A 144,179-nucleotide genomic window follows, 5' to 3' on the forward strand; every position below is an offset into this window, starting at 1 on the left:
AAAGAAATGGTATACTCTTTGTATTATTTACAAAAAAATTCAGCAAGATGAAAATTAAATACAGGGAAATCATATTTTAATGTGAAATTTAACATTGCATTTCTTCTGAGAGTTTTTTTCCTCCCTCTGGTACATGCGATGTTATTGCTAAATCCATGCAGTCGTCCGGATGTTTGTTTGTTATTCTGTATCTGAACATTGATTTTAACAAGTTTGTTGTTGAAAATCCTCTTTCACATTTTTAAGTAGATCGAAAGCAGGAATTTTATCTTTTTAAAAGTTTAACAGTTCATGATTTTTCTGATCTAGGACTATTCAAATGGCTTTTTGTGATATTCTTCATCTTAATTAGGATGAAAACCAGTTATTTCTATTTCTAGATCAGTAGAATTGTTAACATATTTGCAATCTTTTACCACTTTTCTTAAATACTAGTGTTATGTAATGGGTTTGAAGTGAATGTAGTAGTTGGCCTAATTTTAAATACACTCAAAACATCTAATTTAGAAACTAATTTAAGCTCGATGAGATTTTCCAAATATTTGTTTCAGTTTTCTTATATTTCACGCTTTAGTTCTCCAGATTTTCAAAGTGGCAAAATGTACATTGCATTATGGTAAAAACGTATATTCCTTATATTTGTGTAATATTTTTACAAAATTAATTTTGATTTAAAATGAATTTAAAATAACCTTAAATTGAAAGACTTTAGTTCTCTTCCCTGCTCAATTTTAAGATTTTAGTTATTATGTCTGTAAGAATGACTAAATCATAGAACCAATTATGGTCAATAATTTCTTCATGAGTTTCGTTTCTGAATTCTTAAAATTCTTCTATCAAACTTTTGTAACAGTAGCTGGGATGGAACCCAGGCAGCCAGACAGAATGTCTCTTCCCTGAGTGAAAATTTCTACCATTTCACTGAAAGTGACATTATAATATTTCAGAATAAAATATGTAGATTTTTTTTTTAATGTTCATATAATGCGTGTTTGGTTCTTACAATATTTTGAGCTATTATATTACTAATTCTGTATGTGAGTTAAGACAGTTTAATATAGAACACCTGCTTCAAGGCTAAAAGTAAAGTATTTGAATTGTGTTTTACCTTTCGTGTGTTTTGAGACGTGTTTTGCCACTGTAAAGAGCACATGTCTTTTCTTTAATTGGGTAATTCTTCGCTAGAAGATCAGACATTACTTTTTGTGTTATTTAACAATTTCTTCATCTTATCTTCAGTTAAAAGCTCTTCTTCATAATGAGCGCTTTTATTATCAAGGGGTTTTATAAGACCCCAATTCTTCTTTTGTAATTTTCTGATTCATTGTTTGACTTCTCTGTCTTCCATATGTGAAAATTCTTCGGCATCGATTGCTTTTGAAATTTGTAAGATTTTTCGGACTTCATTTTCAGTCGATGGAAATTGTTTAAAGTAGCAGATAAATTCTTTCCGGTGTTGATGGATGAATGTTGCACCACGTATGAATGAAATTCTAGCAGTGGACAAATAAAATGGGATCCTTTAAGGTACTGTTATACGCAAAATCACGCTTTACAAGTCTGCGCTCAGCAAGTACCTGCCGTATTAAAAATGATAGACTGCGAATTATGACTTGAAGAATTGTATGAGTTATGTGGAATGCAGATTGGGAGTTTAGTCGTGATAGGTAAACAGTCTATACAGATGACCGGTAATAATAAAAATTTAGATGGGTGTACTATAAAGTATATGAATTCCCTGTTTAAGAAAGGAATATCTCTATGACAGTATGCAGTCTGTATCATAGCTGGAATAGCGAGGTGTTGAGTCTTCAGGGAAACAAAATCTGTTATTCTGTAATTTTTACTGAAAATGTGCGTTTAAATTTTGTTACCTAGGTAACCTATTTTTAACTCTTTCTATATGAAAATGAAACCAAATACAGAGAAAGAAATAAAATTGCATTCCTTCCCTTGGTGCAGTTATTAACAACTTTAACTTAATGGAAGCCAATTTTAAGTTTATAAAATTTTGGCTAGCTGCAATTAAATATTGCACTTTTAATATTTCAGTTATGAGTGCATTACACAAAATATAAAAATGTGTGGTATAATATGTTAAAGAAATGGTATACTCTTTGTATTATTTACAAAAAAATTCAGCAAGATGAAAATTAAATACAGGGAAATCATATTTTAATGTGAAATTTAACATTGCATTTCTTCTGAGAGTTTTTTTCCTCCCTCTGGTACATGCGATGTTATTGCTAAATCCATGCAGTCGTCCGGATGTTTGTTTGTTATTCTGTATCTGAACATTGATTTTAACAAGTTTGTTGTTGAAAATCCTCTTTCACATTTTTAAGTAGATCGAAAGCAGGAATTTTATCTTTTTAAAAGTTTAACAGTTCATGATTTTTCTGATCTAGGACTATTCAAATGGCTTTTTGTGATATTCTTCATCTTAATTAGGATGAAAACCAGTTATTTCTATTTCTAGATCAGTAGAATTGTTAACATATTTGCAATCTTTTACCACTTTTCTTAAATACTAGTGTTATGTAATGGGTTTGAAGTGAATGTAGTAGTTGGCCTAATTTTAAATACACTCAAAACATCTAATTTAGAAACTAATTTAAGCTCGATGAGATTTTCCAAATATTTGTTTCAGTTTTCTTATATTTCACGCTTTAGTTCTCCAGATTTTCAAAGTGGCAAAATGTACATTGCATTATGGTAAAAACGTATATTCCTTATATTTGTGTAATATTTTTACAAAATTAATTTTGATTTAAAATGAATTTAAAATAACCTTAAATTCAAAGACTTTAGTTCTCTTCCCTGCTCAATTTTAAGATTTTAGTTATTATGTCTGTAAGAATGACTAAATCATAGAACCAATTATGGTCAATAATTTCTTCATGAGTTTCGTTTCTGAATTCTTAAAATTCTTCTATCAAACTTTTGTAACAGTAGCTGGGATGGAACCCAGGCAGCCAGACAGAATGTCTCTTCCCTGAGTGAAAATTTCTACCATTTCACTGAAAGTGACATTATAATATTTCAGAATAAAATATGTAGATTTTTTTTTTAATGTTCATATAATGCGTGTTTGGTTCTTACAATATTTTGAGCTATTATATTACTAATTCTGTATGTGAGTTAAGACAGTTTAATATAGAACACCTGCTTCAAGCCTAAAAGTAAAGTATTTGAATTGTGTTTTACTTTTCGTGTGTTTTGAGACGTGTGTTCTTTTCTACAATTTACGGAATTTCTCGGTACTGGACATCTCACATAGCTGACAAAATTTCATTCCTATGTTTCAGTTTCATAGTACAATAAGTTGAGCATCCCTACATTAGTATATGACTTTGATTCCTTCGAAAGAAAAAAAAGAGTATCTTAGTTTTGTTGAATTTTTGGTCAACATTTTAGTATATATGTAATTGCAATAGCTCATTCACGAAATTTTATTAAAATTTTTTGCAACATTTCAAAATGGTATATCATTCAATGGCATTTGATGTGTTTTGGCTTGCTGTATTAAAGCTGGGCTCGAACCCGGGCAGCTAGACAATATGTTCTTTCCCTGAGTGAAATGTTGCTATAATTTCATTAAAGTGACGTGGTAATATTACAGGATAATTTCTTGTACATTGGACTAAGCTGTACTGTCTCATGGATGAGTGTACCTAAGTAAAGAACTTAAAATTAGAAACGGTTCTTGCGTTAAAATTCTGAATGAAATATTTATTTTATGGTTTATGACTTTTGTTTCCAAGATGTTTTTCGAAATCTGTTTGTAGAATGGTGTTTTTGAGCCCTTTCTTTAAAAAAAAAAAAAAACTATAAAAGTATATTTGTATAGCTCTTTTAATGTCAATATATTGCGAGTTTGATTCTTACTCTTTTTTTATCTGTTATGTCAGAAATTCTGTGTGTGAATTAAGATAGTTTAATATATAACACCTGCTTCAAAGCTAACAGTAAAGTTTATTTTGTTTATTTGTCATTTAAAATTACCTGCTTATTGACTTTCGGTGCCATCTTTGTACCAGCGCTTAAATTATTTACTTTTCTCGAAGATCATTATCCCTTTTATTTTGTGTATCTGTAATAACTGTGTAATTTTTTTTTTCTTTCATTCTTCATGTTGTACCCATACATTAAAAACCTCTTTCGCTTACTGTACTTCTGTCGTATTAGGAAAATCATTTGCTTTTCTATCGACTGCAATCATGATTTTAGTAACAATGTAGCACATTGCTGGAATTTAAAACAAAGAAGGCTACTTTTGAAGTTTTATATATTAAGAAACAATATTAGATATTTCTCTTTGTGTATAGATATTCTTTAATTTCAAAGTAGTTAAAATTTTATGATTCCTTCCCCCCCCCCATGGCCTCTTCTAGTGTAATTTGTCATCATTTTTGTGCACTCTTGGATTGCAGAACATGTTCTCATGAAAGAAAAGGAACAGAGAAATAGTGCAGAACAAAAAGACATCTGTGGCTGGTAATTCTTGTTTTATATTAACTTTATTTTCACTAGAAATGCTTGAATGTTATAATTTGTAGGTCCCTTTTCACATGTTGCTTTATATTGGAGTTTTACTACTTATTTATTTTACGTGAACGCTTCACATTATGTTTTAATGTTTAGGGTAGCGTCTATGCATTAATTTCTTAGGTTTTGAATTCCATATTGAAGTGTCTGAATTGGTTCTTTCTTTATATTGTATTGTAATATTCGAAGTGAGGTTGAACTGTTAATCACACTATAATTATCAGAAGTCTGAGATTTTTTAGAGTTCTGTTTCTTCTTAGTGGTTTCAAAATTACTGCTGTAGTGTAATTTTTTCCCAAGTGGCCTCCTTTCGCATTACGAGGAGGTAGGCAAGCATTTTCCTCTCTGTCTGGCCTAATATTTTCCTTGTCTAACGGGGTCTTCTCTTCCCAACAGGTCAGTGTAATTACTCTGCCTGTGTATAAACCAATTTTGTTTCAGTTTTTTCCGAATTTAGAGTCTCTCTATCAAGTGCTGTTTCTCTTAAAACCATTGAAAGTTAAATGTTGAACAAAAAAGAAATGTAAATAAAAATTTAATGAGTACTCGTAATGAAAGTTAGTGGGGCCAGATTGTTTTTTGTTAAGGCTGCTCAAAATGTGCTTTTTATTAGTTGTTTTAAGCATACTTTATTAAATTTTTCCCTTAATCTGAACTATTTTAGCATATTGGGGAGTTTTATGAACCTATTTGCAAAGATCTATTTAAAATTGATTTCACAAATAAAAATTCATTTTGAAATCAAATCAGAGATGTTTTATCATTATCGAAGTAAAATTCTGCAGAATAACTTTCCACTTTGTTTTGCAAAGCACTCTGAAAGTTTCTTTTGGACTTCTTTCCGTTCTCTTGGCAAATGCATGACAGAAATATTTTTTGAGAAAGCTGATGTCTTTTGCTTATAAGAATGATTGATGCAACTGTATGCGTGCCACTGTAAAGAGCACATGTCTTTTCTTTAATTGGGTAATTCTTCGCTAGAAGATCAGACATTACTTTTTGTGTTATTTAACAATTTCTTCATCTTATCTTCAGTTAAAAGCTCTTCTTCATAATGAGCGCTTTTATTATCAAGGGGTTTTATAAGACCCCAATTCTTCTTTTGTAATTTTCTGATTCATTGTTTGACTTCTCTGTCTTCCATATGTGAAAATTCTTCGGCATCGATTGCTTTTGAAATTTGTAAGATTTTTCGGACTTCATTTTCAGTCGATGGAAATTGTTTAAAGTAGCAGATAAATTCTTTCCGGTGTTGATGGATGAATGTTGCACCACGTATGAATGAAATTCTAGCAGTGGACAAATAAAATGGGATCCTTTAAGGTACTGTTATACGCGAAATCACGCTTTACAAGTCTGCGCTCAGCAAGTACCTGCCGTATTAAAAATGATAGACTACGAATTATGACTTGAAGAATTGTATGAGTTATGTGGAATGCAGATTGGGAGTTTAGTCGTAATAGGTAAACAGTCTATACAGATGACTGGATATAATAAAAATTTAGATGGGTGTACTATAAAGTATTTTACTCCTGGACCATGGATTAGTCATAAACAGTACTTGTGTAAAAACAGAGTAAAGTATATGAATTCCCTGTTTAAGAAAGGAATTTCTCTATGACAGTATGCAGTCTGTATCATAGCTGGAATAGCAAGGTGTTGAGCCTTTAGGGAAACAAAATCTGTTATACTGTAATTTTTACTGAAAATGTGTGTTTAAATTTTGTTACCTAGGTAACCTATTTTTAAATCTTTCTATATGAAAATGAAACCAAATACAGACAAAGATATAAAATTGCATTCCTTCCCTTGGTGCAGTTATTAACAACTTTAACTTAATGGGAGCCAATTTTAAGTTTATAAAATTTTGGCTAGCTGCAATTAAATATTGCACTTTTAATATTTCAGTTATGAGTGCATTACACAAAATATAAAAATGTGTGGTATAATATGTTAAAGAAAAGGTATACTCTTTGTATTATTTACAAAAAAATTCAGCAAGATGAAAATTAAATACAGGGAAATCATATTTTAATGTGAAATTTAACATTGCATTTCTTCTGAGGTTTTTTTCTCCCTCTGGTACATGTGATGTTATGGCTAAATCCATGCAGTCGTCTGGATGTTTGTTTGTTATTCTGTATCTGAACATTGATTTTAACAAGTTTGTTGTTGAAAAACTCTTTCACATTTTTAAGTAGATTGAAAGCAGGAATTTTATCTTTTTAAAAGTTTAACAGTTCATGATTTTTCTGATCTAGGACTATTCAAATGGCTTTTTGTGATATTCTTCATCTTAATTAGGATGAAAACCAGTTATTTCTATTTCTAGATCAGTAGAATTGTTAACATATTTGCAATCTTTTACCACTTTTCTTAAATACTAGTCTTATGTAATGGGTTTGAAGTGAATGTAGTAGTTGGCCTAATTTTAAATACACTCAAAACATCTAATTTAGAAACTAATTTAAGCTCGATGAGATTTTCCAAATATTTGTTTCAGTTTTCTTATATTTCACGCTTTAGTTCTCCAGATTTTCAAAGTGGCAAAATGTACATTGCATTATGGTAAAAATGTATATTCCTTATATTTGTGTAATATTTTTACAAAATTAATTTTGATTTAAAATGAATTTAAAATAACCTTAAATTCAAAGACTTTAGTTCTCTTCCCTGCTCAAGTTTAAGATATTAGTTATTATGTCTGTAAGAATGACTAAATCGTAGAACCAATTATGGTCAATAATTTCTTCATGAGTTTCGTTTCTGAATTCTTAAAATTCTTCTATCAAACTTTTGTAACAGTAGCTGGGATGGAACCCAGGCAGCCAGACAGAATGTCTCTTCCCTGAGTGAAAATTTCTATCATTTCACTGAAAGTGACATTATAATATTTCAGAATAAACCCTCGTAACACTAATAAATATATGTAGATTTTTTTTTAATGTTTATATAATGCGTGTTTGGTTCTTACAATATTTTGAGCTATTATATTACTAATTCTGTATGTGAGTTAAGACAGTTTAATATAGAACACCTGCTTCAAGCCTAAAAGTAAAGTATTTGAATTGTGTTTTACTTTTCGTGTGTTTTGAGACGTGTGTTCTTTTCTACAATTTACGGAATTTCTCGGTACTGGACATCTCACATAGCTGACAAAATTTCATTCCTATGTTTCAGTTTCATAGTACAATAAGTTGAGCATCCCTACATTAGTATATGACTTTGATTCCTTCGAAAGAAAAAAAGAGTATCTTAGTTTTGTTGAATTTTTGGTCAACATTTTAGTATATATGTAATTGCAATAGCTCATTCACGAAATTTTATTAAAATTTTTTGCAACATTTCAAAATGGTATATCATTCAGTGGCATTTGATGTGTTTTGGCTTGCTGTATTAAAGCTGGGCTCGAACCCGGGCAGCTAGACAATATGTTCTTTCCCTGAGTGAAATATTGCTATAATTTCATTAAAGTGACGTGGTAATATTACAGGATAATTTCTTGTACATTGGACTAAGCTGTTCTGTCTCATGGATGAGTGTACCTAAGTAAAGAACTTAAAATTAGAAACGGTTCTAGCGTTAAAATTCTGAATGAAATATTTATTTTATGGTTTATGACTTTTGTTTCCAAGATGTTTTTCGAAATCTGTTTGTAGAATGGTGTTTTTGAGCCCTTTCTTAAAAAAAAAAAAAAAAAAAAAAAAATATAAAAGTATATTTGTATAGCTCTTTTAATGTCAATATATTGCGAGTTTGATTCTTACTCTTTTTTTATCTGTTATGTCAGAAATTCTGTGTCTGAATTAATATAGTTTAATATATAACACCTGCTTCAAAAATAGCAGTAAAGTTTATTTTGTTTATTTGTCATTTAAAATTACCTGCTTATTGACTTTCGGTGCCATCTTTGTACCAGCGCTTAAATTATTTACTTTTCTCGAAGATCATTATCCCTTTTATTTTGTGTATCTGTAATAACTGTATAATTTTTTTTTTCTTTCATTCTTCATGTTGTACCCATACATTAAAAACCTCTTTCGCTTACTGTACTTCTGTCGTATTAGGAAAATCATTTGCTTTTCTATCGACTGCAATCATGATTTTAGTAACAATGTAGCACATTGCTGGAATTTAAAACAAAGAAGGCTACTTTTGAAGTTTTATATATTAAGAAACAATATTAGATATTTCTTTTTGTGTATAGATATTCTTTAATTTCAAAGTAGTTAAAATTTTATGATTCCTTCCCCCCCCCCCCATGGCCTCTTCTAGTGTAATTTGTCATCATTTTTGTGCACTCTTGGATTGCAGAACATGTTCTCATGAAAGAAAAGGAACAGAGAAATAGTGCAGAACAAAAAGACATCTGTGGCTGGTAATTCTTGTTTTATATTAACTTTATTTTCACTAGAAATGCTTGAATGTTATAATTTGTAGGTCCCTTTTCACATGTTGCTTTATATTGGAGTTTTACTACTTATTTATTTTACGTGAACGCTTCACATTATGTTTTAATGTTTAGGGTAGCGTCTATGCATTAATTTCTTAGGTTTTGAATTCCATATTGAAGTGTCTGAATTGGTTCTTTCTTTATATTGTATTGTAATATTCGAAGTGAGGTTGAACTGCTAATCACACTATAATTATCAGAAGTCTGAGATTTGTTATAGTTCTGTTGCTTCTTAGTGGTTTCAAAATTACTGCTGTAGTGTAATTTTTTCCCAAGTGGCCTCCTTTCGCATTACGTGGAGGAGGCTAAGCATTTTCCTCTCTGTCTGGCCTAATATTTTCCTTGTCTAACGGGGTCTTCTCTTCCCAACAGGTCAGTGTAATTACTCTGCCTGTGTATAAACCAATTTTGTTTCAGTTTTTTCCGAATTTAGAGTCTCTCTATCAAGTGCTGTTTCTCTTAAAACCATTGAAAGTTAAATGTTGAACAAAAAAGAAATGTAAATAAAAATTTAATGAGTACTCGTAATGAAAGTTAGTGGGGCCAGATTGTTTTTTGTTAAGGCTGCTCAAAATGTGCTTTTTATTAGTTGTTTTAAGCATACTTTATTAAATTTTTCCCTTAATCTGAACTATTTTAGCATATTGGGGAGTTTTATGAACCTATTTGCAAAGATCTATTTAAAATTGATTTCACAAATAAAAATTCATTTTGAAATCAAATCAGAGATGTTTTATCATTATCGAAGTAAAATTCTGCAGAATAACTTTCCACTTTGTTTTGCAAAGCACTCTGAAAGTTTCTTTTGGACTTCTTTCCGTTCTCTTGGCAAATGCATGACAGAAATATTTTTTGAGAAAGCTGATGTCTTTTGCTTATAAGAATGATTGATGCAACTGTATGCGTGCCACTGTAAAGAGCACATGTCTTTTCTTTAATTGGGTAATTCTTCGCTAGAAGATCAGACATTACTTTTTGTGTTATTTAACAATTTCTTCATCTTATCTTCAGTTAAAAGCTCTTCTTCATAATGAGCGCTTTTATTATCAAGGGGTTTTATAAGACCCCAATTCTTCTTTTGTAATTTTCTGATTCATTGTTTGACTTCTCTGTCTTCCATATGTGAAAATTCTTCGGCATCGATTGCTTTTGAAATTTGTAAGATTTTTCGGACTTCATTTTCAGTCGATGGAAATTGTTTAAAGTAGCAGATAAATTCTTTCCGGTGTTGATGGATGAATGTTGCACCACGTATGAATGAAATTCTAGCAGTGGACAAATAAAATGGGATCCTTTAAGGTACTGTTATACGCGAAATCACGCTTTACAAGTCTGCGCTCAGCAAGTACCTGCCGTATTAAAAATGATAGACTGCGAATTATGACTTGAAGAATTGTATGAGTTATGTGGAATGCAGATTGGGAGTTTAGTCGTGATAGGTAAACAGTCTATACAGATGACCGGTAATAATAAAAATTTAGATGGGTGTACTATAAAGTATATGAATTCCCTGTTTAAGAAAGGAATATCTCTATGACAGTATGCAGTCTGTATCATAGCTGGAATAGCGAGGTGTTGAGTCTTCAGGGAAACAAAATCTGTTATTCTGTAATTTTTACTGAAAATGTGCGTTTAAATTTTGTTACCTAGGTAACCTATTTTTAACTCTTTCTATATGAAAATGAAACCAAATACAGAGAAAGAAATAAAATTGCATTCCTTCCCTTGGTGCAGTTATTAACAACTTTAACTTAATGGAAGCCAATTTTAAGTTTATAAAATTTTGGCTAGCTGCAATTAAATATTGCACTTTTAATATTTCAGTTATGAGTGCATTACACAAAATATAAAAATGTGTGGTATAATATGTTAAAGAAATGGTATACTCTTTGTATTATTTACAAAAAAATTCAGCAAGATGAAAATTAAATACAGGGAAATCATATTTTAATGTGAAATTTAACATTGCATTTCTTCTGAGAGTTTTTTTCCTCCCTCTGGTACATGCGATGTTATTGCTAAATCCATGCAGTCGTCCGGATGTTTGTTTGTTATTCTGTATCTGAACATTGATTTTAACAAGTTTGTTGTTGAAAATCCTCTTTCACATTTTTAAGTAGATCGAAAGCAGGAATTTTATCTTTTTAAAAGTTTAACAGTTCATGATTTTTCTGATCTAGGACTATTCAAATGGCTTTTTGTGATATTCTTCATCTTAATTAGGATGAAAACCAGTTATTTCTATTTCTAGATCAGTAGAATTGTTAACATATTTGCAATCTTTTACCACTTTTCTTAAATACTAGTGTTATGTAATGGGTTTGAAGTGAATGTAGTAGTTGGCCTAATTTTAAATACACTCAAAACATCTAATTTAGAAACTAATTTAAGCTCGATGAGATTTTCCAAATATTTGTTTCAGTTTTCTTATATTTCACGCTTTAGTTCTCCAGATTTTCAAAGTGGCAAAATGTACATTGCATTATGGTAAAAACGTATATTCCTTATATTTGTGTAATATTTTTACAAAATTAATTTTGATTTAAAATGAATTTAAAATAACCTTAAATTCAAAGACTTTAGTTCTCTTCCCTGCTCAATTTTAAGATTTTAGTTATTATGTCTGTAAGAATGACTAAATCATAGAACCAATTATGGTCAATAATTTCTTCATGAGTTTCGTTTCTGAATTCTTAAAATTCTTCTATCAAACTTTTGTAACAGTAGCTGGGATGGAACCCAGGCAGCCAGACAGAATGTCTCTTCCCTGAGTGAAAATTTCTACCATTTCACTGAAAGTGACATTATAATATTTCAGAATAAAATATGTAGATTTTTTTTTTAATGTTCATATAATGCGTGTTTGGTTCTTACAATATTTTGAGCTATTATATTACTAATTCTGTATGTGAGTTAAGACAGTTTAATATAGAACACCTGCTTCAAGGCTAAAAGTAAAGTATTTGAATTGTGTTTTACCTTTCGTGTGTTTTGAGATGTGTGTTCTATTCTACAATTTACGGAATTTCTCGGTACTGGACATCTCACATAGCTGACAAAATTTCATTCCTATGTTTCGGTTTCATAGTACAATAAGTTGAGCATCCCTACATTAGTATATGACTTTGATTCCTTCGAAAGAAAAAAAGGTATCTTAGTTTTGTTGAATTTTTGGTCAACATTTTAGTATATATGTAATTGCAATAGCTCATTCACGAAATTTTATTAAAATTTTTTGCAACATTTCAAAACGGTATATCATTCAATGGCATTTGATGTGTTTTGGCTTGCTGTATTAAAGCTGGGCTCGAACCCGGGCAGCTAGACAATATGTTCTTTCCCTGAGTGAAATGTTGCTATAATTTCATTAAAGTGACGTGGTAATATTACAGGATAATTTCTTGTACATTGGACTAAGCTGTACTGTCTCATGGATGAGTGTACCTAAGTAAAGAACTTAAAATTAGAAACGGTTCTTGCGTTAAAATTCTGAATGAAATATTTATTTTATGGTTTATGACTTTTGTTTCCAAGATGTTTTTCGAAATCTGTTTGTAGAATGGTGTTTTTGAGCCCTTTCTTTAAAAAAAAAAAAAACTATAAAAGTATATTTGTATAGCTCTTTTAATGTCAATATATTGCGAGTTTGATTCTTACTCTTTTTTTATCTGTTATGTCAGAAATTCTGTGTGTGAATTAAGATAGTTTAATATATAACACCTGCTTCAAAGCTAACAGTAAAGTTTATTTTGTTTATTTGTCATTTAAAATTACCTGCTTATTGACTTTCGGTGCCATCTTTGTACCAGCGCTTAAATTATTTACTTTTCTCGAAGATCATTATCCCTTTTATTTTGTGTATCTGTAATAACTGTGTAATTTTTTTTTTCTTTCATTCTTCATGTTGTACCCATACATTAAAAACCTCTTTCGCTTACTGTACTTCTGTCGTATTAGGAAAATCATTTGCTTTTCTATCGACTGCAATCATGATTTTAGTAACAATGTAGCACATTGCTGGAATTTAAAACAAAGAAGGCTACTTTTGAAGTTTTATATATTAAGAAACAATATTAGATATTTCTCTTTGTGTATAGATATTCTTTAATTTCAAAGTAGTTAAAATTTTATGATTCCTTCCCCCCCCATGGCCTCTTCTAGTGTAATTTGTCATCATTTTTGTGCACTCTTGGATTGCAGAACATGTTCTCATGAAAGAAAAGGAACAGAGAAATAGTGCAGAACAAAAAGACATCTGTGGCTGGTAATTCTTGTTTTATATTAACTTTATTTTCACTAGAAATGCTTGAATGTTATAATTTGTAGGTCCCTTTTCACATGTTGCTTTATATTGGAGTTTTACTACTTATTTATTTTACGTGAACGCTTCACATTATGTTTTAATGTTTAGGGTAGCGTCTATGCATTAATTTCTTAGGTTTTGAATTCCATATTGAAGTGTCTGAATTGGTTCTTTCTTTATATTGTATTGTAATATTCGAAGTGAGGTTGAACTGTTAATCACACTATAATTATCAGAAGTCTGAGATTTTTTAGAGTTCTGTTGCTTCTTAGTGGTTTCAAAATTACTGCTGTAGTGTAATTTTTTCCCAAGTGGCCTCCTTTCGCATTACGAGGAGGTAGGCAAGCATTTTCCTCTCTGTCTGGCCTAATATTTTCCTTGTCTAACGGGGTCTTCTCTTCCCAACAGGTCAGTGTAATTACTCTGCCTGTGTATAAACCAATTTTGTTTCAGTTTTTTCCGAATTTAGAGTCTCTCTATCAAGTGCTGTTTCTCTTAAAACCATTGAAAGTTAAATGTTGAACAAAAAAGAAATGTAAATAAAAATTTAATGAGTACTCGTAATGAAAGTTAGTGGGGCCAGATTGTTTTTTGTTAAGGCTGCTCAAAATGTGCTTTTTATTAGTTGTTTTAAGCATACTTTATTAAATTTTTCCCTTAATCTGAACTATTTTAGCATATTGGGGAGTTTTATGAACCTATTTGCAAAGATCTATTTAAAATTGATTTCACAAATAAAAATTCATTTTGAAATCAAATCAGAGATGTTTTATCATTATCGAAGTAAAATTCTGCAGAATAACTTTCCACTTTGTTTTGCAAAGCACTCTGAAAGTTTCTTTTGGACTTCTTTCCGTTCTCTTGGCAAATGCATGACAGAAATATTTTTTGAGAAAGCTGATGTCTTTTGCTTATAAGAATGATTGATGCAACTGTATGCGTGCCACTGTAAAGAGCACATGTCTTTTCTTTAATTGGGTAATTCTTCGCTAGAAGATCAGACATTACTTTTTGTGTTATTTAACAATTTCTTCATCTTATCTTCAGTTAAAAGCTCTTCTTCATAATGAGCGCTTTTATTATCAAGGGGTTTTATAAGACCCCAATTCTTCTTTTGTAATTTTCTGATTCATTGTTTGACTTCTCTGTCTTCCATATGTGAAAATTCTTCGGCATCGATTGCTTTTGAAATTTGTAAGATTTTTCGGACTTCATTTTCAGTCGATGGAAATTGTTTAAAGTAGCAGATAAATTCTTTCCGGTGTTGATGGATGAATGTTGCACCACGTATGAATGAAATTCTAGCAGTGGACAAATAAAATGGGATCCTTTAAGGTACTGTTATACGCAAAATCACGCTTTACAAGTCTGCGCTCAGCAAGTACCTGCCGTATTAAAAATGATAGACTGCGAATTATGACTTGAAGAATTGTATGAGTTATGTGGAATGCAGATTGGGAGTTTAGTCGTGATAGGTAAACAGTCTATACAGATGACCGGTAATAATAAAAATTTAGATGGGTGTACTATAAAGTATATGAATTCCCTGTTTAAGAAAGGAATATCTCTATGACAGTATGCAGTCTGTATCATAGCTGGAATAGCGAGGTGTTGAGTCTTCAGGGAAACAAAATCTGTTATTCTGTAATTTTTACTGAAAATGTGCGTTTAAATTTTGTTACCTAGGTAACCTATTTTTAACTCTTTCTATATGAAAATGAAACCAAATACAGAGAAAGAAATAAAATTGCATTCCTTCCCTTGGTGCAGTTATTAACAACTTTAACTTAATGGAAGCCAATTTTAAGTTTATAAAATTTTGGCTAGCTGCAATTAAATATTGCACTTTTAATATTTCAGTTATGAGTGCATTACACAAAATATAAAAATGTGTGGTATAATATGTTAAAGAAATGGTATACTCTTTGTATTATTTACAAAAAAATTCAGCAAGATGAAAATTAAATACAGGGAAATCATATTTTAATGTGAAATTTAACATTGCATTTCTTCTGAGAGTTTTTTTCCTCCCTCTGGTACATGCGATGTTATTGCTAAATCCATGCAGTCGTCCGGATGTTTGTTTGTTATTCTGTATCTGAACATTGATTTTAACAAGTTTGTTGTTGAAAATCCTCTTTCACATTTTTAAGTAGATCGAAAGCAGGAATTTTATCTTTTTAAAAGTTTAACAGTTCATGATTTTTCTGATCTAGGACTATTCAAATGGCTTTTTGTGATATTCTTCATCTTAATTAGGATGAAAACCAGTTATTTCTATTTCTAGATCAGTAGAATTGTTAACATATTTGCAATCTTTTACCACTTTTCTTAAATACTAGTGTTATGTAATGGGTTTGAAGTGAATGTAGTAGTTGGCCTAATTTTAAATACACTCAAAACATCTAATTTAGAAACTAATTTAAGCTCGATGAGATTTTCCAAATATTTGTTTCAGTTTTCTTATATTTCACGCTTTAGTTCTCCAGATTTTCAAAGTGGCAAAATGTACATTGCATTATGGTAAAAATGTATATTCCTTATATTTGTGTAATATTTTTACAAAATTAATTTTGATTTAAAATGAATTTAAAATAACCTTAAATTCAAAGACTTTAGTTCTCTTCCCTGCTCAATTTTAAGATTTTAGTTATTATGTCTGTAAGAATGACTAAATCATAGAACCAATTATGGTCAATAATTTCTTCATGAGTTTCGTTTCTGAATTCTTAAAATTCTTCTATCAAACTTTTGTAACAGTAGCTGGGATGGAACCCAGGCAGCCAGACAGAATGTCTCTTCCCTGAGTGAAAATTTCTACCATTTCACTGAAAGTGACATTATAATATTTCAGAATAAACCCTCGTAACACTAATAAATATATGTAGATTTTTTTTTTAATGTTCATATAATGCGTGTTTGGTTCTTACAATATTTTGAGCTATTATATTACTAATTCTGTATGTGAGTTAAGACAGTTTAATATAGAACACCTGCTTCAAGGCTAAAAGTAAAGTATTTGAATTGTGTTTTACCTTTCGTGTGTTTTGAGATGTGTGTTCTATTCTACAATTTACGGAATTTCTCGGTACTGGACATCTCACATAGCTGACAAAATTTCATTCCTATGTTTCGGTTTCATAGTACAATAAGTTGAGCATCCCTACATTAGTATATGACTTTGATTCCTTCGAAAGAAAAAAAGGTATCTTAGTTTTGTTGAATTTTTGGTCAACATTTTAGTATATATGTAATTGCAATAGCTCATTCACGAAATTTTATTAAAATTTTTTGCAACATTTCAAAACGGTATATCATTCAATGGCATTTGATGTGTTTTGGCTTGCTGTATTAAAGCTGGGCTCGAACCCGGGCAGCTAGACAATATGTTCTTTCCCTGAGTGAAATGTTGCTATAATTTCATTAAAGTGACGTGGTAATATTACAGGATAATTTCTTGTACATTGGACTAAGCTGTACTGTCTCATGGATGAGTGTACCTAAGTAAAGAACTTAAAATTAGAAACGGTTCTTGCGTTAAAATTCTGAATGAAATATTTATTTTATGGTTTATGACTTTTGTTTCCAAGATGTTTTTCGAAATCTGTTTGTAGAATGGTGTTTTTGAGCCCTTTCTTTAAAAAAAAAAAAAACTATAAAAGTATATTTGTATAGCTCTTTTAATGTCAATATATTGCGAGTTTGATTCTTACTCTTTTTTTATCTGTTATGTCAGAAATTCTGTGTGTGAATTAAGATAGTTTAATATATAACACCTGCTTCAAAGCTAACAGTAAAGTTTATTTTGTTTATTTGTCATTTAAAATTACCTGCTTATTGACTTTCGGTGCCATCTTTGTACCAGCGCTTAAATTATTTACTTTTCTCGAAGATCATTATCCCTTTTATTTTGTGTATCTGTAATAACTGTGTAATTTTTTTTTTTCTTTCATTCTTCATGTTGTACCCATACATTAAAAACCTCTTTCGCTTACTGTACTTCTGTCGTATTAGGAAAATCATTTGCTTTTCTATCGACTGCAATCATGATTTTAGTAACAATGTAGCACATTGCTGGAATTTAAAACAAAGAAGGCTACTTTTGAAGTTTTATATATTAAGAAACAATATTAGATATTTCTCTTTGTGTATAGATATTCTTTAATTTCAAAGTAGTTAAAATTTTATGATTCCTTCCCCCCCCATGGCCTCTTCTAGTGTAATTTGTCATCATTTTTGTGCACTCTTGGATTGCAGAACATGTTCTCATGAAAGAAAAGGAACAGAGAAATAGTGCAGAACAAAAAGACATCTGTGGCTGGTAATTCTTGTTTTATATTAACTTTATTTTCACTAGAAATGCTTGAATGTTATAATTTGTAGGTCCCTTTTCACATGTTGCTTTATATTGGAGTTTTACTACTTATTTATTTTACGTGAACGCTTCACATTATGTTTTAATGTTTAGGGTAGCGTCTATGCATTAATTTCTTAGGTTTTGAATTCCATATTGAAGTGTCTGAATTGGTTCTTTCTTTATATTGTATTGTAATATTCGAAGTGAGGTTGAACTGTTAATCACACTATAATTATCAGAAGTCTGAGATTTGTTAGAGTTCTGTTTCTTCTTAGTGGTTTCAAAATTACTGCTGTAGTGTAATTTTTTCCCAAGTGGCCTCCTTTCGCATTACGAGGAGGTAGGCTAAGCATTTTCCTCTCTGTCTGGCCTAATATTTTCCTTGTCTAACGGGGTCTTCTCTTCCCAACAGGTCAGTGTAATTACTCTGCCTGTGTATAAACCAATTTTGTTTCAGTTTTTTCCGAATTTAGAGTCTCTCTATCAAGTGCTGTTTCTCTTAAAACCATTGAAAGTTAAATGTTGAACAAAAAAGAAATGTAAATAAAAATTTAATGAGTACTCGTAATGAAAGTTAGTGGGGCCAGATTGTTTTTTTTTAAGGCTGCTCAAAATGTGCTTTTTATTAGTTGTTTTAAGCATACTTTATTAAATTTTCCCCTTAATCTGAACTATTTTAGCATATTGGGGAGTTTTATGAACCTATTTGCAAAGATCTATTTAAAATTGATTTCACAAATAAAAATTCATTTTGAAATCAAATCAGAGATGTTTTATCATTATCGAAGTAAAATTCTGCAGAATAACTTTCCACTTTGTTTTGCAAAGCACTCTGAAAGTTTCTTTTGGACTTCTTTCCGTTCTCTTGGCAAATGCATGACAGAAATATTTTTTGAGAAAGCTGATGTCTTTTGCTTATAAGAATGATTGATGCAACTGTATGCGTGCCACTGTAAAGAGCACATGTCTTTTCTTTAATTGGGTAATTCTTCGCTAGAAGATCAGACATTACTTTTTGTGTTATTTAACAATTTCTTCATCTTATCTTCAGTTAAAAGCTCTTCTTCATAATGAGCGCTTTTATTATCAAGGGGTTTTATAAGACCCCAATTCTTCTTTTGTAATTTTCTGATTCATTGTTTGACTTCTCTGTCTTCCATATGTGAAAATTCTGCGGCATCGATTGCTTTTGAAATTTGTAAGATTTTTCGGACTTCATTTTCAGTCGATGGAAATTGTTTAAAGTAGCAGATAAATTCTTTCCGGTGTTGATGGATGAATGTTGCACCACGTATGAATGAAATTCTAGCAGTGGACAAATAAAATGGGATCCTTTAAGGTACTGTTATACGCAAAATCACGCTTTACAAGTCTGCGCTCAGCAAGTACCTGCCGTATTAAAAATGATAGACTACGAATTATGACTTGAAGAATTGTATGAGTTATGTGGAATGCAGATTGGGAGTTTAGTCGTGATAGGTAAACAGTCTATACAGATGACCGGTAATAATAAAAATTTAGATGGGTGTACTATAAAGTATATGAATTCCCTGTTTAAGAAAGGAATATCTCTATGACAATATGCAGTCTGTATCATAGCTGGAATAGCGAGGTGTTGAGTCTTCAGGGAAACAAAATCTGTTATTCTGTAATTTTTACTGAAAATGTGCGTTTAAATTTTGTTACCTAGGTAACCTATTTTTAACTCTTTCTATATGAAAATGAAACCAAATACAGAGAAAGAAATAAAATTGCATTCCTTCCCTTGGTGCAGTTATTAACAACTTTAACTTAATGGGAGCCAATTTTAAGTTTATAAAATTTTGGCTAGCTGCAATTAAATATTGCACTTTTAATATTTCAGTTATGAGTGCATTACACAAAATATAAAAATGTGTGGTATAATATGTTAAAGAAAAGGTATACTCTTTGTATTATTTACAAAAAAATTCAGCAAGATGAAAATTAAATACAGGGAAATCATATTTTAATGTGAAATTTAACATTGCATTTCTTCTGAGAGTTTTTTTCCTCCCTCTGGTACATGCGATGTTATTGCTAAATCCATGCAGTCGTCCGGATGTTTGTTTGTTATTCTGTATCTGAACATTGATTTTAACAAGTTTGTTGTTGAAAATCCTCTTTCACATTTTTAAGTAGATCGAAAGCAGGAATTTTATCTTTTTAAAAGTTTAACAGTTCATGATTTTTCTGATCTAGGACTATTCAAATGGCTTTTTGTGATATTCTTCATCTTAATTAGGATGAAAACCAGTTATTTCTATTTCTAGATCAGTAGAATTGTTAACATATTTGCAATCTTTTACCACTTTTCTTAAATACTAGTGTTATGTAATGGGTTTGAAGTGAATGTAGTAGTTGGCCTAATTTTAAATACACTCAAAACATCTAATTTAGAAACTAATTTAAGCTCGATGAGATTTTCCAAATATTTGTTTCAGTTTTCTTATATTTCACGCTTTAGTTCTCCAGATTTTCAAAGTGGCAAAATGTACATTGCATTATGGTAAAAACGTATATTCCTTATATTTGTGTAATATTTTTACAAAATTAATTTTGATTTAAAATGAATTTAAAATAACCTTAAATTCAAAGTCTTTAGTTCTCTTCCCTGCTCAATTTTAAGATTTTAGTTATTATGTCTGTAAGAATGACTAAATCATAGAACCAATTATGGTCAATAATTTCTTCATGAGTTTCGTTTCTGAATTCTTAAAATTCTTCTATCAAACTTTTGTAACAGTAGCTGGGATGGAACCCAGGCAGCCAGACAGAATGTCTCTTCCCTGAGTGAAAATTTCTACCATTTCACTGAAAGTGACATTATAATATTTCAGAATAAAATATGTAGATTTTTTTTTTAATGTTCATATAAAGCGTGTTTGGTTCTTACAATATTTTGAGCTATTATATTACTAATTCTGTATGTGAGTTAAGACAGTTTAATATAGAACACCTGCTTCAAGGCTAAAAGTAAAGTATTTGAATTGTGTTTTACCTTTCGTGTGTTTTGAGATGTGTGTTCTATTCTACAATTTACGGAATTTCTCGGTACTGGACATCTCACATAGCTGACAAAATTTCATTCCTATGTTTCGGTTTCATAGTACAATAAGTTGAGCATCCCTACATTAGTATATGACTTTGATTCCTTCGAAAGAAAAAAAGGTATCTTAGTTTTGTTGAATTTTTGGTCAACATTTTAGTATATATGTAATTGCAATAGCTCATTCACGAAATTTTATTAAAATTTTTTGCAACATTTCAAAACGGTATATCATTCAATGGCATTTGATGTGTTTTGGCTTGCTGTATTAAAGCTGGGCTCGAACCCGGGCAGCTAGACAATATGTTCTTTCCCTGAGTGAAATGTTGCTATAATTTCATTAAAGTGACGTGGTAATATTACAGGATAATTTCTTGTACATTGGACTAAGCTGTACTGTCTCATGGATGAGTGTACCTAAGTAAAGAACTTAAAATTAGAAACGGTTCTTGCGTTAAAATTCTGAATGAAATATTTATTTTATGGTTTATGACTTTTGTTTCCAAGATGTTTTTCGAAATCTGTTTGTAGAATGGTGTTTTTGAGCCCTTTCTTTAAAAAAAAAAAAAACTATAAAAGTATATTTGTATAGCTCTTTTAATGTCAATATATTGCGAGTTTGATTCTTACTCTTTTTTTATCTGTTATGTCAGAAATTCTGTGTCTGAATTAATATATTTTAATATATAACACCTGCTTCAAAAATAGCAGTAAAGTTTATTTTGTTTATTTGTCATTTAAAATTACCTGCTTATTGACTTTCGGTGCCATCTTTGTACCAGCGCTTAAATTATTTACTTTTCTCGAAGATCATTATCCCTTTTATTTTGTGTATCTGTAATAACTGTGTAATTTTTTTTTTTCTTTCATTCTTCATGTTGTACCCATACATTAAAAACCTCTTTCGCTTACTGTACTTCTGTCGTATTAGGAAAATCATTTGCTTTTCTATCGACTGCAATCATGATTTTAGTAACAATGTAGCACATTGCTGGAATTTAAAACAAAGAAGGCTACTTTTGAAGTTTTATATATTAAGAAACAATATTAGATATTTCTCTTTGTGTATAGATATTCTTTAATTTCAAAGTAGTTAAAATTTTATGATTCCTTCCCCCCCCCATGGCCTCTTCTAGTGTAATTTGTCATCATTTTTGTGCACTCTTGGATTGCAGAACATGTTCTCATGAAAGAAAAGGAACAGAGAAATAGTGCAGAACAAAAAGACATCTGTGGCTGGTAATTCTTGTTTTATATTAACTTTATTTTCACTAGAAATGCTTGAATGTTATAATTTGTAGGTCCCTTTTCACATGTTGCTTTATATTGGAGTTTTACTACTTATTTATTTTACGTGAACGCTTCACATTATGTTTTAATGTTTAGGGTAGCGTCTATGCATTAATTTCTTAGGTTTTGAATTCCATATTGAAGTGTCTGAATTGGTTCTTTCTTTATATTGTATTGTAATATTCGAAGTGAGGTTGAACTGTTAATCACACTATAATTATCAGAAGTCTGAGATTTTTTAGAGTTCTGTTTCTTCTTAGTGGTTTCAAAATTACTGCTGTAGTGTAATTTTTTCCCAAGTGGCCTCCTTTCGCATTACGAGGAGGTAGGCAAGCATTTTCCTCTCTGTCTGGCCTAATATTTTCCTTGTCTAACGGGGTCTTCTCTTCCCAACAGGTCAGTGTAATTACTCTGCCTGTGTATAAACCAATTTTGTTTCAGTTTTTTCCGAATTTAGAGTCTCTCTATCAAGTGCTGTTTCTCTTAAAACCATTGAAAGTTAAATGTTGAACAAAAAAGAAATGTAAATAAAAATTTAATGAGTACTCGTAATGAAAGTTAGTGGGGCCAGATTGTTTTTTGTTAAGGCTGCTCAAAATGTGCTTTTTATTAGTTGTTTTAAGCATACTTTATTAAATTTTTCCCTTAATCTGAACTATTTTAGCATATTGGGGAGTTTTATGAACCTATTTGCAAAGATCTATTTAAAATTGATTTCACAAATAAAAATTCATTTTGAAATCAAATCAGAGATGTTTTATCATTATCGAAGTAAAATTCTGCAGAATAACTTTCCACTTTGTTTTGCAAAGCACTCTGAAAGTTTCTTTTGGACTTCTTTCCGTTCTCTTGGCAAATGCATGACAGAAATATTTTTTGAGAAAGCTGATGTCTTTTGCTTATAAGAATGATTGATGCAACTGTATGCGTGCCACTGTAAAGAGCACATGTCTTTTCTTTAATTGGGTAATTCTTCGCTAGAAGATCAGACATTACTTTTTGTGTTATTTAACAATTTCTTCATCTTATCTTCAGTTAAAAGCTCTTCTTCATAATGAGCGCTTTTATTATCAAGGGGTTTTATAAGACCCCAATTCTTCTTTTGTAATTTTCTGATTCATTGTTTGACTTCTCTGTCTTCCATATGTGAAAATTCTTCGGCATCGATTGCTTTTGAAATTTGTAAGATTTTTCGGACTTCATTTTCAGTCGATGGAAATTGTTTAAAGTAGCAGATAAATTCTTTCCGGTGTTGATGGATGAATGTTGCACCACGTATGAATGAAATTCTAGCAGTGGACAAATAAAATGGGATCCTTTAAGGTACTGTTATACGCAAAATCACGCTTTACAAGTCTGCGCTCAGCAAGTACCTGCCGTATTAAAAATGATAGACTGCGAATTATGACTTGAAGAATTGTATGAGTTATGTGGAATGCAGATTGGGAGTTTAGTCGTGATAGGTAAACAGTCTATACAGATGACCGGTAATAATAAAAATTTAGATGGGTGTACTATAAAGTATATGAATTCCCTGTTTAAGAAAGGAATATCTCTATGACAGTATGCAGTCTGTATCATAGCTGGAATAGCGAGGTGTTGAGTCTTCAGGGAAACAAAATCTGTTATTCTGTAATTTTTACTGAAAATGTGCGTTTAAATTTTGTTACCTAGGTAACCTATTTTTAACTCTTTCTATATGAAAATGAAACCAAATACAGAGAAAGAAATAAAATTGCATTCCTTCCCTTGGTGCAGTTATTAACAACTTTAACTTAATGGAAGCCAATTTTAAGTTTATAAAATTTTGGCTAGCTGCAATTAAATATTGCACTTTTAATATTTCAGTTATGAGTGCATTACACAAAATATAAAAATGTGTGGTATAATATGTTAAAGAAATGGTATACTCTTTGTATTATTTACAAAAAAATTCAGCAAGATGAAAATTAAATACAGGGAAATCATATTTTAATGTGAAATTTAACATTGCATTTCTTCTGAGAGTTTTTTTCCTCCCTCTGGTACATGCGATGTTATTGCTAAATCCATGCAGTCGTCCGGATGTTTGTTTGTTATTCTGTATCTGAACATTGATTTTAACAAGTTTGTTGTTGAAAATCCTCTTTCACATTTTTAAGTAGATCGAAAGCAGGAATTTTATCTTTTTAAAAGTTTAACAGTTCATGATTTTTCTGATCTAGGACTATTCAAATGGCTTTTTGTGATATTCTTCATCTTAATTAGGATGAAAACCAGTTATTTCTATTTCTAGATCAGTAGAATTGTTAACATATTTGCAATCTTTTACCACTTTTCTTAAATACTAGTGTTATGTAATGGGTTTGAAGTGAATGTAGTAGTTGGCCTAATTTTAAATACACTCAAAACATCTAATTTAGAAACTAATTTAAGCTCGATGAGATTTTCCAAATATTTGTTTCAGTTTTCTTATATTTCACGCTTTAGTTCTCCAGATTTTCAAAGTGGCAAAATGTACATTGCATTATGGTAAAAATGTATATTCCTTATATTTGTGTAATATTTTTACAAAATTAATTTTGATTTAAAATGAATTTAAAATAACCTTAAATTCAAAGACTTTAGTTCTCTTCCCTGCTCAATTTTAAGATTTTAGTTATTATGTCTGTAAGAATGACTAAATCATAGAACCAATTATGGTCAATAATTTCTTCATGAGTTTCGTTTCTGAATTCTTAAAATTCTTCTATCAAACTTTTGTAACAGTAGCTGGGATGGAACCCAGGCAGCCAGACAGAATGTCTCTTCCCTGAGTGAAAATTTCTACCATTTCACTGAAAGTGACATTATAATATTTCAGAATAAACCCTCGTAACACTAATAAATATATGTAGATTTTTTTTTTAATGTTCATATAATGCGTGTTTGGTTCTTACAATATTTTGAGCTATTATATTACTAATTCTGTATGTGAGTTAAGACAGTTTAATATAGAACACCTGCTTCAAGGCTAAAAGTAAAGTATTTGAATTGTGTTTTACCTTTCGTGTGTTTTGAGATGTGTGTTCTATTCTACAATTTACGGAATTTCTCGGTACTGGACATCTCACATAGCTGACAAAATTTCATTCCTATGTTTCGGTTTCATAGTACAATAAGTTGAGCATCCCTACATTAGTATATGACTTTGATTCCTTCGAAAGAAAAAAAGGTATCTTAGTTTTGTTGAATTTTTGGTCAACATTTTAGTATATATGTAATTGCAATAGCTCATTCACGAAATTTTATTAAAATTTTTTGCAACATTTCAAAACGGTATATCATTCAATGGCATTTGATGTGTTTTGGCTTGCTGTATTAAAGCTGGGCTCGAACCCGGGCAGCTAGACAATATGTTCTTTCCCTGAGTGAAATGTTGCTATAATTTCATTAAAGTGACGTGGTAATATTACAGGATAATTTCTTGTACATTGGACTAAGCTGTACTGTCTCATGGATGAGTGTACCTAAGTAAAGAACTTAAAATTAGAAACGGTTCTTGCGTTAAAATTCTGAATGAAATATTTATTTTATGGTTTATGACTTTTGTTTCCAAGATGTTTTTCGAAATCTGTTTGTAGAATGGTGTTTTTGAGCCCTTTCTTAAAAAAAAAAAAAAAAAAAAAAAAAAAAAAAAAAAAAAAAAAACTATAAAAGTATATTTGTATAGCTCTTTTAATGTCAATATATTGCGAGTTTGATTCTTACTCTTTTTTTATCTGTTATGTCAGAAATTCTGTGTCTGAATTAATATATTTTAATATATAACACCTGCTTCAAAAATAGCAGTAAAGTTTATTTTGTTTATTTGTCATTTAAAATTACCTGCTTATTGACTTTCGGTGCCATCTTTGTACCAGCGCTTAAATTATTTACTTTTCTCGAAGATCATTATCCCTTTTATTTTGTGTATCTGTAATAACTGTGTAATTTTTTTTTTCTTTCATTCTTCATGTTGTACCCATACATTAAAAACCTCTTTCGCTTACTGTACTTCTGTCGTATTAGGAAAATCATTTGCTTTTCTATCGACTGCAATCATGATTTTAGTAACAATGTAGCACATTGCTGGAATTTAAAACAAAGAAGGCTACTTTTGAAGTTTTATATATTAAGAAACAATATTAGATATTTCTCTTTGTGTATAGATATTCTTTAATTTCAAAGTAGTTAAAATTTTATGATTCCTTCCCCCCCCATGGCCTCTTCTAGTGTAATTTGTCATCATTTTTGTGCACTCTTGGATTGCAGAACATGTTCTCATGAAAGAAAAGGAACAGAGAAATAGTGCAGAACAAAAAGACATCTGTGGCTGGTAATCCTTGTTTTATATTAACTTTATTTTCACTAGAAATGCTTGAATGTTATAATTTGTAGGTCCCTTTTCACATGTTGCTTTATATTGGAGTTTTACTACTTATTTATTTTACGTGAACGCTTCACATTATGTTTTAATGTTTAGGGTAGCGTCTATGCATTAATTTCTTAGGTTTTGAATTCCATATTGAAGTGTCTGAATTGGTTCTTTCTTTATATTGTATTGTAATATTCGAAGTGAGGTTGAACTGTTAATCACACTATAATTATCAGAAGTCTGAGATTTGTTAGAGTTCTGTTGCTTCTTAGTGGTTTCAAAATTACTGCTGTAGTGTAATTTTTTCCCAAGTGGCCTCCTTTCGCATTACGAGGAGGAGGCTAAGCATTTTCCTCTCTGTCTGGCCTAATATTTTCCTTGTCTAACGGGGTCTTCTCTTCCCAACAGGTCAGTGTAATTACTCTGCCTGTGTATAAACCAATTTTGTTTCAGTTTTTTCCGAATTTAGAGTCTCTCTATCAAGTGCTGTATCTCTTAAAACCATTGAAAGTTAAATGTTGAACAAAAAAGAAATGTAAATAAAAATTTAATGAGTACTCGTAATGAAAGTTAGTGGGGCCAGATTGTTTTTTGTTAAGGCTGCTCAAAATGTGCTTTTTATTAGTTGTTTTAAGCATACTTTATTAAATTTTTCCCTTAATCTGAACTATTTTAGCATATTGGGGAGTTTTATGAACCTATTTGCAAAGATCTATTTAAAATTGATTTCACAAATAAAAATTCATTTTGAAATCAAATCAGAGATGTTTTATCATTATCGAAGTAAAATTCTGCAGAATAACTTTCCACTTTGTTTTGCAAAGCACTCTGAAAGTTTCTTTTGGACTTCTTTCCGTTCTCTTGGCAAATGCATGACAGAAATATTTTTTGAGAAAGCTGATGTCTTTTGCTTATAAGAATGATTGATGCAACTGTATGCGTGCCACTGTAAAGAGCACATGTCTTTTCTTTAATTGAGTAATTCTTCGCTAGAAGATCAGACATTACTTTTTGTGTTATTTAACAATTTTTTCATCTTATCTTCAGTTAAAAGCTCTTCTTCATAATGAGCGCTTTTATTATCAAGGGGTTTTATAAGACCCCAATTCTTCTTTTGTAATTTTCTGATTGATTGTTTGACTTCTCTGTCTTCCATATGTGAAAATTCTGCGGCATCGATTGCTTTTGAAATTTGTAAGATTTTTCGGACTTCATTTTCAGTCGATGGAAATTGTTTAAAGTAGCAGATAAATTCTTTCCGGTGTTGATGGATGAATGTTGCACCACGTATGAATGAAATTCTAGCAGTGGACAAATAAAATGGGATCCTTTAAGGTACTGTTATACGCAAAATCACGCTTTACAAGTCTGCGCTCAGCAAGTACCTGCCGTATTAAAAATGATAGACTACGAATTATGACTTGAAGAATTGTATGAGTTATGTGGAATGCAGATTGGGAGTTTAGTCGTGATAGGTAAACAGTCTATACAGATGACCGGTAATAATAAAAATTTAGATGGGTGTACTATAAAGTATATGAATTCCCTGTTTAAGAAAGGAATATCTCTATGACAGTATGCAGTCTGTATCATAGCTGGAATAGCGAGGTGTTGAGTCTTCAGGGAAACAAAATCTGTTATTCTGTAATTTTTACTGAAAATGTGCGTTTAAATTTTGTTACCTAGGTAACCTATTTTTAACTCTTTCTATATGAAAATGAAACCAAATACAGAGAAAGAAATAAAATTGCATTCCTTCCCTTGGTGCAGTTATTAACAACTTTAACTTAATGGAAGCCAATTTTAAGTTTATAAAATTTTGGCTAGCTGCAATTAAATATTGCACTTTTAATATTTCAGTTATGAGTGCATTACACAAAATATAAAAATGTGTGGTATAATATGTTAAAGAAAAGGTATACTCTTTGTATTATTTACAAAAAAATTCAGCAAGATGAAATTTAAATACAGGGAAATCATATTTTAATGTGAAATTTAACATTGCATTTCTTCTGAGAGTTTTTTTCCTCCCTCTGGTACATGCGATGTTATTGCTAAATCCATGCAGTCGTCCGGATGTTTGTTTGTTATTCTGTATCTGAACATTGATTTTAACAAGTTTGTTGTTGAAAATCCTCTTTCACATTTTTAAGTAGATCGAAAGCAGGAATTTTATCTTTTTAAAAGTTTAACAGTTCATGATTTTTCTGATCTAGGACTATTCAAATGGCTTTTTGTGATATTCTTCATCTTAATTAGGATGAAAACCAGTTATTTCTATTTCTAGATCAGTAGAATTGTTAACATATTTGCAATCTTTTACCACTTTTCTTAAATACTAGTGTTATGTAATGGGTTTGAAGTGAATGTAGTAGTTGGCCTAATTTTAAATACACTCAAAACATCTAATTTAGAAACTAATTTAAGCTCGATGAGATTTTCCAAATATTTGTTTCAGTTTTCTTATATTTCACGCTTTAGTTCTCCAGATTTTCAAAGTGGCAAAATGTACATTGCATTATGGTAAAAATGTATATTCCTTATATTTGTGTAATATTTTTACAAAATTAATTTTGATTTAAAATGAATTTAAAATAACCTTAAATTCAAAGACTTTAGTTCTCTTCCCTGCTCAAGTTTAAGATATTAGTTATTATGTCTGTAAGAATGACTAAATCGTAGAACCAATTATGGTCAATAATTTCTTCATGAGTTTCGTTTCTGAATTCTTAAAATTCTTCTATCAAACTTTTGTAACAGTAGCTGGGATGGAACCCAGGCAGCCAGACAGAATGTCTCTTCCCTGAGTGAAAATTTCTATCATTTCACTGAAAGTGACATTATAATATTTCAGAATAAACCCTCGTAACACTAATAAATATATGTAGATTTTTTTTTAATGTTTATATAATGCGTGTTTGGTTCTTACAATATTTTGAGCTATTATATTACTAATTCTGTATGTGAGTTAAGACAGTTTTATATAGAACACCAGCTTCAAGCCTAAAAGTAAAGTATTTGAATTGTGTTTTACTTTTCGTGTGTTTTGAGACGTGTGTTCTTTTCTACAATTTACGGAATTTCTCGGTACTGGACATCTCACATAGCTGACAAAATTTCATTCCTATGTTTCAGTTTCATAGTACAATAAGTTGAGCATCCCTACATTAGTATATGACTTTGATTCCTTCGAAAGAAAAAAAGGTATCTTAGTTTTGTTGAATTTTTGGTCAACATTTTAGTATATATGTAATTGCAATAGCTCAGTCACGAAATTTTATTAAAATTTTTTGCAACATTTCAAAACGGTATATCATTCAATGGCATTTGATGTGTTTTGGCTTGCTGTATTAAAGCTGGGCTCGAACCCGGGCAGCTAGACAATATGTTCTTTCCCTGAGTGAAATGTTGCTATAATTTCATTAAAGTGACGTGGTAATATTACAGGATAATTTCTTGTACATTGGACTAAGCTGTACTGTCTCATGGATGAGTGTACCTAAGTAAAGAACTTAAAATTAGAAACGGTTCTTGCGTTAAAATTCTGAATGAAATATTTATTTTATGGTTTATGACTTTTGTTTCCAAGATGTTTTTCGAAATCTGTTTGTAGAATGGTGTTGTCTGAATTAATATATTTTAATATATAACACCTGCTTCAAAAATAGCAGTAAAGTTTATTTTGTTTATTTGTCATTTAAAATTACCTGCTTATTGACTTTCGGTGCCATCTTTGTACCAGCGCTTAAATTATTTACTTTTCTCGAAGATCATTATCCCTTTTATTTTGTGTATCTGTAATAACTGTGTAATTTTTTTTTTTCTTTCATTCTTCATGTTGTACCCATACATTAAAAACCTCTTTCGCTTACTGTACTTCTGTCGTATTAGGAAAATCATTTGCTTTTCTATCGACTGCAATCATGATTTTAGTAACAATGTAGCACATTGCTGGAATTTAAAACAAAGAAGGCTACTTTTGAAGTTTTATATATTAAGAAACAATATTAGATATCTCTCTTTGTGTATAGATATTCTTTAATTTCAAAGTAGTTAAAATTTTATGATTCCTTCCCCCCCCATGGCCTCTTCTAGTGTAATTTGTCATCATTTTTGTGCACTCTTGGATTGCAGAACATGTTCTCATGAAAGAAAAGGAACAGAGAAATAGTGCAGAACAAAAAGACATCTGTGGCTGGTAATTCTTGTTTTATATTAACTTTATTTTCACTAGAAATGCTTGAATGTTATAATTTGTAGGTCCCTTTTCACATGTTGCTTTATATTGGAGTTTTACTACTTATTTATTTTACGTGAACGCTTCACATTATGTTTTAATGTTTAGGGTAGCGTCTATGCATTAATTTCTTAGGTTTTGAATTCCATATTGAAGTGTCTGAATTGGTTCTTTCTTTATATTGTATTGTAATATTCGAAGTGAGGTTGAACTGTTAATCACACTATAATTATCAGAAGTCTGAGATTTGTTAGAGTTCTGTTTCTTCTTAGTGGTTTCAAAATTACTGCTGTAGTGTAATTTTTTCCCAAGTGGCCTCCTTTCGCATTACGAGGAGGAGGCTAAGCATTTTCCTCTCTGTCTGGCCTAATATTTTCCTTGTCTAACGGGGTCTTCTCTTCCCAACAGGTCACTGTAATTACTCTGCCTGTGTATAAACCAATTTTGTTTCAGTTTTTTCCGAATTTAGAGTCTCTCTATCAAGTGCTGTATCTCTTAAAACCATTGAAAGTTAAATGTTGAACAAAAAAGAAATGTAAATAAAAATTTAATGAGTACTCGTAATGAAAGTTAGTGGGGCCAGATTGTTTTTTGTTAAGGCTGCTCAAAATGTGCTTTTTATTAGTTGTTTTAAGCATACTTTATTAAATTTTTCCCTTAATCTGAACTATTTTAGCATATTGGGGAGTTTTATGAACCTATTTGCAAAGATCTATTTAAAATTGATTTCACAAATAAAAATTCATTTTGAAATCAAATCAGAGATGTTTTATCATTATCGAAGTAAAATTCTGCAGAATAACTTTCCACTTTGTTTTGCAAAGCACTCTGAAAGTTTCTTTTGGACTTCTTTCCGTTCTCTTGGCAAATGCATGACAGAAATATTTTTTGAGAAAGCTGATGTCTTTTGCTTATAAGAATGATTGATGCAACTGTATGCGTGCCACTGTAAAGAGCACATGTCTTTTCTTTAATTGAGTAATTCTTCGCTAGAAGATCAGACATTACTTTTTGTGTTATTTAACAATTTCTTCATCTTATCTTCAGTTAAAAGCTCTTCTTCATAATGAGCGCTTTTATTATCAAGGGGTTTTATAAGACCCCAATTCTTCTTTTGTAATTTTCTGATTGATTGTTTGACTTCTCTGTCTTCCATATGTGAAAATTCTGCGGCATCGATTGCTTTTGAAATTTGTAAGATTTTTCGGACTTCATTTTCAGTCGATGGAAATTGTTTAAAGTAGCAGATAAATTCTTTCCGGTGTTGATGGATGAATGTTGCACCACGTATGAATGAAATTCTAGCAGTGGACAAATAAAATGGGATCCTTTAAGGTACTGTTATACGCAAAATCACGCTTTACAAGTCTGCGCTCAGCAAGTACCTGCCGTATTAAAAATGATAGACTACGAATTATGACTTGAAGAATTGTATGAGTTATGTGGAATGCAGATTGGGAGTTTGGTCGTGATAGGTAAACAGTCTATACAGATGACCGGTAATAATAAAAATTTAGATGGGTGTACTATAAAGTATATGAATTCCCTGTTTAAGAAAGGAATATCTCTATGACAGTATGCAGTCTGTATCATAGCTGGAATAGCGAGGTGTTGAGTCTTCAGGGAAACAAAATCTGTTATTCTGTAATTTTTACTGAAAATGTGCGTTTAAATTTTGTTACCTAGGTAACCTATTTTTAACTCTTTCTATATGAAAATGAAACCAAATACAGAGAAAGAAATAAAATTGCATTCCTTCCCTTGGTGCAGTTATTAACAACTTTAACTTAATGGAAGCCAATTTTAAGTTTATAAAATTTTGGCTAGCTGCAATTAAATATTGCACTTTTAATATTTCAGTTATGAGTGCATTACACAAAATATAAAAATGTGTGGTATAATATGTTAAAGAAAAGGTATACTCTTTGTATTATTTACAAAAAAATTCAGCAAGATGAAATTTAAATACAGGGAAATCATATTTTAATGTGAAATTTAACATTGCATTTCTTCTGAGAGTTTTTTTCCTCCCTCTGGTACATGCGATGTTATTGCTAAATCCATGCAGTCGTCCGGATGTTTGTTTGTTATTCTGTATCTGAACATTGATTTTAACAAGTTTGTTGTTGAAAATCCTCTTTCACATTTTTAAGTAGATCGAAAGCAGGAATTTTATCTTTTTAAAAGTTTAACAGTTCATGATTTTTCTGATCTAGGACTATTCAAATGGCTTTTTGTGATATTCTTCATCTTAATTAGGATGAAAACCAGTTATTTCTATTTCTAGATCAGTAGAATTGTTAACATATTTGCAATCTTTTACCACTTTTCTTAAATACTAGTGTTATGTAATGGGTTTGAAGTGAATGTAGTAGTTGGCCTAATTTTAAATACACTCAAAACATCTAATTTAGAAACTAATTTAAGCTCGATGAGATTTTCCAAATATTTGTTTCAGTTTTCTTATATTTCACGCTTTAGTTCTCCAGATTTTCAAAGTGGCAAAATGTACATTGCATTATGGTAAAAATGTATATTCCTTATATTTGTGTAATATTTTTACAAAATTAATTTTGATTTAAAATGAATTTAAAATAACCTTAAATTCAAAGACTTTAGTTCTCTTCCCTGCTCAAGTTTAAGATATTAGTTATTATGTCTGTAAGAATGACTAAATCGTAGAACCAATTATGGTCAATAATTTCTTCATGAGTTTCGTTTCTGAATTCTTAAAATTCTTCTATCAAACTTTTGTAACAGTAGCTGGGATGGAACCCAGGCAGCCAGACAGAATGTCTCTTCCCTGAGTGAAAATTTCTATCATTTCACTGAAAGTGACATTATAATATTTCAGAATAAACCCTCGTAACACTAATAAATATATGTAGATTTTTTTTTTAATGTTTATATAATGCGTGTTTGGTTCTTACAATATTTTGAGCTATTATATTACTAATTCTGTATGTGAGTTAAGACAGTTTTATATAGAACACCAGCTTCAAGCCTAAAAGTAAAGTATTTGAATTGTGTTTTACTTTTCGTGTGTTTTGAGACGTGTGTTCTTTTCTACAATTTACGGAATTTCTCGGTACTGGACATCTCACATAGCTGACAAAATTTCATTCCTATGTTTCAGTTTCATAGTACAATAAGTTGAGCATCCCTACATTAGTATATGACTTTGATTCCTTCGAAAGAAAAAAAGGTATCTTAGTTTTGTTGAATTTTTGGTCAACATTTTAGTATATATGTAATTGCAATAGCTCATTCACGAAATTTTATTAAAATTTTTTGCAACATTTCAAAACGGTATATCATTCAATGGCATTTGATGTGTTTTGGCTTGCTGTATTAAAGCTGGGCTCGAACCCGGGCAGCTAGACAATATGTTCTTTCCCTGAGTGAAATGTTGCTATAATTTCATTAAAGTGACGTGGTAATATTACAGGATAATTTCTTGTACATTGGACTAAGCTGTACTGTCTCATGGATGAGTGTACCTAAGTAAAGAACTTAAAATTAGAAACGGTTCTTGCGTTAAAATTCTGAATGAAATATTTATTTTATGGTTTATGACTTTTGTTTCCAAGATGTTTTTCGAAATCTGTTTGTAGAATGGTGTTGTCTGAATTAATATATTTTAATATATAACACCTGCTTCAAAAATAGCAGTAAAGTTTATTTTGTTTATTTGTCATTTAAAATTACCTGCTTATTGACTTTCGGTGCCATCTTTGTACCAGCGCTTAAATTATTTACTTTTCTCGAAGATCATTATCCCTTTTATTTTGTGTATCTGTAATAACTGTGTAATTTTTTTTTTTCTTTCATTCTTCATGTTGTACCCATACATTAAAAACCTCTTTCGCTTACTGTACTTCTGTCGTATTAGGAAAATCATTTGCTTTTCTATCGACTGCAATCATGATTTTAGTAACAATGTAGCACATTGCTGGAATTTAAAACAAAGAAGGCTACTTTTGAAGTTTTATATATTAAGAAACAATATTAGATATCTCTCTTTGTGTATAGATATTCTTTAATTTCAAAGTAGTTAAAATTTTATGATTCCTTCCCCCCCCATGGCCTCTTCTAGTGTAATTTGTCATCATTTTTGTGCACTCTTGGATTGCAGAACATGTTCTCATGAAAGAAAAGGAACAGAGAAATAGTGCAGAACAAAAAGACATCTGTGGCTGGTAATTCTTGTTTTATATTAACTTTATTTTCACTAGAAATGCTTGAATGTTATAATTTGTAGGTCCCTTTTCACATGTTGCTTTATATTGGAGTTTTACTACTTATTTATTTTACGTGAACGCTTCACATTATGTTTTAATGTTTAGGGTAGCGTCTATGCATTAATTTCTTAGGTTTTGAATTCCATATTGAAGTGTCTGAATTGGTTCTTTCTTTATATTGTATTGTAATATTCGAAGTGAGGTTGAACTGTTAATCACACTATAATTATCAGAAGTCTGAGATTTGTTAGAGTTCTGTTTCTTCTTAGTGGTTTCAAAATTACTGCTGTAGTGTAATTTTTTCCCAAGTGGCCTCCTTTCGCATTACGAGGAGGAGGCTAAGCATTTTCCTCTCTGTCTGGCCTAATATTTTCCTTGTCTAACGGGGTCTTCTCTTCCCAACAGGTCACTGTAATTACTCTGCCTGTGTATAAACCAATTTTGTTTCAGTTTTTTCCGAATTTAGAGTCTCTCTATCAAGTGCTGTTTCTCTTAAAACCATTGAAAGTTAAATGTTGAACAAAAAAGAAATGTAAATAAAAATTTAATGAGTACTCGTAATGAAAGTTAGTGGGGCCAGATTGTTTTTTGTTAAGGCTGCTCAAAATGTGCTTTTTATTAGTTGTTTTAAGCATACTTTATTAAATTTTTCCCTTAATCTGAACTATTTTAGCATATTGGGGAGTTTTATGAACCTATTTGCAAAGATCTATTTAAAATTGATTTCACAAATAAAAATTCATTTTGAAATCAAATCAGAAATGTTTTATCATTATCGAAGTAAAATTCTGCAGAATAACTTTCCACTTTGTTTTGCAAAGCACTCTGAAAGTTTCTTTTGGACTTCTTTCCGTTCTCTTGGCAAATGCATGACAGAAATATTTTTTGAGAAAGCTGATGTCTTTTGCTTATAAGAATGATTGATGCAACTGTATGCGTGCCACTGTAAAGAGCACATGTCTTTTCTTTAATTGGGTAATTCTTCGCTAGAAGATCAGACATTACTTTTTGTGTTATTTAACAATTTCTTCATCTTATCTTCAGTTAAAAGCTCTTCTTCATAATGAGCGCTTTTATTATCAAGGGGTTTTATAAGACCCCAATTCTTCTTTTGTAATTTTCTGATTCATTGTTTGACTTCTTTGTCTTCCATATGTGAAAATTCTGCGGCATCGATTGCTTTTGAAATTTGTAAGATTTTTCGGACTTCATTTTCAGTCGATGGAAATTGTTTAAAGTAGCAGATAAATTCTTTCCGGTGTTGATGGATGAATGTTGCACCACGTATGAATGAAATTCTAGCAGTGGACAAATAAAATGGGATCCTTTAAGGTACTGTTATACGCAAAATCACGCTTTACAAGTCTGCGCTCAGCAAGTACCTGCCGTATTAAAAATGATAGACTACGAATTATGACTTGAAGAATTGTATGAGTTATGTGGAATGCAGATTGGGAGTTTAGTCGTGATAGGTAAACAGTCTATACAGATGACCGGTAATAATAAAAATTTAGATGGGTGTACTATAAAGTATATGAATTCCCTGTTTAAGAAAGGAATATCTCTATGACAGTATGCAGTCTGTATCATAGCTGGAATAGCGAGGTGTTGAGTCTTCAGGGAAACAAAATCTGTTATTCTGTAATTTTTACTGAAAATGTGCGTTTAAATTTTGTTACCTAGGTAACCTATTTTTAACTCTTTCTATATGAAAATGAAACCAAATACAGAGAAAGAAATAAAATTGCATTCCTTCCCTTGGTGCAGTTATTAACAACTTTAACTTAATGGAAGCCAATTTTAAGTTTATAAAATTTTGGCTAGCTGCAATTAAATATTGCACTTTTAATATTTCAGTTATGAGTGCATTACACAAAATATAAAAATGTGTGGTATAATATGTTAAAGAAAAGGTATACTCTTTGTATTATTTACAAAAAAATTCAGCAAGATGAAAATTAAATACAGGGAAATCATATTTTAATGTGAAATTTAACATTGCATTTCTTCTGAGAGTTTTTTTCCTCCCTCTGGTACATGCGATGTTATTGCTAAATCCATGCAGTCGTCTGGATGTTTGTTTGTTATTCTGTATCTGAACATTGATTTTAACAAGTTTGTTGTTGAAAATCCTCTTTCACATTTTTAAGTAGATCGAAAGCAGGAATTTTATCTTTTTAAAAGTTTAACAGTTCATGATTTTTCTGATCTAGGACTATTCAAATGGCTTTTTGTGATATTCTTCATCTTAATTAGGATGAAAACCAGTTATTTCTATTTCTAGATCAGTAGAATTGTTAACATATTTGCAATCTTTTACCACTTTTCTTAAATACTAGTCTTATGTAATGGGTTTGAAGTGAATGTAGTAGTTGGCCTAATTTTAAATACACTCAAAACATCTAATTTAGAAACTAATTTAAGCTCGATGAGATTTTCCAAATATTTGTTTCAGTTTTCTTATATTTCACGCTTTAGTTCTCCAGATTTTCAAAGTGGCAAAATGTACATTGCATTATGGTAAAAATGTATATTCCTTATATTTGTGTAATATTTTTACAAAATTAATTTTGATTTAAAATGAATTTAAAATAACCTTAAATTCAAAGACTTTAGTTCTCTTCCCTGCTCAAGTTTAAGATATTAGTTATTATGTCTGTAAGAATGACTAAATCGTAGAACCAATTATGGTCAATAATTTCTTCATGAGTTTCGTTTCTGAATTCTTAAAATTCTTCTATCAAACTTTTGTAACAGTAGCTGGGATGGAACCCAGGCAGCCAGACAGAATGTCTCTTCCCTGAGTGAAAATTTCTATCATTTCACTGAAAGTGACATTATAATATTTCAGAATAAACCCTCGTAACACTAATAAATATATGTAGATTTTTTTTTAATGTTTATATAATGCGTGTTTGGTTCTTACAATATTTTGAGCTATTATATTACTAATTCTGTATGTGAGTTAAGACAGTTTTATATAGAACACCTGCTTCAAGCCTAAAAGTAAAGTATTTGAATTGTGTTTTACTTTTCGTGTGTTTTGAGACGTGTGTTCTTTTCTACAATTTACGGAATTTCTCGGTACTGGACATCTCACATAGCTGACAAAATTTCATTCCTATGTTTCAGTTTCATAGTACAATAAGTTGAGCATCCCTACATTAGTATATGACTTTGATTCCTTCGAAAGAAAAAAAGGTATCTTAGTTTTGTTGAATTTTTGGTCAACATTTTAGTATATATGTAATTGCAATAGCTCATTCACGAAATTTTATTAAAATTTTTTGCAACATTTCAAAACGGTATATCATTCAATGGCATTTGATGTGTTTTGGCTTGCTGTATTAAAGCTGGGCTCGAACCCGGGCAGCTAGACAATATGTTCTTTCCCTGAGTGAAATGTTGCTATAATTTCATTAAAGTGACGTGGTAATATTACAGGATAATTTCTTGTACATTGGACTAAGCTGTACTGTCTCATGGATGAGTGTACCTAAGTAAAGAACTTAAAATTAGAAACGGTTCTTGCGTTAAAATTCTGAATGAAATATTTATTTTATGGTTTATGACTTTTGTTTCCAAGATGTTTTTCGAAATCTGTTTGTAGAATGGTGTTTTTGAGCCCTTTCTTAAAAAAAAAAAAAAAAAAAAAAAAAAAAAAAAAAACTATAAAAGTATATTTGTATAGCTCTTTTAATGTCAATATATTGCGAGTTTGATTCTTACTCTTTTTTTATCTGTTATGTCAGAAATTCTGTGTCTGAATTAATATAGTTTAATATATAACACCTGCTTCAAAAATAGCAGTAAAGTTTATTTTGTTTATTTGTCATTTAAAATTACCTGCTTATTGACTTTCGGTGCCATCTTTGTACCAGCGCTTAAATTATTTACTTTTCTCGAAGATCATTATCCCTTTTATTTTGTGTATCTGTAATAACTGTGTAATTTTTTTTTTTCTTTCATTCTTCATGTTGTACCCATACATTAAAAACCTCTTTCGCTTACTGTACTTCTGTCGTATTAGGAAAATCATTTGCTTTTCTATCGACTGCAATCATGATTTTAGTAACAATTTAGCACATTGCTGGAATTTAAAACAAAGAAGGCTACTTTTGAAGTTTTATATATTAAGAAACAATATTAGATATTTCTCTTTGTGTATAGATATTCTTTAATTTCAAAGTAGTTAAAATTTTATGATTCCTTCCCCCCCCCCATGGCCTCTTCTAGTGTAATTTGTCATCATTTTTGTGCACTCTTGGATTGCAGAACATGTTCTCATGAAAGAAAAGGAACAGAGAAATAGTGCAGAACAAAAAGACATCTGTGGCTGGTAATCCTTGTTTTATATTAACTTTATTTTCACTAGAAATGCTTGAATGTTATAATTTGTAGGTCCCTTTTCACATGTTGCTTTATATTGGAGTTTTACTACTTATTTATTTTACGTGAACGCTTCACATTATGTTTTAATGTTTAGGGTAGCGTCTATGCATTAATTTCTTAGGTTTTGAATTCCATATTGAAGTGTCTGAATTGGTTCTTTCTTTATATTGTATTGTAATATTCGAAGTGAGGTTGAACTGCTAATCACACTATAATTATCAGAAGTCTGAGATTTGTTATAGTTCTGTTGCTTCTTAGTGGTTTCAAAATTACTGCTGTAGTGTAATTTTTTCCCAAGTGGCCTCCTTTCGCATTACGTGGAGGAGGCTAAGCATTTTCCTCTCTGTCTGGCCTAATATTTTCCTTGTCTAACGGGGTCTTCTCTTCCCAACAGGTCAGTGTAATTACTCTGCCTGTGTATAAACCAATTTTGTTTCAGTTTTTTCCGAATTTAGAGTCTCTCTATCAAGTGCTGTTTCTCTTAAAACCATTGAAAGTTAAATGTTGAACAAAAAAGAAATGTAAATAAAAATTTAATGAGTACTCGTAATGAAAGTTAGTGGGGCCAGATTGTTTTTTGTTAAGGCTGCTCAAAATGTGCTTTTTATTAGTTGTTTTAAGCATACTTTATTAAATTTTTCCCTTAATCTGAACTATTTTAGCATATTGGGGAGTTTTATGAACCTATTTGCAAAGATCTATTTAAAATTGATTTCACAAATAAAAATTCATTTTGAAATCAAATCAGAGATGTTTTATCATTATCGAAGTAAAATTCTGCAGAATAATTTTCCACTTTGTTTTGCAAAGCACTCTGAAAGTTTCTTTTGGACTTCTTTCCGTTCTCTTGGCAAATGCATGACAGAAATATTTTTTGAGAAAGCTGATGTCTTTTGCTTATAAGAATGATTGATGCAACTGTATGCGTGCCACTGTAAAGAGCACATGTCTTTTCTTTAATTGAGTAATTCTTCGCTAGAAGATCAGACATTACTTTTTGTGTTATTTAACAATTTCTTCATCTTATCTTCAGTTAAAAGCTCTTCTTCATAATGAGCGCTTTTATTATCAAGGGGTTTTATAAGACCCCAATTCTTCTTTTGTAATTTTCTGATTCATTGTTTGACTTCTCTGTCTTCCATATGTGAAAATTCTGCGGCATCGATTGCTTTTGAAATTTGTAAGATTTTTCGGACTTCATTTTCAGTCGATGGAAATTGTTTAAAGTAGCAGATAAATTCTTTCCGGTGTTGATGGATGAATGTTGCACCACGTATGAATGAAATTCTAGCAGTGGACAAATAAAATGGGATCCTTTAAGGTACTGTTATACGCAAAATCACGCTTTACAAGTCTGCGCTCAGCAAGTACCTGCCGTATTAAAAATGATAGACTACGAATTATGACTTGAAGAATTGTATGAGTTATGTGGAATGCAGATTGGGAGTTTAGTCGTGATAGGTAAACAGTCTATACAGATGACCGGTAATAATAAAAATTTAGATGGGTGTACTATAAAGTATATGAATTCCCTGTTTAAGAAAGGAATATCTCTATGACAGTATGCAGTCTGTATCATAGCTGGAATAGCGAGGTGTTGAGTCTTCAGGGAAACAAAATCTGTTATTCTGTAATTTTTACTGAAAATGTGCGTTTAAATTTTGTTACCTAGGTAACCTATTTTTAACTCTTTCTATATGAAAATGAAACCAAATACAGAGAAAGAAATAAAATTGCATTCCTTCCCTTGGTGCAGTTATTAACAACTTTAACTTAATGGAAGCCAATTTTAAGTTTATAAAATTTTGGCTAGCTGCAATTAAATATTGCACTTTTAATATTTCAGTTATGAGTGCATTACACAAAATATAAAAATGTGTGGTATAATATGTTAAAGAAAAGGTATACTCTTTGTATTATTTACAAAAAAATTCAGCAAGATGAAAATTAAATACAGGGAAATCATATTTTAATGTGAAATTTAACATTGCATTTCTTCTGACAGTTTTTTTCCTCCCTCTGGTACATGCGATGTTATTGCTAAATCCATGCAGTCGTCCGGATGTTTGTTTGTTATTCTGTATCTGAACATTGATTTTAACAAGTTTGTTGTTGAAAATCCTCTTTCACATTTTTAAGTAGATCGAAAGCAGGAATTTTATCTTTTTAAAAGTTTAACAGTTCATGATTTTTCTGATCTAGGACTATTCAAATGGCTTTTTGTGATATTCTTCATCTTAATTAGGATGAAAACCAGTTATTTCTATTTCTAGATCAGTAGAATTGTTAACATATTTGCAATCTTTTACCACTTTTCTTAAATACTAGTGTTATGTAATGGGTTTGAAGTGAATGTAGTAGTTGGCCTAATTTTAAATACACTCAAAACATCTAATTTAGAAACTAATTTAAGCTCGATGAGATTTTCCAAATATTTGTTTCAGTTTTCTTATATTTCACGCTTTAGTTCTCCAGATTTTCAAAGTGGCAAAATGTACATTGCATTATGGTAAAAATGTATATTCCTTATATTTGTGTAATATTTTTACAAAATTAATTTTGATTTAAAATGAATTTAAAATAACCTTAAATTCAAAGACTTTAGTTCTCTTCCCTGCTCAAGTTTAAGATATTAGTTATTATGTCTGTAAGAATGACTAAATCGTAGAACCAATTATGGTCAATAATTTCTTCATGAGTTTCGTTTCTGAATTCTTAAAATTCTTCTATCAAACTTTTGTAACAGTAGCTGGGATGGAACCCAGGCAGCCAGACAGAATGTCTCTTCCCTGAGTGAAAATTTCTATCATTTCACTGAAAGTGACATTATAATATTTCAGAATAAACCCTCGTAACACTAATAAATATATGTAGATTTTTTTTTAATGTTTATATAATGCGTGTTTGGTTCTTACAATATTTTGAGCTATTATATTACTAATTCTGTATGTGAGTTAAGACAGTTTTATATAGAACACCTGCTTCAAGCCTAAAAGTAAAGTATTTGAATTGTGTTTTACTTTTCGTGTGTTTTGAGACGTGTGTTCTTTTCTACAATTTACGGAATTTCTCGGTACTGGACATCTCACATAGCTGACAAAATTTCATTCCTATGTTTCAGTTTCATAGTACAATAAGTTGAGCATCCCTACATTAGTATATGACTTTGATTCCTTCGAAAGAAAAAAAGGTATCTTAGTTTTGTTGAATTTTTGGTCAACATTTTAGTATATATGTAATTGCAATAGCTCATTCACGAAATTTTATTAAAATTTTTTGCAACATTTCAAAACGGTATATCATTCAATGGCATTTGATGTGTTTTGGCTTGCTGTATTAAAGCTGGGCTCGAACCCGGGCAGCTAGACAATATGTTCTTTCCCTGAGTGAAATGTTGCTATAATTTCATTAAAGTGACGTGGTAATATTACAGGATAATTTCTTGTACATTGGACTAAGCTGTACTGTCTCATGGATGAGTGTACCTAAGTAAAGAACTTAAAATTAGAAACGGTTCTTGCGTTAAAATTCTGAATGAAATATTTATTTTATGGTTTATGACTTTTGTTTCCAAGATGTTTTTCGAAATCTGTTTGTAGAATGGTGTTTTTGAGCCCTTTCTTAAAAAAAAAAAAAAAAAAAAAACTATAAAAGTATATTTGTATAGCTCTTTTAATGTCAATATATTGCGAGTTTGATTCTTACTCTTTTTTTATCTGTTATGTCAGAAATTCTGTGTCTGAATTAATATATTTTAATATATAACACCTGCTTCAAAAATAGCAGTAAAGTTTATTTTGTTTATTTGTCATTTAAAATTACCTGCTTATTGACTTTCGGTGCCATCTTTGTACCAGCGCTTAAATTATTTACTTTTCTCGAAGATCATTATCCCTTTTATTTTGTGTATCTGTAATAACTGTGTAATTTTTTTTTTCTTTCATTCTTCATGTTGTACCCATACATTAAAAACCTCTTTCGCTTACTGTACTTCTGTCGTATTAGGAAAATCATTTGCTTTTCTATCGACTGCAATCATGATTTTAGTAACAATGTAGCACATTGCTGGAATTTAAAACAAAGAAGGCTACTTTTGAAGTTTTATATATTAAGAAACAATATTAGATATTTCTCTTTGTGTATAGATATTCTTTAATTTCAAAGTAGTTAAAATTTTATGATTCCTTCCCCCCCCCATGGCCTCTTCTAGTGTAATTTGTCATCATTTTTGTGCACTCTTGGATTGCAGAACATGTTCTCATGAAAGAAAAGGAACAGAGAAATAGTGCAGAACAAAAAGACATCTGTGGCTGGTAATCCTTGTTTTATATTAACTTTATTTTCACTAGAAATGCTTGAATGTTATAATTTGTAGGTCCCTTTTCACATGTTGCTTTATATTGGAGTTTTACTACTTATTTATTTTACGTGAACGCTTCACATTATGTTTTAATGTTTAGGGTAGCATCTATGCATTAATTTCTTAGGTTTTGAATTCCATATTGAAGTGTCTGAATTGGTTCTTTCTTTATATTGTATTGTAATATTCGAAGTGAGGTTGAACTGTTAATCACACTATAATTATCAGAAGTCTGAGATTTGTTAGAGTTCTGTTGCTTCTTAGTGGTTTCAAAATTACTGCTGTAGTGTAATTTTTTCCCAAGTGGCCTCCTTTCGCATTACGAGGAGGAGGCTAAGCATTTTCCTCTCTGTCTGGCCTAATATTTTCCTTGTCTAACGGGGTCTTCTCTTCCCAACAGGTCAGTGTAATTACTCTGCCTGTGTATAAACCAATTTTGTTTCAGTTTTTTCCGAATTTAGAGTCTCTCTATCAAGTGCTGTATCTCTTAAAACCATTGAAAGTTAAATGTTGAACAAAAAAGAAATGTAAATAAAAATTTAATGAGTACTCGTAATGAAAGTTAGTGGGGCCAGATTGTTTTTTGTTAAGGCTGCTCAAAATGTGCTTTTTATTAGTTGTTTTAAGCATACTTTATTAAATTTTTCCCTTAATCTGAACTATTTTAGCATATTGGGGAGTTTTATGAACCTATTTGCAAAGATCTATTTAAAATTGATTTCACAAATAAAAATTCATTTTGAAATCAAATCAGAGATGTTTTATCATTATCGAAGTAAAATTCTGCAGAATAATTTTCCACTTTGTTTTGCAAAGCACTCTGAAAGTTTCTTTTGGACTTCTTTCCGTTCTCTTGGCAAATGCATGACAGAAATATTTTTTGAGAAAGCTGATGTCTTTTGCTTATAAGAATGATTGATGCAACTGTATGCGTGCCACTGTAAAGAGCACATGTCTTTTCTTTAATTGAGTAATTCTTCGCTAGAAGATCAGACATTACTTTTTGTGTTATTTAACAATTTCTTCATCTTATCTTCAGTTAAAAGCTCTTCTTCATAATGAGCGCTTTTATTATCAAGGGGTTTTATAAGACCCCAATTCTTCTTTTGTAATTTTCTGATTCATTGTTTGACTTCTCTGTCTTCCATATGTGAAAATTCTGCGGCATCGATTGCTTTTGAAATTTGTAAGATTTTTCGGACTTCATTTTCAGTCGATGGAAATTGTTTAAAGTAGCAGATAAATTCTTTCCGGTGTTGATGGATGAATGTTGCACCACGTATGAATGAAATTCTAGCAGTGGACAAATAAAATGGGATCCTTTAAGGTACTGTTATACGCAAAATCACGCTTTACAAGTCTGCGCTCAGCAAGTACCTGCCGTATTAAAAATGATAGACTACGAATTATGACTTGAAGAATTGTATGAGTTATGTGGAATGCAGATTGGGAGTTTAGTCGTGATAGGTAAACAGTCTATACAGATGACCGGTAATAATAAAAATTTAGATGGGTGTACTATAAAGTATATGAATTCCCTGTTTAAGAAAGGAATATCTCTATGACAGTATGCAGTCTGTATCATAGCTGGAATAGCGAGGTGTTGAGTCTTCAGGGAAACAAAATCTGTTATTCTGTAATTTTTACTGAAAATGTGCGTTTAAATTTTGTTACCTAGGTAACCTATTTTTAACTCTTTCTATATGAAAATGAAACCAAATACAGAGAAAGAAATAAAATTGCATTCCTTCCCTTGGTGCAGTTATTAACAACTTTAACTTAATGGAAGCCAATTTTAAGTTTATAAAATTTTGGCTAGCTGCAATTAAATATTGCACTTTTAATATTTCAGTTATGAGTGCATTACACAAAATATAAAAATGTGTGGTATAATATGTTAAAGAAAAGGTATACTCTTTGTATTATTTACAAAAAAATTCAGCAAGATGAAAATTAAATACAGGGAAATCATATTTTAATGTGAAATTTAACATTGCATTTCTTCTGACAGTTTTTTTCCTCCCTCTGGTACATGCGATGTTATTGCTAAATCCATGCAGTCGTCCGGATGTTTGTTTGTTATTCTGTATCTGAACATTGATTTTAACAAGTTTGTTGTTGAAAATCCTCTTTCACATTTTTAAGTAGATCGAAAGCAGGAATTTTATCTTTTTAAAAGTTTAACAGTTCATGATTTTTCTGATCTAGGACTATTCAAATGGCTTTTTGTGATATTCTTCATCTTAATTAGGATGAAAACCAGTTATTTCTATTTCTAGATCAGTAGAATTGTTAACATATTTGCAATCTTTTACCACTTTTCTTAAATACTAGTGTTATGTAATGGGTTTGAAGTGAATGTAGTAGTTGGCCTAATTTTAAATACACTCAAAACATCTAATTTAGAAACTAATTTAAGCTCGATGAGATTTTCCAAATATTTGTTTCAGTTTTCTTATATTTCACGCTTTAGTTCTCCAGATTTTCAAAGTGGCAAAATGTACATTGCATTATGGTAAAAATGTATATTCCTTATATTTGTGTAATATTTTTACAAAATTAATTTTGATTTAAAATGAATTTAAAATAACCTTAAATTCAAAGACTTTAGTTCTCTTCCCTGCTCAAGTTTAAGATATTAGTTATTATGTCTGTAAGAATGACTAAATCGTAGAACCAATTATGGTCAATAATTTCTTCATGAGTTTCGTTTCTGAATTCTTAAAATTCTTCTATCAAACTTTTGTAACAGTAGCTGGGATGGAACCCAGGCAGCCAGACAGAATGTCTCTTCCCTGAGTGAAAATTTCTATCATTTCACTGAAAGTGACATTATAATATTTCAGAATAAACCCTCGTAACACTAATAAATATATGTAGATTTTTTTTTAATGTTTATATAATGCGTGTTTGGTTCTTACAATATTTTGAGCTATTATATTACTAATTCTGTATGTGAGTTAAGACAGTTTTATATAGAACACCTGCTTCAAGCCTAAAAGTAAAGTATTTGAATTGTGTTTTACTTTTCGTGTGTTTTGAGACGTGTGTTCTTTTCTACAATTTACGGAATTTCTCGGTACTGGACATCTCACATAGCTGACAAAATTTCATTCCTATGTTTCAGTTTCATAGTACAATAAGTTGAGCATCCCTACATTAGTATATGACTTTGATTCCTTCGAAAGAAAAAAAGGTATCTTAGTTTTGTTGAATTTTTGGTCAACATTTTAGTATATATGTAATTGCAATAGCTCATTCACGAAATTTTATTAAAATTTTTTGCAACATTTCAAAACGGTATATCAGTCAATGGCATTTGATGTGTTTTGGCTTGCTGTATTAAAGCTGGGCTCGAACCCGGGCAGCTAGACAATATGTTCTTTCCCTGAGTGAAATGTTGCTATAATTTCATTAAAGTGACGTGGTAATATTACAGGATAATTTCTTGTACATTGGACTAAGCTGTACTGTCTCATGGATGAGTGTACCTAAGTAAAGAACTTAAAATTAGAAACGGTTCTTGCGTTAAAATTCTGAATGAAATATTTATTTTATGGTTTATGACTTTTGTTTCCAAGATGTTTTTCGAAATCTGTTTGTAGAATGGTGTTTTTGAGCCCTTTCTTAAAAAAAAAAAAAAAAAAAAAAAAAAAAAAAAAAACTATAAAAGTATATTTGTATAGCTCTTTTAATGTCAATATATTGCGAGTTTGATTCTTACTCTTTTTTTATCTGTTATGTCAGAAATTCTGTGTCTGAATTAATATATTTTAATATATAACACCTGCTTCAAAAATAGCAGTAAAGTTTATTTTGTTTATTTGTCATTTAAAATTACCTGCTTATTGACTTTCGGTGCCATCTTTGTACCAGCGCTTAAATTATTTACTTTTCTCGAAGATCATTATCCCTTTTATTTTGTGTATCTGTAATAACTGTGTAATTTTTTTTTTTCTTTCATTCTTCATGTTGTACCCATACATTAAAAACCTCTTTCGCTTACTGTACTTCTGTCGTATTAGGAAAATCATTTGCTTTTCTATCGACTGCAATCATGATTTTAGTAACAATGTAGCACATTGCTGGAATTTAAAACAAAGAAGGCTACTTTTGAAGTTTTATATATTAAGAAACAATATTAGATATTTCTCTTTGTGTATAGATATTCTTTAATTTCAAAGTAGTTAAAATTTTATGATTCCTTCCCCCCCCCCCATGGCCTCTTCTAGTGTAATTTGTCATCATTTTTGTGCACTCTTGGATTGCAGAACATGTTCTCATGAAAGAAAAGGAACAGAGAAATAGTGCAGAACAAAAAGACATCTGTGGCTGGTAATCCTTGTTTTATATTAACTTTATTTTCACTAGAAATGCTTGAATGTTATAATTTGTAGGTCCCTTTTCACATGTTGCTTTATATTGGAGTTTTACTACTTATTTATTTTACGTGAACGCTTCACATTATGTTTTAATGTTTAGGGTAGCGTCTATGCATTAATTTCTTAGGTTTTGAATTCCATATTGAAGTGTCTGAATTGGTTCTTTCTTTATATTGTATTGTAATATTCGAAGTGAGGTTGAACTGTTAATCACACTATAATTATCAGAAGTCTGAGATTTGTTAGAGTTCTGTTGCTTCTTAGTGGTTTCAAAATTACTGCTGTAGTGTAATTTTTTCCCAAGTGGCCTCCTTTCGCATTACGAGGAGGAGGCTAAGTATTTTCCTCTCTGTCTGGCCTAATATTTTCCTTGTCTAACAGGGTCTTCTCTTCCCAACAGGTCAGTGTAATTACTCTGCCTGTGTATAAACCAATTTTGTTTCAGTTTTTTCCGAATTTAGAGTCTCTCTATCAAGTGCTGTATCTGTTAAAACCATTGAAAGTTAAATGTTGAACAAAAAAGAAATGTAAATAAAAATTTAATGAGTACTCGTAATGAAAGTTAGTGGGGCCAGATTGTTTTTTGTTAAGGCTGCTCAAAATGTGCTTTTTATTAGTTGTTTTAAGCATACTTTATTAAATTTTTCCCTTAATCTGAACTATTTTAGCATATTGGGGAGTTTTATGAACCTATTTGCAAAGATCTATTTAAAATTGATTTCACAAATAAAAATTCATTTTGAAATCAAATCAGAGATGTTTTATCATTATCGAAGTAAAATTCTGCAGAATAATTTTCCACTTTGTTTTGCAAAGCACTCTGAAAGTTTCTTTTGGACTTCTTTCCGTTCTCTTGGCAAATGCATGACAGAAATATTTTTTGAGAAAGCTGATGTCTTTTGCTTATAAGAATGATTGATGCAACTGTATGCGTGCCACTGTAAAGAGCACATGTCTTTTCTTTAATTGAGTAATTCTTCGCTAGAAGATCAGACATTACTTTTTGTGTTATTTAACAATTTCTTCATCTTATCTTCAGTTAAAAGCTCTTCTTCATAATGAGCGCTTTTATTATCAAGGGGTTTTATAAGACCCCAATTCTTCTTTTGTAATTTTCTGATTCATTGTTTGACTTCTCTGTCTTCCATATGTGAAAATTCTGCGGCATCGATTGCTTTTGAAATTTGTAAGATTTTTCGGACTTCATTTTCAGTCGATGGAAATTGTTTAAAGTAGCAGATAAATTCTTTCCGGTGTTGATGGATGAATGTTGCACCACGTATGAATGAAATTCTAGCAGTGGACAAATAAAATGGGATCCTTTAAGGTACTGTTATACGCAAAATCACGCTTTACAAGTCTGCGCTCAGCAAGTACCTGCCGTATTAAAAATGATAGACTACGAATTATGACTTGAAGAATTGTATGAGTTATGTGGAATGCAGATTGGGAGTTTAGTCGTGATAGGTAAACAGTCTATACAGATGACCGGTAATAATAAAAATTTAGATGGGTGTACTATAAAGTATATGAATTCCCTGTTTAAGAAAGGAATATCTCTATGACAGTATGCAGTCTGTATCATAGCTGGAATAGCGAGGTGTTGAGTCTTCAGGGAAACAAAATCTGTTATTCTGTAATTTTTACTGAAAATGTGCGTTTAAATTTTGTTACCTAGGTAACCTATTTTTAACTCTTTCTATATGAAAATGAAACCAAATACAGAGAAAGAAATAAAATTGCATTCCTTCCCTTGGTGCAGTTATTAACAACTTTAACTTAATGGAAGCCAATTTTAAGTTTATAAAATTTTGGCTAGCTGCAATTAAATATTGCACTTTTAATATTTCAGTTATGAGTGCATTACACAAAATATAAAAATGTGTGGTATAATATGTTAAAGAAAAGGTATACTCTTTGTATTATTTACAAAAAAATTCAGCAAGATGAAAATTAAATACAGGGAAATCATATTTTAATGTGAAATTTAACATTGCATTTCTTCTGAGAGTTTTTTTCCTCCCTCTGGTACATGCGATGTTATTGCTAAATCCATGCAGTCGTCCGGATGTTTGTTTGTTATTCTGTATCTGAACATTGATTTTAACAAGTTTGTTGTTGAAAATCCTCTTTCACATTTTTAAGTAGATCGAAAGCAGGAATTTTATCTTTTTAAAAGTTTAACAGTTCATGATTTTTCTGATCTAGGACTATTCAAATGGCTTTTTGTGATATTCTTCATCTTAATTAGGATGAAAACCAGTTATTTCTATTTCTAGATCAGTAGAATTGTTAACATATTTGCAATCTTTTACCACTTTTCTTAAATACTAGTGTTATGTAATGGGTTTGAAGTGAATGTAGTAGTTGGCCTAATTTTAAATACACTCAAAACATCTAATTTAGAAACTAATTTAAGCTCGATGAGATTTTCCAAATATTTGTTTCAGTTTTCTTATATTTCACGCTTTAGTTCTCCAGATTTTCAAAGTGGCAAAATGTACATTGCATTATGGTAAAAATGTATATTCCTTATATTTGTGTAATATTTTTACAAAATTAATTTTGATTTAAAATGAATTTAAAATAACCTTAAATTCAAAGACTTTAGTTCTCTTCCCTGCTCAAGTTTAAGATATTAGTTATTATGTCTGTAAGAATGACTAAATCGTAGAACCAATTATGGTCAATAATTTCTTCATGAGTTTCGTTTCTGAATTCTTAAAATTCTTCTATCAAACTTTTGTAACAGTAGCTGGGATGGAACCCAGGCAGCCAGACAGAATGTCTCTTCCCTGAGTGAAAATTTCTATCATTTCACTGAAAGTGACATTATAATATTTCAGAATAAACCCTCGTAACACTAATAAATATATGTAGATTTTTTTTTTAATGTTTATATAATGCGTGTTTGGTTCTTACAATATTTTGAGCTATTATATTACTAATTCTGTATGTGAGTTAAGACAGTTTTATATAGAACACCAGCTTCAAGCCTAAAAGTAAAGTATTTGAATTGTGTTTTACTTTTCGTGTGTTTTGAGACGTGTGTTCTTTTCTACAATTTACGGAATTTCTCGGTACTGGACATCTCACATAGCTGACAAAATTTCATTCCTATGTTTCAGTTTCATAGTACAATAAGTTGAGCATCCCTACATTAGTATATGACTTTGATTCCTTCGAAAGAAAAAAAGGTATCTTAGTTTTGTTGAATTTTTGGTCAACATTTTAGTATATATGTAATTGCAATAGCTCATTCACGAAATTTTATTAAAATTTTTTGCAACATTTCAAAACGGTATATCATTCAATGGCATTTGATGTGTTTTGGCTTGCTGTATTAAAGCTGGGCTCGAACCCGGGCAGCTAGACAATATGTTCTTTCCCTGAGTGAAATGTTGCTATAATTTCATTAAAGTGACGTGGTAATATTACAGGATAATTTCTTGTACATTGGACTAAGCTGTACTGTCTCATGGATGAGTGTACCTAAGTAAAGAACTTAAAATTAGAAACGGTTCTTGCGTTAAAATTCTGAATGAAATATTTATTTTATGGTTTATGACTTTTGTTTCCAAGATGTTTTTCGAAATCTGTTTGTAGAATGGTGTTTTTGAGCCCTTTCTTAAAAAAAAAAAAAAAAAAAACTATAAAAGTATATTTGTATAGCTCTTTTAATGTCACTATATTGCAAGTTTGATTCTTACTCTTTTTTTATCTGTTATGTCAGAAATTCTGTGTCTGAATTAATATATTTTAATATATAACACCTGCTTCAAAAATAGCAGTAAAGTTTATTTTGTTTATTTGTCATTTAAAATTACCTGCTTATTGACTTTCGGTGCCATCTTTGTACCAGCGCTTAAATTATTTACTTTTCTCGAAGATCATTATCCCTTTTATTTTGTGTATCTGTAATAACTGTGTAATTTTTTTTTTTTTCTTTCATTCTTCATGTTGTACCCATACATTAAAAACCTCTTTCGCTTACTGTACTTCTGTCGTATTAGGAAAATCATTTGCTTTTCTATCGACTGCAATCATGATTTTAGTAACAATGTAGCACATTGCTGGAATTTAAAACAAAGAAGGCTACTTTTGAAGTTTTATATATTAAGAAACAATATTAGATATTTCTCTTTGTGTATAGATATTCTTTAATTTCAAAGTAGTTAAAATTTTATGATTCCTTCCCCCCCCCCATGGCCGCTTCTAGTGTAATTTGTCATCATTTTTGTGCACTCTTGGATTGCAGAACATGTTCTCATGAAAGAAAAGGAACAGAGAAATAGTGCAGAACAAAAAGACATCTGTGGCTGGTAATCCTTGTTTTATATTAACTTTATTTTCACTAGAAATGCTTGAATGTTATAATTTGTAGGTCCCTTTTCACATGTTGCTTTATATTGGAGTTTTACTACTTATTTATTTTACGTGAACGCTTCACATTATGTTTTAATGTTTAGGGTAGCGTCTATGCATTAATTTCTTAGGTTTTGAATTCCATATTGAAGTGTCTGAATTGGTTCTTTCTTTATATTGTATTGTAATATTCGAAGTGAGGTTGAACTGTTAATCACACTATAATTATCAGAAGTCTGAGATTTGTTAGAGTTCTGTTGCTTCTTAGTGGTTTCAAAATTACTGCTGTAGTGTAATTTTTTCCCAAGTGGCCTCCTTTCGCATTACGAGGAGGAGGCTAAGCATTTTCCTCTCTGTCTGGCCTAATATTTTCCTTGTCTAACGGGGTCTTCTCTTCCCAACAGGTCAGTGTAATTACTCTGCCTGTGTATAAACCAATTTTGTTTCAGTTTTTTCCGAATTTAGAGTCTCTCTATCAAGTGCTGTATCTCTTAAAACCATTGAAAGTTAAATGTTGAACAAAAAAGAAATGTAAATAAAAATTTAATGAGTACTCGTAATGAAAGTTAGTGGGGCAAGATTGTTTTTTGTTAAGGCTGCTCAAAATGTGCTTTTTATTAGTTGTTTTAAGCATACTTTATTAAATTTTTCCCTTAATCTGAACTATTTTAGCATATTGGGGAGTTTTATGAACCTATTTGCAAAGATCTATTTAAAATTGATTTCACAAATAAAAATTCATTTTGAAATCAAATCAGAGATGTTTTATCATTATCGAAGTAAAATTCTGCAGAATAATTTTCCACTTTGTTTTGCAAAGCACTCTGAAAGTTTCTTTTGGACTTCTTTCCGTTCTCTTGGCAAATGCATGACAGAAATATTTTTTGAGAAAGCTGATGTCTTTTGCTTATAAGAATGATTGATGCAACTGTATGCGTGCCACTGTAAAGAGCACATGTCTTTTCTTTAATTGAGTAATTCTTCGCTAGAAGATCAGACATTACTTATTGTGTTATTTAACAATTTCTTCATCTTATCTTCAGTTAAAAGCTCTTCTTCATAATGAGCGCTTTTATTATCAAGGGGTTTTATAAGACCCCAATTCTTCTTTTGTAATTTTCTGATTCATTGTTTGACTTCTCTGTCTTCCATATGTGAAAATTCTGCGGCATCGATTGCTTTTGAAATTTGTAAGATTTTTCGGACTTCATTTTCAGTCGATGGAAATTGTTTAAAGTAGCAGATAAATTCTTTCCGGTGTTGATGGATGAATGTTGCACCACGTATGAATGAAATTCTAGCAGTGGACAAATAAAATGGGATCCTTTAAGGTACTGTTATACGCAAAATCACGCTTTACAAGTCTGCGCTCAGCAAGTACCTGCCGTATTAAAAATGATAGACTACGAATTTTGACTTGAAGAATTGTATGAGTTATGTGGAATGCAGATTGGGAGTTTAGTCGTGATAGGTAAACAGTCTATACAGATGACCGGTAATAATAAAAATTTAGATGGGTGTACTATAAAGTATATGAATTCCCTGTTTAAGAAAGGAATATCTCTATGACAGTATGCAGTCTGTATCATAGCTGGAATAGCGAGGTGTTGAGTCTTCAGGGAAACAAAATCTGTTATTCGGTAATTTTTACTGAAAATGTGCGTTTAAATTTTGTTACCTAGGTAACCTATTTTTAACTCTTTCTATGTGAAAATGAAACCAAATACAGAGAAAGAAATAAAATTGCATTCCTTCCCTTGGTGCAGTTATTAACAACTTTAACTTAATGGAAACCAATTTTAAGTTTATAAAATTTTGGCTAGCTGCAATTAAATATTGCACTTTTAATATTTCAGTTATGAGTGCATTACACAAAATATAAAAATGTGTGGTATAATATGTTAAAGAAAAGGTATACTCTTTGTATTATTTACAAAAAAATTCAGCAAGATGAAAATTAAATACAGGGAAATCATATTTTAATGTGAAATTTAACATTGCATTTCTTCTGAGAGTTTTTTTCCTCCCTCTGGTACATGCGATGTTATTGCTAAATCCATGCAGTCGTCCGGATGTTTGTTTGTTATTCTGTATCTGAACATTGATTTTAACAAGTTTGTTGTTGAAAATCCTCTTTCACATTTTTAAGTAGATCGAAAGCAGGAATTTTATCTTTTTAAAAGTTTAACAGTTCATGATTTTTCTGATCTAGGACTATTCAAATGGCTTTTTGTGATATTCTTCATCTTAATTAGGATGAAAACCAGTTATTTCTATTTCTAGATCAGTAGAATTGTTAACATATTTGCAATCTTTTACCACTTTTCTTAAATACTAGTCTTATGTAATGGGTTTGAAGTGAATGTAGTAGTTGGCCTAATTTTAAATACACTCAAAACATCTAATTTAGAAACTAATTTAAGCTCGATGAGATTTTCCAAATATTTGTTTCAGTTTTCTTATATTTCACGCTTTAGTTCTCCAGATTTTCAAAGTGGCAAAATGTACATTGCATTATGGTAAAAATGTATATTCCTTATATTTGTGTAATATTTTTACAAAATTAATTTTGATTTAAAATGAATTTAAAATAACCTTAAATTCAAAGACTTTAGTTCTCTTCCCTGCTCAAGTTTAAGATATTAGTTATTATGTCTGTAAGAATGACTAAATCGTAGAACCAATTATGGTCAATAATTTCTTCATGAGTTTCGTTTCTGAATTCTTAAAATTCTTCTATCAAACTTTTGTAACAGTAGCTGGGATGGAACCCAGGCAGCCAGACAGAATGTCTCTTCCCTGAGTGAAAATTTCTATCATTTCACTGAAAGTGACATTATAATATTTCAGAATAAACCCTCGTAACACTAATAAATATATGTAGATTTTTTTTTAATGTTTATATAATGCGTGTTTGGTTCTTACAATATTTTGAGCTATTATATTACTAATTCTGTATGTGAGTTAAGACAATTTTATATAGAACACCTGCTTCAAGCCTAAAAGTAAAGTATTTGAATTGTGTTTTACTTTTCGTGTGTTTTGAGACGTGTGTTCTATTCTACAATTTACGGAATTTCTCGGTACTGAACATCTCACATAGCTGACAAAATTTCATTCCTATGTTTCAGTTTCATAGTACAATAAGTTGAGCATCCCTACATTACTATATGACTTTGATTCCTTCGAAAGAAAAAAAGAGTATCTTAGTTTTGTTGAACTTTTGGTCAACATTTTAGTATACATGTAATTGCAATAGCTCATTCACGAAATTTTATTAAAATTTTTTGCAACATTTCAAAATGGTATATCATTCAATGGCATTTCATGTGTTTTGGCTTGCTGTATTAAAGCTGGGCTCGAACCCGGGCAGCTAGACAATATGTTCTTTCCCTGAGTGAAATATTGCTATAATTTCATTAAAGTGACGTGGTAATATTACAGGATAATTTCTTGTACATTTGACTAAGCTGTTCTGTCTCATGGATGAGTGTACCTAAGTAAAGAACTTAAAATTAGAAACGGTTCTAGCGTTAAAATTCTGAATGAAATATTTATTTTATGGTTTATGACTTTTGTTTCCAAGATGTTTTTCGAAATCTGTTTGTAGAATGGTGTTTTTGAGCCCTTTCTTAAAAAAAAAAAAAAAAAAAAAAAAAAAAAAAAAACTATAAAAGTATATTTGTATAGCTCTTTTAGGGTCTTCTCTTCCCAACAGGTCAGTGTAATTACTCTGCCTGTGTATAAACCAATTTTGTTTCAGTTTTTTCCGAATTTAGAGTCTCTCTATCAAGTGCTGTTTCTCTTAAAACCATTGAAAGTTAAATGTTGAACAAAAAAGAAATGTAAATAAAAATTTAATGAGTACTCGTAATGAAAGTTAGTGGGGCCAGATTGTTTTTTGTTAAGGCTGCTCAAAATGTGCTTTTTATTAGTTGTTTTAAGCATACTTTATTAAATTTTTCCCTTAATCTGAACTATTTTGGCATATTGGGGAGTTTTATGAACCTATTTGCAAAGATCTATTTAAAATTGATTTCACAAATAAAAATTCATTTTGAAATCAAATCAGAGATGTTTTATCATTATCGAAGTAAAATTCTGCAGAATAACTTTCCACTTTGTTTTGCAAAGCACTCTGAAAGTTTCTTTTGGACTTCTTTCCGTTCTCTTGGCAAATGCATGACAGAAATATTTTTTGAGAAAGCTGATGTCTTTTGCTTATAAGAATGATTGATGCAACTGTATGCGTGCCACTGTAAAGAGCACATGTCTTTTCTTTAATTGGGTAATTCTTCGCTAGAAGATCAGACATTACTTTTTGTGTTATTTAACAATTTCTTCATCTTATCTTCAGTTAAAAGCTCTTCTTCATAATGAGCGCTTTTATTATCAAGGTGTTTTATAAGACCCCAATTCTTCAATTCTTCTTTTGTAATTTTCTGATTCATTGTTTGACTTCTCTGTCTTCCATATGTGAAAATTCTTCGGCATCGATTGCTTTTGAAATTTGTAAGATTTTTCGGACTTCATTTTCAGTCGATGGAAATTGTTTAAAGTAGCAGATAAATTCTTTCTGGTGTTGATGGATGAATGTTGCACCACGTATGAATGAAATTCTAGCAGTGGACAAATAAAATGGGATCCTTTAAGGTACTGTTATACGCGAAATCACGCTTTACAAGTCTGCGCTCAGCAAGTACCTGCCGTATTAAAAATGATAGACTACGAATTATGACTTGAAGAATTGTATGAGTTATGTGGAATGCAGATTGGGAGTTTAGTCGTGATAGGTAAACAGTCTATACAGATGACCGGTAATAATAAAAATTTAGATGGGTGTACTATAAAGTATATGAATTCCCTGTTTAAGAAAGGAATATCTCTATGACAGTATGCAGTCTGTATCATAGCTGGAATAGCGAGGTGTTGAGTCTTCAGGGAAACAAAATCTGTTATTCGGTAATTTTTACTGAAAATGTGTGTTTAAATTTTGTTACCTAGGTAACCGAATTTTAACTCTTTCTATATGAAAATGAAACCAAATACAGAGAAAGAAATAAAATTGCATTCCTTCCCTTGGTGCAGTTATTAACAACTTTAACTTAATGGAAACCAATTTTAAGTTTATAAAATTTTGGCTAGCTGCAATTAAATATTGCACTTTTAATATTTCAGTTATGAGTGCATTACACAAAATATAAAAATGTGTGGTATAATATGTTAAAGAAAAGGTATACTCTTTGTATTATTTACAAAAAAATTCAGCAAGATGAAAATTAAATACAGGGAAATCATATTTTAATGTGAAATTTAACATTGCATTTCTTCTGAGAGTTTTTTTCCTCCCTCTGGTACATGCGATGTTATTGCTAAATCCATGCAGTCGTCCGGATGTTTGTTTGTTATTCTGTATCTGAACATTGATTTTAACAAGTTTGTTGTTGAAAATCCTCTTTCACATTTTTAAGTAGATCGAAAGCAGGAATTTTATCTTTTTAAAAGTTTAACAGTTCATGATTTTTCTGATCTAGGACTATTCAAATGGCTTTTTGTGATATTCTTCATCTTAATTAGGATGAAAACCAGTTATTTCTATTTCTAGATCAGTAGAATTGTTAACATATTTGCAATCTTTTACCACTTTTCTTAAATACTAGTCTTATGTAATGGGTTTGAAGTGAATGTAGTAGTTGGCCTAATTTTAAATACACTCAAAACATCTAATTTAGAAACTAATTTAAGCTCGATGAGATTTTCCAAATATTTGTTTCAGTTTTCTTATATTTCACGCTTTAGTTCTCCAGATTTTCAAAGTGGCAAAATGTACATTGCATTATGGTAAAAATGTATATTCCTTATATTTGTGTAATATTTTTACAAAATTAATTTTGATTTAAAATGAATTTAAAATAACCTTAAATTCAAAGACTTTAGTTCTCTTCCCTGCTCAAGTTTAAGATATTAGTTATTATGTCTGTAAGAATGACTAAATCGTAGAACCAATTATGGTCAATAATTTCTTCATGAGTTTCGTTTCTGAATTCTTAAAATTCTTCTATCAAACTTTTGTAACAGTAGCTGGGATGGAACCCAGGCAGCCAGACAGAATGTCTCTTCCCTGAGTGAAAATTTCTATCATTTCACTGAAAGTGACATTATAATATTTCAGAATAAACCCTCGTAACACTAATAAATATATGTAGATTTTTTTTTAATGTTTATATAATGCGTGTTTGGTTCTTACAATATTTTGAGCTATTATATTACTAATTCTGTATGTGAGTTAAGACAATTTTATATAGAACACCTGCTTCAAGCCTAAAAGTAAAGTATTTGAATTGTGTTTTACTTTTCGTGTGTTTTGAGACGTGTGTTCTATTCTACAATTTACGGAATTTCTCGGTACTGAACATCTCACATAGCTGACAAAATTTCATTCCTATGTTTCAGTTTCATAGTACAATAAGTTGAGCATCCCTACATTACTATATGACTTTGATTCCTTCGAAAGAAAAAAAGAGTATCTTAGTTTTGTTGAACTTTTGGTCAACATTTTAGTATACATGTAATTGCAATAGCTCATTCACGAAATTTTATTAAAATTTTTTGCAACATTTCAAAATGGTATATCATTCAATGGCATTTCATGTGTTTTGGCTTGCTGTATTAAAGCTGGGCTCGAACCCGGGCAGCTAGACAATATGTTCTTTCCCTGAGTGAAATATTGCTATAATTTCATTAAAGTGACGTGGTAATATTACAGGATAATTTCTTGTACATTTGACTAAGCTGTTCTGTCTCATGGATGAGTGTACCTAAGTAAAGAACTTAAAATTAGAAACGGTTCTAGCGTTAAAATTCTGAATGAAATATTTATTTTATGGTTTATGACTTTTGTTTCCAAGATGTTTTTCGAAATCTGTTTGTAGAATGGTGTTTTTGAGCCCTTTCTTAAAAAAAAAAAAAAAAAAAAAAAAAAAAACTATAAAAGTATATTTGTATAGCTCTTTTAGGGTCTTTTCCCAACAGGTCAGTGTAATTACTCTGCCTGTGTATAAACCAATTTTGTTTCAGTTTTTTCCGAATTTAGAGTCTCTCTATCAAGTGCTGTTTCTCTTAAAACCATTGAAAGTTAAATGTTGAACAAAAAAGAAATGTAAATAAAAATTTAATGAGTACTCGTAATGAAAGTTAGTGGGGCCAGATTGTTTTTTGTTAAGGCTGCTCAAAATGTGCTTTTTATTAGTTGTTTTAAGCATACTTTATTAAATTTTTCCCTTAATCTGAACTATTTTGGCATATTGGGGAGTTTTATGAACCTATTTGCAAAGATCTATTTAAAATTGATTTCACAAATAAAAATTCATTTTGAAATCAAATCAGAGATGTTTTATCATTATCGAAGTAAAATTCTGCAGAATAACTTTCCACTTTGTTTTGCAAAGCACTCTGAAAGTTTCTTTTGGACTTCTTTCCGTTCTCTTGGCAAATGCATGACAGAAATATTTTTTGAGAAAGCTGATGTCTTTTGCTTATAAGAATGATTGATGCAACTGTATGCGTGCCACTGTAAAGAGCACATGTCTTTTCTTTAATTGGGTAATTCTTCGCTAGAAGATCAGACATTACTTTTTGTGTTATTTAACAATTTCTTCATCTTATCTTCAGTTAAAAGCTCTTCTTCATAATGAGCGCTTTTATTATCAAGGTGTTTTATAAGACCCCAATTCTTCAATTCTTCTTTTGTAATTTTCTGATTCATTGTTTGACTTCTCTGTCTTCCATATGTGAAAATTCTTCGGCATCGATTGCTTTTGAAATTTGTAAGATTTTTCGGACTTCATTTTCAGTCGATGGAAATTGTTTAAAGTAGCAGATAAATTCTTTCCGGTGTTGATGGATGAATGTTGCACCACGTATGAATGAAATTCTAGCAGTGGACAAATAAAATGGGATCCTTTAAGGTACTGTTATACGCAAAATCACGCTTTACAAGTCTGCGCTCAGCAAGTACCTGCCGTATTAAAAATGATAGACTACGAATTTTGACTTGAAGAATTGTATGAGTTATGTGGAATGCAGATTGGGAGTTTAGTCGTGATAGGTAAACAGTCTATACAGATGACCGGTAATAATAAAAATTTAGATGGGTGTACTATAAAGTATATGAATTCCCTGTTTAAGAAAGGAATATCTCTATGACAGTATGCAGTCTGTATCATAGCTGGAATAGCGAGGTGTTGAGTCTTCAGGGAAACAAAATCTGTTATTCGGTAATTTTTACTGAAAATGTGCGTTTAAATTTTGTTACCTAGGTAACCTATTTTTAACTCTTTCTATGTGAAAATGAAACCAAATACAGAGAAAGAAATAAAATTGCATTCCTTCCCTTGGTGCAGTTATTAACAACTTTAACTTAATGGAAACCAATTTTAAGTTTATAAAATTTTGGCTAGCTGCAATTAAATATTGCACTTTTAATATTTCAGTTATGAGTGCATTACACAAAATATAAAAATGTGTGGTATAATATGTTAAAGAAAAGGTATACTCTTTGTATTATTTACAAAAAAATTCAGCAAGATGAAAATTAAATACAGGGAAATCATATTTTAATGTGAAATTTAACATTGCATTTCTTCTGAGAGTTTTTTTCCTCCCTCTGGTACATGCGATGTTATTGCTAAATCCATGCAGTCGTCTGGATGTTTGTTTGTTATTCTGTATCTGAACATTGATTTTAACAAGTTTGTTGTTGAAAATCCTCTTTCACATTTTTAAGTAGATCGAAAGCAGGAATTTTATCTTTTTAAAAGTTTAACAGTTCATGATTTTTCTGATCTAGGACTATTCAAATGGCTTTTTGTGATATTCTTCATCTTAATTAGGATGAAAACCAGTTATTTCTATTTCTAGATCAGTAGAATTGTTAACATATTTGCAATCTTTTACCACTTTTCTTAAATACTAGTCTTATGTAATGGGTTTGAAGTGAATGTAGTAGTTGGCCTAATTTTAAATACACTCAAAACATCTAATTTAGAAACTAATTTAAGCTCGATGAGATTTTCCAAATATTTGTTTCAGTTTTCTTATATTTCACGCTTTAGTTCTCCAGATTTTCAAAGTGGCAAAATGTACATTGCATTATGGTAAAAATGTATATTCCTTATATTTGTGTAATATTTTTACAAAATTAATTTTGATTTAAAATGAATTTAAAATAACCTTAAATTCAAAGACTTTAGTTCTCTTCCCTGCTCAAGTTTAAGATATTAGTTATTATGTCTGTAAGAATGACTAAATCGTAGAACCAATTATGGTCAATAATTTCTTCATGAGTTTCGTTTCTGAATTCTTAAAATTCTTCTATCAAACTTTTGTAACAGTAGCTGGGATGGAACCCAGGCAGCCAGACAGAATGTCTCTTCCCTGAGTGAAAATTTCTATCATTTCACTGAAAGTGACATTATAATATTTCAGAATAAACCCTCGTAACACTAATAAATATATGTAGATTTTTTTTTAATGTTTATATAATGCGTGTTTGGTTCTTACAATATTTTGAGCTATTATATTACTAATTCTGTATGTGAGTTAAGACAATTTTATATAGAACACCTGCTTCAAGCCTAAAAGTAAAGTATTTGAATTGTGTTTTACTTTTCGTGTGTTTTGAGACGTGTGTTCTATTCTACAATTTACGGAATTTCTCGGTACTGAACATCTCACATAGCTGACAAAATTTCATTCCTATGTTTCAGTTTCATAGTACAATAAGTTGAGCATCCCTACATTACTATATGACTTTGATTCCTTCGAAAGAAAAAAAGAGTATCTTAGTTTTGTTGAACTTTTGGTCAACATTTTAGTATACATGTAATTGCAATAGCTCATTCACGAAATTTTATTAAAATTTTTTGCAACATTTCAAAATGGTATATCATTCAATGGCATTTCATGTGTTTTGGCTTGCTGTATTAAAGCTGGGCTCGAACCCGGGCAGCTAGACAATATGTTCTTTCCCTGAGTGAAATATTGCTATAATTTCATTAAAGTGACGTGGTAATATTACAGGATAATTTCTTGTACATTTGACTAAGCTGTTCTGTCTCATGGATGAGTGTACCTAAGTAAAGAACTTAAAATTAGAAACGGTTCTAGCGTTAAAATTCTGAATGAAATATTTATTTTATGGTTTATGACTTTTGTTTCCAAGATGTTTTTCGAAATCTGTTTGTAGAATGGTGTTTTTGAGCCCTTTCTTAAAAAAAAAAAAAAAAAAAAAAAAAAAAAAAAAACTATAAAAGTATATTTGTATAGCTCTTTTAGGGTCTTCTCTTCCCAACAGGTCAGTGTAATTACTCTGCCTGTGTATAAACCAATTTTGTTTCAGTTTTTTCCGAATTTAGAGTCTCTCTATCAAGTGCTGTTTCTCTTAAAACCATTGAAAGTTAAATGTTGAACAAAAAAGAAATGTAAATAAAAATTTAATGAGTACTCGTAATGAAAGTTAGTGGGGCCAGATTGTTTTTTGTTAAGGCTGCTCAAAATGTGCTTTTTATTAGTTGTTTTAAGCATACTTTATTAAATTTTTCCCTTAATCTGAACTATTTTGGCATATTGGGGAGTTTTATGAACCTATTTGCAAAGATCTATTTAAAATTGATTTCACAAATAAAAATTCATTTTGAAATCAAATCAGAGATGTTTTATCATTATCGAAGTAAAATTCTGCAGAATAACTTTCCACTTTGTTTTGCAAAGCACTCTGAAAGTTTCTTTTGGACTTCTTTCCGTTCTCTTGGCAAATGCATGACAGAAATATTTTTTGAGAAAGCTGATGTCTTTTGCTTATAAGAATGATTGATGCAACTGTATGCGTGCCACTGTAAAGAGCACATGTCTTTTCTTTAATTGGGTAATTCTTCGCTAGAAGATCAGACATTACTTTTTGTGTTATTTAACAATTTCTTCATCTTATCTTCAGTTAAAAGCTCTTCTTCATAATGAGCGCTTTTATTATCAAGGTGTTTTATAAGACCCCAATTCTTCAATTCTTCTTTTGTAATTTTCTGATTCATTGTTTGACTTCTCTGTCTTCCATATGTGAAAATTCTTCGGCATCGATTGCTTTTGAAATTTGTAAGATTTTTCGGACTTCATTTTCAGTCGATGGAAATTGTTTAAAGTAGCAGATAAATTCTTTCTGGTGTTGATGGATGAATGTTGCACCACGTATGAATGAAATTCTAGCAGTGGACAAATAAAATGGGATCCTTTAAGGTACTGTTATACGCGAAATCACGCTTTACAAGTCTGCGCTCAGCAAGTACCTGCCGTATTAAAAATGATAGACTACGAATTATGACTTGAAGAATTGTATGAGTTATGTGGAATGCAGATTGGGAGTTTAGTCGTGATAGGTAAACAGTCTATACAGATGACCGGTAATAATAAAAATTTAGATGGGTGTACTATAAAGTATATGAATTCCCTGTTTAAGAAAGGAATATCTCTATGACAGTATGCAGTCTGTATCATAGCTGGAATAGCGAGGTGTTGAGTCTTCAGGGAAACAAAATCTGTTATTCGGTAATTTTTACTGAAAATGTGTGTTTAAATTTTGTTACCTAGGTAACCGAATTTTAACTCTTTCTATATGAAAATGAAACCAAATACAGAGAAAGAAATAAAATTGCATTCCTTCCCTTGGTGCAGTTATTAACAACTTTAACTTAATGGAAACCAATTTTAAGTTTATAAAATTTTGGCTAGCTGCAATTAAATATTGCACTTTTAATATTTCAGTTATGAGTGCATTACACAAAATATAAAAATGTGTGGTATAATATGTTAAAGAAAAGGTATACTCTTTGTATTATTTACAAAAAAATTCAGCAAGATGAAAACTAAATACAGGGAAATCATATTTTAATGTGAAATTTAACATTGCATTTCTTCTGAGAGTTTTTTTCCTCCCTCTGGTACATGCGATGTTATTGCTAAATCCATGCAGTCGTCCGGATGTTTGTTTGTTATTCTGTATCTGAACATTGATTTTAACAAGTTTGTTGTTGAAAATCCTCTTTCACATTTTTAAGTAGATCGAAAGCAGGAATTTTATCTTTTTAAAAGTTTAACAGTTCATGATTTTTCTGATCTAGGACTATTCAAATGGCTTTTTGTGATATTCTTCATCTTAATTAGGATGAAAACCAGTTATTTCTATTTCTAGATCAGTAGAATTGTTAACATATTTGCAATCTTTTACTACTTTTCTTAAATACTAGTCTTATGTAATGGGTTTGAAGTGAATGTAGTAGTTGGCCTAATTTTAAATACACTCAAAACATCTAATTTAGAAACTAATTTAAGCTCGATGAGATTTTCCAAATATTTGTTTCAGTTTTCTTATATTTCACGCTTTAGTTCTCCAGATTTTCAAAGTGGCAAAATGTACATTGCATTATGGTAAAAATGTATATTCCTTATATTTGTGTAATATTTTTACAAAATTAATTTTGATTTAAAATGAATTTAAAATAACCTTAAATTCAAAGACTTTAGTTCTCTTCCCTGCTCAAGTTTAAGATATTAGTTATTATGTCTGTAAGAATGACTAAATCGTAGAACCAATTATGGTCAATAATTTCTTCATGAGTTTCGTTTCTGAATTCTTAAAATTCTTCTATCAAACTTTTGTAACAGTAGCTGGGATGGAACCCAGGCAGCCAGACAGAATGTCTCTTCCCTGAGTGAAAATTTCTATCATTTCACTGAAAGTGACATTATAATATTTCAGAATAAACCCTCGTAACACTAATAAATATATGTAGATTTTTTTTTAATGTTTATATAATGCGTGTTTGGTTCTTACAATATTTTGAGCTATTATATTACTAATTCTGTATGTGAGTTAAGACAATTTTATATAGAACACCTGCTTCAAGCCTAAAAGTAAAGTATTTGAATTGTGTTTTACTTTTCGTGTGTTTTGAGACGTGTGTTCTATTCTACAATTTACGGAATTTCTCGGTACTGAACATCTCACATAGCTGACAAAATTTCATTCCTATGTTTCAGTTTCATAGTACAATAAGTTGAGCATCCCTACATTACTATATGACTTTGATTCCTTCGAAAGAAAAAAAGAGTATCTTAGTTTTGTTGAACTTTTGGTCAACATTTTAGTATACATGTAATTGCAATAGCTCATTCACGAAATTTTATTAAAATTTTTTGCAACATTTCAAAATGGTATATCATTCAATGGCATTTCATGTGTTTTGGCTTGCTGTATTAAAGCTGGGCTCGAACCCGGGCAGCTAGACAATATGTTCTTTCCCTGAGTGAAATATTGCTATAATTTCATTAAAGTGACGTGGTAATATTACAGGATAATTTCTTGTACATTTGACTAAGCTGTTCTGTCTCATGGATGAGTGTACCTAAGTAAAGAACTTAAAATTAGAAACGGTTCTAGCGTTAAAATTCTGAATGAAATATTTATTTTATGGTTTATGACTTTTGTTTCCAAGATGTTTTTCGAAATCTGTTTGTAGAATGGTGTTTTTGAGCCCTTTCTTAAAAAAAAAAAAAAAAAAAAAAAAAAAAAAAAAAAAACTATAAAAGTATATTTGTATAGCTCTTTTAGGGTCTTCTCTTCCCAACAGGTCAGTGTAATTACTCTGCCTGTGTATAAACCAATTTTGTTTCAGTTTTTTCCGAATTTAGAGTCTCTCTATCAAGTGCTGTTTCTCTTAAAACCATTGAAAGTTAAATGTTGAACAAAAAAGAAATGTAAATAAAAATTTAATGAGTACTCGTAATGAAAGTTAGTGGGGCCAGATTGTTTTTTGTTAAGGCTGCTCAAAATGTGCTTTTTATTAGTTGTTTTAAGCATACTTTATTAAATTTTTCCCTTAATCTGAACTATTTTGGCATATTGGGGAGTTTTATGAACCTATTTGCAAAGATCTATTTAAAATTGATTTCACAAATAAAAATTCATTTTGAAATCAAATCAGAGATGTTTTATCATTTTCGAAGTAAAATTCTGCAGAATAACTTTCCACTTTGTTTTGCAAAGCACTCTGAAAGTTTCTTTTGGACTTCTTTCCGTTCTCTTGGCAAATGCATGACAGAAATATTTTTTGAGAAAGCTGATGTCTTTTGCTTATAAGAATGATTGATGCAACTGTATGCGTGCCACTGTAAAGAGCACATGTCTTTTCTTTAATTGGGTAATTCTTCGCTAGAAGATCAGACATTACTTTTTGTGTTATTTAACAATTTCTTCATCTTATCTTCAGTTAAAAGCTCTTCTTCATAATGAGCGCTTTTATTATCAAGGTGTTTTATAAGACCCCAATTCTTCAATTCTTCTTTTGTAATTTTCTGATTCATTGTTTGACTTCTCTGTCTTCCATATGTGAAAATTCTTCAGCATCGATTGCTTTTGAAATTTGTAAGATTTTTCGGACTTCATTTTCAGTCGATGGAAATTGTTTAAAGTAGCAGATAAATTCTTTCTGGTGTTGATGGATGAATGTTGCACCACGTATGAATGAAATTCTAGCAGTGGACAAATAAAATGGGATCCTTTAAGGTACTGTTATACGCGAAATCACGCTTTACAAGTCTGCGCTCAGCAAGTACCTGCCGTATTAAAAATGATAGACTACGAATTATGACTTGAAGAATTGTATGAGTTATGTGGAATGCAGATTGGGAGTTTAGTCGTGATAGGTAAACAGTCTATACAGATGACCGGTAATAATAAAAATTTAGATGGGTGTACTATAAAGTATATGAATTCCCTGTTTAAGAAAGGAATATCTCTATGACAGTATGCAGTCTGTATCATAGCTGGAATAGCGAGGTGTTGAGTCTTCAGGGAAACAAAATCTGTTATTCGGTAATTTTTACTGAAAATGTGTGTTTAAATTTTGTTACCTAGGTAACCGAATTTTAACTCTTTCTATATGAAAATGAAACCAAATACAGAGAAAGAAATAAAATTGCATTCCTTCCCTTGGTGCAGTTATTAACAACTTTAACTTAATGGAAACCAATTTTAAGTTTATAAAATTTTGGCTAGCTGCAATTAAATATTGCACTTTTAATATTTCAGTTATGAGTGCATTACACAAAATATAAAAATGTGTGGTATAATATGTTAAAGAAAAGGTATACTCTTTGTATTATTTACAAAAAAATTCAGCAAGATGAAAATTAAATACAGGGAAATCATATTTTAATGTGAAATTTAACATTGCATTTCTTCTGAGAGTTTTTTTCCTCCCTCTGGTACATGCGATGTTATTGCTAAATCCATGCAGTCGTCCGGATGTTTGTTTGTTATTCTGTATCTGAACATTGATTTTAACAAGTTTGTTGTTGAAAATCCTCTTTCACATTTTTAAGTAGATCGAAAGCAGGAATTTTATCTTTTTAAAAGTTTAACAGTTCATGATTTTTCTGATCTAGGACTATTCAAATGGCTTTTTGTGATATTCTTCATCTTAATTAGGATGAAAACCAGTTATTTCTATTTCTAGATCAGTAGAATTGTTAACATATTTGCAATCTTTTACCACTTTTCTTAAATACTAGTCTTATGTAATGGGTTTGAAGTGAATGTAGTAGTTGGCCTAATTTTAAATACACTCAAAACATCTAATTTAGAAACTAATTTAAGCTCGATGAGATTTTCCAAATATTTGTTTCAGTTTTCTTATATTTCACGCTTTAGTTCTCCAGATTTTCAAAGTGGCAAAATGTACATTGCATTATGGTAAAAATGTATATTCCTTATATTTGTGTAATATTTTTACAAAATTAATTTTGATTTAAAATGAATTTAAAATAACCTTAAATTCAAAGACTTTAGTTCTCTTCCCTGCTCAAGTTTAAGATATTAGTTATTATGTCTGTAAGAATGACTAAATCGTAGAACCAATTATGGTCAATAATTTCTTCATGAGTTTCGTTTCTGAATTCTTAAAATTCTTCTATCAAACTTTTGTAACAGTAGCTGGGATGGAACCCAGGCAGCCAGACAGAATGTCTCTTCCCTGAGTGAAAATTTCTATCATTTCACTGAAAGTGACATTATAATATTTCAGAATAAACCCTCGTAACACTAATAAATATATGTAGATTTTTTTTTAATGTTTATATAATGCGTGTTTGGTTCTTACAATATTTTGAGCTATTATATTACTAATTCTGTATGTGAGTTAAGACAATTTTATATAGAACACCTGCTTCAAGCCTAAAAGTAAAGTATTTGAATTGTGTTTTACTTTTCGTGTGTTTTGAGACGTGTGTTCTATTCTACAATTTACGGAATTTCTCGGTACTGAACATCTCACATAGCTGACAAAATTTCATTCCTATGTTTCAGTTTCATAGTACAATAAGTTGAGCATCCCTACATTACTATATGACTTTGATTCCTTCGAAAGAAAAAAAGAGTATCTTAGTTTTGTTGAACTTTTGGTCAACATTTTAGTATACATGTAATTGCAATAGCTCATTCACGAAATTTTATTAAAATTTTTTGCAACATTTCAAAATGGTATATCATTCAATGGCATTTGATGTGTTTTGGCTTGCTGTATTAAAGCTGGGCTCGAACCCGGGCAGCTAGACAATATGTTCTTTCCCTGAGTGAAATATTGCTATAATTTCATTAAAGTGACGTGGTAATATTACAGGATAATTTCTTGTACATTTGACAAAGCTGTTCTGTCTCATGGATGAGTGTACCTAAGTAAAGAACTTAAAATTAGAAACGGTTCTAGCGTTAAAATTCTGAATGAAATATTTATTTTATGGTTTATGACTTTTGTTTCCAAGATGTTTTTCGAAATCTGTTTGTAGAATGGTGTTTTTGAGCCCTTTCTTAAAAAAAAAAAAAAAAAAAAACTATAAAAGTATATTTGTATAGCTCTTTTAGGGTCTTCTCTTCCCAACAGGTCAGTGTAATTACTCTGCCTGTGTATAAACCAATTTTGTTTCAGTTTTTTCCGAATTTAGAGTCTCTCTATCAAGTGCTGTTTCTCTTAAAACCATTGAAAGTTAAATGTTGAACAAAAAAGAAATGTAAATAAAAATTTAATGAGTACTCGTAATGAAAGTTAGTGGGGCCAGATTGTTTTTTGTTAAGGCTGCTCAAAATGTGCTTTTTATTAGTTGTTTTAAGCATACTTTATTAAATTTTTCCCTTAATCTGAACTATTTTGGCATATTGGGGAGTTTTATGAACCTATTTGCAAAGATCTATTTAAAATTGATTTCACAAATAAAAATTCATTTTGAAATCAAATCAGAGATGTTTTATCATTATCGAAGTAAAATTCTGCAGAATAACTTTCCACTTTGTTTTGCAAAGCACTCTGAAAGTTTCTTTTGGACTTCTTTCCGTTCTCTTGGCAAATGCATGACAGAAATATTTTTTGAGAAAGCTGATGTCTTTTGCTTATAAGAATGATTGATGCAACTGTATGCGTGCCACTGTAAAGAGCACATGTCTTTTCTTTAATTGGGTAATTCTTCGCTAGAAGATCAGACATTACTTTTTGTGTTATTTAACAATTTCTTCATCTTATCTTCAGTTAAAAGCTCTTCTTCATAATGAGCGCTTTTATTATCAAGGTGTTTTATAAGACCCCAATTCTTCAATTCTTCTTTTGTAATTTTCTGATTCATTGTTTGACTTCTCTGTCTTCCATATGTGAAAATTCTTCGGCATCGATTGCTTTTGAAATTTGTAAGATTTTTCGGACTTCATTTTCAGTCGATGGAAATTGTTTAAAGTAGCAGATAAATTCTTTCTGGTGTTGATGGATGAATGTTGCACCACGTATGAATGAAATTCTAGCAGTGGACAAATAAAATGGGATCCTTTAAGGTACTGTTATACGCGAAATCACGCTTTACAAGTCTGCGCTCAGCAAGTACCTGCCGTATTAAAAATGATAGACTACGAATTATGACTTGAAGAATTGTATGAGTTATGTGGAATGCAGATTGGGAGTTTAGTCGTGATAGGTAAACAGTCTATACAGATGACCGGTAATAATAAAAATTTAGATGGGTGTACTATAAAGTATATGAATTCCCTGTTTAAGAAAGGAATATCTCTATGACAGTATGCAGTCTGTATCATAGCTGGAATAGCGAGGTGTTGAGTCTTCAGGGAAACAAAATCTGTTATTCGGTAATTTTTACTGAAAATGTGTGTTTAAATTTTGTTACCTAGGTAACCGAATTTTAACTCTTTCTATATGAAAATGAAACCAAATACAGACAAAGAAATAAAATTGCATTCCTTCCCTTGGTGCAGTTATTAACAACTTTAACTTAATGGAAGCCAATTTTAAGTTTATAAAATTTTGGCTAGCTGCAATTAAATATTGCACTTTTAATATTTCAGTTATGAGTGCATTACACAAAATATAAAAATGTGTGGTATAATATGTTAAAGAAAAGGTATACTCTTTGTATTATTTACAAAAAAATTCAGCAAGATGAAAATTAAATACAGGGAAATCATATTTTAATGTGAAATTTAACATTGCATTTCTTCTGAGAGTTTTTTTCCTCCCTCTGGTACATGCGATGTTATTGCTAAATCCATGCAGTCGTCCGGATGTTTGTTTGTTATTCTGTATCTGAACATTGATTTTAACAAGTTTGTTGTTGAAAATCCTCTTTCACATTTTTAAGTAGATCGAAAGCAGGAATTTTATCTTTTTAAAAGTTTAACAGTTCATGATTTTTCTGATCTAGGACTATTCAAATGGCTTTTTGTGATATTCTTCATCTTAATTAGGATGAAAACCAGTTATTTCTATTTCTAGATCAGTAGAATTGTTAACATATTTGCAATCTTTTACCACTTTTCTTAAATACTAGTCTTATGTAATGGGTTTGAAGTGAATGTAGTAGTTGGCCTAATTTTAAATACACTCAAAACATCTAATTTAGAAACTAATTTAAGCTCGATGAGATTTTCCAAATATTTGTTTCAGTTTTCTTATATTTCACGCTTTAGTTCTCCAGATTTTCAAAGTGGCAAAATGTACATTGCATTATGGTAAAAATGTATATTCCTTATATTTGTGTAATATTTTTACAAAATTAATTTTGATTTAAAATGAATTTAAAATAACCTTAAATTCAAAGACTTTAGTTCTCTTCCCTGCTCAAGTTTAAGATATTAGTTATTATGTCTGTAAGAATGACTAAATCGTAGAACCAATTATGGTCAATAATTTCTTCATGAGTTTCGTTTCTGAATTCTTAAAATTCTTCTATCAAACTTTTGTAACAGTAGCTGGGATGGAACCCAGGCAGCCAGACAGAATGTCTCTTCCCTGAGTGAAAATTTCTATCATTTCACTGAAAGTGACATTATAATATTTCAGAATAAACCCTCGTAACACTAATAAATATATGTAGATTTTTTTTTAATGTTTATATAATGCGTGTTTGGTTCTTACAATATTTTGAGCTATTATATTACTAATTCTGTATGTGAGTTAAGACAATTTTATATAGAACACCTGCTTCAAGCCTAAAAGTAAAGTATTTGAATTGTGTTTTACTTTTCGTGTGTTTTGAGACGTGTGTTCTATTCTACAATTTACGGAATTTCTCGGTACTGAACATCTCACATAGCTGACAAAATTTCATTCCTATGTTTCAGTTTCATAGTACAATAAGTTGAGCATCCCTACATTACTATATGACTTTGATTCCTTCGAAAGAAAAAAAGAGTATCTTAGTTTTGTTGAACTTTTGGTCAACATTTTAGTATACATGTAATTGCAATAGCTCATTCACGAAATTTTATTAAAATTTTTTGCAACATTTCAAAATGGTATATCATTCAATGGCATTTGATGTGTTTTGGCTTGCTGTATTAAAGCTGGGCTCGAACCCGGGCAGCTAGACAATATGTTCTTTCCCTGAGTGAAATATTGCTATAATTTCATTAAAGTGACGTGGTAATATTACAGGATAATTTCTTGTACATTTGACTAAGCTGTTCTGTCTCATGGATGAGTGTACCTAAGTAAAGAACTTAAAATTAGAAACGGTTCTAGCGTTAAAATTCTGAATGAAATATTTATTTTATGGTTTATGACTTTTGTTTCCAAGATGTTTTTCGAAATCTGTTTGTAGAATGGTGTTTTTGAGCCCTTTCTTAAAAAAAAAAAAAAAAAAAAAAAAAAACTATAAAAGTATATTTGTATAGCTCTTTTAGGGTCTTCTCTTCCCAACAGGTCAGTGTAATTACTCTGCCTGTGTATAAACCAATTTTGTTTCAGTTTTTTCCGAATTTAGAGTCTCTCTATCAAGTGCTGTTTCTCTTAAAACCATTGAAAGTTAAATGTTGAACAAAAAAGAAATGTAAATAAAAATTTAATGAGTACTCGTAATGAAAGTTAGTGGGGCCAGATTGTTTTTTGTTAAGGCTGCTCAAAATGTGCTTTTTATTAGTTGTTTTAAGCATACTTTATTAAATTTTTCCCTTAATCTGAACTATTTTGGCATATTGGGGAGTTTTATGAACCTATTTGCAAAGATCTATTTAAAATTGATTTCACAAATAAAAATTCATTTTGAAATCAAATCAGAGATGTTTTATCATTATCGAAGTAAAATTCTGCAGAATAACTTTCCACTTTGTTTTGCAAAGCACTCTGAAAGTTTCTTTTGGACTTCTTTCCGTTCTCTTGGCAAATGCATGACAGAAATATTTTTTGAGAAAGCTGATGTCTTTTGCTTATAAGAATGATTGATGCAACTGTATGCGTGCCACTGTAAAGAGCACATGTCTTTTCTTTAATTGGGTAATTCTTCGCTAGAAGATCAGACATTACTTTTTGTGTTATTTAACAATTTCTTCATCTTATCTTCAGTTAAAAGCTCTTCTTCATAATGAGCGCTTTTATTATCAAGGTGTTTTATAAGACCCCAATTCTTCAATTCTTCTTTTGTAATTTTCTGATTCATTGTTTGACTTCTCTGTCTTCCATATGTGAAAATTCTTCGGCATCGATTGCTTTTGAAATTTGTAAGATTTTTCGGACTTCATTTTCAGTCGATGGAAATTGTTTAAAGTAGCAGATAAATTCTTTCTGGTGTTGATGGATGAATGTTGCACCACGTATGAATGAAATTCTAGCAGTGGACAAATAAAATGGGATCCTTTAAGGTACTGTTATACGCGAAATCACGCTTTACAAGTCTGCGCTCAGCAAGTACCTGCCGTATTAAAAATGATAGACTACGAATTATGACTTGAAGAATTGTATGAGTTATGTGGAATGCAGATTGGGAGTTTAGTCGTGATAGGTAAACAGTCTATACAGATGACCGGTAATAATAAAAATTTAGATGGGTGTACTATAAAGTATATGAATTCCCTGTTTAAGAAAGGAATATCTCTATGACAGTATGCAGTCTGTATCATAGCTGGAATAGCGAGGTGTTGAGTCTTCAGGGAAACAAAATCTGTTATTCGGTAATTTTTACTGAAAATGTGTGTTTAAATTTTGTTACCTAGGTAACCGAATTTTAACTCTTTCTATATGAAAATGAAACCAAATACAGAGAAAGAAATAAAATTGCATTCCTTCCCTTGGTGCAGTTATTAACAACTTTAACTTAATGGAAGCCAATTTTAAGTTTATAAAATTTTGGCTAGCTGCAATTAAATATTGCACTTTTAATATTTCAGTTATGAGTGCATTACACAAAATATAAAAATGTGTGGTATAATATGTTAAAGAAAAGGTATACTCTTTGTATTATTTACAAAAAAATTCAGCAAGATGAAAATTAAATACAGGGAAATCATATTTTAATGTGAAATTTAACATTGCATTTCTTCTGAGGTTTTTTTCTCCCTCTGGTACATGTGATGATATGGCTAAATCCATGCAGTCGTCTGGATGTTTATTTGTTATTCTGTATCTGAACATTGATTTTAACAAGTTTGTTGTTGAAAATCCTCTTTCACATTTTTAAGTAGATCGAATGCAGGAATTTTATCTTTTTAAAAGTTTAACAGTTCATGATTTTTCTGATCTAGGACTATTCAAATGGCTTTTTGTGATATTCTTCATCTTAATTAGGATGAAAACCAGTTATTTCTATTTCTAGATCAGTAGAATTGTTAACATATTTGCAATCTTTTACCACTTTTCTTAAATACTAGTCTTATGTAATGGGTTTGAAGTGAATGTAGTAGTTGGCCTAATTTTAAATACACTCAAAACATCTAATTTAGAAACTAATTTAAGCTCGATGAGATTTTCCAAATATTTGTTTCAGTTTTCTTATATTTCACGCTTTAGTTCTCCAGATTTTCAAAGTGGCAAAATGTACATTGCATTATGGTAAAAATGTATATTCCTTATATTTGTGTAATATTTTTACAAAATTAATTTTGATTTAAAATGAATTTAAAATAACCTTAAATTCAAAGACTTTAGTTCTCTTCCCTGCTCAAGTTTAAGATATTAGTTATTATGTCTGTAAGAATGACTAAATCGTAGAACCAATGATGGTCAATAATTTCTTCATGAGTTTCGTTTCTGAATTCTTAAAATTCTTCTATCAAACTTTTGTAACAGTAGCTGGGATGGAACCCAGGCAGCCAGACAGAATGTCTCTTCCCTGAGTGAAAATTTCTATCATTTCACTGAAAGTGACATTATAATATTTCAGAATAAACCCTCGTAACACTAATAAATATATGTAGATTTTTTTTTAATGTTCATATAATGCGTGTTTGGTTCTTACAATATTTTGAGCTATTATATTACTAATTCTGTATGTGAGTTAAGACAGTTTAATATAGAACACCTGCTTCAAGGCTAAAAGTAAAGTATTTGAATTGTGTTTTACCTTTCGTGTGTTTTGAGACGTGTGTTCTATTCTACAATTTACGGAATTTCTCGGTACTGGACATCTCACATAGCTGACAAAATTTCATTCCTATGTTTCGGTTTCATAGTACAATAAGTTGAGCATCCCTACATTAGTATATGACTTTGATTCCTTCGAAAGAAAAAAAGAGTATCTTAGTTTTGTTGAATTTTTGGTCAACATTTTAGTATATATGTAATTGCAATAGCTCATTCACGAAATTTTATTAAAATTTTTTGCAACATTTCAAAATGGTATATCATTCAATGGCATTTGATGTGTTTTGCCTTGCTGTATTAAAGCTGGGCTCGAACCCGGGCAGCTAGACAATATGTTCTTTCCCTGAGTGAAATATTGCTATAATTTCATTTAAAGTGACGTCGTAATATTACAGGATAATTTCTTGTACATTGGACTAAGCTGTACTGTCTCATGGATGAGTGTACCTAAGTAAAGAACTTAAAATTAGAAACGGTTCTTGCGTTAAAATTCTGAATGAAATATTTATTTTATGGTTTATGACTTTTGTTTCCAAGATGTTTTTCGAAATCTGTTTGTAGAATGGTGTTTTTAAGCCCTTTCTTAAAAAAAAAAAAAAAAAAACTATAAAAGTATATTTGTATAGCTCTTTTAATGTCAATATATTGCGAGTTTGATTCTTACTCTTTTTTTATCTGTTATGTCAGAAATTCTGTGTGTGAATTAAGATAGTTTAATATATAACACCTGCTTCAAAGCTAACAGTAAAGTTTATTTTGTTTATTTGTCATTTAAAATTACCTGCTTATTGACTTTCGGTGCCATCTTTGTACCAGCGCTTAAATTATTTACTTTTCTCGAAGATCATTATCCCTTTTATTTTGTGTATCTGTAATAACTGTATAATTTTTTTTTTCTTTCATTGTTCATGTTGTACCCATACATTAAAAACCTCTTTCGCTTACTGTACTTCTGTCGTATTAGGAAAATCATTTGCTTTTCTATCGACTGCAATCATGATTTTAGTAACAATGTAGCACATTGCTGGAATTTAAAACAAAGAAGGCTACTTTTGAAGTTTTATATATTAAGAAACAATATTAGATATTTCTCTTTGTGTATAGATATTCTTTAATTTCAAAGTAGTTAAAATTTTATGATTCCTTCCCCCCCCCCCATGGCCTCTTCTAGTGTAATTTGTCATCATTTTTGTGCACTCTTGGATTGCAGAACATGTTCTCATGAAAGAAAAGGAACAGAGAAATAGTGCAGAACAAAAAGACATCTGTGGCTGGTAATCCTTGTTTTATATTAACTTTATTTTCACTAGAAATGCTTGAATGTTATAATTTATAGGTCCCTTTTCACATGTTGCTTTATATTGGAGTTTTACTACTTATTTATTTTACGTGAACGCTTCACATTATGTTTTAATGTTTAGGGTAGCGTCTATGCATTAATTTCTTAGGTTTTGAATTCCATATTGAAGTGTCTGAATTGGTTCTTTCTTTATATTGTATTGTAATATTCGAAGTGAGGTTGAACTGTTAATCACACTATAATTATCAGAAGTCTGAGATTTGTTAGAGTTCTGTTGCTTCTTAGTGGTTTCAAAATTACTGCTGTAGTGTAATTTTTTCCCAAGTGGCCTCCTTTCGCATTACGAGGAGGAGGCTAAGCATTTTCCTCTCTGTCTGGCCTAATATTTTCCTTGTCTAACGGGGTCTTCTCTTCCCAACAGGTCAGTGTAATTACTCTGCCTGTGTATAAACCAATTTTGTTTCAGTTTTTTCCGAATTTAGAGTCTCTCTATCAAGTGCTGTTTCTCTTAAAACCATTGAAAGTTAAATGTTGAACAAAAAAGAAATGTAAATAAAAATTTAATGAGTACTCGTAATGAAAGTTAGTGGGGCCAGATTGTTTTTTGTTAAGGCTGCTCAAAATGTGCTTTTTATTAGTTGTTTTAAGCATACTTTATTAAATTTTTCCCTTAATCTGAACTATTTTGGCATATTGGGGAGTTTTATGAACCTATTTGCAAAGATCTATTTAAAATTGATTTCACAAATAAAAATTCATTTTGAAATCAAATCAGAGATGTTTTATCATTTTCGAAGTAAAATTCTGCAGAATAACTTTCCACTTTGTTTTGCAAAGCACTCTGAAAGTTTCTTTTGGACTTCTTTCCGTTCTCTTGGCAAATGCATGACAGAAATATTTTTTGAGAAAGCTGATGTCTTTTGCTTATAAGAATGATTGATGCAACTGTATGCGTGTAACTGTAAAGAGCACATGTCTTTTCTTTAATTGGGTAATTCTTCGCTAGAAGATCAGACATTACTTTTTGTGTTATTTAACAATTTCTTCATCTTATCTTCAGTTAAAAGCTCTTCTTCATAATGAGCGCTTTTATTATCAAGGGGTTTTGTAAGACCCCAATTCTTCTTTTGTAATTTTCTGATTCATTGTTTGACTTCTCTGTCTTCCATATGTGAAAATTCTTCGGCATCGATTGCTTTTGAAATTTGTAAGATTTTTCGGACTTCATTTTCAGTCGATGGAAATTGTTTAAAGTAGCAGATAAATTCTTTCTGGTGTTGATGGATGAATGTTGCACCACGTATGAATGAAATTCTAGCAGTGGACAAATAAAATGGGATCCTTTAAGGTACTGTTATACGCGAAATCACGCTTTACAAGTCTGCGCTCAGCAAGTACCTGCCGTATTAAAAATGATAGACTACGAATTATGACTTGAAGAATTGTATGAGTTATGTGGAATGCAGATTGGGAGTTTAGTCGTGATAGGTAAACAGTCTATACAGATGACCGGTAATAATAAAAATTTAGATGGGTGTACTATAAAGTATATGAATTCCCTGTTTAAGAAAGGAATATCTCTATGACAGTATGCAGTCTGTATCATAGCTGGAATAGCGAGGTGTTGAGTCTTCAGGGAAACAAAATCTGTTATTCGGTAATTTTTACTGAAAATGTGTGTTTAAATTTTGTTACCTAGGTAACCGAATTTTAACTCTTTCTATATGAAAATGAAACCAAATACAGAGAAAGAAATAAAATTGCATTCCTTCCCTTGGTGCAGTTATTAACAACTTTAACTTAATGGAAACCAATTTTAAGTTTATAAAATTTTGGCTAGCTGCAATTAAATATTGCACTTTTAATATTTCAGTTATGAGTGCATTACACAAAATATAAAAATGTGTGGTATAATATGTTAAAGAAAAGGTATACTCTTTGTATTATTTACAAAAAAATTCAGCAAGATGAAAATTAAATACAGGGAAATCATATTTTAATGTGAAATTTAACATTGCATTTCTTCTGAGAGTTTTTTTCCTCCCTCTGGTACATGCGATGTTATTGCTAAATCCATGCAGTCGTCCGGATGTTTGTTTGTTATTCTGTATCTGAACATTGATTTTAACAAGTTTGTTGTTGAAAATCCTCTTTCACATTTTTAAGTAGATCGAAAGCAGGAATTTTATCTTTTTAAAAGTTTAACAGTTCATGATTTTTCTGATCTAGGACTATTCAAATGGCTTTTTGTGATATTCTTCATCTTAATTAGGATGAAAACCAGTTATTTCTATTTCTAGATCAGTAGAATTGTTAACATATTTGCAATCTTTTACCACTTTTCTTAAATACTAGTCTTATGTAATGGGTTTGAAGTGAATGTAGTAGTTGGCCTAATTTTAAATACACTCAAAACATCTAATTTAGAAACTAATTTAAGCTCGATGAGATTTTCCAAATATTTGTTTCAGTTTTCTTATATTTCACGCTTTAGTTCTCCAGATTTTCAAAGTGGCAAAATGTACATTGCATTATGGTAAAAATGTATATTCCTTATATTTGTGTAATATTTTTACAAAATTAATTTTGATTTAAAATGAATTTAAAATAACCTTAAATTCAAAGACTTTAGTTCTCTTCCCTGCTCAAGTTTAAGATATTAGTTATTATGTCTGTAAGAATGACTAAATCGTAGAACCAATTATGGTCAATAATTTCTTCATGAGTTTCGTTTCTGAATTCTTAAAATTCTTCTATCAAACTTTTGTAACAGTAGCTGGGATGGAACCCAGGCAGCCAGACAGAATGTCTCTTCCCTGAGTGAAAATTTCTATCATTTCACTGAAAGTGACATTATAATATTTCAGAATAAACCCTCGTAACACTAATAAATATATGTAGATTTTTTTTTAATGTTTATATAATGCGTGTTTGGTTCTTACAATATTTTGAGCTATTATATTACTAATTCTGTATGTGAGTTAAGACAATTTTATATAGAACACCTGCTTCAAGCCTAAAAGTAAAGTATTTGAATTGTGTTTTACTTTTCGTGTGTTTTGAGACGTGTGTTCTATTCTACAATTTACGGAATTTCTCGGTACTGAACATCTCACATAGCTGACAAAATTTCATTCCTATGTTTCAGTTTCATAGTACAATAAGTTGAGCATCCCTACATTACTATATGACTTTGATTCCTTCGAAAGAAAAAAAGAGTATCTTAGTTTTGTTGAACTTTTGGTCAACATTTTAGTATACATGTAATTGCAATAGCTCATTCACGAAATTTTATTAAAATTTTTTGCAACATTTCAAAATGGTATATCATTCAATGGCATTTCATGTGTTTTGGCTTGCTGTATTAAAGCTGGGCTCGAACCCGGGCAGCTAGACAATATGTTCTTTCCCTGAGTGAAATATTGCTATAATTTCATTAAAGTGACGTGGTAATATTACAGGATAATTTCTTGTACATTTGACTAAGCTGTTCTGTCTCATGGATGAGTGTACCTAAGTAAAGAACTTAAAATTAGAAACGGTTCTAGCGTTAAAATTCTGAATGAAATATTTATTTTATGGTTTATGACTTTTGTTTCCAAGATGTTTTTCGAAATCTGTTTGTAGAATGGTGTTTTTGAGCCCTTTCTTAAAAAAAAAAAAAAAAAAAAAAAAAAAAAAAAAAACTATAAAAGTATATTTGTATAGCTCTTTTAGGGTCTTCTCTTCCCAACAGGTCAGTGTAATTACTCTGCCTGTGTATAAACCAATTTTGTTTCAGTTTTTTCCGAATTTAGAGTCTCTCTATCAAGTGCTGTTTCTCTTAAAACCATTGAAAGTTAAATGTTGAACAAAAAAGAAATGTAAATAAAAATTTAATGAGTACTCGTAATGAAAGTTAGTGGGGCCAGATTGTTTTTTGTTAAGGCTGCTCAAAATGTGCTTTTTATTAGTTGTTTTAAGCATACTTTATTAAATTTTTCCCTTAATCTGAACTATTTTGGCATATTGGGGAGTTTTATGAACCTATTTGCAAAGATCTATTTAAAATTGATTTCACAAATAAAAATTCATTTTGAAATCAAATCAGAGATGTTTTATCATTTTCGAAGTAAAATTCTGCAGAATAACTTTCCACTTTGTTTTGCAAAGCACTCTGAAAGTTTCTTTTGGACTTCTTTCCGTTCTCTTGGCAAATGCATGACAGAAATATTTTTTGAGAAAGCTGATGTCTTTTGCTTATAAGAATGATTGATGCAACTGTATGCGTGCCACTGTAAAGAGCACATGTCTTTTCTTTAATTGGGTAATTCTTCGCTAGAAGATCAGACATTACTTTTTGTGTTATTTAACAATTTCTTCATCTTATCTTCAGTTAAAAGCTCTTCTTCATAATGAGCGCTTTTATTATCAAGGTGTTTTATAAGACCCCAATTCTTCAATTCTTCTTTTGTAATTTTCTGATTCATTGTTTGACTTCTCTGTCTTCCATATGTGAAAATTCTTCAGCATCGATTGCTTTTGAAATTTGTAAGATTTTTCGGACTTCATTTTCAGTCGATGGAAATTGTTTAAAGTAGCAGATAAATTCTTTCTGGTGTTGATGGATGAATGTTGCACCACGTATGAATGAAATTCTAGCAGTGGACAAATAAAATGGGATCCTTTAAGGTACTGTTATACGCGAAATCACGCTTTACAAGTCTGCGCTCAGCAAGTACCTGCCGTATTAAAAATGATAGACTACGAATTATGACTTGAAGAATTGTATGAGTTATGTGGAATGCAGATTGGGAGTTTAGTCGTGATAGGTAAACAGTCTATACAGATGACCGGTAATAATAAAAATTTAGATGGGTGTACTATAAAGTATATGAATTCCCTGTTTAAGAAAGGAATATCTCTATGACAGTATGCAGTCTGTATCATAGCTGGAATAGCGAGGTGTTGAGTCTTCAGGGAAACAAAATCTGTTATTCGGTAATTTTTACTGAAAATGTGTGTTTAAATTTTGTTACCTAGGTAACCGAATTTTAACTCTTTCTATATGAAAATGAAACCAAATACAGAGAAAGAAATAAAATTGCATTCCTTCCCTTGGTGCAGTTATTAACAACTTTAACTTAATGGAAACCAATTTTAAGTTTATAAAATTTTGGCTAGCTGCAATTAAATATTGCACTTTTAATATTTCAGTTATGAGTGCATTACACAAAATATAAAAATGTGTGGTATAATATGTTAAAGAAAAGGTATACTCTTTGTATTATTTACAAAAAAATTCAGCAAGATGAAAATTAAATACAGGGAAATCATATTTTAATGTGAAATTTAACATTGCATTTCTTCTGAGAGTTTTTTTCCTCCCTCTGGTACATGCGATGTTATTGCTAAATCCATGCAGTCGTCCGGATGTTTGTTTGTTATTCTGTATCTGAACATTGATTTTAACAAGTTTGTTGTTGAAAATCCTCTTTCACATTTTTAAGTAGATCGAAAGCAGGAATTTTATCTTTTTAAAAGTTTAACAGTTCATGATTTTTCTGATCTAGGACTATTCAAATGGCTTTTTGTGATATTCTTCATCTTAATTAGGATGAAAACCAGTTATTTCTATTTCTAGATCAGTAGAATTGTTAACATATTTGCAATCTTTTACCACTTTTCTTAAATACTAGTCTTATGTAATGGGTTTGAAGTGAATGTAGTAGTTGGCCTAATTTTAAATACACTCAAAACATCTAATTTAGAAACTAATTTAAGCTCGATGAGATTTTCCAAATATTTGTTTCAGTTTTCTTATATTTCACGCTTTAGTTCTCCAGATTTTCAAAGTGGCAAAATGTACATTGCATTATGGTAAAAATGTATATTCCTTATATTTGTGTAATATTTTTACAAAATTAATTTTGATTTAAAATGAATTTAAAATAACCTTAAATTCAAAGACTTTAGTTCTCTTCCCTGCTCAAGTTTAAGATATTAGTTATTATGTCTGTAAGAATGACTAAATCGTAGAACCAATTATGGTCAATAATTTCTTCATGAGTTTCGTTTCTGAATTCTTAAAATTCTTCTATCAAACTTTTGTAACAGTAGCTGGGATGGAACCCAGGCAGCCAGACAGAATGTCTCTTCCCTGAGTGAAAATTTCTATCATTTCACTGAAAGTGACATTATAATATTTCAGAATAAACCCTCGTAACACTAATAAATATATGTAGATTTTTTTTTAATGTTTATATAATGCGTGTTTGGTTCTTACAATATTTTGAGCTATTATATTACTAATTCTGTATGTGAGTTAAGACAATTTTATATAGAACACCTGCTTCAAGCCTAAAAGTAAAGTATTTGAATTGTGTTTTACTTTTCGTGTGTTTTGAGACGTGTGTTCTATTCTACAATTTACGGAATTTCTCGGTACTGAACATCTCACATAGCTGACAAAATTTCATTCCTATGTTTCAGTTTCATAGTACAATAAGTTGAGCATCCCTACATTACTATATGACTTTGATTCCTTCGAAAGAAAAAAAGAGTATCTTAGTTTTGTTGAACTTTTGGTCAACATTTTAGTATACATGTAATTGCAATAGCTCATTCACGAAATTTTATTAAAATTTTTTGCAACATTTCAAAATGGTATATCATTCAATGGCATTTCATGTGTTTTGGCTTGCTGTATTAAAGCTGGGCTCGAACCCGGGCAGCTAGACAATATGTTCTTTCCCTGAGTGAAATATTGCTATAATTTCATTAAAGTGACGTGGTAATATTACAGGATAATTTCTTGTACATTTGACAAAGCTGTTCTGTCTCATGGATGAGTGTACCTAAGTAAAGAACTTAAAATTAGAAACGGTTCTAGCGTTAAAATTCTGAATGAAATATTTATTTTATGGTTTATGACTTTTGTTTCCAAGATGTTTTTCGAAATCTGTTTGTAGAATGGTGTTTTTGAGCCCTTTCTTAAAAAAAAAAAAAAAAAAAAAAAAAACTATAAAAGTATATTTGTATAGCTCTTTTAGGGTCTTCTCTTCCCAACAGGTCAGTGTAATTACTCTGCCTGTGTATAAACCAATTTTGTTTCAGTTTTTTCCGAATTTAGAGTCTCTCTATCAAGTGCTGTTTCTCTTAAAACCATTGAAAGTTAAATGTTGAACAAAAAAGAAATGTAAATAAAAATTTAATGAGTACTCGTAATGAAAGTTAGTGGGGCCAGATTGTTTTTTGTTAAGGCTGCTCAAAATGTGCTTTTTATTAGTTGTTTTAAGCATACTTTATTAAATTTTTCCCTTAATCTGAACTATTTTGGCATATTGGGGAGTTTTATGAACCTATTTGCAAAGATCTATTTAAAATTGATTTCACAAATAAAAATTCATTTTGAAATCAAATCAGAGATGTTTTATCATTATCGAAGTAAAATTCTGCAGAATAACTTTCCACTTTGTTTTGCAAAGCACTCTGAAAGTTTCTTTTGGACTTCTTTCCGTTCTCTTGGCAAATGCATGACAGAAATATTTTTTGAGAAAGCTGATGTCTTTTGCTTATAAGAATGATTGATGCAACTGTATGCGTGCCACTGTAAAGAGCACATGTCTTTTCTTTAATTGGGTAATTCTTCGCTAGAAGATCAGACATTACTTTTTGTGTTATTTAACAATTTCTTCATCTTATCTTCAGTTAAAAGCTCTTCTTCATAATGAGCGCTTTTATTATCAAGGTGTTTTATAAGACCCCAATTCTTCAATTCTTCTTTTGTAATTTTCTGATTCATTGTTTGACTTCTCTGTCTTCCATATGTGAAAATTCTTCGGCATCGATTGCTTTTGAAATTTGTAAGATTTTTCGGACTTCATTTTCAGTCGATGGAAATTGTTTAAAGTAGCAGATAAATTCTTTCTGGTGTTGATGGATGAATGTTGCACCACGTATGAATGAAATTCTAGCAGTGGACAAATAAAATGGGATCCTTTAAGGTACTGTTATACGCGAAATCACGCTTTACAAGTCTGCGCTCAGCAAGTACCTGCCGTATTAAAAATGATAGACTACGAATTATGACTTGAAGAATTGTATGAGTTATGTGGAATGCAGATTGGGAGTTTAGTCGTGATAGGTAAACAGTCTATACAGATGACCGGTAATAATAAAAATTTAGATGGGTGTACTATAAAGTATATGAATTCCCTGTTTAAGAAAGGAATATCTCTATGACAGTATGCAGTCTGTATCATAGCTGGAATAGCGAGGTGTTGAGTCTTCAGGGAAACAAAATCTGTTATTCGGTAATTTTTACTGAAAATGTGTGTTTAAATTTTGTTACCTAGGTAACCGAATTTTAACTCTTTCTATATGAAAATGAAACCAAATACAGAGAAAGAAATAAAATTGCATTCCTTCCCTTGGTGCAGTTATTAACAACTTTAACTTAATGGAAACCAATTTTAAGTTTATAAAATTTTGGCTAGCTGCAATTAAATATTGCACTTTTAATATTTCAGTTATGAGTGCATTACACAAAATATAAAAATGTGTGGTATAATATGTTAAAGAAAAGGTATACTCTTTGTATTATTTACAAAAAAATTCAGCAAGATGAAAATTAAATACAGGGAAATCATATTTTAATGTGAAATTTAACATTGCATTTCTTCTGAGAGTTTTTTTCCTCCCTCTGGTACATGCGATGTTATTGCTAAATCCATGCAGTCGTCCGGATGTTTGTTTGTTATTCTGTATCTGAACATTGATTTTAACAAGTTTGTTGTTGAAAATCCTCTTTCACATTTTTAAGTAGATCGAAAGCAGGAATTTTATCTTTTTAAAAGTTTAACAGTTCATGATTTTTCTGATCTAGGACTATTCAAATGGCTTTTTGTGATATTCTTCATCTTAATTAGGATGAAAACCAGTTATTTCTATTTCTAGATCAGTAGAATTGTTAACATATTTGCAATCTTTTACCACTTTTCTTAAATACTAGTCTTATGTAATGGGTTTGAAGTGAATGTAGTAGTTGGCCTAATTTTAAATACACTCAAAACATCTAATTTAGAAACTAATTTAAGCTCGATGAGATTTTCCAAATATTTGTTTCAGTTTTCTTATATTTCACGCTTTAGTTCTCCAGATTTTCAAAGTGGCAAAATGTACATTGCATTATGGTAAAAATGTATATTCCTTATATTTGTGTAATATTTTTACAAAATTAATTTTGATTTAAAATGAATTTAAAATAACCTTAAATTCAAAGACTTTAGTTCTCTTCCCTGCTCAAGTTTAAGATATTAGTTATTATGTCTGTAAGAATGACTAAATCGTAGAACCAATTATGGTCAATAATTTCTTCATGAGTTTCGTTTCTGAATTCTTAAAATTCTTCTATCAAACTTTTGTAACAGTAGCTGGGATGGAACCCAGGCAGCCAGACAGAATGTCTCTTCCCTGAGTGAAAATTTCTATCATTTCACTGAAAGTGACATTATAATATTTCAGAATAAACCCTCGTAACACTAATAAATATATGTAGATTTTTTTTTAATGTTTATATAATGCGTGTTTGGTTCTTACAATATTTTGAGCTATTATATTACTAATTCTGTATGTGAGTTAAGACAATTTTATATAGAACACCTGCTTCAAGCCTAAAAGTAAAGTATTTGAATTGTGTTTTACTTTTCGTGTGTTTTGAGACGTGTGTTCTATTCTACAATTTACGGAATTTCTCGGTACTGAACATCTCACATAGCTGACAAAATTTCATTCCTATGTTTCAGTTTCATAGTACAATAAGTTGAGCATCCCTACATTACTATATGACTTTGATTCCTTCGAAAGAAAAAAAGAGTATCTTAGTTTTGTTGAACTTTTGGTCAACATTTTAGTATACATGTAATTGCAATAGCTCATTCACGAAATTTTATTAAAATTTTTTGCAACATTTCAAAATGGTATATCATTCAATGGCATTTCATGTGTTTTGGCTTGCTGTATTAAAGCTGGGCTCGAACCCGGGCAGCTAGACAATATGTTCTTTCCCTGAGTGAAATATTGCTATAATTTCATTAAAGTGACGTGGTAATATTACAGGATAATTTCTTGTACATTTGACAAAGCTGTTCTGTCTCATGGATGAGTGTACCTAAGTAAAGAACTTAAAATTAGAAACGGTTCTAGCGTTAAAATTCTGAATGAAATATTTATTTTATGGTTTATGACTTTTGTTTCCAAGATGTTTTTCGAAATCTGTTTGTAGAATGGTGTTTTTGAGCCCTTTCTTAAAAAAAAAAAAAAAAAAAAAAAAAAAACTATAAAAGTATATTTGTATAGCTCTTTTAGGGTCTTCTCTTCCCAACAGGTCAGTGTAATTACTCTGCCTGTGTATAAACCAATTTTGTTTCAGTTTTTTCCGAATTTAGAGTCTCTCTATCAAGTGCTGTTTCTCTTAAAACCATTGAAAGTTAAATGTTGAACAAAAAAGAAATGTAAATAAAAATTTAATGAGTACTCGTAATGAAAGTTAGTGGGGCCAGATTGTTTTTTGTTAAGGCTGCTCAAAATGTGCTTTTTATTAGTTGTTTTAAGCATACTTTATTAAATTTTTCCCTTAATCTGAACTATTTTGGCATATTGGGGAGTTTTATGAACCTATTTGCAAAGATCTATTTAAAATTGATTTCACAAATAAAAATTCATTTTGAAATCAAATCAGAGATGTTTTATCATTATCGAAGTAAAATTCTGCAGAATAACTTTCCACTTTGTTTTGCAAAGCACTCTGAAAGTTTCTTTTGGACTTCTTTCCGTTCTCTTGGCAAATGCATGACAGAAATATTTTTTGAGAAAGCTGATGTCTTTTGCTTATAAGAATGATTGATGCAACTGTATGCGTGCCACTGTAAAGAGCACATGTCTTTTCTTTAATTGGGTAATTCTTCGCTAGAAGATCAGACATTACTTTTTGTGTTATTTAACAATTTCTTCATCTTATCTTCAGTTAAAAGCTCTTCTTCATAATGAGCGCTTTTATTATCAAGGTGTTTTATAAGACCCCAATTCTTCAATTCTTCTTTTGTAATTTTCTGATTCATTGTTTGACTTCTCTGTCTTCCATATGTGAAAATTCTTCGGCATCGATTGCTTTTGAAATTTGTAAGATTTTTCGGACTTCATTTTCAGTCGATGGAAATTGTTTAAAGTAGCAGATAAATTCTTTCTGGTGTTGATGGATGAATGTTGCACCACGTATGAATGAAATTCTAGCAGTGGACAAATAAAATGGGATCCTTTAAGGTACTGTTATACGCGAAATCACGCTTTACAAGTCTGCGCTCAGCAAGTACCTGCCGTATTAAAAATGATAGACTACGAATTATGACTTGAAGAATTGTATGAGTTATGTGGAATGCAGATTGGGAGTTTAGTCGTGATAGGTAAACAGTCTATACAGATGACCGGTAATAATAAAAATTTAGATGGGTGTACTATAAAGTATATGAATTCCCTGTTTAAGAAAGGAATATCTCTATGACAGTATGCAGTCTGTATCATAGCTGGAATAGCGAGGTGTTGAGTCTTCAGGGAAACAAAATCTGTTATTCGGTAATTTTTACTGAAAATGTGTGTTTAAATTTTGTTACCTAGGTAACCGAATTTTAACTCTTTCTATATGAAAATGAAACCAAATACAGAGAAAGAAATAAAATTGCATTCCTTCCCTTGGTGCAGTTATTAACAACTTTAACTTAATGGAAACCAATTTTAAGTTTATAAAATTTTGGCTAGCTGCAATTAAATATTGCACTTTTAATATTTCAGTTATGAGTGCATTACACAAAATATAAAAATGTGTGGTATAATATGTTAAAGAAAAGGTATACTCTTTGTATTATTTACAAAAAAATTCAGCAAGATGAAAATTAAATACAGGGAAATCATATTTTAATGTGAAATTTAACATTGCATTTCTTCTGAGAGTTTTTTTCCTCCCTCTGGTACATGCGATGTTATTGCTAAATCCATGCAGTCGTCCGGATGTTTGTTTGTTATTCTGTATCTGAACATTGATTTTAACAAGTTTGTTGTTGAAAATCCTCTTTCACATTTTTAAGTAGATCGAAAGCAGGAATTTTATCTTTTTAAAAGTTTAACAGTTCATGATTTTTCTGATCTAGGACTATTCAAATGGCTTTTTGTGATATTCTTCATCTTAATTAGGATGAAAACCAGTTATTTCTATTTCTAGATCAGTAGAATTGTTAACATATTTGCAATCTTTTACCACTTTTCTTAAATACTAGTCTTATGTAATGGGTTTGAAGTGAATGTAGTAGTTGGCCTAATTTTAAATACACTCAAAACATCTAATTTAGAAACTAATTTAAGCTCGATGAGATTTTCCAAATATTTGTTTCAGTTTTCTTATATTTCACGCTTTAGTTCTCCAGATTTTCAAAGTGGCAAAATGTACATTGCATTATGGTAAAAATGTATATTCCTTATATTTGTGTAATATTTTTACAAAATTAATTTTGATTTAAAATGAATTTAAAATAACCTTAAATTCAAAGACTTTAGTTCTCTTCCCTGCTCAAGTTTAAGATATTAGTTATTATGTCTGTAAGAATGACTAAATCGTAGAACCAATTATGGTCAATAATTTCTTCATGAGTTTCGTTTCTGAATTCTTAAAATTCTTCTATCAAACTTTTGTAACAGTAGCTGGGATGGAACCCAGGCAGCCAGACAGAATGTCTCTTCCCTGAGTGAAAATTTCTATCATTTCACTGAAAGTGACATTATAATATTTCAGAATAAACCCTCGTAACACTAATAAATATATGTAGATTTTTTTTTAATGTTTATATAATGCGTGTTTGGTTCTTACAATATTTTGAGCTATTATATTACTAATTCTGTATGTGAGTTAAGACAATTTTATATAGAACACCTGCTTCAAGCCTAAAAGTAAAGTATTTGAATTGTGTTTTACTTTTCGTGTGTTTTGAGACGTGTGTTCTATTCTACAATTTACGGAATTTCTCGGTACTGAACATCTCACATAGCTGACAAAATTTCATTCCTATGTTTCAGTTTCATAGTACAATAAGTTGAGCATCCCTACATTACTATATGACTTTGATTCCTTCGAAAGAAAAAAAGAGTATCTTAGTTTTGTTGAACTTTTGGTCAACATTTTAGTATACATGTAATTGCAATAGCTCATTCACGAAATTTTATTAAAATTTTTTGCAACATTTCAAAATGGTATATCATTCAATGGCATTTCATGTGTTTTGGCTTGCTGTATTAAAGCTGGGCTCGAACCCGGGCAGCTAGACAATATGTTCTTTCCCTGAGTGAAATATTGCTATAATTTCATTAAAGTGACGTGGTAATATTACAGGATAATTTCTTGTACATTTGACTAAGCTGTTCTGTCTCATGGATGAGTGTACCTAAGTAAAGAACTTAAAATTAGAAACGGTTCTAGCGTTAAAATTCTGAATGAAATATTTATTTTATGGTTTATGACTTTTGTTTCCAAGATGTTTTTCGAAATCTGTTTGTAGAATGGTGTTTTTGAGCCCTTTCTTAAAAAAAAAAAAAAAAAAAAAAAAAAAAAAAAAAAAAACTATAAAAGTATATTTGTATAGCTCTTTTAGGGTCTTCTCTTCCCAACAGGTCAGTGTAATTACTCTGCCTGTGTATAAACCAATTTTGTTTCAGTTTTTTCCGAATTTAGAGTCTCTCTATCAAGTGCTGTTTCTCTTAAAACCATTGAAAGTTAAATGTTGAACAAAAAAGAAATGTAAATAAAAATTTAATGAGTACTCGTAATGAAAGTTAGTGGGGCCAGATTGTTTTTTGTTAAGGCTGCTCAAAATGTGCTTTTTATTAGTTGTTTTAAGCATACTTTATTAAATTTTTCCCTTAATCTGAACTATTTTGGCATATTGGGGAGTTTTATGAACCTATTTGCAAAGATCTATTTAAAATTGATTTCACAAATAAAAATTCATTTTGAAATCAAATCAGAGATGTTTTATCATTTTCGAAGTAAAATTCTGCAGAATAACTTTCCACTTTGTTTTGCAAAGCACTCTGAAAGTTTCTTTTGGACTTCTTTCCGTTCTCTTGGCAAATGCATGACAGAAATATTTTTTGAGAAAGCTGATGTCTTTTGCTTATAAGAATGATTGATGCAACTGTATGCGTGCCACTGTAAAGAGCACATGTCTTTTCTTTAATTGGGTAATTCTTCGCTAGAAGATCAGACATTACTTTTTGTGTTATTTAACAATTTCTTCATCTTATCTTCAGTTAAAAGCTCTTCTTCATAATGAGCGCTTTTATTATCAAGGTGTTTTATAAGACCCCAATTCTTCAATTCTTCTTTTGTAATTTTCTGATTCATTGTTTGACTTCTCTGTCTTCCATATGTGAAAATTCTTCAGCATCGATTGCTTTTGAAATTTGTAAGATTTTTCGGACTTCATTTTCAGTCGATGGAAATTGTTTAAAGTAGCAGATAAATTCTTTCTGGTGTTGATGGATGAATGTTGCACCACGTATGAATGAAATTCTAGCAGTGGACAAATAAAATGGGATCCTTTAAGGTACTGTTATACGCGAAATCACGCTTTACAAGTCTGCGCTCAGCAAGTACCTGCCGTATTAAAAATGATAGACTACGAATTATGACTTGAAGAATTGTATGAGTTATGTGGAATGCAGATTGGGAGTTTAGTCGTGATAGGTAAACAGTCTATACAGATGACCGGTAATAATAAAAATTTAGATGGGTGTACTATAAAGTATATGAATTCCCTGTTTAAGAAAGGAATATCTCTATGACAGTATGCAGTCTGTATCATAGCTGGAATAGCGAGGTGTTGAGTCTTCAGGGAAACAAAATCTGTTATTCGGTAATTTTTACTGAAAATGTGTGTTTAAATTTTGTTACCTAGGTAACCGAATTTTAACTCTTTCTATATGAAAATGAAACCAAATACAGAGAAAGAAATAAAATTGCATTCCTTCCCTTGGTGCAGTTATTAACAACTTTAACTTAATGGAAACCAATTTTAAGTTTATAAAATTTTGGCTAGCTGCAATTAAATATTGCACTTTTAATATTTCAGTTATGAGTGCATTACACAAAATATAAAAATGTGTGGTATAATATGTTAAAGAAAAGGTATACTCTTTGTATTATTTACAAAAAAATTCAGCAAGATGAAAATTAAATACAGGGAAATCATATTTTAATGTGAAATTTAACATTGCATTTCTTCTGAGAGTTTTTTTCCTCCCTCTGGTACATGCGATGTTATTGCTAAATCCATGCAGTCGTCCGGATGTTTGTTTGTTATTCTGTATCTGAACATTGATTTTAACAAGTTTGTTGTTGAAAATCCTCTTTCACATTTTTAAGTAGATCGAAAGCAGGAATTTTATCTTTTTAAAAGTTTAACAGTTCATGATTTTTCTGATCTAGGACTATTCAAATGGCTTTTTGTGATATTCTTCATCTTAATTAGGATGAAAACCAGTTATTTCTATTTCTAGATCAGTAGAATTGTTAACATATTTGCAATCTTTTACCACTTTTCTTAAATACTAGTCTTATGTAATGGGTTTGAAGTGAATGTAGTAGTTGGCCTAATTTTAAATACACTCAAAACATCTAATTTAGAAACTAATTTAAGCTCGATGAGATTTTCCAAATATTTGTTTCAGTTTTCTTATATTTCACGCTTTAGTTCTCCAGATTTTCAAAGTGGCAAAATGTACATTGCATTATGGTAAAAATGTATATTCCTTATATTTGTGTAATATTTTTACAAAATTAATTTTGATTTAAAATGAATTTAAAATAACCTTAAATTCAAAGACTTTAGTTCTCTTCCCTGCTCAAGTTTAAGATATTAGTTATTATGTCTGTAAGAATGACTAAATCGTAGAACCAATTATGGTCAATAATTTCTTCATGAGTTTCGTTTCTGAATTCTTAAAATTCTTCTATCAAACTTTTGTAACAGTAGCTGGGATGGAACCCAGGCAGCCAGACAGAATGTCTCTTCCCTGAGTGAAAATTTCTATCATTTCACTGAAAGTGACATTATAATATTTCAGAATAAACCCTCGTAACACTAATAAATATATGTAGATTTTTTTTTAATGTTTATATAATGCGTGTTTGGTTCTTACAATATTTTGAGCTATTATATTACTAATTCTGTATGTGAGTTAAGACAATTTTATATAGAACACCTGCTTCAAGCCTAAAAGTAAAGTATTTGAATTGTGTTTTACTTTTCGTGTGTTTTGAGACGTGTGTTCTATTCTACAATTTACGGAATTTCTCGGTACTGAACATCTCACATAGCTGACAAAATTTCATTCCTATGTTTCAGTTTCATAGTACAATAAGTTGAGCATCCCTACATTACTATATGACTTTGATTCCTTCGAAAGAAAAAAAGAGTATCTTAGTTTTGTTGAACTTTTGGTCAACATTTTAGTATACATGTAATTGCAATAGCTCATTCACGAAATTTTATTAAAATTTTTTGCAACATTTCAAAATGGTATATCATTCAATGGCATTTCATGTGTTTTGGCTTGCTGTATTAAAGCTGGGCTCGAACCCGGGCAGCTAGACAATATGTTCTTTCCCTGAGTGAAATATTGCTATAATTTCATTAAAGTGACGTGGTAATATTACAGGATAATTTCTTGTACATTTGACAAAGCTGTTCTGTCTCATGGATGAGTGTACCTAAGTAAAGAACTTAAAATTAGAAACGGTTCTAGCGTTAAAATTCTGAATGAAATATTTATTTTATGGTTTATGACTTTTGTTTCCAAGATGTTTTTCGAAATCTGTTTGTAGAATGGTGTTTTTGAGCCCTTTCTTAAAAAAAAAAAAAAAAAAAAAAAAAACTATAAAAGTATATTTGTATAGCTCTTTTAGGGTCTTCTCTTCCCAACAGGTCAGTGTAATTACTCTGCCTGTGTATAAACCAATTTTGTTTCAGTTTTTTCCGAATTTAGAGTCTCTCTATCAAGTGCTGTTTCTCTTAAAACCATTGAAAGTTAAATGTTGAACAAAAAAGAAATGTAAATAAAAATTTAATGAGTACTCGTAATGAAAGTTAGTGGGGCCAGATTGTTTTTTGTTAAGGCTGCTCAAAATGTGCTTTTTATTAGTTGTTTTAAGCATACTTTATTAAATTTTTCCCTTAATCTGAACTATTTTGGCATATTGGGGAGTTTTATGAACCTATTTGCAAAGATCTATTTAAAATTGATTTCACAAATAAAAATTCATTTTGAAATCAAATCAGAGATGTTTTATCATTATCGAAGTAAAATTCTGCAGAATAACTTTCCACTTTGTTTTGCAAAGCACTCTGAAAGTTTCTTTTGGACTTCTTTCCGTTCTCTTGGCAAATGCATGACAGAAATATTTTTTGAGAAAGCTGATGTCTTTTGCTTATAAGAATGATTGATGCAACTGTATGCGTGCCACTGTAAAGAGCACATGTCTTTTCTTTAATTGGGTAATTCTTCGCTAGAAGATCAGACATTACTTTTTGTGTTATTTAACAATTTCTTCATCTTATCTTCAGTTAAAAGCTCTTCTTCATAATGAGCGCTTTTATTATCAAGGTGTTTTATAAGACCCCAATTCTTCAATTCTTCTTTTGTAATTTTCTGATTCATTGTTTGACTTCTCTGTCTTCCATATGTGAAAATTCTTCGGCATCGATTGCTTTTGAAATTTGTAAGATTTTTCGGACTTCATTTTCAGTCGATGGAAATTGTTTAAAGTAGCAGATAAATTCTTTCTGGTGTTGATGGATGAATGTTGCACCACGTATGAATGAAATTCTAGCAGTGGACAAATAAAATGGGATCCTTTAAGGTACTGTTATACGCGAAATCACGCTTTACAAGTCTGCGCTCAGCAAGTACCTGCCGTATTAAAAATGATAGACTACGAATTATGACTTGAAGAATTGTATGAGTTATGTGGAATGCAGATTGGGAGTTTAGTCGTGATAGGTAAACAGTCTATACAGATGACCGGTAATAATAAAAATTTAGATGGGTGTACTATAAAGTATATGAATTCCCTGTTTAAGAAAGGAATATCTCTATGACAGTATGCAGTCTGTATCATAGCTGGAATAGCGAGGTGTTGAGTCTTCAGGGAAACAAAATCTGTTATTCGGTAATTTTTACTGAAAATGTGTGTTTAAATTTTGTTACCTAGGTAACCGAATTTTAACTCTTTCTATATGAAAATGAAACCAAATACAGACAAAGAAATAAAATTGCATTCCTTCCCTTGGTGCAGTTATTAACAACTTTAACTTAATGGAAGCCAATTTTAAGTTTATAAAATTTTGGCTAGCTGCAATTAAATATTGCACTTTTAATATTTCAGTTATGAGTGCATTACACAAAATATAAAAATGTGTGGTATAATATGTTAAAGAAAAGGTATACTCTTTGTATTATTTACAAAAAAATTCAGCAAGATGAAAATTAAATACAGGGAAATCATATTTTAATGTGAAATTTAACATTGCATTTCTTCTGAGAGTTTTTTTCCTCCCTCTGGTACATGCGATGTTATTGCTAAATCCATGCAGTCGTCCGGATGTTTGTTTGTTATTCTGTATCTGAACATTGATTTTAACAAGTTTGTTGTTGAAAATCCTCTTTCACATTTTTAAGTAGATCGAAAGCAGGAATTTTATCTTTTTAAAAGTTTAACAGTTCATGATTTTTCTGATCTAGGACTATTCAAATGGCTTTTTGTGATATTCTTCATCTTAATTAGGATGAAAACCAGTTATTTCTATTTCTAGATCAGTAGAATTGTTAACATATTTGCAATCTTTTACCACTTTTCTTAAATACTAGTCTTATGTAATGGGTTTGAAGTGAATGTAGTAGTTGGCCTAATTTTAAATACACTCAAAACATCTAATTTAGAAACTAATTTAAGCTCGATGAGATTTTCCAAATATTTGTTTCAGTTTTCTTATATTTCACGCTTTAGTTCTCCAGATTTTCAAAGTGGCAAAATGTACATTGCATTATGGTAAAAATGTATATTCCTTATATTTGTGTAATATTTTTACAAAATTAATTTTGATTTAAAATGAATTTAAAATAACCTTAAATTCAAAGACTTTAGTTCTCTTCCCTGCTCAAGTTTAAGATATTAGTTATTATGTCTGTAAGAATGACTAAATCGTAGAACCAATTATGGTCAATAATTTCTTCATGAGTTTCGTTTCTGAATTCTTAAAATTCTTCTATCAAACTTTTGTAACAGTAGCTGGGATGGAACCCAGGCAGCCAGACAGAATGTCTCTTCCCTGAGTGAAAATTTCTATCATTTCACTGAAAGTGACATTATAATATTTCAGAATAAACCCTCGTAACACTAATAAATATATGTAGATTTTTTTTTAATGTTTATATAATGCGTGTTTGGTTCTTACAATATTTTGAGCTATTATATTACTAATTCTGTATGTGAGTTAAGACAATTTTATATAGAACACCTGCTTCAAGCCTAAAAGTAAAGTATTTGAATTGTGTTTTACTTTTCGTGTGTTTTGAGACGTGTGTTCTATTCTACAATTTACGGAATTTCTCGGTACTGAACATCTCACATAGCTGACAAAATTTCATTCCTATGTTTCAGTTTCATAGTACAATAAGTTGAGCATCCCTACATTACTATATGACTTTGATTCCTTCGAAAGAAAAAAAGAGTATCTTAGTTTTGTTGAACTTTTGGTCAACATTTTAGTATACATGTAATTGCAATAGCTCATTCACGAAATTTTATTAAAATTTTTTGCAACATTTCAAAATGGTATATCATTCAATGGCATTTCATGTGTTTTGGCTTGCTGTATTAAAGCTGGGCTCGAACCCGGGCAGCTAGACAATATGTTCTTTCCCTGAGTGAAATATTGCTATAATTTCATTAAAGTGACGTGGTAATATTACAGGATAATTTCTTGTACATTTGACTAAGCTGTTCTGTCTCATGGATGAGTGTACCTAAGTAAAGAACTTAAAATTAGAAACGGTTCTAGCGTTAAAATTCTGAATGAAATATTTATTTTATGGTTTATGACTTTTGTTTCCAAGATGTTTTTCGAAATCTGTTTGTAGAATGGTGTTTTTGAGCCCTTTCTTAAAAAAAAAAAAAAAAAAAAAAAAAACTATAAAAGTATATTTGTATAGCTCTTTTAGGGTCTTCTCTTCCCAACAGGTCAGTGTAATTACTCTGCCTGTGTATAAACCAATTTTGTTTCAGTTTTTTCCGAATTTAGAGTCTCTCTATCAAGTGCTGTTTCTCTTAAAACCATTGAAAGTTAAATGTTGAACAAAAAAGAAATGTAAATAAAAATTTAATGAGTACTCGTAATGAAAGTTAGTGGGGCCAGATTGTTTTTTGTTAAGGCTGCTCAAAATGTGCTTTTTATTAGTTGTTTTAAGCATACTTTATTAAATTTTTCCCTTAATCTGAACTATTTTGGCATATTGGGGAGTTTTATGAACCTATTTGCAAAGATCTATTTAAAATTGATTTCACAAATAAAAATTCATTTTGAAATCAAATCAGAGATGTTTTATCATTATCGAAGTAAAATTCTGCAGAATAACTTTCCACTTTGTTTTGCAAAGCACTCTGAAAGTTTCTTTTGGACTTCTTTCCGTTCTCTTGGCAAATGCATGACAGAAATATTTTTTGAGAAAGCTGATGTCTTTTGCTTATAAGAATGATTGATGCAACTGTATGCGTGCCACTGTAAAGAGCACATGTCTTTTCTTTAATTGGGTAATTCTTCGCTAGAAGATCAGACATTACTTTTTGTGTTATTTAACAATTTCTTCATCTTATCTTCAGTTAAAAGCTCTTCTTCATAATGAGCGCTTTTATTATCAAGGTGTTTTATAAGACCCCAATTCTTCAATTCTTCTTTTGTAATTTTCTGATTCATTGTTTGACTTCTCTGTCTTCCATATGTGAAAATTCTTCGGCATCGATTGCTTTTGAAATTTGTAAGATTTTTCGGACTTCATTTTCAGTCGATGGAAATTGTTTAAAGTAGCAGATAAATTCTTTCTGGTGTTGATGGATGAATGTTGCACCACGTATGAATGAAATTCTAGCAGTGGACAAATAAAATGGGATCCTTTAAGGTACTGTTATACGCGAAATCACGCTTTACAAGTCTGCGCTCAGCAAGTACCTGCCGTATTAAAAATGATAGACTACGAATTATGACTTGAAGAATTGTATGAGTTATGTGGAATGCAGATTGGGAGTTTAGTCGTGATAGGTAAACAGTCTATACAGATGACCGGTAATAATAAAAATTTAGATGGGTGTACTATAAAGTATATGAATTCCCTGTTTAAGAAAGGAATATCTCTATGACAGTATGCAGTCTGTATCATAGCTGGAATAGCGAGGTGTTGAGTCTTCAGGGAAACAAAATCTGTTATTCGGTAATTTTTACTGAAAATGTGTGTTTAAATTTTGTTACCTAGGTAACCGAATTTTAACTCTTTCTATATGAAAATGAAACCAAATACAGACAAAGAAATAAAATTGCATTCCTTCCCTTGGTGCAGTTATTAACAACTTTAACTTAATGGAAGCCAATTTTAAGTTTATAAAATTTTGGCTAGCTGCAATTAAATATTGCACTTTTAATATTTCAGTTATGAGTGCATTACACAAAATATAAAAATGTGTGGTATAATATGTTAAAGAAAAGGTATACTCTTTGTATTATTTACAAAAAAATTCAGCAAGATGAAAATTAAATACAGGGAAATCATATTTTAATGTGAAATTTAACATTGCATTTCTTCTGAGAGTTTTTTTCCTCCCTCTGGTACATGCGATGTTATTGCTAAATCCATGCAGTCGTCCGGATGTTTGTTTGTTATTCTGTATCTGAACATTGATTTTAACAAGTTTGTTGTTGAAAATCCTCTTTCACATTTTTAAGTAGATCGAAAGCAGGAATTTTATCTTTTTAAAAGTTTAACAGTTCATGATTTTTCTGATCTAGGACTATTCAAATGGCTTTTTGTGATATTCTTCATCTTAATTAGGATGAAAACCAGTTATTTCTATTTCTAGATCAGTAGAATTGTTAACATATTTGCAATCTTTTACCACTTTTCTTAAATACTAGTCTTATGTAATGGGTTTGAAGTGAATGTAGTAGTTGGCCTAATTTTAAATACACTCAAAACATCTAATTTAGAAACTAATTTAAGCTCGATGAGATTTTCCAAATATTTGTTTCAGTTTTCTTATATTTCACGCTTTAGTTCTCCAGATTTTCAAAGTGGCAAAATGTACATTGCATTATGGTAAAAATGTATATTCCTTATATTTGTGTAATATTTTTACAAAATTAATTTTGATTTAAAATGAATTTAAAATAACCTTAAATTCAAAGACTTTAGTTCTCTTCCCTGCTCAAGTTTAAGATATTAGTTATTATGTCTGTAAGAATGACTAAATCGTAGAACCAATTATGGTCAATAATTTCTTCATGAGTTTCGTTTCTGAATTCTTAAAATTCTTCTATCAAACTTTTGTAACAGTAGCTGGGATGGAACCCAGGCAGCCAGACAGAATGTCTCTTCCCTGAGTGAAAATTTCTATCATTTCACTGAAAGTGACATTATAATATTTCAGAATAAACCCTCGTAACACTAATAAATATATGTAGATTTTTTTTTAATGTTTATATAATGCGTGTTTGGTTCTTACAATATTTTGAGCTATTATATTACTAATTCTGTATGTGAGTTAAGACAATTTTATATAGAACACCTGCTTCAAGCCTAAAAGTAAAGTATTTGAATTGTGTTTTACTTTTCGTGTGTTTTGAGACGTGTGTTCTATTCTACAATTTACGGAATTTCTCGGTACTGAACATCTCACATAGCTGACAAAATTTCATTCCTATGTTTCAGTTTCATAGTACAATAAGTTGAGCATCCCTACATTACTATATGACTTTGATTCCTTCGAAAGAAAAAAAGAGTATCTTAGTTTTGTTGAACTTTTGGTCAACATTTTAGTATACATGTAATTGCAATAGCTCATTCACGAAATTTTATTAAAATTTTTTGCAACATTTCAAAATGGTATATCATTCAATGGCATTTCATGTGTTTTGGCTTGCTGTATTAAAGCTGGGCTCGAACCCGGGCAGCTAGACAATATGTTCTTTCCCTGAGTGAAATATTGCTATAATTTCATTAAAGTGACGTGGTAATATTACAGGATAATTTCTTGTACATTTGACTAAGCTGTTCTGTCTCATGGATGAGTGTACCTAAGTAAAGAACTTAAAATTAGAAACGGTTCTAGCGTTAAAATTCTGAATGAAATATTTATTTTATGGTTTATGACTTTTGTTTCCAAGATGTTTTTCGAAATCTGTTTGTAGAATGGTGTTTTTGAGCCCTTTCTTAAAAAAAAAAAAAAAAAAAAACTATAAAAGTATATTTGTATAGCTCTTTTAGGGTCTTCTCTTCCCAACAGGTCAGTGTAATTACTCTGCCTGTGTATAAACCAATTTTGTTTCAGTTTTTTCCGAATTTAGAGTCTCTCTATCAAGTGCTGTTTCTCTTAAAACCATTGAAAGTTAAATGTTGAACAAAAAAGAAATGTAAATAAAAATTTAATGAGTACTCGTAATGAAAGTTAGTGGGGCCAGATTGTTTTTTGTTAAGGCTGCTCAAAATGTGCTTTTTATTAGTTGTTTTAAGCATACTTTATTAAATTTTTCCCTTAATCTGAACTATTTTGGCATATTGGGGAGTTTTATGAACCTATTTGCAAAGATCTATTTAAAATTGATTTCACAAATAAAAATTCATTTTGAAATCAAATCAGAGATGTTTTATCATTATCGAAGTAAAATTCTGCAGAATAACTTTCCACTTTGTTTTGCAAAGCACTCTGAAAGTTTCTTTTGGACTTCTTTCCGTTCTCTTGGCAAATGCATGACAGAAATATTTTTTGAGAAAGCTGATGTCTTTTGCTTATAAGAATGATTGATGCAACTGTATGCGTGCCACTGTAAAGAGCACATGTCTTTTCTTTAATTGGGTAATTCTTCGCTAGAAGATCAGACATTACTTTTTGTGTTATTTAACAATTTCTTCATCTTATCTTCAGTTAAAAGCTCTTCTTCATAATGAGCGCTTTTATTATCAAGGTGTTTTATAAGACCCCAATTCTTCAATTCTTCTTTTGTAATTTTCTGATTCATTGTTTGACTTCTCTGTCTTCCATATGTGAAAATTCTTCGGCATCGATTGCTTTTGAAATTTGTAAGATTTTTCGGACTTCATTTTCAGTCGATGGAAATTGTTTAAAGTAGCAGATAAATTCTTTCTGGTGTTGATGGATGAATGTTGCACCACGTATGAATGAAATTCTAGCAGTGGACAAATAAAATGGGATCCTTTAAGGTACTGTTATACGCGAAATCACGCTTTACAAGTCTGCGCTCAGCAAGTACCTGCCGTATTAAAAATGATAGACTACGAATTATGACTTGAAGAATTGTATGAGTTATGTGGAATGCAGATTGGGAGTTTAGTCGTGATAGGTAAACAGTCTATACAGATGACCGGTAATAATAAAAATTTAGATGGGTGTACTATAAAGTATATGAATTCCCTGTTTAAGAAAGGAATATCTCTATGACAGTATGCAGTCTGTATCATAGCTGGAATAGCGAGGTGTTGAGTCTTCAGGGAAACAAAATCTGTTATTCGGTAATTTTTACTGAAAATGTGTGTTTAAATTTTGTTACCTAGGTAACCGAATTTTAACTCTTTCTATATGAAAATGAAACCAAATACAGAGAAAGAAATAAAATTGCATTCCTTCCCTTGGTGCAGTTATTAACAACTTTAACTTAATGGAAGCCAATTTTAAGTTTATAAAATTTTGGCTAGCTGCAATTAAATATTGCACTTTTAATATTTCAGTTATGAGTGCATTACACAAAATATAAAAATGTGTGGTATAATATGTTAAAGAAAAGGTATACTCTTTGTATTATTTACAAAAAAATTCAGCAAGATGAAAATTAAATACAGGGAAATCATATTTTAATGTGAAATTTAACATTGCATTTCTTCTGAGGTTTTTTTCTCCCTCTGGTACATGTGATGATATGGCTAAATCCATGCAGTCGTCTGGATGTTTATTTGTTATTCTGTATCTGAACATTGATTTTAACAAGTTTGTTGTTGAAAATCCTCTTTCACATTTTTAAGTAGATCGAATGCAGGAATTTTATCTTTTTAAAAGTTTAACAGTTCATGATTTTTCTGATCTAGGACTATTCAAATGGCTTTTTGTGATATTCTTCATCTTAATTAGGATGAAAACCAGTTATTTCTATTTCTAGATCAGTAGAATTGTTAACATATTTGCAATCTTTTACCACTTTTCTTAAATACTAGTGTTATGTAATGGGTTTGAAGTGAATGTAGTAGTTGGCCTAATTTTAAATACACTCAAAACATCTAATTTAGAAACTAATTTAAGCTCGATGAGATTTTCCAAATATTTGTTTCAGTTTTCTTATATTTCACGCTTTAGTTCTCCAGATTTTCAAAGTGGCAAAATGTACATTGCATTATGGTAAAAATGTATATTCCTTATATTTGTGTAATATTTTTACAAAATTAATTTTGATTTAAAATGAATTTAAAATAACCTTAAATTCAAAGACTTTAGTTCTCTTCCCTGCTCAAGTTTAAGATATTAGTTATTATGTCTGTAAGAATGACTAAATCGTAGAACCAATTATGGTCAATAATTTCTTCATGAGTTTCGTTTCTGAATTCTTAAAATTCTTCTATCAAACTTTTGTAACAGTAGCTGGGATGGAACCCAGGCAGCCAGACAGAATGTCTCTTCCCTGAGTGAAAATTTCTATCATTTCACTGAAAGTGACATTATAATATTTCAGAATAAACCCTCGTAACACTAATAAATATATGTAGATTTTTTTTTAATGTTTATATAATGCGTGTTTGGTTCTTACAATATTTTGAGCTATTATATTACTAATTCTGTATGTGAGTTAAGACAGTTTTATATAGAACACCTGCTTCAAGCCTAAAAGTAAAGTATTTGAATTGTGTTTTACTTTTCGTGTGTTTTGAGACGTGTGTTCTTTTCTACAATTTACGGAATTTCTCGGTACTGGACATCTCACATAGCTGACAAAATTTCATTCCTATGTTTCAGTTTCATAGTACAATAAGTTGAGCATCCCTACATTAGTATATGACTTTGATTCCTTCGAAAGAAAAAAAGGTATCTTAGTTTTGTTGAATTTTTGGTCAACATTTTAGTATATATGTAATTGCAATAGCTCATTCACGAAATTTTATTAAAATTTTTTGCAACATTTCAAAATGGTATATCATTCAATGGCATTTGATGTGTTTTGCCTTGCTGTATTAAAGCTGGGCTCGAACCCGGGCAGCTAGACAATATGTTCTTTCCCTGAGTGAAATATTGCTATAATTTCATTTAAAGTGACGTCGTAATATTACAGGATAATTTCTTGTACATTGGACTAAGCTGTACTGTCTCATGGATGAGTGTACCTAAGTAAAGAACTTAAAATTAGAAACGGTTCTTGCGTTAAAATTCTGAATGAAATATTTATTTTATGGTTTATGACTTTTGTTTCCAAGATGTTTTTCGAAATCTGTTTGTAGAATGGTGTTTTTAAGCCCTTTCTTAAAAAAAAAAAAAAAAAAACTATAAAAGTATATTTGTATAGCTCTTTTAATGTCAATATATTGCGAGTTTGATTCTTACTCTTTTTTTATCTGTTATGTCAGAAATTCTGTGTGTGAATTAAGATAGTTTAATATATAACACCTGCTTCAAAGCTAACAGTAAAGTTTATTTTGTTTATTTGTCATTTAAAATTACCTGCTTATTGACTTTCGGTGCCATCTTTGTACCAGCGCTTAAATTATTTACTTTTCTCGAAGATCATTATCCCTTTTATTTTGTGTATCTGTAATAACTGTATAATTTTTTTTTTCTTTCATTGTTCATGTTGTACCCATACATTAAAAACCTCTTTCGCTTACTGTACTTCTGTCGTATTAGGAAAATCATTTGCTTTTCTATCGACTGCAATCATGATTTTAGTAACAATGTAGCACATTGCTGGAATTTAAAACAAAGAAGGCTACTTTTGAAGTTTTATATATTAAGAAACAATATTAGATATTTCTCTTTGTGTATAGATATTCTTTAATTTCAAAGTAGTTAAAATTTTATGATTCCTTCCCCCCCCCATGGCCTCTTCTAGTGTAATTTGTCATCATTTTTGTGCACTCTTGGATTGCAGAACATGTTCTCATGAAAGAAAAGGAACAGAGAAATAGTGCAGAACAAAAAGACATCTGTGGCTGGTAATCCTTGTTTTATATTAACTTTATTTTCACTAGAAATGCTTGAATGTTATAATTTATAGGTCCCTTTTCACATGTTGCTTTATATTGGAGTTTTACTACTTATTTATTTTACGTGAACGCTTCACATTATGTTTTAATGTTTAGGGTAGCGTCTATGCATTAATTTCTTAGGTTTTGAATTCCATATTGAAGTGTCTGAATTGGTTCTTTCTTTATATTGTATTGTAATATTCGAAGTGAGGTTGAACTGTTAATCACACTATAATTATCAGAAGTCTGAGATTTGTTAGAGTTCTGTTGCTTCTTAGTGGTTTCAAAATTACTGCTGTAGTGTAATTTTTTCCCAAGTGGCCTCCTTTCGCATTACGAGGAGGAGGCTAAGCATTTTCCTCTCTGTCTGGCCTAATATTTTCCTTGTCTAACGGGGTCTTCTCTTCCCAACAGGTCAGTGTAATTACTCTGCCTGTGTATAAACCAATTTTGTTTCAGTTTTTTCCGAATTTAGAGTCTCTCTATCAAGTGCTGTTTCTCTTAAAACCATTGAAAGTTAAATGTTGAACAAAAAAGAAATGTAAATAAAAATTTAATGAGTACTCGTAATGAAAGTTAGTGGGGCCAGATTGTTTTTTGTTAAGGCTGCTCAAAATGTGCTTTTTATTAGTTGTTTTAAGCATACTTTATTAAATTTTTCCCTTAATCTGAACTATTTTGGCATATTGGGGAGTTTTATGAACCTATTTGCAAAGATCTATTTAAAATTGATTTCACAAATAAAAATTCATTTTGAAATCAAATCAGAGATGTTTTATCATTTTCGAAGTAAAATTCTGCAGAATAACTTTCCACTTTGTTTTGCAAAGCACTCTGAAAGTTTCTTTTGGACTTCTTTCCGTTCTCTTGGCAAATGCATGACAGAAATATTTTTTGAGAAAGCTGATGTCTTTTGCTTATAAGAATGATTGATGCAACTGTATGCGTGTAACTGTAAAGAGCACATGTCTTTTCTTTAATTGGGTAATTCTTCGCTAGAAGATCAGACATTACTTTTTGTGTTATTTAACAATTTCTTCATCTTATCTTCAGTTAAAAGCTCTTCTTCATAATGAGCGCTTTTATTATCAAGGTGTTTTATAAGACCCCAATTCTTCAATTCTTCTTTTGTAATTTTCTGATTCATTGTTTGACTTCTCTGTCTTCCATATGTGAAAATTCTTCGGCATCGATTGCTTTTGAAATTTGTAAGATTTTTCGGACTTCATTTTCAGTCGATGGAAATTGTTTAAAGTAGCAGATAAATTCTTTCTGGTGTTGATGGATGAATGTTGCACCACGTATGAATGAAATTCTAGCAGTGGACAAATAAAATGGGATCCTTTAAGGTACTGTTATACGCGAAATCACGCTTTACAAGTCTGCGCTCAGCAAGTACCTGCCGTATTAAAAATGATAGACTACGAATTATGACTTGAAGAATTGTATGAGTTATGTGGAATGCAGATTGGGAGTTTAGTCGTGATAGGTAAACAGTCTATACAGATGACCGGTAATAATAAAAATTTAGATGGGTGTACTATAAAGTATATGAATTCCCTGTTTAAGAAAGGAATATCTCTATGACAGTATGCAGTCTGTATCATAGCTGGAATAGCGAGGTGTTGAGTCTTCAGGGAAACAAAATCTGTTATTCGGTAATTTTTACTGAAAATGTGTGTTTAAATTTTGTTACCTAGGTAACCGAATTTTAACTCTTTCTATATGAAAATGAAACCAAATACAGACAAAGAAATAAAATTGCATTCCTTCCCTTGGTGCAGTTATTAACAACTTTAACTTAATGGAAGCCAATTTTAAGTTTATAAAATTTTGGCTAGCTGCAATTAAATATTGCACTTTTAATATTTCAGTTATGAGTGCATTACACAAAATATAAAAATGTGTGGTATAATATGTTAAAGAAAAGGTATACTCTTTGTATTATTTACAAAAAAATTCAGCAAGATGAAAATTAAATACAGGGAAATCATATTTTAATGTGAAATTTAACATTGCATTTCTTCTGAGAGTTTTTTTCCTCCCTCTGGTACATGCGATGTTATTGCTAAATCCATGCAGTCGTCCGGATGTTTGTTTGTTATTCTGTATCTGAACATTGATTTTAACAAGTTTGTTGTTGAAAATCCTCTTTCACATTTTTAAGTAGATCGAAAGCAGGAATTTTATCTTTTTAAAAGTTTAACAGTTCATGATTTTTCTGATCTAGGACTATTCAAATGGCTTTTTGTGATATTCTTCATCTTAATTAGGATGAAAACCAGTTATTTCTATTTCTAGATCAGTAGAATTGTTAACATATTTGCAATCTTTTACCACTTTTCTTAAATACTAGTCTTATGTAATGGGTTTGAAGTGAATGTAGTAGTTGGCCTAATTTTAAATACACTCAAAACATCTAATTTAGAAACTAATTTAAGCTCGATGAGATTTTCCAAATATTTGTTTCAGTTTTCTTATATTTCACGCTTTAGTTCTCCAGATTTTCAAAGTGGCAAAATGTACATTGCATTATGGTAAAAATGTATATTCCTTATATTTGTGTAATATTTTTACAAAATTAATTTTGATTTAAAATGAATTTAAAATAACCTTAAATTCAAAGACTTTAGTTCTCTTCCCTGCTCAAGTTTAAGATATTAGTTATTATGTCTGTAAGAATGACTAAATCGTAGAACCAATTATGGTCAATAATTTCTTCATGAGTTTCGTTTCTGAATTCTTAAAATTCTTCTATCAAACTTTTGTAACAGTAGCTGGGATGGAACCCAGGCAGCCAGACAGAATGTCTCTTCCCTGAGTGAAAATTTCTATCATTTCACTGAAAGTGACATTATAATATTTCAGAATAAACCCTCGTAACACTAATAAATATATGTAGATTTTTTTTTAATGTTTATATAATGCGTGTTTGGTTCTTACAATATTTTGAGCTATTATATTACTAATTCTGTATGTGAGTTAAGACAATTTTATATAGAACACCTGCTTCAAGCCTAAAAGTAAAGTATTTGAATTGTGTTTTACTTTTCGTGTGTTTTGAGACGTGTGTTCTATTCTACAATTTACGGAATTTCTCGGTACTGAACATCTCACATAGCTGACAAAATTTCATTCCTATGTTTCAGTTTCATAGTACAATAAGTTGAGCATCCCTACATTACTATATGACTTTGATTCCTTCGAAAGAAAAAAAGAGTATCTTAGTTTTGTTGAACTTTTGGTCAACATTTTAGTATACATGTAATTGCAATAGCTCATTCACGAAATTTTATTAAAATTTTTTGCAACATTTCAAAATGGTATATCATTCAATGGCATTTCATGTGTTTTGGCTTGCTGTATTAAAGCTGGGCTCGAACCCGGGCAGCTAGACAATATGTTCTTTCCCTGAGTGAAATATTGCTATAATTTCATTAAAGTGACGTGGTAATATTACAGGATAATTTCTTGTACATTTGACTAAGCTGTTCTGTCTCATGGATGAGTGTACCTAAGTAAAGAACTTAAAATTAGAAACGGTTCTAGCGTTAAAATTCTGAATGAAATATTTATTTTATGGTTTATGACTTTTGTTTCCAAGATGTTTTTCGAAATCTGTTTGTAGAATGGTGTTTTTGAGCCCTTTCTTAAAAAAAAAAAAAAAAAAAAAAACTATAAAAGTATATTTGTATAGCTCTTTTAGGGTCTTCTCTTCCCAACAGGTCAGTGTAATTACTCTGCCTGTGTATAAACCAATTTTGTTTCAGTTTTTTCCGAATTTAGAGTCTCTCTATCAAGTGCTGTTTCTCTTAAAACCATTGAAAGTTAAATGTTGAACAAAAAAGAAATGTAAATAAAAATTTAATGAGTACTCGTAATGAAAGTTAGTGGGGCCAGATTGTTTTTTGTTAAGGCTGCTCAAAATGTGCTTTTTATTAGTTGTTTTAAGCATACTTTATTAAATTTTTCCCTTAATCTGAACTATTTTGGCATATTGGGGAGTTTTATGAACCTATTTGCAAAGATCTATTTAAAATTGATTTCACAAATAAAAATTCATTTTGAAATCAAATCAGAGATGTTTTATCATTATCGAAGTAAAATTCTGCAGAATAACTTTCCACTTTGTTTTGCAAAGCACTCTGAAAGTTTCTTTTGGACTTCTTTCCGTTCTCTTGGCAAATGCATGACAGAAATATTTTTTGAGAAAGCTGATGTCTTTTGCTTATAAGAATGATTGATGCAACTGTATGCGTGCCACTGTAAAGAGCACATGTCTTTTCTTTAATTGGGTAATTCTTCGCTAGAAGATCAGACATTACTTTTTGTGTTATTTAACAATTTCTTCATCTTATCTTCAGTTAAAAGCTCTTCTTCATAATGAGCGCTTTTATTATCAAGGTGTTTTATAAGACCCCAATTCTTCAATTCTTCTTTTGTAATTTTCTGATTCATTGTTTGACTTCTCTGTCTTCCATATGTGAAAATTCTTCGGCATCGATTGCTTTTGAAATTTGTAAGATTTTTCGGACTTCATTTTCAGTCGATGGAAATTGTTTAAAGTAGCAGATAAATTCTTTCTGGTGTTGATGGATGAATGTTGCACCACGTATGAATGAAATTCTAGCAGTGGACAAATAAAATGGGATCCTTTAAGGTACTGTTATACGCGAAATCACGCTTTACAAGTCTGCGCTCAGCAAGTACCTGCCGTATTAAAAATGATAGACTACGAATTATGACTTGAAGAATTGTATGAGTTATGTGGAATGCAGATTGGGAGTTTAGTCGTGATAGGTAAACAGTCTATACAGATGACCGGTAATAATAAAAATTTAGATGGGTGTACTATAAAGTATATGAATTCCCTGTTTAAGAAAGGAATATCTCTATGACAGTATGCAGTCTGTATCATAGCTGGAATAGCGAGGTGTTGAGTCTTCAGGGAAACAAAATCTGTTATTCGGTAATTTTTACTGAAAATGTGTGTTTAAATTTTGTTACCTAGGTAACCGAATTTTAACTCTTTCTATATGAAAATGAAACCAAATACAGAGAAAGAAATAAAATTGCATTCCTTCCCTTGGTGCAGTTATTAACAACTTTAACTTAATGGAAGCCAATTTTAAGTTTATAAAATTTTGGCTAGCTGCAATTAAATATTGCACTTTTAATATTTCAGTTATGAGTGCATTACACAAAATATAAAAATGTGTGGTATAATATGTTAAAGAAAAGGTATACTCTTTGTATTATTTACAAAAAAATTCAGCAAGATGAAAATTAAATACAGGGAAATCATATTTTAATGTGAAATTTAACATTGCATTTCTTCTGAGGTTTTTTTCTCCCTCTGGTACATGTGATGATATGGCTAAATCCATGCAGTCGTCTGGATGTTTATTTGTTATTCTGTATCTGAACATTGATTTTAACAAGTTTGTTGTTGAAAATCCTCTTTCACATTTTTAAGTAGATCGAATGCAGGAATTTTATCTTTTTAAAAGTTTAACAGTTCATGATTTTTCTGATCTAGGACTATTCAAATGGCTTTTTGTGATATTCTTCATCTTAATTAGGATGAAAACCAGTTATTTCTATTTCTAGATCAGTAGAATTGTTAACATATTTGCAATCTTTTACCACTTTTCTTAAATACTAGTCTTATGTAATGGGTTTGAAGTGAATGTAGTAGTTGGCCTAATTTTAAATACACTCAAAACATCTAATTTAGAAACTAATTTAAGCTCGATGAGATTTTCCAAATATTTGTTTCAGTTTTCTTATATTTCACGCTTTAGTTCTCCAGATTTTCAAAGTGGCAAAATGTACATTGCATTATGGTAAAAATGTATATTCCTTATATTTGTGTAATATTTTTACAAAATTAATTTTGATTTAAAATGAATTTAAAATAACCTTAAATTCAAAGACTTTAGTTCTCTTCCCTGCTCAAGTTTAAGATATTAGTTATTATGTCTGTAAGAATGACTAAATCGTAGAACCAATGATGGTCAATAATTTCTTCATGAGTTTCGTTTCTGAATTCTTAAAATTCTTCTATCAAACTTTTGTAACAGTAGCTGGGATGGAACCCAGGCAGCCAGACAGAATGTCTCTTCCCTGAGTGAAAATTTCTATCATTTCACTGAAAGTGACATTATAATATTTCAGAATAAACCCTCGTAACACTAATAAATATATGTAGATTTTTTTTTAATGTTCATATAATGCGTGTTTGGTTCTTACAATATTTTGAGCTATTATATTACTAATTCTGTATGTGAGTTAAGACAGTTTAATATAGAACACCTGCTTCAAGGCTAAAAGTAAAGTATTTGAATTGTGTTTTACCTTTCGTGTGTTTTGAGACGTGTGTTCTATTCTACAATTTACGGAATTTCTCGGTACTGGACATCTCACATAGCTGACAAAATTTCATTCCTATGTTTCGGTTTCATAGTACAATAAGTTGAGCATCCCTACATTAGTATATGACTTTGATTCCTTCGAAAGAAAAAAAGAGTATCTTAGTTTTGTTGAATTTTTGGTCAACATTTTAGTATATATGTAATTGCAATAGCTCATTCACGAAATTTTATTAAAATTTTTTGCAACATTTCAAAATGGTATATCATTCAATGGCATTTGATGTGTTTTGCCTTGCTGTATTAAAGCTGGGCTCGAACCCGGGCAGCTAGACAATATGTTCTTTCCCTGAGTGAAATATTGCTATAATTTCATTTAAAGTGACGTCGTAATATTACAGGATAATTTCTTGTACATTGGACTAAGCTGTACTGTCTCATGGATGAGTGTACCTAAGTAAAGAACTTAAAATTAGAAACGGTTCTTGCGTTAAAATTCTGAATGAAATATTTATTTTATGGTTTATGACTTTTGTTTCCAAGATGTTTTTCGAAATCTGTTTGTAGAATGGTGTTTTTAAGCCCTTTCTTAAAAAAAAAAAAAAAAAAACTATAAAAGTATATTTGTATAGCTCTTTTAATGTCAATATATTGCGAGTTTGATTCTTACTCTTTTTTTATCTGTTATGTCAGAAATTCTGTGTGTGAATTAAGATAGTTTAATATATAACACCTGCTTCAAAGCTAACAGTAAAGTTTATTTTGTTTATTTGTCATTTAAAATTACCTGCTTATTGACTTTCGGTGCCATCTTTGTACCAGCGCTTAAATTATTTACTTTTCTCGAAGATCATTATCCCTTTTATTTTGTGTATCTGTAATAACTGTATAATTTTTTTTTTCTTTCATTGTTCATGTTGTACCCATACATTAAAAACCTCTTTCGCTTACTGTACTTCTGTCGTATTAGGAAAATCATTTGCTTTTCTATCGACTGCAATCATGATTTTAGTAACAATGTAGCACATTGCTGGAATTTAAAACAAAGAAGGCTACTTTTGAAGTTTTATATATTAAGAAACAATATTAGATATTTCTCTTTGTGTATAGATATTCTTTAATTTCAAAGTAGTTAAAATTTTATGATTCCTTCCCCCCCCCATGGCCTCTTCTAGTGTAATTTGTCATCATTTTTGTGCACTCTTGGATTGCAGAACATGTTCTCATGAAAGAAAAGGAACAGAGAAATAGTGCAGAACAAAAAGACATCTGTGGCTGGTAATCCTTGTTTTATATTAACTTTATTTTCACTAGAAATGCTTGAATGTTATAATTTATAGGTCCCTTTTCACATGTTGCTTTATATTGGAGTTTTACTACTTATTTATTTTACGTGAACGCTTCACATTATGTTTTAATGTTTAGGGTAGCGTCTATGCATTAATTTCTTAGGTTTTGAATTCCATATTGAAGTGTCTGAATTGGTTCTTTCTTTATATTGTATTGTAATATTCGAAGTGAGGTTGAACTGTTAATCACACTATAATTATCAGAAGTCTGAGATTTGTTAGAGTTCTGTTGCTTCTTAGTGGTTTCAAAATTACTGCTGTAGTGTAATTTTTTCCCAAGTGGCCTCCTTTCGCATTACGAGGAGGAGGCTAAGCATTTTCCTCTCTGTCTGGCCTAATATTTTCCTTGTCTAACGGGGTCTTCTCTTCCCAACAGGTCAGTGTAATTACTCTGCCTGTGTATAAACCAATTTTGTTTCAGTTTTTTCCGAATTTAGAGTCTCTCTATCAAGTGCTGTTTCTCTTAAAACCATTGAAAGTTAAATGTTGAACAAAAAAGAAATGTAAATAAAAATTTAATGAGTACTCGTAATGAAAGTTAGTGGGGCCAGATTGTTTTTTGTTAAGGCTGCTCAAAATGTGCTTTTTATTAGTTGTTTTAAGCATACTTTATTAAATTTTTCCCTTAATCTGAACTATTTTGGCATATTGGGGAGTTTTATGAACCTATTTGCAAAGATCTATTTAAAATTGATTTCACAAATAAAAATTCATTTTGAAATCAAATCAGAGATGTTTTATCATTTTCGAAGTAAAATTCTGCAGAATAACTTTCCACTTTGTTTTGCAAAGCACTCTGAAAGTTTCTTTTGGACTTCTTTCCGTTCTCTTGGCAAATGCATGACAGAAATATTTTTTGAGAAAGCTGATGTCTTTTGCTTATAAGAATGATTGATGCAACTGTATGCGTGTAACTGTAAAGAGCACATGTCTTTTCTTTAATTGGGTAATTCTTCGCTAGAAGATCAGACATTACTTTTTGTGTTATTTAACAATTTCTTCATCTTATCTTCAGTTAAAAGCTCTTCTTCATAATGAGCGCTTTTATTATCAAGGTGTTTTATAAGACCCCAATTCTTCAATTCTTCTTTTGTAATTTTCTGATTCATTGTTTGACTTCTCTGTCTTCCATATGTGAAAATTCTTCAGCATCGATTGCTTTTGAAATTTGTAAGATTTTTCGGACTTCATTTTCAGTCGATGGAAATTGTTTAAAGTAGCAGATAAATTCTTTCTGGTGTTGATGGATGAATGTTGCACCACGTATGAATGAAATTCTAGCAGTGGACAAATAAAATGGGATCCTTTAAGGTACTGTTATACGCGAAATCACGCTTTACAAGTCTGCGCTCAGCAAGTACCTGCCGTATTAAAAATGATAGACTACGAATTATGACTTGAAGAATTGTATGAGTTATGTGGAATGCAGATTGGGAGTTTAGTCGTGATAGGTAAACAGTCTATACAGATGACCGGTAATAATAAAAATTTAGATGGGTGTACTATAAAGTATATGAATTCCCTGTTTAAGAAAGGAATATCTCTATGACAGTATGCAGTCTGTATCATAGCTGGAATAGCGAGGTGTTGAGTCTTCAGGGAAACAAAATCTGTTATTCGGTAATTTTTACTGAAAATGTGTGTTTAAATTTTGTTACCTAGGTAACCGAATTTTAACTCTTTCTATATGAAAATGAAACCAAATACAGAGAAAGAAATAAAATTGCATTCCTTCCCTTGGTGCAGTTATTAACAACTTTAACTTAATGGAAACCAATTTTAAGTTTATAAAATTTTGGCTAGCTGCAATTAAATATTGCACTTTTAATATTTCAGTTATGAGTGCATTACACAAAATATAAAAATGTGTGGTATAATATGTTAAAGAAAAGGTATACTCTTTGTATTATTTACAAAAAAATTCAGCAAGATGAAAATTAAATACAGGGAAATCATATTTTAATGTGAAATTTAACATTGCATTTCTTCTGAGAGTTTTTTTCCTCCCTCTGGTACATGCGATGTTATTGCTAAATCCATGCAGTCGTCCGGATGTTTGTTTGTTATTCTGTATCTGAACATTGATTTTAACAAGTTTGTTGTTGAAAATCCTCTTTCACATTTTTAAGTAGATCGAAAGCAGGAATTTTATCTTTTTAAAAGTTTAACAGTTCATGATTTTTCTGATCTAGGACTATTCAAATGGCTTTTTGTGATATTCTTCATCTTAATTAGGATGAAAACCAGTTATTTCTATTTCTAGATCAGTAGAATTGTTAACATATTTGCAATCTTTTACCACTTTTCTTAAATACTAGTCTTATGTAATGGGTTTGAAGTGAATGTAGTAGTTGGCCTAATTTTAAATACACTCAAAACATCTAATTTAGAAACTAATTTAAGCTCGATGAGATTTTCCAAATATTTGTTTCAGTTTTCTTATATTTCACGCTTTAGTTCTCCAGATTTTCAAAGTGGCAAAATGTACATTGCATTATGGTAAAAATGTATATTCCTTATATTTGTGTAATATTTTTACAAAATTAATTTTGATTTAAAATGAATTTAAAATAACCTTAAATTCAAAGACTTTAGTTCTCTTCCCTGCTCAAGTTTAAGATATTAGTTATTATGTCTGTAAGAATGACTAAATCGTAGAACCAATTATGGTCAATAATTTCTTCATGAGTTTCGTTTCTGAATTCTTAAAATTCTTCTATCAAACTTTTGTAACAGTAGCTGGGATGGAACCCAGGCAGCCAGACAGAATGTCTCTTCCCTGAGTGAAAATTTCTATCATTTCACTGAAAGTGACATTATAATATTTCAGAATAAACCCTCGTAACACTAATAAATATATGTAGATTTTTTTTTAATGTTTATATAATGCGTGTTTGGTTCTTACAATATTTTGAGCTATTATATTACTAATTCTGTATGTGAGTTAAGACAATTTTATATAGAACACCTGCTTCAAGCCTAAAAGTAAAGTATTTGAATTGTGTTTTACTTTTCGTGTGTTTTGAGACGTGTGTTCTATTCTACAATTTACGGAATTTCTCGGTACTGAACATCTCACATAGCTGACAAAATTTCATTCCTATGTTTCAGTTTCATAGTACAATAAGTTGAGCATCCCTACATTACTATATGACTTTGATTCCTTCGAAAGAAAAAAAGAGTATCTTAGTTTTGTTGAACTTTTGGTCAACATTTTAGTATACATGTAATTGCAATAGCTCATTCACGAAATTTTATTAAAATTTTTTGCAACATTTCAAAATGGTATATCATTCAATGGCATTTGATGTGTTTTGGCTTGCTGTATTAAAGCTGGGCTCGAACCCGGGCAGCTAGACAATATGTTCTTTCCCTGAGTGAAATATTGCTATAATTTCATTAAAGTGACGTGGTAATATTACAGGATAATTTCTTGTACATTTGACTAAGCTGTTCTGTCTCATGGATGAGTGTACCTAAGTAAAGAACTTAAAATTAGAAACGGTTCTAGCGTTAAAATTCTGAATGAAATATTTATTTTATGGTTTATGACTTTTGTTTCCAAGATGTTTTTCGAAATCTGTTTGTAGAATGGTGTTTTTGAGCCCTTTCTTAAAAAAAAAAAAAAAAAAAAAAACTATAAAAGTATATGTGTATAGCTCTTTTAGGGTCTTCTCTTCCCAACAGGTCAGTGTAATTACTCTGCCTGTGTATAAACCAATTTTGTTTCAGTTTTTTCCGAATTTAGAGTCTCTCTATCAAGTGCTGTTTCTCTTAAAACCATTGAAAGTTAAATGTTGAACAAAAAAGAAATGTAAATAAAAATTTAATGAGTACTCGTAATGAAAGTTAGTGGGGCCAGATTGTTTTTTGTTAAGGCTGCTCAAAATGTGCTTTTTATTAGTTGTTTTAAGCATACTTTATTAAATTTTTCCCTTAATCTGAACTATTTTGGCATATTGGGGAGTTTTATGAACCTATTTGCAAAGATCTATTTAAAATTGATTTCACAAATAAAAATTCATTTTGAAATCAAATCAGAGATGTTTTATCATTTTCGAAGTAAAATTCTGCAGAATAACTTTCCACTTTGTTTTGCAAAGCACTCTGAAAGTTTCTTTTGGACTTCTTTCCGTTCTCTTGGCAAATGCATGACAGAAATATTTTTTGAGAAAGCTGATGTCTTTTGCTTATAAGAATGATTGATGCAACTGTATGCGTGCCACTGTAAAGAGCACATGTCTTTTCTTTAATTGGGTAATTCTTTGCTAGAAGATCAGACATTACTTTTTGTGTTATTTAACAATTTCTTCATCTTATCTTCAGTTAAAAGCTCTTCTTCATAATGAGCGCTTTTATTATCAAGGTGTTTTATAAGACCCCAATTCTTCAATTCTTCTTTTGTAATTTTCTGATTCATTGTTTGACTTCTCTGTCTTCCATATGTGAAAATTCTTCAGCATCGATTGCTTTTGAAATTTGTAAGATTTTTCGGACTTCATTTTCAGTCGATGGAAATTGTTTAAAGTAGCAGATAAATTCTTTCTGGTGTTGATGGATGAATGTTGCACCACGTATGAATGAAATTCTAGCAGTGGACAAATAAAATGGGATCCTTTAAGGTACTGTTATACGCGAAATCACGCTTTACAAGTCTGCGCTCAGCAAGTACCTGCCGTATTAAAAATGATAGACTACGAATTATGACTTGAAGAATTGTATGAGTTATGTGGAATGCAGATTGGGAGTTTAGTCGTGATAGGTAAACAGTCTATACAGATGACCGGTAATAATAAAAATTTAGATGGGTGTACTATAAAGTATATGAATTCCCTGTTTAAGAAAGGAATATCTCTATGACAGTATGCAGTCTGTATCATAGCTGGAATAGCGAGGTGTTGAGTCTTCAGGGAAACAAAATCTGTTATTCGGTAATTTTTACTGAAAATGTGTGTTTAAATTTTGTTACCTAGGTAACCGAATTTTAACTCTTTCTATATGAAAATGAAACCAAATACAGAGAAAGAAATAAAATTGCATTCCTTCCCTTGGTGCAGTTATTAACAACTTTAACTTAATGGAAACCAATTTTAAGTTTATAAAATTTTGGCTAGCTGCAATTAAATATTGCACTTTTAATATTTCAGTTATGAGTGCATTACACAAAATATAAAAATGTGTGGTATAATATGTTAAAGAAAAGGTATACTCTTTGTATTATTTACAAAAAAATTCAGCAAGATGAAAATTAAATACAGGGAAATCATATTTTAATGTGAAATTTAACATTGCATTTCTTCTGAGAGTTTTTTTCCTCCCTCTGGTACATGCGATGTTATTGCTAAATCCATGCAGTCGTCCGGATGTTTGTTTGTTATTCTGTATCTGAACATTGATTTTAACAAGTTTGTTGTTGAAAATCCTCTTTCACATTTTTAAGTAGATCGAAAGCAGGAATTTTATCTTTTTAAAAGTTTAACAGTTCATGATTTTTCTGATCTAGGACTATTCAAATGGCTTTTTGTGATATTCTTCATCTTAATTAGGATGAAAACCAGTTATTTCTATTTCTAGATCAGTAGAATTGTTAACATATTTGCAATCTTTTACCACTTTTCTTAAATACTAGTCTTATGTAATGGGTTTGAAGTGAATGTAGTAGTTGGCCTAATTTTAAATACACTCAAAACATCTAATTTAGAAACTAATTTAAGCTCGATGAGATTTTCCAAATATTTGTTTCAGTTTTCTTATATTTCACGCTTTAGTTCTCCAGATTTTCAAAGTGGCAAAATGTACATTGCATTATGGTAAAAATGTATATTCCTTATATTTGTGTAATATTTTTACAAAATTAATTTTGATTTAAAATGAATTTAAAATAACCTTAAATTCAAAGACTTTAGTTCTCTTCCCTGCTCAAGTTTAAGATATTAGTTATTATGTCTGTAAGAATGACTAAATCGTAGAACCAATTATGGTCAATAATTTCTTCATGAGTTTCGTTTCTGAATTCTTAAAATTCTTCTATCAAACTTTTGTAACAGTAGCTGGGATGGAACCCAGGCAGCCAGACAGAATGTCTCTTCCCTGAGTGAAAATTTCTATCATTTCACTGAAAGTGACATTATAATATTTCAGAATAAACCCTCGTAACACTAATAAATATATGTAGATTTTTTTTTAATGTTTATATAATGCGTGTTTGGTTCTTACAATATTTTGAGCTATTATATTACTAATTCTGTATGTGAGTTAAGACAATTTTATATAGAACACCTGCTTCAAGCCTAAAAGTAAAGTATTTGAATTGTGTTTTACTTTTCGTGTGTTTTGAGACGTGTGTTCTATTCTACAATTTACGGAATTTCTCGGTACTGAACATCTCACATAGCTGACAAAATTTCATTCCTATGTTTCAGTTTCATAGTACAATAAGTTGAGCATCCCTACATTACTATATGACTTTGATTCCTTCGAAAGAAAAAAAGAGTATCTTAGTTTTGTTGAACTTTTGGTCAACATTTTAGTATAAATGTAATTGCAATAGCTCATTCACGAAATTTTATTAAAATTTTTTGCAACATTTCAAAATGGTATATCATTCAATGGCATTTCATGTGTTTTGGCTTGCTGTATTAAAGCTGGGCTCGAACCCGGGCAGCTAGACAATATGTTCTTTCCCTGAGTGAAATATTGCTATAATTTCATTAATGTGACGTGGTAATATTACAGGATAATTTCTTGTACATTTGACAAAGCTGTTCTGTCTCATGGATGAGTGTACCTAAGTAAAGAACTTAAAATTAGAAACGGTTCTAGCGTTAAAATTCTGAATGAAATATTTATTTTATGGTTTATGACTTTTGTTTCCAAGATGTTTTTCGAAATCTGTTTGTAGAATGGTGTTTTTGAGCCCTTTCTTAAAAAAAAAAAAAAAAAAAAAAAAAACTATAAAAGTATATTTGTATAGCTCTTTTAGGGTCTTCTCTTCCCAACAGGTCAGTGTAATTACTCTGCCTGTGTATAAACCAATTTTGTTTCAGTTTTTTCCGAATTTAGAGTCTCTCTATCAAGTGCTGTTTCTCTTAAAACCATTGAAAGTTAAATGTTGAACAAAAAAGAAATGTAAATAAAAATTTAATGAGTACTCGTAATGAAAGTTAGTGGGGCCAGATTGTTTTTTGTTAAGGCTGCTCAAAATGTGCTTTTTATTAGTTGTTTTAAGCATACTTTATTAAATTTTTCCCTTAATCTGAACTATTTTGGCATATTGGGGAGTTTTATGAACCTATTTGCAAAGATCTATTTAAAATTGATTTCACAAATAAAAATTCATTTTGAAATCAAATCAGAGATGTTTTATCATTATCGAAGTAAAATTCTGCAGAATAACTTTCCACTTTGTTTTGCAAAGCACTCTGAAAGTTTCTTTTGGACTTCTTTCCGTTCTCTTGGCAAATGCATGACAGAAATATTTTTTGAGAAAGCTGATGTCTTTTGCTTATAAGAATGATTGATGCAACTGTATGCGTGCCACTGTAAAGAGCACATGTCTTTTCTTTAATTGGGTAATTCTTCGCTAGAAGATCAGACATTACTTTTTGTGTTATTTAACAATTTCTTCATCTTATCTTCAGTTAAAAGCTCTTCTTCATAATGAGCGCTTTTATTATCAAGGTGTTTTATAAGACCCCAATTCTTCAATTCTTCTTTTGTAATTTTCTGATTCATTGTTTGACTTCTCTGTCTTCCATATGTGAAAATTCTTCGGCATCGATTGCTTTTGAAATTTGTAAGATTTTTCGGACTTCATTTTCAGTCGATGGAAATTGTTTAAAGTAGCAGATAAATTCTTTCTGGTGTTGATGGATGAATGTTGCACCACGTATGAATGAAATTCTAGCAGTGGACAAATAAAATGGGATCCTTTAAGGTACTGTTATACGCGAAATCACGCTTTACAAGTCTGCGCTCAGCAAGTACCTGCCGTATTAAAAATGATAGACTACGAATTATGACTTGAAGAATTGTATGAGTTATGTGGAATGCAGATTGGGAGTTTAGTCGTGATAGGTAAACAGTCTATACAGATGACCGGTAATAATAAAAATTTAGATGGGTGTACTATAAAGTATATGAATTCCCTGTTTAAGAAAGGAATATCTCTATGACAGTATGCAGTCTGTATCATAGCTGGAATAGCGAGGTGTTGAGTCTTCAGGGAAACAAAATCTGTTATTCGGTAATTTTTACTGAAAATGTGTGTTTAAATTTTGTTACCTAGGTAACCGAATTTTAACTCTTTCTATATGAAAATGAAACCAAATACAGACAAAGAAATAAAATTGCATTCCTTCCCTTGGTGCAGTTATTAACAACTTTAACTTAATGGAAGCCAATTTTAAGTTTATAAAATTTTGGCTAGCTGCAATTAAATATTGCACTTTTAATATTTCAGTTATGAGTGCATTACACAAAATATAAAAATGTGTGGTATAATATGTTAAAGAAAAGGTATACTCTTTGTATTATTTACAAAAAAATTCAGCAAGATGAAAATTAAATACAGGGAAATCATATTTTAATGTGAAATTTAACATTGCATTTCTTCTGAGAGTTTTTTCCTCCCTCTGGTACATGCGATGTTATTGCTAAATCCATGCAGTCGTCCGGATGTTTGTTTGTTATTCTGTATCTGAACATTGATTTTAACAAGTTTGTTGTTGAAAATCCTCTTTCACATTTTTAAGTAGATCGAAAGCAGGAATTTTATCTTTTTAAAAGTTTAACAGTTCATGATTTTTCTGATCTAGGACTATTCAAATGGCTTTTTGTGATATTCTTCATCTTAATTAGGATGAAAACCAGTTATTTCTATTTCTAGATCAGTAGAATTGTTAACATATTTGCAATCTTTTACCACTTTTCTTAAATACTAGTCTTATGTAATGGGTTTGAAGTGAATGTAGTAGTTGGCCTAATTTTAAATACACTCAAAACATCTAATTTAGAAACTAATTTAAGCTCGATGAGATTTTCCAAATATTTGTTTCAGTTTTCTTATATTTCACGCTTTAGTTCTCCAGATTTTCAAAGTGGCAAAATGTACATTGCATTATGGTAAAAATGTATATTCCTTATATTTGTGTAATATTTTTACAAAATTAATTTTGATTTAAAATGAATTTAAAATAACCTTAAATTCAAAGACTTTAGTTCTCTTCCCTGCTCAAGTTTAAGATATTAGTTATTATGTCTGTAAGAATGACTAAATCGTAGAACCAATTATGGTCAATAATTTCTTCATGAGTTTCGTTTCTGAATTCTTAAAATTCTTCTATCAAACTTTTGTAACAGTAGCTGGGATGGAACCCAGGCAGCCAGACAGAATGTCTCTTCCCTGAGTGAAAATTTCTATCATTTCACTGAAAGTGACATTATAATATTTCAGAATAAACCCTCGTAACACTAATAAATATATGTAGATTTTTTTTTAATGTTTATATAATGCGTGTTTGGTTCTTACAATATTTTGAGCTATTATATTACTAATTCTGTATGTGAGTTAAGACAATTTTATATAGAACACCTGCTTCAAGCCTAAAAGTAAAGTATTTGAATTGTGTTTTACTTTTCGTGTGTTTTGAGACGTGTGTTCTATTCTACAATTTACGGAATTTCTCGGTACTGAACATCTCACATAGCTGACAAAATTTCATTCCTATGTTTCAGTTTCATAGTACAATAAGTTGAGCATCCCTACATTACTATATGACTTTGATTCCTTCGAAAGAAAAAAAGAGTATCTTAGTTTTGTTGAACTTTTGGTCAACATTTTAGTATACATGTAATTGCAATAGCTCATTCACGAAATTTTATTAAAATTTTTTGCAACATTTCAAAATGGTATATCATTCAATGGCATTTGATGTGTTTTGGCTTGCTGTATTAAAGCTGGGCTCGAACCCGGGCAGCTAGACAATATGTTCTTTCCCTGAGTGAAATATTGCTATAATTTCATTAAAGTGACGTGGTAATATTACAGGATAATTTCTTGTACATTTGACTAAGCTGTTCTGTCTCATGGATGAGTGTACCTAAGTAAAGAACTTAAAATTAGAAACGGTTCTAGCGTTAAAATTCTGAATGAAATATTTATTTTATGGTTTATGACTTTTGTTTCCAAGATGTTTTTCGAAATCTGTTTGTAGAATGGTGTTTTTGAGCCCTTTCTTAAAAAAAAAAAAAAAAAAAAAAAAACTATAAAAGTATATTTGTATAGCTCTTTTAGGGTCTTCTCTTCCCAACAGGTCAGTGTAATTACTCTGCCTGTGTATAAACCAATTTTGTTTCAGTTTTTTCCGAATTTAGAGTCTCTCTATCAAGTGCTGTTTCTCTTAAAACCATTGAAAGTTAAATGTTGAACAAAAAAGAAATGTAAATAAAAATTTAATGAGTACTCGTAATGAAAGTTAGTGGGGCCAGATTGTTTTTTGTTAAGGCTGCTCAAAATGTGCTTTTTATTAGTTGTTTTAAGCATACTTTATTAAATTTTTCCCTTAATCTGAACTATTTTGGCATATTGGGGAGTTTTATGAACCTATTTGCAAAGATCTATTTAAAATTGATTTCACAAATAAAAATTCATTTTGAAATCAAATCAGAGATGTTTTATCATTATCGAAGTAAAATTCTGCAGAATAACTTTCCACTTTGTTTTGCAAAGCACTCTGAAAGTTTCTTTTGGACTTCTTTCCGTTCTCTTGGCAAATGCATGACAGAAATATTTTTTGAGAAAGCTGATGTCTTTTGCTTATAAGAATGATTGATGCAACTGTATGCGTGCCACTGTAAAGAGCACATGTCTTTTCTTTAATTGGGTAATTCTTCGCTAGAAGATCAGACATTACTTTTTGTGTTATTTAACAATTTCTTCATCTTATCTTCAGTTAAAAGCTCTTCTTCATAATGAGCGCTTTTATTATCAAGGTGTTTTATAAGACCCCAATTCTTCAATTCTTCTTTTGTAATTTTCTGATTCATTGTTTGACTTCTCTGTCTTCCATATGTGAAAATTCTTCGGCATCGATTGCTTTTGAAATTTGTAAGATTTTTCGGACTTCATTTTCAGTCGATGGAAATTGTTTAAAGTAGCAGATAAATTCTTTCTGGTGTTGATGGATGAATGTTGCACCACGTATGAATGAAATTCTAGCAGTGGACAAATAAAATGGGATCCTTTAAGGTACTGTTATACGCGAAATCACGCTTTACAAGTCTGCGCTCAGCAAGTACCTGCCGTATTAAAAATGATAGACTACGAATTATGACTTGAAGAATTGTATGAGTTATGTGGAATGCAGATTGGGAGTTTAGTCGTGATAGGTAAACAGTCTATACAGATGACCGGTAATAATAAAAATTTAGATGGGTGTACTATAAAGTATATGAATTCCCTGTTTAAGAAAGGAATATCTCTATGACAGTATGCAGTCTGTATCATAGCTGGAATAGCGAGGTGTTGAGTCTTCAGGGAAACAAAATCTGTTATTCGGTAATTTTTACTGAAAATGTGTGTTTAAATTTTGTTACCTAGGTAACCGAATTTTAACTCTTTCTATATGAAAATGAAACCAAATACAGACAAAGAAATAAAATTGCATTCCTTCCCTTGGTGCAGTTATTAACAACTTTAACTTAATGGAAGCCAATTTTAAGTTTATAAAATTTTGGCTAGCTGCAATTAAATATTGCACTTTTAATATTTCAGTTATGAGTGCATTACACAAAATATAAAAATGTGTGGTATAATATGTTAAAGAAAAGGTATACTCTTTGTATTATTTACAAAAAAATTCAGCAAGATGAAAATTAAATACAGGGAAATCATATTTTAATGTGAAATTTAACATTGCATTTCTTCTGAGAGTTTTTTTCCTCCCTCTGGTACATGCGATGTTATTGCTAAATCCATGCAGTCGTCCGGATGTTTGTTTGTTATTCTGTATCTGAACATTGATTTTAACAAGTTTGTTGTTGAAAATCCTCTTTCACATTTTTAAGTAGATCGAAAGCAGGAATTTTATCTTTTTAAAAGTTTAACAGTTCATGATTTTTCTGATCTAGGACTATTCAAATGGCTTTTTGTGATATTCTTCATCTTAATTAGGATGAAAACCAGTTATTTCTATTTCTAGATCAGTAGAATTGTTAACATATTTGCAATCTTTTACCACTTTTCTTAAATACTAGTCTTATGTAATGGGTTTGAAGTGAATGTAGTAGTTGGCCTAATTTTAAATACACTCAAAACATCTAATTTAGAAACTAATTTAAGCTCGATGAGATTTTCCAAATATTTGTTTCAGTTTTCTTATATTTCACGCTTTAGTTCTCCAGATTTTCAAAGTGGCAAAATGTACATTGCATTATGGTAAAAATGTATATTCCTTATATTTGTGTAATATTTTTACAAAATTAATTTTGATTTAAAATGAATTTAAAATAACCTTAAATTCAAAGACTTTAGTTCTCTTCCCTGCTCAAGTTTAAGATATTAGTTATTATGTCTGTAAGAATGACTAAATCGTAGAACCAATTATGGTCAATAATTTCTTCATGAGTTTCGTTTCTGAATTCTTAAAATTCTTCTATCAAACTTTTGTAACAGTAGCTGGGATGGAACCCAGGCAGCCAGACAGAATGTCTCTTCCCTGAGTGAAAATTTCTATCATTTCACTGAAAGTGACATTATAATATTTCAGAATAAACCCTCGTAACACTAATAAATATATGTAGATTTTTTTTTAATGTTTATATAATGCGTGTTTGGTTCTTACAATATTTTGAGCTATTATATTACTAATTCTGTATGTGAGTTAAGACAATTTTATATAGAACACCTGCTTCAAGCCTAAAAGTAAAGTATTTGAATTGTGTTTTACTTTTCGTGTGTTTTGAGACGTGTGTTCTATTCTACAATTTACGGAATTTCTCGGTACTGAACATCTCACATAGCTGACAAAATTTCATTCCTATGTTTCAGTTTCATAGTACAATAAGTTGAGCATCCCTACATTACTATATGACTTTGATTCCTTCGAAAGAAAAAAAGAGTATCTTAGTTTTGTTGAACTTTTGGTCAACATTTTAGTATACATGTAATTGCAATAGCTCATTCACGAAATTTTATTAAAATTTTTTGCAACATTTCAAAATGGTATATCATTCAATGGCATTTGATGTGTTTTGGCTTGCTGTATTAAAGCTGGGCTCGAACCCGGGCAGCTAGACAATATGTTCTTTCCCTGAGTGAAATATTGCTATAATTTCATTAAAGTGACGTGGTAATATTACAGGATAATTTCTTGTACATTTGACTAAGCTGTTCTGTCTCATGGATGAGTGTACCTAAGTAAAGAACTTAAAATTAGAAACGGTTCTAGCGTTAAAATTCTGAATGAAATATTTATTTTATGGTTTATGACTTTTGTTTCCAAGATGTTTTTCGAAATCTGTTTGTAGAATGGTGTTTTTGAGCCCTTTCTTAAAAAAAAAAAAAAAAAAAAAAAAACTATAAAAGTATATTTGTATAGCTCTTTTAGGGTCTTCTCTTCCCAACAGGTCAGTGTAATTACTCTGCCTGTGTATAAACCAATTTTGTTTCAGTTTTTTCCGAATTTAGAGTCTCTCTATCAAGTGCTGTTTCTCTTAAAACCATTGAAAGTTAAATGTTGAACAAAAAAGAAATGTAAATAAAAATTTAATGAGTACTCGTAATGAAAGTTAGTGGGGCCAGATTGTTTTTTGTTAAGGCTGCTCAAAATGTGCTTTTTATTAGTTGTTTTAAGCATACTTTATTAAATTTTTCCCTTAATCTGAACTATTTTGGCATATTGGGGAGTTTTATGAACCTATTTGCAAAGATCTATTTAAAATTGATTTCACAAATAAAAATTCATTTTGAAATCAAATCAGAGATGTTTTATCATTATCGAAGTAAAATTCTGCAGAATAACTTTCCACTTTGTTTTGCAAAGCACTCTGAAAGTTTCTTTTGGACTTCTTTCCGTTCTCTTGGCAAATGCATGACAGAAATATTTTTTGAGAAAGCTGATGTCTTTTGCTTATAAGAATGATTGATGCAACTGTATGCGTGCCACTGTAAAGAGCACATGTCTTTTCTTTAATTGGGTAATTCTTCGCTAGAAGATCAGACATTACTTTTTGTGTTATTTAACAATTTCTTCATCTTATCTTCAGTTAAAAGCTCTTCTTCATAATGAGCGCTTTTATTATCAAGGTGTTTTATAAGACCCCAATTCTTCAATTCTTCTTTTGTAATTTTCTGATTCATTGTTTGACTTCTCTGTCTTCCATATGTGAAAATTCTTCGGCATCGATTGCTTTTGAAATTTGTAAGATTTTTCGGACTTCATTTTCAGTCGATGGAAATTGTTTAAAGTAGCAGATAAATTCTTTCTGGTGTTGATGGATGAATGTTGCACCACGTATGAATGAAATTCTAGCAGTGGACAAATAAAATGGGATCCTTTAAGGTACTGTTATACGCGAAATCACGCTTTACAAGTCTGCGCTCAGCAAGTACCTGCCGTATTAAAAATGATAGACTACGAATTATGACTTGAAGAATTGTATGAGTTATGTGGAATGCAGATTGAGAGTTTAGTCGTGATAGGTAAACAGTCTATACAGATGACCGGTAATAATAAAAATTTAGATGGGTGTACTATAAAGTATATGAATTCCCTGTTTAAGAAAGGAATATCTCTATGACAGTATGCAGTCTGTATCATAGCTGGAATAGCGAGGTGTTGAGTCTTCAGGGAAACAAAATCTGTTATTCGGTAATTTTTACTGAAAATGTGTGTTTAAATTTTGTTACCTAGGTAACCGAATTTTAACTCTTTCTATATGAAAATGAAACCAAATACAGAGAAAGAAATAAAATTGCATTCCTTCCCTTGGTGCAGTTATTAACAACTTTAACTTAATGGAAGCCAATTTTAAGTTTATAAAATTTTGGCTAGCTGCAATTAAATATTGCACTTTTAATATTTCAGTTATGAGTGCATTACACAAAATATAAAAATGTGTGGTATAATATGTTAAAGAAAAGGTATACTCTTTGTATTATTTACAAAAAAATTCAGCAAGATGAAAATTAAATACAGGGAAATCATATTTTAATGTGAAATTTAACATTGCATTTCTTCTGAGGTTTTTTTCTCCCTCTGGTACATGTGATGATATGGCTAAATCCATGCAGTCGTCTGGATGTTTATTTGTTATTCTGTATCTGAACATTGATTTTAACAAGTTTGTTGTTGAAAATCCTCTTTCACATTTTTAAGTAGATCGAATGCAGGAATTTTATCTTTTTAAAAGTTTAACAGTTCATGATTTTTCTGATCTAGGACTATTCAAATGGCTTTTTGTGATATTCTTCATCTTAATTAGGATGAAAACCAGTTATTTCTATTTCTAGATCAGTAGAATTGTTAACATATTTGCAATCTTTTACCACTTTTCTTAAATACTAGTCTTATGTAATGGGTTTGAAGTGAATGTAGTAGTTGGCCTAATTTTAAATACACTCAAAACATCTAATTTAGAAACTAATTTAAGCTCGATGAGATTTTCCAAATATTTGTTTCAGTTTTCTTATATTTCACGCTTTAGTTCTCCAGATTTTCAAAGTGGCAAAATGTACATTGCATTATGGTAAAAATGTATATTCCTTATATTTGTGTAATATTTTTACAAAATTAATTTTGATTTAAAATGAATTTAAAATAACCTTAAATTCAAAGACTTTAGTTCTCTTCCCTGCTCAAGTTTAAGATATTAGTTATTATGTCTGTAAGAATGACTAAATCGTAGAACCAATGATGGTCAATAATTTCTTCATGAGTTTCGTTTCTGAATTCTTAAAATTCTTCTATCAAACTTTTGTAACAGTAGCTGGGATGGAACCCAGGCAGCCAGACAGAATGTCTCTTCCCTGAGTGAAAATTTCTATCATTTCACTGAAAGTGACATTATAATATTTCAGAATAAACCCTCGTAACACTAATAAATATATGTAGATTTTTTTTTAATGTTCATATAATGCGTGTTTGGTTCTTACAATATTTTGAGCTATTATATTACTAATTCTGTATGTGAGTTAAGACAGTTTAATATAGAACACCTGCTTCAAGGCTAAAAGTAAAGTATTTGAATTGTGTTTTACCTTTCGTGTGTTTTGAGACGTGTGTTCTATTCTACAATTTACGGAATTTCTCGGTACTGGACATCTCACATAGCTGACAAAATTTCATTCCTATGTTTCGGTTTCATAGTACAATAAGTTGAGCATCCCTACATTAGTATATGACTTTGATTCCTTCGAAAGAAAAAAAGAGTATCTTAGTTTTGTTGAATTTTTGGTCAACATTTTAGTATATATGTAATTGCAATAGCTCATTCACGAAATTTTATTAAAATTTTTTGCAACATTTCAAAATGGTATATCATTCAATGGCATTTGATGTGTTTTGCCTTGCTGTATTAAAGCTGGGCTCGAACCCGGGCAGCTAGACAATATGTTCTTTCCCTGAGTGAAATATTGCTATAATTTCATTTAAAGTGACGTCGTAATATTACAGGATAATTTCTTGTACATTGGACTAAGCTGTACTGTCTCATGGATGAGTGTACCTAAGTAAAGAACTTAAAATTAGAAACGGTTCTTGCGTTAAAATTCTGAATGAAATATTTATTTTATGGTTTATGACTTTTGTTTCCAAGATGTTTTTCGAAATCTGTTTGTAGAATGGTGTTTTTAAGCCCTTTCTTAAAAAAAAAAAAAAAAACTATAAAAGTATATTTGTATAGCTCTTTTAATGTCAATATATTGCGAGTTTGATTCTTACTCTTTTTTTATCTGTTATGTCAGAAATTCTGTGTGTGAATTAAGATAGTTTAATATATAACACCTGCTTCAAAGCTAACAGTAAAGTTTATTTTGTTTATTTGTCATTTAAAATTACCTGCTTATTGACTTTCGGTGCCATCTTTGTACCAGCGCTTAAATTATTTACTTTTCTCGAAGATCATTATCCCTTTTATTTTGTGTATCTGTAATAACTGTATAATTTTTTTTTTCTTTCATTGTTCATGTTGTACCCATACATTAAAAACCTCTTTCGCTTACTGTACTTCTGTCGTATTAGGAAAATCATTTGCTTTTCTATCGACTGCAATCATGATTTTAGTAACAATGTAGCACATTGCTGGAATTTAAAACAAAGAAGGCTACTTTTGAAGTTTTATATATTAAGAAACAATATTAGATATTTCTCTTTGTGTATAGATATTCTTTAATTTCAAAGTAGTTAAAATTTTATGATTCCTTCCCCCCCCCCATGGCCTCTTCTAGTGTAATTTGTCATCATTTTTGTGCACTCTTGGATTGCAGAACATGTTCTCATGAAAGAAAAGGAACAGAGAAATAGTGCAGAACAAAAAGACATCTGTGGCTGGTAATCCTTGTTTTATATTAACTTTATTTTCACTAGAAATGCTTGAATGTTATAATTTGTAGGTCCCTTTTCACATGTTGCTTTATATTGGAGTTTTACTACTTATTTATTTTACGTGAACGCTTCACATTATGTTTTAATGTTTAGGGTAGCGTCTATGCATTAATTTCTTAGGTTTTGAATTCCATATTGAAGTGTCTGAATTGGTTCTTTCTTTATATTGTATTGTAATATTCGAAGTGAGGTTGAACTGTTAATCACACTATAATTATCAGAAGTCTGAGATTTGTTAGAGTTCTGTTGCTTCTTAGTGGTTTCAAAATTACTGCTGTAGTGTAATTTTTTCCCAAGTGGCCTCCTTTCGCATTACGAGGAGGAGGCTAAGCATTTTCCTCTCTGTCTGGCCTAATATTTTCCTTGTCTAACGGGGTCTTCTCTTCCCAACAGGTCAGTGTAATTACTCTGCCTGTGTATAAACCAATTTTGTTTCAGTTTTTTCCGAATTTAGAGTCTCTCTATCAAGTGCTGTTTCTCTTAAAACCATTGAAAGTTAAATGTTGAACAAAAAAGAAATGTAAATAAAAATTTAATGAGTACTCGTAATGAAAGTTAGTGGGGCCAGATTGTTTTTTGTTAAGGCTGCTCAAAATGTGCTTTTTATTAGTTGTTTTAAGCATACTTTATTAAATTTTTCCCTTAATCTGAACTATTTTGGCATATTGGGGAGTTTTATGAACCTATTTGCAAAGATCTATTTAAAATTGATTTCACAAATAAAAATTCATTTTGGAATCAAATCAGAGATGTTTTATCATTATCGAAGTAAAATTCTGCAGAATAACTTTCCACTTTGTTTTGCAAAGCACTCTGAAAGTTTCTTTTGGACTTCTTTCCGTTCTCTTGGCAAATGCATGACAGAAATATTTTTTGAAAAAGCTGATGTCTTTTGCTTATAAGAATGATTGATGCAACTGTATGCGTGCCACTGTAAAGAGCACATGTCTTTTCTTTAATTGGGTAATTCTTCGCTAGAACATCAGACATTACTTTTTGTGTTATTTAACAATTTCTTCATCTTATCTTCAGTTAAAAGCTCTTCTTCATAATGAGCGCTTTTATTATCAAGGGGTTTTCTAAGACCCCAATTCTTCTTTTGTAATTTTCTGATTCATTGTTTGACTTCTCTGTCTTCCATATGTGAAAATTCTTCAGCATCGATTGCTTTTGAAATTTGTCAGATTTTTCGGACTTCATTTTCAGTTGATGGAAATTGTTTAAAGTAGCAGATATATTCTTTCCGGTGTTGAGGGATGAATGTTGCACCACGTATGAATGAAATTCTAGCAGTGGACAAATAAAATGGGATCCTTTAAGGTACTGTTATACGCGAAATCACGCTTTACAAGTCTGCGCTCAGCAAGTACCTGCCGTATTAAAAATGATAGACTACGAATTATGACTTGAAGAATTGTATGAGTTATGTGGAATGCAGATTGGGAGTTTAGTCGTGATAGGTAAACAGTCTATACAGATGACCGGTAATAATAAAAATTTAGATGGGTGTACTATAAAGTATATGAATTCCCTGTTTAAGAAAGGAATATCTCTATGACAGTATGCAGTCTGTATCATAGCTGGAATAGCGAGGTGTTGTGTCTTCAGGGAAACAAAATCTGTTAGTCTGTAATTTTTCCTGAAAATGTGTGTTTAAATTTTGTTAACTAGGTAACCTATTTTTAACTCTCTCTATATGAAAATGAAACCAAATACAGACAATGGAATAAAATTGCATTCCTTTCCTTGGTGCAGTTATTAACAACTTTAACTTAATGGGAGCCAATTTTAAGTTTATAAAATTTTGGCTAGCTGCAATTATATTTTGCACTTTTAATATTTCAGTTATAAGTGCATTACACAAAGTATAAAAATGTGTGGTATAATATCTTGAAGAAAAGGTATACTCTTTGTATTATTTACAAAAAAATTCAGCAAGATGAAAATTAAATACAGGGAAATCATATTTTAATGTGAAATTTAACATTGCATTTCTTCTGAGAGTTTTTTTCCTCCCTCTGGTACATGCGATGTTATTGCTAAATCCATGCAGTCGTCCGGATGTTTGTTTGTTATTCTGTATCTGAACATTGATTTTAACAAGTTTGTTGTTGAAAATCCTCTTTCACATTTTTAAGTAGATCGAAAGCAGGAATTTATCTTTTTAAAAGTTTAACAGTTCATGATTTTTCTGATCTAGGACTATTCAAATGGCTTTTTGTGATATTCTTCATCTTAATTAGGATGAAAACCAGTTATTTCTATTTCTAGATCAGTAGAATTGTTAACATATTTTTTCTTAAACACTAGTCTTATGTAATGGGTTTGAAGTGAACGTAGTAGTTGGCCTAATTTTAAATACACTCAAAACATCTAATTTAGAAACTAATTTAAGCTTGATGAGATTTTCCAAATGTTTGTTTCAGTTTTCTTATATTTCACGCTTTAGTTCTCCAGATTTTCAAAGTGGCAAAATGTACATTGCATTATGGTAAAAATGTATATTCCTTATATTTGTGTAATATTTTTACAAAATTAATTCTGATTTAAAATTAATTTAAAATACCCTTAAATTCAAAAACTTTAGTTTAGTTCTCCCTCCCCCCTCAAGTTTAAGATTTTAGTTATTATGTCTGTAAGAATGACTAAATCATAGAACCAATTATGGTCAATAATTTCTTCATAAGTTTCGTTTCTAGATTTTTAAAATTCTTCTATGAAACTTTTGTAACAGAAGCTGGGATGTAACCCAGGCAGCCAGACAGAATGTCCCTTCCCTGAGTGAAAATTTCTATCATTTCACTGCAAGTGACATTATAATATTTCAGAATAAACCCTCGTAACACTAATAAATGTATGTATATTTATTTTTTTTAATGTTTATATAATGCGTGTTTGGTTCTTACAACATTTTGAGCTATTATATTACTAATTCTGTATGTGAGCTAAGACAGTTTAATATAGAACATCTGCTTCAAGACTAAAAGTAAAGTATTTGAATTGTGTTTTACCTTCGTAGCTTAATTTTAAACACACTCAAAACATCTAATATAGAAACTAATTTAAGCTCGATGAGATTTTCCAAATGTGTGTTGTAGTTTTCATTTATTTCGCGCTTTAGTTCTCCATATTTTCAAAGTGACAAATCGTAGATTACATTATAGTAAAAGTGTATATTCCTTCAATTTGTGTAATATTTTCACAAAATTAATTTTGTTTTAAAATGAGTTTATAATACCCTTTAACCCGTTCAGTACAGGCGTGTGATCATGTGTGCATCAGCAGCGAACATTACCTCAAGGCCGGGTATGTCATATTTGAATCGCCATTTAATTCACTGTATCGACCGGGTGTACCACATTTGACTTTTTAGCCGCTAGATGTAGCTGTATGCCTGTTATGGGGAAATATATGGAAAGTTAAGTATGGTTACCTTCATTTCTATGCAATGATTTTTATTTTTGGTATTTTGTTTCCGAATGCGAGTGAGATTTGTGGGTGGGTGTTAAGCAATGTAATGTCTCTTAAACGGGCTCTCCCTGCATTGAGGTACCTTTTTTTTTTTTTGGGATATAGTGAGGTAGAGGTTCTATGATTAGAGTATTTTTTTATTATTATTACTCTGATATTTTTCCTCCCTTGTTTTTATTTATTTTATTACTCTTAGATTTTTGGTGCTTTGTGATGAATATTTTTAATCTACAGCGAAACATACAGGGGTTGGACAAAAATATGGAAACACCTTTAAAAAAACATGTTTCTTTGCTTATTATGGTGTAGGAAACTCGTTGGCACCAAAAACAGCTTGCAGTCTTCTCGGAATGGATAAATACAGTTCCTGTATGTTTGCCAAGGGAATATTATACCATTCTTCCTGCAAAACGGTGGCAAGTACCGATAAAGATGTTGGCGGTGGATAACGAGAACGCACTTTCCGTTCCAATGTAGACCACAAAGGTTTGATAATATTCAGGTCTGGTGACTGTGGTGGCCAGGGGAGATGGGACAACTCATCCTCATGCTCAGAAAACCAGTCCTGGACAATGTGAGCTGTGTGAACAGGGGCTTTGTCGTCTTGAAAGACACCATCACCATCAGGAAACAAAGTTTGTACCATGGAATGAACTTGATCGACCAAAATGTTCACATAAGTCTTGGCAGTCATGTGCCCTGACACAGTTATCATGGGGCTAGCAGAGAACCACGATATGGCTTGCCCAAACCATAACAGAACCCTGCCATGTTTCACTCTTGGCAACAAGCAGTCTGTATTATAGGCTTGAGATGGCGTTCTTCAAACGTAAACTCGGCCAGAAGTGGGAAACAATGTGAAAGAAGACTCGTCAGATCATATTACTCGCTTCCACTGCTCTATAGTCCAGGCTTTATGACTTAAACACCACCTTTTCATGTTACGGGCATTAGCATCACCGATGAGTGGCTTCTCAATTGCAGCACGGCCAGCAATTCCCTGTTTATGAAGCTCCCTTCTAATTGTTTTGGTACTCACAGGGTTCGGTAACACAACATTCATTTCAGCAGTAACTTTTGCAGCTGTGGTCTTCTTATTTTTCGTCACAATTGCCCTTAATGATCGTCTGTCACGATCACTCAGGACACACTTTCGTCTGCGCTGTGATTTAGCAGATGATGTTTTTCAGCTTTTCAAATATGCGGAATAAATCTTCGATACAGTACCTCTTGAAACACTAAACACATCGGCTACCTTGCTTACGGAAGCACCTACCATACGTGCTCCAACAATTTGCCCACGTTCGAAGTCTATTAACTCTGACATAATGCAATGACAACCTCACATAACAGTACTCCGACAACAACTGAACTGTTTAGCACATTTACGAAGTTGTATAGGTGGCGTCAGTAGTCAAAAACACCAGCGCCACCTACATATTTCATTAAAATCAATCTTTCTTTTCAAACATGCATTTCACAAGGTGTTTCCATATTTTTGTCCATCCACTGTATATCTTTTTTTAATGGCAAACGAAAGCAATCTAAACTAAATGTGTAGAATAAACACAATCACTAAGTGTTGAGTAATGCAATGGGTCATTTTATATAAACAAATGAATGTAGAATTTATTTTCAAAACATGAGGAGAGCACGGATATTGCATTATTAGAAGCTTTATTTTACTAATAAGAAATATATAAAAGTAATAAAGGTAAGTCAAGTAAAAATTAATATTGCAGGTGATGTCATGATAGTTAAACTCAGTCCACAGGATTCATGTAATGATGAACATTTCAGTCCTATACACACTCAACATCCATATCAACTCAACTTTCAGTCCTATACACACTCAACATCCACAGCTATTTTAGATAATATGATCAGCTTGGCTACATGGAACTTAAACATCAAAGGAAACCGTCTGTTTCCACCAACTCTTGGAGACTTTACAAGCCGTCTGATTGCCTCCGCTCGTCTCCCCGTCTGGACGCTATCTCGCATTGGTCTCGACTGCTCCGCACTGTGCTAAGCTGGGATGACGTCACCTCGCTAGGTATTCTAAGTCAGCATTGGTCGTCGATGATTTCTACATGAATATGTTCTGGATGCTCTGGAATACTTTTAATTTAATTTATTAATTTGTCTTATTTTTATTTTTTTATCGCTTATAGTGGAGTAGATGTTCAATCATTAGAGACTTTTTTATTTACTCTTTGAGTTTTCCGGAATTGAGAGGAATATTTTGTATCGCTTAGCGAAAGTTTTTTTAATGGCGATATGAAAGCTCTATCTGACCGTATAACATATACAAATGCTAAATGAGTCAAATTTGCTGAGTAAAATATCAGCAGATATTATATTCCTGTGACTAATGCAAGGTTGGACTTTGTGTACACCTATGTTTCAAAGAATATCATACACTGTCTCATTTTGAAACATTGCTTACTTTTCGCTGTTTGCTCATAGAATTTTTATGAAACACGGTTTTAATATTTTTTAATTGTGTGTTGTGTTAAATAAAATTTGCGATTGTTTGGATATTTTTCCATGTATATTTATTTGTGGGAAAAGGGCAAAATTATATTATTTTAGGAGTATTTTATAAAATCTTTAAGGAAAATATAATAATAAAGGTTTAGAATTAATTCTGACAACTACCTGAATGTTCTTCTCATAATGTACCCAAAATTAGAAGACAAATTTCATTTATCCTTTTTTTTTTTTTTTTTTTTTTAAGTTAGGCTTAGCATAGTAAATTGCCCGTCCCCACACACAGTACGGAACATCCGGTCCGAGAGAGCACTTCGGTAACAGAAGTGCCCATCGTGAACGGGTTAATTCAAAGACTTTAGTTCTCCCCCTTCCTTGAAGTTTAAGATTTAGTTATTATGTCTGTAAGAATGGCTAAATCATAGAACCAGGTATGTTCAATAATTTCTTCGTAAGTTTCTTTCCTGGAATTTTAAAATTCTACTATGAAACTTATGTTACAGAAGCTGGGATGGAACACGGGCAGCCAGAGAGAATGTCCCTTCCCCGAGTGAAATGTTTCTATCATTTCTTTGAAAGTGACCATATAATATTTCAGGATCAATCCTCGTACACTAATAAATGTATATAGATTTTTTTAATGTTAATACAGTCAAAAGTCGTTAATCCGGACACCCATAATCCGGAATGATCTATAATCCGGACCTCAAAGCTACAAACTTTCTGCGCATGTGTTGTGCGTATGGCAACGCAATTGATAAACAGACGGCGCGCAATGAACTGTAAGTTGATCTGTCAGCACTATCCTTATCTTCAGGGCAGATGTTTTTATTTTATTCGGCTTATAATGTAGATTTCATCTCGATGTACTCAGTCTTTGATATGATTTAAATCAAATTCCTCGTCATTATAAATATCACGAATACAAATCAAATAGTTTTCTGGTTGCAATTTTCTACTTTCGACTATGCGTAATGTATGCTTTACGCATGCGCACATTGAAAGAAATGTTTAATAAAGTAAACAAATAAATATTAAGCTTTTTTTTTTTTTTTTTTTTTGTAAATTTTGATACCCTTTAGATCATAATTGCTGTTTATTTCATAAATTACGGTTTCATATTTTTCATTTTATAATTTCTGCATGCCATCTTACCAGATTTAAACTGATGATCTATAATCCGTAAAAATCGATAATTCGGAATCGCCGAAGTAAAAATTAATTCTGTTAAAAATACATTTATGTCATTAAATGAAGAGGTTAGATGAAATATTCAAATCGTCTAGCTTCTACATTTAGTTTGACAGTAAAAAGTCTGAAAATAATAATAATTCTTTGGTGAAAAATATCTTTATTTATACCAAGTGTTGCAAATCAATCTTAAGTTATTTCTCAGAATAATATATAAAAACTGTTACCCTCTAGCTACATTCCTGAAAGTAAGCATTAAGTATTTAACAAATAGATTTGATCATATTTTATGCATCATGCAGACTATATTTCCAGCTCTTTCATTAAAGTGCAATTTATTTTCAGTGTATGAACATGAAATATCTTCTAAAATACTGTACAAGCCCAGTCACTTATTCGAAATTTAATTCAGTTTTCATATAAGAATTAAAATTTGCCAGACAATTGCTTTCTTAACAGTTGTAATTTAACACTTTTGACTTTAATGTTTCAGAAATTTGCTAAATCGAGTTTATCTTTGTGTGACCTTGCATCAAAGGCACCGATAATAAATTTGTTTTGGCATTCACTGGTTAAATTTTTAAAGAAAACTTATTGATGTAAAAGAAGGAACAAATTATACTTATCTCGGTAGTCTGTCTTATGATATTGTCTTAAGTTATCGCATCTTATGGTTATTTATGGTGTCTCATGATATTGCAGTAACTTAAAGTGCATTTCATAGAACTTGTTGTTTCTTAAGTTGCATAACCTATTTTCATAATTTCTTGTGATCTTTATGTTTTACTGTTCCATGTTATCAAATATATATAAAAGGTAAATTTCTAATTAAATATTCTTCCATTCACAGCACAGTGATATAATGTGTGTTCGCATTTATTATACAGTTATGATCATTATTCATTATAGAGTTTTATATATTTATTATATGTATTTAATTTATATCATTATGTATTATATAATTTTGCTTTTAGAATACAGTAAGACCCCGCTTAACGCTGTTTCGGTTTAGCGCTCTTTTATTTCAACACGGGGATTCCACGAAATCGCTCGCAGCATACGGGGATTCCACGAAATATTATGCAGCAATAGGTTTCAAATACATATCCGAAAGAGTGTACTTGTATTTCTTGTTTGGTGCGGTATTGTACAGACATATTTTGAAGGGGTAAATGTGGAAGATGTGGAAGAAATAATTCAAGAAGCAGCGGCTAGTCTTTCTAATGATGAGCTCAAGGAATTAACTGAACAAGAAGAAAACAAAAATGTTGACAGCAGTGATTCAGAAGAAGAGCAAAAAGAAATTTCGATTGCGTTTGTAAAAAGGAGTTTGTCTACCATAACTGAAATAATGGATCAATTCATTGAAAATGATCCGAATTTTGACAGGAGCTCAAAAGTAAGGCGTGGTGTTAGAGATGCTCTATCCGTTTATGAAGAACTTTTAAGAGAACAACGCAAAAGAAAAAGGCAAACAACATTAGATGCTTTTGTCACAAAAAGGCAGAACACTGAAAACGCGGAAGGCTAACTAAATATGACTGACTTAGAATTCTATTTGTTTTTTTAAGAATATTCGTTTTGTTATTTATATTTTGTTTTTATTTTTGCAAGAAATAATAATGTGGTATTAATTTGGGCTTCAAGAAATAAATGTTTGGTTTTATTTTTATTAAAAAAACATACTTTTTAAATTTAATACCTAACCAATTTCCTAGCCATCTTCCCCTAACCCCAATATTTACATGTAAAGATAGCCTCGTTTAGCGCTGTTTCGCATTACGCTCTACTTTGATGGAACGTATCCCCCGCGTTAAGCGGGGTCTTACTGTATATCACAATATATAATTTGAATTGCTTATAGAACTATTATGTTTTTCATATGTTAATGAGATCTGTGTGTCTTTTAGGTTAATTATTTTCATAAAGGAATTAAAATAAAATTATACCCTTTTAATGCAATTCACATTTTAGTATAAAAAAAAAAAAGAAAAAAGAATTTTTTAAAGTCACATTTGATAACAATATAAAAAATGTTGACAGAAACTTTAAAATTATTCCTATTTTTATTGGCAAGTTTAAATATTCTTCACAAAATTCCATTTCTCAGCACACACCATCACAATTAATTTAATCAGTTTCCAAATAAAAATTAAATTCAGTATGTCGCAAAGTAAGTACCAGAAGTAGAACTGCATGAAACACACAAGAACATATCCATATTTAGCCAATCACTGTTCATTTCTAACTGTTAATGATTGAATAAAAGAAAATACAAGTATAAAGTTCTATGAATAAAAGAACAGTTACACTAAAGAAATTTTTTTTAATATACATTACATCTGAATTCTATATAATTATTCTTTTGTTTTTCACTTTCTCTTGACATTAGTTGATGACAGCTGATTCATGTCAGAAATATTGTTCCTTATAAAAAAATACACACATAAATTTTATGTTTTATTATATAGAAAAATCTATGTACTCTTCTGTTATAGGGACTGGATTCAGAAATGTATGTATGTGTGTATGCACTTTTATATGTGTGTTTATATACAAACATACATGCATACGTACATATATACGTGCATATGTGAACGCATTCATACATACATTTCTGAATTTGGTCCTGATAACAGAAGTGTACCAAATTTTGCCGCAGTTGTTAAATGAATAGTCTAAGGTAAAATGGTTATGGTTTATTTGATTACAGTAAAGCTTGCTCAGGCTCATCTATACCTAAGGGTGTAGATGATGCCCTTGTGTAGTGCTTTCGATTGAAAACTGGCACACATTTATATTACATGTGTATAATCAGCTATGAAATATGCACCAAGAAACTGAAATTGTCAACAGTAATTTAGTATATTTTATTCTGTGTTACATACGAATAGTACATTGTTTTTGGACAAAGCTATATAAAGCATACACAATCAACCTCATTCAAATACTAAATATTTAAGTATTTTCTGATTATCCAATTCACATGGATTTGACATTTTATAAAAGTGTTAGGTTTTTTTTTATGCATTCCTGGTACACGTGCGACCAAAGACAGTGCATACAAATGGTTATGATTTTATAGTTAACCGTTATTTTGCTGGCAAATGCCTTTTTTATTATAATTATTAGAATTCTGGAGTCTATGTACTTATAAGAAAGAAAGTGTCATCTTTCTTTAAAAATACAATGTTTTCTGTAAGAATAAAGAATAAAAAATGTGCATTATATGAAATTGTACTTTTTAAATGATCAAATTTCTACCAAAGTGCTTTTAATATTCTGTGATGGATGGAATTCTCTTATGAAAATTATGTTATGGTACTTGAAATGGTTTCTTGTTTGCGTAAGAATTTTAACCAGATAATGAAGCTCTTACAACAAATTTTATCTGATTAATGTAATTTATGCCTTTTTTTTTTTAAATGAAAGGGCTGTTGTATATAATGATTGTAGTTGTTTATCTAAGAGGTGTGTTATATTTTCCCATGAAACTGTTATGGCATACTAAAATTCATTTGATAAATATTTTTTTTGGGGGGTATTATATTTCTGTTGCAAAGATATTAGGGTATATTGATGATTATCTTCAAACTCCTAATATTTTTACTCAACCTTTGACCATTTTGGGCAAACAAAAACTGATATCAATGTATGTTAGCCCCAATAATGGATAAACAGGATATCGAAACATACTCATAAATTCTCGTTGGTTTCTTATAGCACTGAGAAATTTTTAATAAACCACTTTTACCTCTTGATTATCGAACCAAATAAATTTCCCCAAATTTCCACAAGTTTCAATATATAATTTTTCAAAGTTTTTTATACGCTATAGCTGTATAGTTTCTGTTGATCATGTAACTCAAAAAGAAATATATGTTTCTCCAAATATATGTCAGAATAATTTTTGTAAGAACAATATTTCCATCAATCTTCTTGACTGACAGGAAAAAACATGTGTAGATAATGTGTGAAGTTATTATAGCATAGAGAAAGACATGGCACCAATTTTACAACAAATCTGAAATTTTTTTTTGTGTGTCTTTGGTTACTCTAAATGCTATAATTTATTCAGGAAATTTAAATAATTCTTTGGCATAATGTAATTTATATCCTCTATGTTGCTACAATTCTGTTTCAGTACAAGACCATTATGTCAGTGTAAGATTTCGTAAGTGGAGACTTGGTTTCTAATCTTTGTGTAATATAATACGGAGAAGCTCTTACTGTGAATTTTGATATGTATAATTTATTCTTGTATTAGATTGAAATGGACTCGGTGTTTTCATTTAGGATGTTTCATATTCAATGAGTTAGTTCAGTGTTTCATATTCAAAGATGATGAAGTTCATACAATGTTATTAATTAATAGACTTATCACAGAGACATTTTAATAGACTTATTCCTTAAATTTTTTGTTCAGACATAATGTTACTAATTAAAAACAGCATTAGAAAAGCAAATCTGGTTAAAAGAAAACTTCAGTTATTTTTAAAATTGATATTTTATATTTAAATGCTTTTGTTAATATAAAAACAACAATAAACGCATTTCTAAATAATAAGGTTATTAAGAATCCTTAGGAAAATTTGGAACATTTATAAAGGTTTGCAAGTTGAAAACATCGATTTTGTTATCGATCACATGGATTTGACATGTTTTGAGTATGCTCCTGCTGGATTGGTAGAAGCTTGGTGATCCTGTTATGAACAAATCTTAACAGATAAAGATATAACATGTGAATATGGAATCTAAAGGAAAGGTAAGGTTAGATTAGGGTCTTTGAATATGACTAAGCACATTGGTTATCAGCCTGAAGAAGAATGCTTTATGAAGAACTTTATAGGGGAAACTCGCTTGTATTCGAAAAAAAAAAAAAAAAAAACTGCACTGCTTGTTCACACGGATTTGAGCTGAGATTGAACTATCAGTTTTAACCACTCGTAGGACAAATCTAAAGAAAATGCTTGTAATATTATGTAATCAAAAATTAACTACACGTTATATGGCAGGATTGCTTTATAGTACTGAGTACTGAGGTAGAAAATACTTAATCTGCTCCCTTTTTTTTTTTTTTTTTTTTTTTCTTTTTTTGAAGTGTTTGGTAATGGTATTATTCATTTCATGTATTTTCTATAATACATATAGAACACTAATATTTCTTTTACAAGTGTCTTTTTTTCATTTTTAAGTGCTTTGCTTGTTGATATTCTCAAAATTGCATCTGATAAGTAGTTCTATTATGTATATAATAGCCAGTGCTTAAATTGCATCAGAGCCCAGCTCCGGTACTTCTCAATTTTTAAAATAAATTACAATTCTAGCTGGAGCGCACCGGAGCCCTAACTAAGATGAGGTCCGGTACTTCATTTTACAAAACTGAACTACAATTTCAAGGGGAAAAAAGTAGAATTCCTAACGTTTTAGTTTAACAATAAGCAGATCTTGCAATACTCAATTTCCCTAGAAATGCGAACTAATGAGAACATGAGACGTTTAAGTAAAGTCCCCTCACTGACATGCGGAAACATTTCCCTTTAGGAATGGCAATAAATTTGGGGGACTTGAGTAGGAACGCGTAAATTTCTCGCCATGCTATCGTATCTAGTGTATTGTTATCGATGGTTAGAGTTAGTTATCCTCGCAGGAAGGAAAATTTGTGTTCTTAAATGTGCGTAAAGTGACAACGAGTACAATAAGAGTGAAATACTGCAATAAATGGCTCATTGCTTCTATACATCGTCTTGTCACAGTATCCACAAGTGTAACCAAATACGGGGAGCGAAAAGTGTAACCAGTAACTTTACATTCATCCTTAGGATTCAGATTGAGGACTCATTTTACCCGTGACACACATCCGTTTAATGGCTATAATTATATCAACAAAGAGCCTCGGTCAAAGAAAACATTCTCTCTCACCAAGATTTCCCTCATTTTTTGTTTCCACCCTCTCATACGCTAACACCATCATTCTCTTTTGCCCTGTTTTCAGCATTATCTGAATTTTCATCAGCTATACTTTATAAATTTTAATTATTACTTTATATTATGTTAATAATATTTAATTTTTGTGATGATAAAAGAAGTTTTTTCACCCTACGATCAGAGCTTAAATTGGGCCGGAGCTCCCCGGATCCCGGCTCCGTTGCTTCTTAGTTTTTGTAAAAAATCATAATTCCAGCCGGAGTGCACCAGAGCTCTAAACAAGAAGGATGCTGCACTTGTAATTGAATATTGTAATTGCAGCTTTTATGTAATTGAATAACAATTTCAGTAGGAATTCTATCTTGAAAATTTTATTTTTAGCAATAAATTTATATTAAAAATCGCTTATTAAATTGAAATTTATCTGTTTACATTTAATTTAATTTTAAATATTTAATTACTTTAATCTTTAATTTTTAAATCTTTCAATAAATAATTAACTAATTATCTAATAGCTATCAATTAAATTGTAATTAATTATACATAATTATTGATTAAATAGCATTTAATAAACAATAATTAAGTAGCTATTAATTAATTTGATAATAATTGACTATTGAATTTTAAAATTATTAATTAGTTTAATAGTCATTTTATTTATTTACTCTTGTTCCCTATTTGCTGACGGTCTTCCATAGGGCTCCGGCACTTCTAATTTTAGAAATTAAGCTAAATAGCTATATATTATGTATAAATTATAATATAATGTATAACATATAATGCTATGTATTATGTGTGCTATTATGTATCTATAAATACAATAAACGCATATATAGATCAATATATTTTTAGTATATAATGATTCAAAATAAATTTTATGGAAAAAAAACACACTTTTGACAAGAAAGAATTTCTGGACATCCCAAGTTAAATACATATGAAATCATTTGCTTACATTCAGTGAACGTTAAAATCAAAACAGCGACACAATGCTTACAACAGCCAGCAATTCCTCCTTTACATGAACAAGAAATTTAAAAAAAAAAAAAAAAAAAAAAAAAATTATTTTTCCTTTTCCAATAATGAAATGTCCGTCGATTTCATGCGATCATTACACTATAGAACTTACCCTTCAATAGGAAGTCAAAATTTGTACATTGGGTTTTTCAAGTAAAATTCCGTGCTTTACCAAATGATGCGCTTTTTTTAAATTCTCTCTGCTTCAGTAATATAGCGAGAATTTACGCCTCCTTGAACAAAATCAAACATTTCGCAAAAGCTAAGCAACTCCATTTTTCGATGGACGAAGTCAGATCACAAATCAAAATACCGGTTTTTATCCGCCATACCTACATGCGAATTTAATCGCGGATAAAAAGATAAGGAAAAGTAGTAGAAAATATCATATCTAGAGCTTTAGCAACTTTCCACACAGAATGGTCGGTGTGCGAAAGACTTTCAATGAAGTTATCCCAGCAATTGTTTCTGTAGTCTTGGATAAGTTTTCTGAGGTTTCGATTGGCAGCATTAAATCTTCTTTTGTCTTGGGTGGAGTGAGAACGT

Source organism: Stegodyphus dumicola, chromosome X1 (assembly GCF_044657685.1).
Source record: "Stegodyphus dumicola isolate Sdum_Otavi_A_Nest chromosome X1, ASM4465768v1".
NCBI classification, from domain to species: Eukaryota; Metazoa; Arthropoda; class Arachnida; order Araneae; family Eresidae; genus Stegodyphus; species Stegodyphus dumicola.